The sequence below is a fragment of the Pinus tabuliformis genome, chromosome 5_1 (genome assembly GCF_031772625.1).
Source record: "Pinus tabuliformis cultivar Carrire ecotype Pingquan chromosome 5_1, CPIR1, whole genome shotgun sequence".
NCBI classification, from domain to species: Eukaryota; Viridiplantae; Streptophyta; class Pinopsida; order Pinales; family Pinaceae; genus Pinus; species Pinus tabuliformis.
Genome location: NC_142305.1, coordinates 313,812,796 through 313,956,974, shown reverse-complemented (window position 1 = coordinate 313,956,974; position 144,179 = coordinate 313,812,796). Strand labels below are relative to the sequence as shown.

The 144,179-nt window shown below is 39.6% G+C and overlaps 2 protein-coding genes across 2 annotated transcripts; both read right to left on the bottom strand.

The window, feature by feature from the left end:
* Positions 1 to 90,202: 90,202 nt before the first annotated feature.
* LOC149164620 (uncharacterized) lies at positions 90,203 to 96,458 on the bottom strand. Its single transcript, XM_089432123.1, has 7 exons — positions 95,986 to 96,458; positions 95,562 to 95,721; positions 92,361 to 94,118; positions 92,185 to 92,247; positions 91,474 to 91,703; positions 90,850 to 90,974; positions 90,203 to 90,513 (listed from the first exon to the last, which is right to left on the bottom strand). Exons 1-7 carry the CDS (start codon positions 96,271 to 96,273, stop codon positions 90,396 to 90,398), a joined length of 2,742 nt encoding a protein of 913 aa, XP_089288249.1. The 5' UTR covers positions 96,274 to 96,458; the 3' UTR covers positions 90,203 to 90,395.
* An 11,624-nt stretch (positions 96,459 to 108,082) lies between these two features.
* Positions 108,083 to 111,799, bottom strand: LOC149164619 (uncharacterized). The gene is made up of 2 exons (XM_089429550.1): positions 110,672 to 111,799; positions 108,083 to 110,134 (listed from the first exon to the last, which is right to left on the bottom strand). The coding sequence occupies exons 1-2, from the start codon at positions 111,797 to 111,799 to the stop codon at positions 108,083 to 108,085; spliced, it is 3,180 nt and encodes a 1,059-aa protein (XP_089285676.1).
* Between the last annotated feature and the right edge of the window lie 32,380 nt (positions 111,800 to 144,179).

The window sequence follows — 144,179 nt, the reverse complement described above, 5'->3', positions numbered from 1 at the left end:
TAGTTTGCTATAAACCGTCTTAAGAAATTAGCCTTCCCTTGAAGACTTTGAAGTTGTCGAATTGAGGACGGGGGAGGCAACAGAACTATTGCCTCAACCTTGAAGGGATTAACCCAAATCCCTTCATTAGACACAATGAACCCTAACAACTGACCGGATGTAACCGCGAAAACGCACTTGTTGGGATTCAACCGGATTTTATAAAAACGACAACGTTCAAAAACCAATCGAAGATGACTAGGATGATCAGTTCTCTTTCAAGAACGAGCAGCGAGATCATCCAAGTATGCCTCGATGACATGTTTGATGTCGTGGAAAGCATATGACATGGCCCGCTGAAAAGTGGCTCCAGCATTTTTAAGACCAAAAGGCATCTTTCTATATGCAAAGGTACCCCAGGGACATATAAAAGCTGTCTTATGTTGATCTTCAGGACGGATAGAGATTTGATTATAACCCGAAAAACCATCCATGAAGGAAAAAATTTCATTACCCGCGCACTCGTTGATAATCTGATCAATGAATGGCGTGGTGTAATTATCTTTCGGACAAGCCTTGTTTAGGTCCCTAAAATCGATGCATAATCGGATTGTTCCTTGCTTTTTGTCCACAGGGACTGGATTAGAAACCCAGTCAGTAAGAGGAACAGGGTATATAAAACCCGCCCTTAGCAGCTTCTCAACCTCAGCTTTGATAGCTGCTGCTTTCCTAGGTTTAACCGGCCGAAGCCTTTGACGAACCGGTTTCGCGTTTTCATACGTCTTGATCTCATGTTGAACAATAGAAGGATCAATGCCAGGCATTTCCTCATAAGACCAAGCAAATACATCACGATATTCCTTAAAAATGTCTGTGTAGATTTGAATTTCTTCAGGGGAATACTCAATTCCGATGAAGATATTCTCGATGACATTAGGGTCCCTAGAGATGTTTATAGGTATCGTTTTTGAAATTACCGACATATTACCTTCGGCATGAATGTGTGTTGGAGCCAAAGGGTTTGACACCGTACAAACATCACTAGTGAAGAGCTCGGAGAATCTAGATTCTACTTCCTGCAATGGAGGAAGAAAGTATGAACGATGGTGTAAGTCTTCCCAAGGTCGATCTATACCCATCATTACTTCAAGGATTGCTTCTTCAGAAGGTAGAACCGAATCTAAGCAGTCCAAGGCAGAGGTAGAATCAAGGCTCCAAGCCGGGGCCACATGACCATCTAACTCCTCTTCGGAAAAAGGAGCAGAGTGGTTGTCTGCAAAGTCTATGATAGACTGATATCTAAGCTCAGCTGCAGATATAGGGAATGTCATTCCATTTACTTGTCCTTCAACTAATGTGGTCGTAGGTGAAGGCAAGGTCCAAGGGTCTGAAAAATAACGAGTTCGAAAGAAATCTTCTCGAGGAGACTCCTTAGACGATGAAATAGCATTGATTTTAGCGAAAGGAGAGGGAAGATCAAATGTACCCATCAATGAGGAATACATCCCTACTCCTAAATTCTTAGTTGGCGGGAGAGGGTTATCCACTAAAGGGACAGTAGAGTCAGAGCTTGCTTGAGGATCGACTGGACAATAGTCCAATTGATCAACCTTAACGATTTTCCCCTCATGAGGAAAGCAAATGACACGAAACAGAGTCGAAACAACGGCATCCATCTCATATACCCAGTTCCTTCCTAATAGGAGATTATAGTCTAGGTTAGCGTCTACGACCTCTACTTCAATATTGATGACCTTTCCCCCAACACATATAGGAAAGGCCGGGATAATCCCATGCGGCTTATGAGAATGACCATCAAATGCAGTCAAAATGGTGGGTGAAGGAACAGCCGAGGGTGATCCAATAGCCTTCCAGCATGACATCGACATAACGCATGTGGAAGCTCCTTCATCTATCACGGTGCGAAAAATATTGATTTTTCGGTATGTAGACTTTATTTGGAAAGCCATATGATGATGGAGTCACTTTTTGACATTTAACATGTCAAAAGTGAGCACTAAAGAGTTAGCTGGATCGACTGCTCCAATTGTGGAGAGTAAAGCACTTCTCTGAGCCGGACACGACTGGAGAACCTCTAAAGCGGACATGGCGCACGGACTCTGAGCCAGATCCTCCACAATGGAGTAATTCTGGGCGGCCCTAGCATTAGGATTAATCGTCGCGCGTTTAGCGGAACCTTCCGGTATCCGTGGTATAGTCTCGACAAGGGGTTGCTCAATATGAAGGTCAGTACTTCCGGGAACAGTCTTGTCCTTGGAAGTTTCGGCTTCACCATAATCACGTGACCGAGTAGCCACATGGACGTTAGAACCCATCATGAAAACATTTGACGATTTTTCCCCTTCCTGGTTGCCCCTAGCGGAGGTTCCAGGATTTGAACTCGCGCCAGCAAGAAGTTGCTGCCCTTGGGGAAACGGGTTGGTTAACACAGCTTGAGAACTAGAAGTCCCTTGCTGTCCTAAAAAGCGCTGAGTGTCTTCAATCTTAGGGCAGAGATGAGTTAGATGGTCTCCACTGCACAATTTGCAGGGAAACTTGACATTCTTTCTCGACTCATTTCTACCACCACCGGCATTGTTGCCGGATTTATTTGTATCAGGCTTCCCATCTTGGTTCTTTGTTCTTACCTCGTCCTTTCTTTTTTCCATTGGAATTTTGATTTCCTTTGGGGTTATCAGATTGGACGGCATTTATTGAAGAAGTTTGGGAAGCGGGGGGATTAGACGATGTGACATGGTTGTTAGAAGCAGTTTGCAAGGACAACTGCTGCAATTGTTCAACAAGTTCACGGTAGTTGTGTCTACTGACCCGATGATACCATCCGCGTGCGGACCTGGCTTCGATTAGCTACATCAACCTTAGATCCAGGAGCATCTGGCAAGTACTTTTGTAGGATCCCAGACTGAGAGTAGATCAATTCTAATTGTTGGGCCCTAAAAATGGCTTGCTCCTTAGAATAGACCCCAGACATGGAGACATCCTTGGAGATCTCGGGTTGTAAAGACTTCCAAAACCACTCGAGACGGTACTCCGGAGGGATTTCGGCTTTAAAGAGCCTCTTTCTCCGTCTCCATTCCTGAATATGGTCAGAAATGTGGGTTGCCTTATCCTGACGAAAGGTGGTCAGAAGTTCAGTTCCGGCATCACAGCGGACAGGAAACTGGAAGTGATTTAAGAAAATATTGGCTAAGTCAGCGAACGATGTAAAGCTGCCCCCTGGCAACTCTATATACCATTTGGCCGCATTACCAGTCAAGGTGCGTTGAAAGAGTCTCAACCTAATCGAGTCATCGATAAGGGAGTTAGATGAGCACCACAAATGGAATGTGGTTACATGGTCGCCTGGGTCTTCACCACTCTTCACTTCGAATTTTGGAATGTCCGAAGGGAGTTTGGTTGGGACCGGAGGCCAGGCCGGATTGTACTTGATTGGGTCATTTGTTAACTTAGTGAGATCTGGCAAGTTTAACGTTGCCAGAAATGGAAGCCTAGGAGGACCTTGGGTATTCCACCCAGACTGGGCAGAACTCCCAAAGCTCTGAAAAGATTGTCCTGGAATTTGGGAGGCACCAGGCTGCCCAAAGTAACTAGTAGAACCGGCTGAAGCAAAAGGCAAGCCTTGTGGTCTAGCAAAATTCGGAGTTTGACCAACTCCGGCCGTATAACCTCCATAACCAGCAAAGTTTCCTCCTAAAGGATTGTAGGGAGTTGATAACCCCTGATACGGATTCCAAGCCGAAGAAAGGGGAGGAATACTTTGAAACATACTAACCGTGGAGTACGGCCTATTCCCTTGTTGGCCGATAAACGGATTCCCAGTTCCTGCGCTACTAACCCCAGGGTTATTCCAACCTTGGAAAGGATTGCTGCTTTGTCCCACAGAAGAAAAAGGCATGGATCCTATCGTCAGGTTGGAATGTGGTATATGACCACTTCCAAAAGGAAAACCCTGGAATGAAGTCGATCCACCCATCATGGACGTAGCGGCACTAAACGGAACCGATGGAATACCCTGTGAATGGGTGCCAAATGGGAAGAATCCAGTACCAAAAGCATTGGTTTGGGCATTTCCACTCGTGGACGGAATGGAGGTAGACCCAACTATAGACGTGCTAGCAAAAGATCCAAACAAGGAAGCAGAGGAGATGGAAATGGTTCCTCCCCCTTGCACCGATGTTGGGGTTTGCATAGTCATAGCACTCGTAGAAGCCATGCTTCCAGTAGTGGTCATCGATGGTAAGCGCGTAGCGTAACCTGGACTTGACGGTCTACGTGTCGGAGTCCCAACGTATTGCAGTACGTCTGGATGACTAGATGGTAGAGGAGAATTTGGAGCCGCTAACGACTCTGAAAGTTCTTCTACCTCTATGTTATTCTCCGCTTGAAAGAGAACTCGAGAAAGGACTGGAGTGTCCCTCTCTTGTTCAGAAGTGCCAGGCCTTGCTTGGCCGCTAATGCCCCCGAGAGGAGGATCAATCCTCGATGCGTCAACCGGCGTGGGACGGAACCCACCGGTAGTATTGCCTCTACGCCTTCTAGGAGAAGGCTCTAAACTTGGTGGCGAGAGACCACGAAGTCTTCGAGACCGTCTTGGAGATCGGTCAGCCACTTTGAATTTTTTGTTATGATCTAACTAAAGACTCAAAAAATTGAAAGCTAGGCCAACTAGGAGCATAGAGCACACACTATAAAGTCCCTAAAGATACAGCCAGTCAAACAACTTCCAAGTATTTCCGCTCCGGGTGATTAAGACCGGACACCAAAATACGAGAAAGTGAAATAAGGGGCCTTCTGAAGATAGTCTAGGATGATGAGGGCCCAGTCCTATCAGCGAAGGTATCAGAGGAAGTTGCGTTGACCTCCTAACAACAACCTGCGCTGGTGCAAGCCCCCAAGCTTCGCAAGGGTGCCCTCCAGTAGTACTGTTGAGAGTGATGCAACGTCAACCTCAGGTGCCACAGGATTCCCCTCCGCAGCCACCTGTGTAGTTCCCTAGGAGTAGCAACTATGGATACCAACTCGTCGCAGAAGCCAGGCGGAACAGTCGTGAGGTAAGTTCGGACAAGTAGGAGAGGGGGTATCTCTCTTCCATGTCTTCACAAAGCCTCGTGCTTAACTCCCAGATCCGGAGCTTTCCTGGTCTTCCTAACGCTATTGGATTTTCTCTCGTTATTCAGACTCCTACGTTTGACGTTTATATGGCCTTGGAGAGTTAACTCTCCACTCGCCTAATCCAAGGCCCTAAAATCCTAATCTTGTTGGTGTAACTGACTAAAACAAAAAGTTCTAGTGAATTTTAGTTAGCGCTTGATTTTATTAGGCTGTTCTTTAAGTCACAAGGTAACGGAAGTGAAACTAGTGGTGTTTTTTGACGCAAAAGAAATTAATAAAAACTTAACTACATGCACATGCACTTTTTCGTTTTTCGATGAAGAGCAATTTCTATAGGGTTCAGAGGTACTTCTAATAAAACAAATTTTTCTTTTCTTTTCGTTAATTCACACTTCACACTCACAAAAGTTAACAAAGCTATATGTGCCTAAAAGGGGATGCAAATCTATCCTAATGCAACAACTATATGTGGATGCAAGATCTAAAACTACTCTAAAAACCAAAAATGAAAGTTGCTTGCTTATCAATCTTTATCTTGCCACTTACAATGCCTAGATGGAATATGAGATGTTACCATTCATTTCGTCTAAACACTAAAAACAAGTTCTAAGACAAACATAAAGCACTTTCACTTCACTAAAAGGAAACCAAATGAAAAGCAAGTTCAAGAAAGCAAAACTAAGATTTTCAAAAGATTTTCTTCAAAGCAACTAACAAAAAAGTCTTTTCAAAAATTGCTCTCAACAACACTAAAACTTGTGATTGAATAATAGGCGATTAAACACTTTTGCGAATCAACACCACTCAATGGATGAAAACCCAACAAAAATAAATGTGTTTGAAATCGCTCTTAACAATCAAAAGCAGCAATGAAAGCCTTGGCAATGAAAACCAAAAGATCAAAAAGACAAATTCCAAGAAAGTGTCAATCAACAACTTTCATGAAACAAAGAAGTGGATGGTCACAAAAAGTCGCTTTGTCAAGCAAACAAAAAGTCACCAAAGGCAAGAATTAAACAAAGATTGAATTCAATCTCCCTACCCTGATGAAATAGAGCAGCCAAGATTCCTAGCAAGAAATCTTGCGTGCTTTAGCCAAAAACGATGACGCTTGCAATCAACAAAAAATAAGACCAATACTCCTTATAATCAGAGAGAATTCAGAACGAGATGCTCGCTGTAAAACAAATAATTGATACTAGAAAATGACGGTTTCAGACTGACTCAAACCACCAGACAAGCCTTCAGAGACTAAAAATATTTATAAATCTCGAAAATTGCAATATATACGCGACTGTACTTAAGTACAAATTGCGTGTATACGCGACTGTGTTTGAGGAAACCTGCGTATACGCGGGTTCACTCAAAGAAACAAGCGTATATACGCCTCTGTATCTAAGAAAAACAGCATGTATGAAAATCTTCAAGAAAAATAAAAAACAAACTGAAGAAATTGGCAAAGCTTAAAGTTCAAGAACAGACCAGACAGTAACAGCAAGCAGACAAGGCAGCTGAGCCCTGATTGGCTTGAAAAATACCCAAACTAGGAACAACAAGAGTGTTGTCCCCAATGGAGTCGCCAATTCTGATAGAGGGAATTACTCCCCTAGGGCTTTTTGGGTTGAAACCCTAGCAGACTGAAAGTTATCTATTCAAAGAAACATACATTCATACAGCCATTATGCTATAGTAAGCAAATTCTATGATAAGGGTACGTACCTTTGGTCCTACGTTTGATAAGGCCTTTAGGGTCCAAACCCTTCTTGGAGTTCCCTTCTTCTCTTTTGTCCTGCAAAACAACCAATTCAAAGAACACAGCAGTACATGGACAAAACTTATAAAGAAACCATATTCATGCTATAAAGAAAGGTAGTTAGTTATGAAATCCAAACAACCATTTACATATGAATTCTAAACATGACTATCATTAACATAAAGAAGATTCATTTCGGGAACCAAGACATGTGTTTCTTTTATTATAGACAAATAAAGTACATAAAAAGGAATATGTTCACCTGAATCACCTTCAGCAGGCTCCAAGCAAAGCTTCCTTCCGGATCCGTTCCAGCCTCAAGCCTCTAACAAAACTCCTTCCATGACTCTCTCCATGATGTCATAAATGGTGGATGAACATCAACACACAAGGAAACAAAGGTTTCCTGTACAAAATGGGGGAAGTGCAGAAGGCACAAGGGACTTCAGACCTGGTCAAGGGAAAAATCTCAGCATAATAACCTTTCTCTCTATTCTCTCATCCCTTAGGCCTTCCCTTTGAGGTCTTTTTATACCATCTCCAAAGTAGTTTTTTAGTTAGGAGTTGGTTGGGAACAGTTGGGCCACGGGCACTAACAGGTGATCAGCAGGTAAAACCCGCGATCTCCGCCCGAAAATGAGGAGTTTTATATATTTTTAAGTGTTTTAATACATACACGCGTGTTGGCTATACACATACCTGCATATACACGTGTTTAACTCAGGGAAATGTCGCGTATAAGGGATAAAACATTGTTTTTTAAATTTTAGGACCAGGTCTGGAAGGCGGGGTTTCCCTAGGCCATGAGTACAGCATCACAAACCATAAGAGTGAGATTTGGAGCTATAACAAGTTTACCCAAGTCCAAAGGAAAGAGTGTTATCATGGTGGTAGTTGACAAACTTACCAAGTATGCACACTTTTGTACATTGAAATAATATCAACCTAATTGAATTGTCTATCAGGGAGTTGGATGAACACCATAAGTGGAAGGTGGTTATGTGGTCACCCGGATCTTCACTTGTCTTACCCTAGAATTTTTGGATATCGGAGGGAATTTTGGTTGGGACTGAAGGCCAAACCATGTTATATCTAATCAGATCATTAGTCAATTTAGTGAGATCTAGCAAGTTTAATGTTTCCAGAAAAGGGAGTCGTGGTGGACCCTGAGGATTCCACACGGTGTGGGCAGAACTCCCAACATTCTGAAAAGAATGACCTGGATTTCTGAAGGCACTAGGTTGCCCGAAGTAATATGTAGACCCAACTAAACCATAAGGATCCCCTTGTGATCCAGCAAAATTTGAAGTTTAACCAACTGCTGCCGAAAATCCTTCGTAACTAGTAAAGCTACCCCTAAAGAAGTGTTAAAAGGAGCAAAAATCCCCTGATAAGGATTTCATGCTTTATCATAGGGAGAATTTTTTTGAAAAGAATTGATAGAAGAATACGACATATTCCCTTGTTAGCTGAAATAAGATTGGTTCCCGGCTCCTAAACCACTAACTGTAGGGTTTGTCCAACTTTGAAATGGATTATAACCTTGACTTGAAAAGGAAAAAGGCATGGATCCCACAGTTGGGTTGGAATGTGGTATAGGACCACCCCTAAATGGGAAACCCTGAAAAGAAACTGATCCACTTGCCATGGATGTGGAGGTAGCTGATGGAATACTCAATAGAACCAAAGGAATCGTGCTAGTCGGCATTCTAAAAGGGAAAACACCAATGCCAGAGGCAACATGTTGAGAACTTCCACTTGATGATGGAATGGAAGTAGAACCAAATATAGCAGTGCTAGGAGTAAGATAAGGTGTAGAAATTGTTCCTCCTCCTTATACAGATACAGGAGTCTGCATACCTGTAGCACTTGTCATGGATTCCATGCTTCCAGTAGTGGTCATTGAAGGAATAGATTGATGTAAACTTGGGCTTGAAGGCCTGTTGGTCAGAGTTCCAACGTATAATAAAACATCAGGATGATCAGGAGGAAGAGGAGAATTAGGATTCACAATCGACTCTGAAACATTTTCGACCTCGATGTTATCTTCCCACTGAAAGAGGACTCGAGAAAGAACTAGAGTGTTCCTCTCGAACTCTCTACTTTTACTAGGTCTATCTTGTGAATCAATGACTCCAACCAGAGGATCAATATTTGATGCGCCTACTGCCACTGGTTGAAAACCACTGGTACTATTTCTCCTACACCTTCGAGGAGAAGGCTTAGGAGTCGTAGGTGCTAGCGCATGAAGTCTCCTAGACCGACGAGCTAGTCGGTCAACCACTTTAGATTATTTTTAAGAAATATACTTAAAGACTCAAAAAATTTATAAATCTAGGCCAACTAAGAGCAAAGAGAACTCTCTAAAAGTCCCTAAAGATACAAGCAATCAAACAACTCTCAAGTATTTCCGCTCTGGGTGATTATAACCGGACACCAAAATAGAAGAAAGCCAAAATCAAGGGCCTTCCGAAAATAGATTGGGGTAATTATGCCCCAAGCCTACTAGCGAAGGTATCAGAAGAAGTTACGCTGACATCCAGAAAACATCCTTTGCCGGTGCAAGCACCCAAGCTTCGCAAGGGTACCCTATAGAAGTATTGTTGAACATGATGCAATGTTAGCCTCAGGTGCCACAGGATTCCCCTCCGCAACCACCTATGCGATCCTTAAGAAAGGAAACTATGGATACCAAATCGTATCAAAAGCCCGGCAGAACAATCGCGAGGTGGGATCCAACAATTTGGAGAGGGGGTATCTCTCTTCCTTGTGCTTAAATCCTAGTCACGGAGCTTTCCCGGTCTTTCTAACAATATTGGGTTTCGCTCTTTATTCAACTTCTACGTTTTGTAACTTGAGCGGCCTTGGAGAGTTAACTCTCCACTCACCTAATCCAAGGCCCTAATGAACCTAAACTTGTTGGTGTTTGTTTAATGACAACAATAAAAGTTCTAATTCATTTTATTAGTCGCTTGATTTTATATAGTTGTTCTTTAAGTCAGGGGGAATTACAAGAGTGAAACTAATGATGTTTTTATGATGCAAAATAAATCAATAGAAAACTAACTATATGAATGCAGTGATTTTCTTTGATGAAAAGTGATCTCTAGTTGGGTTCTATGAAAACTTATATAAAGCACAATATTTTTCTTTTCTTTTTTGAAAAAATCTTCACACACCCAAAAACTAAAAAGACTAAGAATGCCTTAAAATGCAAACTACCTTAATGCAAGTTACAATGATGATGCAAGATACTAAACAACCTTCATAAGCAAATGTAATACTTTGTAGAGACAATGAGCCAACTTAAAACTGAAGAGGAAAAAAATTTGAACACAAATATCTCTTCAAAACAAGCAGAACAAATTGCAAAAGATCGCAATTCACTTTTCAACAATAAAGCAAACGAAACCATAAACCAAAAACTTGGGAAAAGAAAAACAAAAGCAATGTTTTTTGAGATTTTTCTCTTAAGGAAACAAAAACAACTTTTTGAAGTCACAAAAGTACTACTAAAACTAAAAATATCAATAAATACGCACAAGGAATCTTTCAATCTTGCAAGTTATAAACTTGAAAATGAACGAAACTTGAACAAGAAATACTACAGCTTGTACAAACTGACCCAAATAGCAGCAAACAATTTCGACAAACTGACCAAAAGGCCAAGAAACAAATACTTTCAAACTTGTCAAAAAGACTCTCAAAAAGAAAGAAAAGTAATAAGGCCACCAAACAAGGGAAAGCAAAGCAAGAAAACTTGAAATTTGGGCTGAAAAAGGAAATTGAAAACAATTTCTTGTTTTGGAATACCAGAACAACCAAGAACTTCAAAACGAAGCCTTGAGTACCAAGATACAAACTACAAACTTTCTTAAGAAGCAAACCTAGGCCCAATATTTTCATTGAGAAGGAGATTTTGAAAAATAAAGCTTGCTGGAAAAGTAAATTCTCCAGACATCAGATGACCATACAACAAAAAAGATCCCTAGGCTACAAATCATACAAAAAATTTGATATGCGACTATGTAAAAACACAGAAGCATGCACACACGTTTCTAATACAAGAAACTCGCATATACGTGAGTCTGCTTTACAGAAACCTGCATGTATACGCTACTGTAAAAAAAAGTAAATAGTGCATACAAAGATTTATAAGGAAAAACAAAAACCAAGGTCTGATCAAGAAGATCAAACTTGATGCCTGGGACACTAATGGACCAAACAATACTGTAAAAGAAATCAATCAAGAAACTAAACCCTAATTGAGAACAAACAACCCAAACTAGGAATAACAATATTGTTATCCCCAATGGAGTCACCAATTTCGTTATGGGTGAAACCACCCTAGGGCTTTGGGTTGACAACCCCAATAGAGCAGAGGGAAAACCTTAACAAGAAATGCTCAAACAATCATCAAAAATCCTTATCCTACTAAATCTTGTAGGAGTGTCCTTACCCGGATGTCCTTCATTTGGGAAGATCCCGCAGGGTGAAAACCCTCAACTTCTCTCAATGTTCTTGAAACCTAAAAATTTAATATTCAAATGGAACATACACAACAGTAGAAACACAAAGCATATACATGATGTTAACTTTAAATCATATAAATGAATGACTAATTATACATCAATATAAGATTCATAAATGAATTACGACATAATTTTGATGCATAAATTCATTTTATATCGGAAACAAAACAACATTCCTTTTATTGAAGTAAGCTATAAACAAGGTGGAGAAATATGACCTGAGTCCTTCTACGGCTCCAAGCAGAATTGTCCTCCGGATCTGTCCTTTCCCAACCTTCAGCAATCTTCCTCCATCACCATTACAAGGATATCTCAAGCAAGATGGGGGATATCTATAATCAGAGAAACAAGGGTTTCCTAAAGCTTTGGGGAGTGCAGGAGGCACAAGGATTCTTCAGACTTGATCAAGGATAATCTCACTATAGTATCAATATCCCATCCTTTCTCCTTTAAGGCCTTTCCATGGAGGTTTATTTATACCTCTCCAAATTAGTTTTTTCAGTTGGGAAATAGTTGGGCCATTAGCAATAGTAGGTGAGTAACAGGTAAAACCCGTGAACTCTGCCCGAAATTAAGGAAATTTAATTTTTTTAAGTGTTTTAACATATGTACATGGGTTGGATATATTCTAACCCGCGTGTACACGCTTTTATCACAGGGAAAAGTATCGTATAGGGAATAAAGCATTGTTTTTTAGATTTTGGACCAAGCCTGGAAGGAAGGGTTTCCCTAGGCCATAATCATAGCATCAGTGTCGCGTAAATGAGGAAAACTTTACATGAGACTTTCCTCACAGCTCTGAAGTCTCAAAACTTCTTAAGACTTCTAGTACATTCGCTGTGTTGACAAATCCTTTTCCAAACCCAGAGACTCATTTGGTTGCTATAGATCATGCTTCCACTTCACAAGTGCTTATGCTATCTTCCACTAAGTCTAAGACTGATGTTTTGGTGACTACACGAAGTAAAGATTACGCTAATCCATTGTCGTCATCGAATAACCAGGCTATAGAACAACCCAATACTTTGAATTCGACTTTGTCTGACTCCATTCCACCACCCATTGCACTAGAGTTAACAATAAAAATGCCTAATGGAGTTGTTCATAAATCTACATTCAACCTTCAAGCTCGAGCAATGCAACATTATAACATAGTAGAAGATTTGACTCAGTCACCTTCTGCTATGTCGATGCTTGAGTTTCTTCAAAATTGTCCCTCCCAAAAGCATGCTTTATTTTCAGCAATTGGTGGAATTGATCCAACGGATTCCAATCTCGTAGTTTTTAACCATGCAGGTTATACGCCACAATTACCAGCACAGTTAGCATTCTTGATCCAAGTAAATTCTTTGAATCACCTCATTCATCGAACCATTGTTGACGAAGGTGCATCTACTTATATCATGTCAATGAATTGTTGGAAAACACTTGGCTCACTGCCTCTGTCACAATCACCTACGATGTTAAACGCTTTTAATGGTCACACTTATACACCTTGTGGAATTTTAAGTAACCTGTAGATAGAACTAGGGGGGAAAACTGTAACTGCTGAAGTTGAGGTCGTTGAAGGACCCCTTAACTACAATATTTTACTAGGAAAGCTGTGGGTTTACGCTAAAGCTGATGTGGTTTTGACATATGTTCATATGATCGCTTACCCTTCTAAAGGTGAAATCACAGTAATTGGCAAACTCACTTCTTTGCCTCTAGTTCACAGGCAACTGGAAGCGTTTTGTTAGTTCACAGGTCTCTGCTATCCCTTTAGAACATTAGAGTAGGTCTCTTCAAAGATTCTTCCCTAATGGGCACCTTTTCACTATCATCACCATCAAAAATGGCAGAAGCTGCAAAAGTTGAGACCTGTAATATGATATTTTCCACTTCATCTGACTCATGGAAGATTTCCAATAATTCCGAAGTTGATATGTGTAATGAAACCTTGTCACTAAGCCCAATTGAACTCACATAGCAATCAATATTTTTAGCTTCCACAGCAAATCCAAATCCATCAACACTGATTATATGGGTTGATCGTTCGTTAGAATATGGTACTTCCTCTGATCCTTTTTCATGTAAATTTTCTACTGATGAAGGAATCATCCAATAAATGATGATAGAAGAAGAACCATGGGCATATTATCATCATCGATCCCATCTTCTAGATCAAATAGCAAATATTCCAGATGAACTAAATTTCCCTTCAATCGTTAATTTCCTTTCAAATTTTGTATTTATAGACACAGTCGATTCCAAACGAAACTTATCGAATATCGAAGAAACCATTTCTATAGATATTTTGACCAAACCTGGAATTGTAGAAAACATCCATGTCAGAAAATCTTTTTCTCCATCGGAACTTGAAACTTACCATGCTCTTTTTCGTGAACTCCGTGATATATTTTCTTGGTCATATGAGGAAATGTCGTGTATTGACTCTAATATAGTTGAACACGAGACTAAAATGTATCATGATGTCAAGTCGGTACGAAAACGCCTCTATCCTATTCATCCGAAGAAGGATGCTTCCATAAAAGCAGAAGTTGAAAAAAATTTGCCTGCTGGTTTCATATACCTCATTCCTCTTACCGATTGGGTTTCAAATATTGTTCTTGTCATGAAGAAACAAGGAACAATACGAGTGTGTGTTGATTATAGGGATGTTAATCATTCTTGTCCAAAAAAAAAACTATCCCACTCCCTTTATCGACCAGATAATTGATGAATATGCGAGATGTGAAATATTTTCATTTATGGATGGCTTTTGGCTATAATCAAATCAATATCCACCCAGAAGACCAATCTAAAACTGTCTTTATTTGTCCTTGGGGCACATTCACATATAGGAAAATCCATTTTGGTTTGAAGAATGCTGGGGAAACTTTTCAGAGGGCAATGAATTATGTCTTCCACGACATCAAACACAACGTGTAACCTTATCTAGATGACATACCTGCTCATTCACAGGAACGAGCTGATCACCCGCAACATTTGAGAGCCATATTTTTACAGTGTCGACACTACAAAATTTGACTCAATCCACATAAATGTGTGTTTTGTGTTGGTTTTGTTCATTTGCTTGGTTTCATAGTGTCCAAACAAGGAATTTTACTCAACCCCTTGAAGGTTAAGGTAATTCTTGATCTGTCTCCACCTTCCAATTTACTTCAGTTACAGAGACTCCAAGGGAAGGCTAAATTTCTAAGGAGATCTTTACATCCAACTGCTTAAGATGGAAATATTCAGCTGCTACTAGACTTAAAACAATTCTGATTGAAGTCATTTTAACAATAGGATAAAATATCTCATCAAAGTCTATACATTTTTTCTGTGCAAACCCCTTCACCACAAGTCTAGCTTTATACATTTTTCTACCTCTATCTTCTTCCTTCAACCTGTAAAACTATTTATTCTACAATGTTTTTTTACCTATAGGAAACCTAACTAAGTCCCAAGTCTGTTTATGTACTAATGAGTCCATCTCTTCTTTCATGGCTTGCTCCCACTTCTTCCTAGTTTCTAACTGCACTACTTCTTCATAACATTCTGGTTCATCAGAATCAGTCAACAATACATAATATAATGAAGGAGAGTATCATTCAAGGGGTCTACTTATCCTAGTAGATCTTCTAACACCACTTTCAGGTGTTTGAGGTGCTTGTTGCTCTTGTGGTTGCTATTGTTGTTCTGGTTGTTGATCATTATGATTTTCAGGAACCTTCATTTTTCTGTGATCTCATCAAGAACTTTGTATTCTCTGTTTTCTTTTTCCTGTTTCTCTTCCTGCATATGATCCAAATACAAAAAAAAATCCTTGAATATGACATCTTTGCTCCTTATGATTTTGTGTTTTTCATAATCGTAAAAGTGATAACCAAAATCATTAACACCATATCCAATAAAGGTATAGTTCTTCGATTTCGCCTCAAGCTTTGTTATATTTCCTTTATTAATATGGACAAAGGCTTCACAACCAAAAGTATTTGAAAATGAGTAGTTTACCTTTTTACCTGTCCATGCCTCCTCTAGAATACCACCATCCAAGGAACTTGAAGGCCCTCTGTTTATTAAATAAACAGCAGTATCTACAGCATCTGCCAAAAATTGTAAAGGCAATCCTGCATGCAATCTCATGCACCTTGCACGCTCCATGATTGTCTTGTTCATCCTTTCTGACACACTATTTTCTTTTGGTGTTCCTGGAACTGTCTTCTCTCTACAAATTCTATTCTTTGAATAGTACCTATCAAACTCTTTGTTGCAATATTCACCTCCATTGTCTGATCTGAGACACTCCAACCTTTTTCCTGTCCCATTTTCAACCAAATATTTCCATTTCTTGAAAGTATCAAGTACATCAGATTTATTTTGAATACAATAAATCCAGGTTTTCTCGGTTGCATCATCAATAAAAGTAACATAATATCTATATCCGCCGAGATATGATACTTGAGCAGGTCCCCATACATCTGTTGATATGAAACTAGCTCACAAAAAGATAGAAAAGATAGATCAATGCCTTAGAAATAAACCTCTTGGAGGGGGCAACCTCTTTTACATTACACAACTGAACAATTCTTAGATGATACAAATGAAAAGAATTCCTTTCTATATATAGGAGTCTAAGGGGTCATAATATAATCAAAGCTGACATAACGATAATAATGTAAGGGCACAATAATAACAATAGTGGGCTTCTATGGGGCACAATAATAACAATATGGGGACTACATGGGCACAACAATATAATAAGGGGGTTGTACTAATAACAATAAGGGGTTACACTAGTAGTATAGGGACCTAACATGCCCCTCTCCTTCAAAAAGTGTTGTCCTCGACGCTTGAGTAGTTCTTGATGCTCTTGTATAAAATTCTTGTCCTCCCATGTGGAATCTTCAGCTGGTAAGTTCTTCCACTTGATGAGATACTCTAAAATTGATCAATTTAGTAGTTGTAGGGTTCTTGTTTCTATGACTGCTCCAGGCTCCACTATGATTTTTCCTTCCCCATCAAGTTCTGGCAATATTGTTTGAACTGGGATATTCTGTAACTTTTGAATGAGTGGCCACACTTCTTCATCCTTCTTCCATTCATACCTTGTTTTGTTTATCCCATTTGGTTGGATAATAGAAATGGCGCACAACAATGCTTCCACATCCTCATCCTTTCTTGAGAGTGCATCTACCAAAACAATTTGCTTCCCTTTTTTGTAGATGATTTCAAAGTCATAACCCAACATCTTTGTGACTCATTTTTTTTGCTCTTTAGAGGACAATACTTGTTCTAAAAAGTTTTAATACTATCATGATCCGCTTTTATCTTGAAGTGTCTTCCCATTAGGTAAGGTCGCCATTTCTTAAGTGCGTGTATTATTGCCAACATTTCCTTCTCATAAATATCTTTCTTGAGGGACATTTGTTTGTATGTATGTAACCATAAAAATACCCAATCACCTACATCAAAACTTCTTTCATTGAGATGTTGATCTGCCTATTGTTTCATTCGATTCTGCACCAAAGTGGTGTTATCCTTTAAAAGTTGGAGAAATTGTTGTTGATGCTCGATGTGATATTTCACTGCTTGAATCTTTTTCTTCTTGATATGTCCTTCTATATTGAGAGTTTGAGGAGTGGTAATTTCTTCTAGTGCATTACAAGATATGGTCAGATTCATTTCTTGATGCTCTATGTGATCTTTCACTTCTTGAACATTTTTCTTCTTGATATGTCCTTCTATCTTGATAGTTTGAGGAGTGGTAATTCCGGCCATTGCATTACAAGATATGGTTGGATTCATTTCTTCTTTCTTGATGTGGTCTTTCACTTCTTGAACCTTTTTCTTCTTAATATGTCCTTCTATCTTAAGAGTTTTAGGAGTAGTAATTATTTCCAATGCTTTACAAGATGTGGTCGGATTCATTTCTTCTTTCTCTGGGGTTGGTTCCCGATGTATATACTCTTCTTTTGACGTTTCTTGATCCTTTTCTTCCTCCTCTCCACAATCAATGTAAAATAATTTCTTCTTAGCACACTTATGACCTTTAATGCATTTTTTATCACAATTGTAACAAAGCCCTTTTTCTCTTTTTTCTTCCAATTGTTGTGGTGTAACCCTTGTAGGTTGTGGAAGGCTAGGAGAAACAACACTTCCATCTTTATAGTTGTGAGGGGTAGACTTCCTTATTTCCATAATTTTTCTTTTCACTTTGTAACAAAGCCATTTTGCTCTTTTTTCTTCCAATTGTTGTGGTGTTGCTCTAAGGAAGGTGTTTCTCTTTGTATCCTCATAATGTGCTATAATTTCCTCCATGAAAATTGACCACGTAACAAGTGGTTTACGAGAACAAAGCTCTTTATACCATAAAAATAGATCTTGTTAAAAATATGAAGATGCAATACATACCTTTTGTAACAGTGGTACACCATGTAGATCAAAATATTTCTCCATCTGCAGTATCCAATTTACCAGATCCTTGTCATCAAATTTCCTCATCTCAATTTTTCTTGATTTTAGGAGCTCGATCTTAAAATGACTGTAACTCTGTAATTTCATATCTTCAAGTTCTGAAATTTCTTCCTTCGGTAACTCTCTGAGTTCTCTTTCTAACCCTGCAAGTCTGATTAGAATTCGATTATCCAAGAAAGAGTTATGCCACATCTCCCACAGTGACCTTATTATAGACTAGTTCGGCAGAACGAACTTGTATGACGTGCCACATCTCACTGTTTCAACCTTAGTACCTAAAACTGATATAAAGAAAACTACAAGAAGTCCTCTTTCTATAAGTTCTTACAAAATTTTAATCTGATTCTCAGAGAGAAAGTTATGATGATTTTCCCAACGTCTCCTATTTAGGATGTAATTCAGGAGTTTGCAAAAGCCCTAACTTCCTCGGGTCATATGTCTGAAAACATAGCGAGCCAAGATCTGAAATTCGGACCCGAGCTACAGACCAATTTTATCTCAAATAGGTTTTCTTTTTAGCTTCTCAAACTGTGTAGCGAAAATGTTATAGTGAAAATTCCACAATGACCTGTTTTAGATGAAATTTTGGAGCTTCCAAAAACACTAACTTCCTCAGATCATATCTCCGAAAATATCGGGAGACAAGTTCTGAAATTCGGACCCGAGGTGCAACGCAATTTCGTCTCAAATTATTTTTTTTAGCTTCTGAAATGTCGCAGAAAAAAAGTTATAGCGAAAATTCCACGATGGTTTGTTTAGAGCAGCGAAACCCTAGAATCCAAAGCTCTGATACCAAATGTTATGAAACGAACTCACAAAAAGAGAGAAAAGATAGACCAGCGCCTTAGAAATAAGCCTCTTCAATGGGGCAACCTCCTTTACATTACACAAATGAACAATTCTTAGTTGATACAAATGTAAAGACTTCCTTTCTATATATAGGAGTCTAAGGGGTCATAATATAATCAGAGCCGACATAACAATAATAATCTAAGGGCACAATACTAACAATAGTGGGCTTCTATGGGGCACAATAATAACAATATGGGGACTAAATGGGCACAACAATATAATAAGGGGGTTGTACTAATAACAATAAGATGTTACACTACTAGTATAGGGACCTAACATCTGTATTAACAAGCTCTAATTTTTCGCTCTTCTTTTCTTTCCCAACTCTGAGGAATCTGACTCGCTTCTTTTTTCCATAAACACAATTCTCACAGAATTCCAAATCAACATGATTCAAACTTGGCAACAAATTTCTTGAGTGAAAAATATGCATCCCCTTCTCACTCATGTGCCCGAGCCTATGATGCCACAATGTTGTATCTTTTCCTATAGAGGCTAAAGCATTAACAAAATTAGAAATACCATTGCATAAATACAAGGTACTAACCTTTTCTCCTTTTTCTATTACTAAGGCTCCTTTAGCGACCTTCCAAGTTTTACTTGTAAAAGTAGTTACATAGCCTTCACCTCCCAACTACTCTATTGAAATTATATTTTTCTTCAGATCTGGAACATGCCTTACCTCCTTCAACAACCATTTATTTCCATTCTGTTGTTTTACGAAATTGTACCCATTCTAATGATTTTATAGGCTTTATCATCACCCAATCAAACCTATCCAAAATTCCCTTGAACATAATCATGAAAATGTTTCCTATCAGGTGTGGCATGGAATGAGGCCCCTGAATCTACCACCTAGGCATCAATAATATTTTCTAATGAAATAATCAAAGCATCTTGCAACACATCACCTATCACATTCACTTCATGATTGTTTTCTTGTTGCGTGTCTCCTTCTTTTCCCTTCCGAGACTTGCAATATTTCTTCAGGTGTCCTTTCTTCCCACATTTCCAGCACACTATCCCTGATCTGGACTTGGATATGCCTTTCCTTAACTTACTGTGATATCTTGGGCTCTTTCCTCTTTCCATTTTTCTTCCCCTAGTCTCTACAGTCAAAGCATTACCTGATGTCTCCCCGGAGCTTTTTCGCATTTCCTCGCTAAGGATTGCACCAACAACATCATCAAACTTTAAAGTAATAGATCCAGAGACAGAGTTACTAATGGCCATAACTAAACCATTCTAACTTTCTAGCAATGAACATAGAAATAACAGAGCCCTAGCTTCATCATCAAAATTTACCCCTACAGAACTTAACTGACTAGTAACTGTATTAAATTCATTTAAATGATCAGCAACAAATCCACCTTCTGACAGCTTCATATGAAATAAATGCTTCATAACAAATACCTTATTTGAGGTTGAGGGTTTTTCATATAGTTTGGCCAATGCCGATATTAAACCCTTTGTTGTCATTTCCTTTGAAATATTATGGGCTACTCGTGCTGCTAGGCACAAGCGTACTATTCCAAGTGCCTTTCTGTCGAGAATATCCTATTTTGTGTCTGTCATACTCATCAGCTTCTTTGTCTTTCCACTCAATGGTAGGTACAGATCTTTCTGATACAGGTAATCTTCCATCTGCATCTTCCACAGCTACTAGGTTTGGCTGTTAAACTTTTCGAACTTAAACCTACCATCTTCCTCCAATGGCATCTTCCTCCAATGCTCCCACTCGAACCAATAACCCTTCTCTCCTGTGAGTTTATCAACCAAATAGACCTTCGGCTCTAAAACTAGTTGTTAGAAAATTATATATTACAGAGCAATGGAACACATAGAATATTGCATAAATATAAACACAGAAAACGCATAAAACAAGAGAGACACAAATATACGTGGTTCACACAATCTAGGCTACATCCATAGAGAAACAATCAATCCTTCCTTTTATATTATCCAGCAAAATGAAGAGATACAACCTACAGCAGATCCGTTGTAATTCCCTCTTTGCTCTCACATAGTCTCCTCTCTCTTTCTCTTTCAAAATATAATTTTCCATAGCCATAATACAATTCTCTCATATATAGCAAGGGATTTCCTTCTAGGGAAAAAACCCTAAATTAAACATAAATTCTACCCTCAGATTTTTGCCTTATGAACAGCCCAGATTGACTACGAAATTACAACATTTTACAAGGAAATTTTACATCTATTTTTAGCTTCAGGGGCACTGCCCCTGATCCCACGCCAAGGTGGGGCTCTAAAGAATCATCGTTTCCCCCCCGGCGGTTTTTCCACCACATTACGAAATGGGGTCCAATGCGGCGATACCTCTGAATAAAGAAGATAATCAGGCTCCACAACCAACACCAGATGTAATCAAAACTCATAAATCAAGCTCAAAAAAATCACAAAATACCGAAGGCACAAAACTCCCAACAAACAACATGACTCAACCCCATGGGTTCATGTTACACTAAAAAATGTCACCATGACTATTTACAGTTAGTATGGCTCTATCAACAGTCATGCTATCCTCTTAGGCAAGTCTTATGCCTCTACTCTCCATGTCAAACTCCAAAAAGAGAGAAAGTCTTTATAAATGTATTTATCTCTGGGTACGCAGGTTCTCTCAACCTTACCTGCGGGTACGCACCCAATGCTCACAAAAGCTGCGTCTTTGGACGCTCTGTATGTAAAAGGGCAGGTGCGTCCCCCTGTAAAGGTCAAAATGCGCAAGTTTCATCTTTAAAAAGTTACTTGTGGTCATTTCTAGAGCATTCTAGAAGGTTGTTCGACGTGTATTGAGCGCCTCCAGATGGTTCATGCACCCCTACCAAAGAGGAACTTATCCCATCAATAAGGGAGCTATCCCATCCAAAGAGGGGATTATCCCATTGATGGTGGACCTGATTAACTTCCTCTTGAACACTATAAATACAGGCATTGGGCCAGAAGGAGGAGAGGTTGGAAGCTATACATTTCTAAGGGTAGATGCTGCAGGAATTAGGACTCCCATTTAGAAGCTTGTGAGGAGAGATTGCCATCTTTGCTTGTTCTATTTGGAAGTGGGTGAGCTTTGTCAAAGTAAAGGAGAACTCTTGATGGACCCTGGGAGGGACTTGCACAACACCAAGGCTCAGGTTGTATTTGTTCCTTTTGTAACCTATTAATGCAAATGAGTCCATTCTTCTCAATAACTTGTTATTTATGAGTTGTTTCATGTACTCCTTGGTCTATGTGTTAAATATGTTTTATTTTATGAGATTATCAAGTGCTATTTAATCATTTGATTGTTAGTGGATGCAGGTTTCAAAGTGATTACTAGATCCGGGTTAGGTTTCTCAATCTGTAGTGGATCGGAACCAGGAGCTGAGGTTGATGGAATAGAATGAGAAGATTCTGCTTCCAATCCACATGCGAGAGCGGCCCAGAATTACAACATCGTTGAGGACTTAGTTGTTTCACCCTCAGCAATGTCGGCTTTAGAAGTGCTGCAATCATGCCCAGCACAACGAAAATTACTTTTGTCGGCTATCGGAGCTGTTGATGTTCAGGACCCAAACCTGATAACCTTCGATCTAGAAAATAGTACACCGTGTCTACCCCATCAAATGGCTTTCCAAATTCCAGTGATAGTCAAAAATAGGCCTATTCATCGGACTGTGATTGATGAGGGAGCTTCTACGTGTATTATGTCGATTCAATGTTGGAGATCGCTTGGTTCTCCTTCGTTGAACCAATCCCCGACCATCCTTAAGGCCTTTGATGGTCGTGGGTTCCATCCGTTTGGTATTCTACAGGAATTACCTATAGGGGTAGAAGGCAAAATCGTTAGTCTGGACGTGGAGGTGGTTGATGCCCCTCTGGACTACAACCTTATTTTGGGTCGAAGTTGGTCATATGCTATGACAGCAGTCGTTTCATCGGTCTTCAGAGTAATAAAGTTTCCATATAACGGTAAGATCGTGACCATTGATCAACTGTCATACTTTTCATCCGACCCAGCCTCTTCAGAGAGTATCCAGCATGTCGGTAAGACGACAATCCCTTATAGGGACGTTGGCGTAGGTTTAGTTAAAGATTCTGGTTTACTGGGAACTTTTCCTTTCCCTCCAATCAACGCAGACCCTTCATTTGCATCAATTCATATGATTACATCAGAAAACATTATTTATGATGATCCTTGGATCGTCCCATCTGAATCTGAGATAGACTCATTCGGTGATGCTATGCCTTTGATTCCATATGAAATTGCTTATGAAGCTGTCATGTCTTTTACCGACTCGCGTTCAACCGAAAGCGACCAAATGAATGTGGTCAATGAAGAATCACTTTTCACCTCAACCTTAGAACGGATAGCGTTTCCCAAAGTCGTGTCATCTGATGAACAACTTCGCGAAATCCTAAGTGTAGACGATCTACCATGGGAAGATCTCCATCACAGATCTTCGTTTTTACCTAAGGATGATGCTTTTGAAAATGATTTTTCATCTATTTTTACTGCTGAATATGTCAAAGACGCTCAGAATCCAATGAAACATTCTGATTCAGAGTTGAATTTAGGGAATATTTCTCGCACTATTCCCATTGATATTTCAGTGAAGCCCGGAATTGAGGAAAACATTCATATAGGTGCCGCATGTACAGAAGATGAAATCCAAACTTACAAGGCCCTATTCCAAGAATTCCGCGATGTGTTTGCCTGGTCTTACGAGGAAATGCCGGGAATCGATCCTGCCATTGTTGTTCATGAAATAAAGACCTACCCGGATGCTAAACCCGTCCGGCAACGGTTGCATCAGATTCACCCTCGGAAAGCGGCTGCGATTAAAGCAGAAGTTGAAAATCTGTTGAAAGCAGGTTTCATTTATCTGATCCCGTTAACGGATTGGGTATCGAATATTGTTCCGGTCAACAAGAAACAAGGAACAATAAGAATCTGTATCGACTATAGGGATATAAATCGAGCTTGTCCAAAAGACAACTATCCTACGCCTTATATCGATCAAATTATTGATGATTGTGCCGGAAGTGAAATGTTTTCCTTTATGGATGGTTTTTCGGGCTATAATCAAATCAATATTCTACCTGCCGACCAACCAAAAACGGCATTCATTTGTCCATGGGGGACGTTTGCTTATTGTAAATTACCTTTTGGGCTTAAGAATGTCGGGGCCACTTTTCAACGGGCGATGTCTTATGCATTTCATGACATCAAGCACATTGTGCAACCGTATCTCGATGATTTGCCTGCTCATTCTTTACATCGAGCTGATCACCTTGTCCACTTACGAGCAATCTTTATGAGGTGTAGGCATTATCGAATTCGGTTGAATCCCCACAAGTGTGTTTTCTGTATAGAGACGGGTCGATTGCTGGGATTTGTTGTTTCAAAAGCCGGCATTCGCGTCGATCCCTCGAAGGTCGAAGCTATCATCAAATTGCCTCCTCCTTCGAGTTTGCGCCAACTCCAAAGTTTGCAAGGGAAAGCGAACTTTTTACGCCGATTCATTCCCAACTACGCCGAGGTCACTAAAGGTTTTACACGGTTGTTGAAACAGAACGCTCAATTCTTTTGGGACGAGATTGCCCAACAATCTTTTGATGCACTTAAACACGCGTTGACCCATGCACCGTTGTTGCATCCTCCCAACTACAACCAGGACTACTTCTTATACCTCGCAGCTTCGCATTCCACCATTGGAATGGTGTTAGTTCAAGAAGATGAATTCGGAGCGGAACATGTGATATATTATCTTAGTAGGACCTTAAATCCCACTGAGCTAAAATATTCGCATGTGGAGAAATTGACCCTGGCAGCCGTTCAAGTTGTCCAGCGTTTTCGTCACTACATTCTTCTCCATAAAACTACAGTTATTTCGGATTGCAACCCTATGATTTATATTTTGACAAAACAACTGCTAGGGGGCAAGTACTCTAAATGGATCGTTATCCTGCAAGAGTTCGACTTGGAGTTCGAGAAGTCCAAGTCTAAGAAATCCTTAGTTTTTGCGGAATTGATGTGTGATTTCCCGCGTGCTGACACAGAGACTGTGGCAGACGAGTCCATTGCGGACGAATCTTTGTTTCTTATCAGTACTTTAGATCCGTGGTACGGAGATATAATCATCTATCTCCAAACCCAAACCTTTCGGCCTGAAGCTTCAAAGGCGGAACGTCGAAAAATTCGGTTACAATCCCAGCAATACAAAATTATTGGAGATACACTTTATCGCCGGGGGCAGACTTAGTTTTTCGACGTTGTTTAACTCACGAAGAGGCTGAGAGGGTTTTGAATGATTGTCACTCTGGAGCATGTGGCGGTCATATGTCTGGGTATGCCACAGCTCAGAAGGTGTTGCGCGCTGGCTACTTCTGGCCCTCCATGTTCAAAGATTGTATCATTGCAGTCCGGAAGTGCCACAACTGTCAAGTGTTTGATCGCAAGATGCGCGCACCACCTGCTCCTCTCCACCCTATAATTGCCATTGGTCCATTCGCCAAATGGGGTATCTATTTTATTACTTGTAACTCTCACTCGGCCGGGGGGCATGCGTATATCATCCTCGCGGTTGATTATTTTACTAAATGGGCCGAGGCGATGCCTACATTCGACGCAAGCGGCAAAACAGCTGCAGTTTTCGTATTCAATCATATTATAACTAGGTTTGGTGTCCCACAAGCAATCATTACTGACCATGGGAGCCATTTTCGAAACATCATGATGTCTGAGCTTACAAGCCAGCTTGGTTTGCGCCACGATAGCTCTACTCCTTATTATCCGCAAGCCAACGGTTTGGTTGAGTCTATCAACAAAGTTCTGGTTATCATGATTCGACGAACCATTGGTATTCATCGGTCGAATTGGCACAACATGTTATTTTCGGCGCTATGGGCATACCGAACCTCAGTAAAAACTTCAACAGGGTTCACTCCTTTCCAGCTAGTTTATGGCTTGGAAGCTGTGTTACCCATTGAATGCGAAATCCCATCACTTCAAATGGTTGTCGAATTACTTCCAGCTACTTCCGAAGAGGAGAAACGTTTATTATACTTAGCTAAATTAGATGAGACTCGACGTGACGCTGCATTGGCAATCGAGACTCACGCGAAGCGAATGAAAGCTCAGTATGATAGAAATGTGACCCCTCGAATTTTTTCGGAGGGAGACCTAGTGCTATTATATGATCAAGCTAACGATAAGCTAGGTGCTGGAAAATTCGTTCCTATGTGGCATGGACCCTATATTATAAAGCGAAAGCTAGCAAAAGGGGCTTATGAGCTGGTAGATTTTGATGGGGACTCTTTGGGTAAACCCAGAAATGGACTTTACCTAAAGAGGTATTATGCTTAAATGGTGGGTATGGAGAATTTTTAGTTAGGTTAGTTTTTCTTTCTAGCTAGTATGTTTGTTAGTTTAGTCAGTGTGCTTAGCTTAGAGAGTGTGTTTTTCGTCGTTATTCTGGCTTATCTTGGTTTTACTCTTGATATTGCAGATGTCGACGCCTCTCCAAACATACATCGGATTTGCTGATGGTGCTTGTCGTAGTACACGGAATATCTCTTCCGTAGCTTGGGTTATCTATTCGCCCTCTGACGAGTTAGTTTCTATGCATGGGGTAAGCCTCGGTCAAACAACGAACTACATTGCAGAATACAGTGCAGTGGTTGAATTATTATCCGAATCTATTTCATTTGGAATTCGACGTTTGATAGTGAGGTTAGATTCTGAACTTGTTGTATTACAGCTTAATGGAGTATATGCCATCAGAAATCCTGTGCTATTAAGGTTGTTTTTGAGAGTGCGTCTCTTGGAACGTGAATTTGATTACATTGAATATCAGCATATTCCGAGGTCTTTAAATACATTAGCAGATGCAATTGCTTTTCGAATGTTGGACAGACATTTACGATAATCATGCAAGTAAATTTAAAAACATTTCATCACATATGTTAAACAAGATAAGCCGGTAATAATGATATATATATATAGATAGGAGTGTGTCAAAAAATATACATCGTCTTCGATCATAGGTTGAAAAACACCTTATGATCGGCAAAAATGATAAGTACAAAAAGCCAAAAATGTCATATGTGTCTACAAAAGTGGCTAGCCAATCACTGGTGGTGCTCCCTATACGACACCACTGCACGGGCTACCTTACACAAAAATCTCCTAAACGGTCCAGGGACTGCGACTACATAGCGCTGAAGTCTGATAGGAATATCATCTATGGTAGTCTCAGGTATATCCACCGTCAGACGCTCTAGATCCTGCTCCAACTCAGCTAGTGACTCTGCAGCCGCGTCCTGTGGGGCCGGTACCGGTGCAACTGGATGTCTCCTCTCAAAAGGCTGGAGGTTGGCTGGGCGCTATGGACCAACATCTGCATTTTGAAAATTTTTACTGTCAGTTTTGAGACGATATATATAAAAAACAAAAAATATATAATTTGAAAACTTGTGAAAAATAAAGTACCTCTGTCATCCCATTGTTCTCCCTGTGGAAGAACCATGTCCGGATCACCTCGAAAATCTACTCCGGCATACGGAAAGTCCTGGATCGAAAAAACCTGGTCCTCTAACCAGTGAAAATAACTATCAGGGAATCGAACAACCGCCGTGCCCTCGTCAGGATGCCGGGCCATCACCGTAACCCATCGTATCAGCTTTGGCTCCCGAGGACCCAAGATATCAACAGTGAGTTGTTGAGGGATCAGCATCGGAACTCTCTCTAAGGCAAAGCTCACAGCTAGAGGCCCATATCCAAAGGTCTTCAGTTGTCCGTTCTTTGCCCTAGTCAGTTGGCCCTTCATATTGGCTGACACAGCATCACACCAGTTGAAAATGGTGCCTTGGAAACAGTCAATCGCCATCCGCATTTGGGACCTGGTGGCAATATGTAAAGCGGCTGCGCCGCAAATTCTGGTAACCGTGAAAGCTATAACCTTGAGTTCACGCAGAGAGATGTGTTTGATTTCTACGCCTTTCGCATGGTGTGCATTGGGTGTGCACCAATCTGCCCGGAGACTAGCAAGGGATTGGCCACCCGGCCTAGTCCCGGCTAGATTGAGTTGCTCGCCCCTATTTGGCAAGCCAGTGAGAAAGTATATGTCAGAGGGCTCTATCTCGAGCTGGTGCCCTCCGATGTAAAAACATTGCTCATGAATGTTCCATCTCTCAACCAGCCACTCCAAGAATCTCACCTGAGCCCTCATGCCAGGTATGGCCCAGTATTTATATAGTCCGCATGCTTTTAGGGCATCAATGGAAGGTTGATGATCAATTGCGGCTAAATCAACGTCCTCGTGCTCTCTTTCTCTCCAATCCAACATGGTGAGTGCCCTACACACCAAGAAAAGAAGATTAGAATTAATTTGGGAAAATTCAAATGGTTGTTTGTGGAGTTTGGGGTTTCAAATTCCGCCTTTCGCGGGGGACGCACCCCGCGTTTAAGACACAGAGCGTCGGGACGCAGCTGGCCTGAAGGTGGGCTGCGTCCCCCGACCTTTTTCCTGTACAGGAAAAAGTCGGGGGACGCAGGTCACCCTAAGGGCACCTGCGTACCCCGCGGAGCGATTTTTGAAACCCAAAACCCCCCAAAAATCAAAACTAAAACCTAAAACAAACTTTTAATCGGATGAAATTAAAGAGGAGGATGTTGTGAAATACCTGGAAGAGACGGCGTTCGATTCTGACGGTCGGATTCTCCGCAGCGACCACGGGAAGTTTCTTGCCAAAAGCCCTTTTTTCAACCTCAACAGTAAAATGGTAAAAATGAGATGGTAAAAAGTCTTTTTATAGGTTTTTTGGATGAATGAATGCTAGGTTTGTTCATTTTTCACCATGGAAGGATATTTTTCGATGTATTTTTGCCTATCTTAAACAGGTATGAGTAATGTGTCGTTTTTGTGCAGGACAAAGAGATTTAGAGGGAAAATTGTCATTTTTCACGAACCAAAATATCAGAGTCATCTTTTAAGCCCTTTTCTGACTCCTAAAATATGAAAAGATTGCCGAGCGTTTCTTTTACACTCGTTAAAACGGAATTAAAAGACGGTCCCCTTATAGCTCTTTTCTAACCGTAAAATCAGGAAAAGATTGCCGGGTTTTTGTCGTTTCAAACTCGATACGGAAATAAAATGACGTGTCCTTGATCGCTTTTTACTTTTCAGGTTAGTGACACTAATTATGAAAGTACTCCTTGGTCGCAAGATCAAGCGGTTCCCCCAGGTATTATTTTATACTTTTTTGGGCTTGAGGGACACAAACTTACAAAAAAGTTCAACTTGGAGTCTTCTTAAGTTTTTCAGACTCTCTAAAATTGAAAAACGCCGAGTTTCTCCTATACTGGGCTCGTTAAACATTTCACAGTAAAGGACCTGTTCAATTACAAACAGGAATGAACCACTCCTTCCTAGGGTTCGAATCAAAACTAGGTTGGACTCATCCGAAGGATGAGCTTATAATCAAGCATATGTTATCCTCCTCAAACTTGTTAAAAATAAAGAGGTACTTGCCAGAAATGGTGGGGGAAAAGAGAGAAGAATGAACCTGTTTGTTATCTTTTGTCTCAGAAGAAACTTTATTACCACTCTTGAACACGACACTTTTAATTCACCTGGGTTGGGAAATCCTTTACCTCACAGTTGATCAAACCACTTTGAAAGTCTTCAGCCGGGTTCCGGGGATTAACTTTGAGTCGTTTATCACCAAGCCATCTGTTGTGTCGTTATGTGTTCAAGAGGTCTGCAAGCAAAACTTTCATCTGCAAAATACTTGTCATCCATTTGACCATCCCTGAGTCAGTCCTTACAGTAACAGTTCTTCAACTTGAACAATGATTTCGTGTTGTGGGCTTGCCTGCAACGGGTCGCTTTCTATCGACATCAGCACATTATCTAGAGAGATGACTTAGAAATCGTCAGTACCTTGAAGTCTGCATGCATCAATGGCAGGTTTCTCACCTTTGACGTCAGTTTACATCATTGACTTTCGATCGAAGGATTCCGTGAAATGTTCGACATCAACTCATTCATTCACATCTCATGGATTGTACTGGGTACTTTGAGAACCATTGAGATTACTGGTGGTCTCTCTCACACTTGTTAACAGTTTACATCATCGACTGGTAATCAAGTGGTTTCTACCATGTTCGACATCAACTCATTTATTCGCATGGCTAGAATCGTACCAATTCGGGAAGTAGAAATGAAGACCCTGGATCTAGTTTCCACCATCCAGGCTGTGAGGAGTTTTGTATTCATTATCTAAGTAGACTAATCATAAACAGATGGTTGCGCCCATACTGTGTCTACAAAAGTCTATGATTATGATGTACTGCAAGATCATTCCTGTATCAGAGTAGTTAGTCTGTTAGTTAAAGTTTTGATCTGAGTATGGGGATGCCTACCTCAGTGATGATATAATCTTATACATGTATTTTGTGTTGAAAATTGCAGGTTCTGACCAGGCTCTCCACGAGATAATCCTTGAAATGATAAAGCGCTTCACCCTTCCTAGATAATACAAAACCCTAATCTATTACAGGCTTCGCACTTTAGGGGGCAATCTGTTACACTAAAAAATGTCACCATGACTATTTACAGTTAGTATGGCTCTATCAACAGTCATGCTATCCTCTTAGGCAAGTCTTATGCCTCTGCTCTCCATGTCAAACTCCAAAAAGAGAGAAAGTCTTTATAAATGTATTTATCTCTGGGTACACAGGTTCTCTCAACCTTACCTGCGGGTACGCACCCAATGTTCACAAAAGCTACGTCTTTGGACGCTCTGTATGTAAAAGGGCAGGTGCATCCCCCTGTAAAGGTCAAAATGCACAAGTTTCATCTTTAAAAAGTTACTTGTGGTCATTTCTAGAGCATTCTAGAAGGTTGTTCGACGTGTATTGAGCACCTCCAGATGGTTCATGCACCCCTACCAAAGAGGAACTTATCCCATCAATAAGGGAGCTATCCCATCCAAAGAGGGGATTATCCCATTGATGGTGGACCTGATTAACTTCCTCTTGAACACTATAAATACAGGCATTGGGCCAGAAGGAGGAGAGGTTGGAAGCTATACATTTCTAAGGGTAGATGCTGCAGGAATTAGGACTCCCATTTAGAAGCTTGTGAGGAGAGATTGCCATCTTTGCTTGTTCTATTTGGAAGTGGGTGAGCTTTGTCAAAGTAAAGGAGAACTCTTGATGGACCCTGGGAGGGACTTGCACAACACCAAGGCTCAGGTTGTATTTGTTCCTTTTGTTACCTATTAATGCAAATGAGTCCATTCTTCTCAATAACTTGTTATTTATGAGTTGTTTCATGTACTCATTGGTCTATGTGTTAAATATGTTTTATTTTATGAGATTATCAAGTGCTATTTAATCGTTTGATTGTTAGTGGATGCAAGTTTCAAAGTGAAGGAGGAGCTCATCCGGATCAGCGGAGCTGGACTGCTACAACAGCGTGGGACTACAGGTAGGATCTAAACACTTGATTTCTTATATAGTAAATGCATGTTTAGAGAAGGATTGCTCTTGTTTGTCTTGTTTGTCACTAGAGAGTCTTAGGCTCCTAGGGAGGTTGGTTGTGTCCGCACAATCGACTCTTTCCGCCTGACAGTTCCCAATGCCTACAAGAGAAATTCAACCTAAGCCTTCTTTGATATTTCATGGCAGAATCTTTTGCCATGCAATCCCCTGCATCATACCACCATAAACACGCAACTATTAGTGCATAAGTATACATAACAATATACCAGTTACCTTACCTTATTGTGCCAAGCACGCCACCTAGAAAATGGACACACCCATGCCATCTCTCAAGGGACTCCAATCCTTTGAAAAATCCATCTACAACTAGAAACTAGCTAATATACTTTTCAAATACATGTTCATGAATATAGCAGAGATCCACATAATGTCAGACAAGGTCAAGGTTAAGAAGACTTCATGTATTCAAAGCATTCAGGCATTTGAAATTGCAGTTTCCAAACATAACCAAAGGAATTCTCACCCAATTCCTTTCTTTTACCTTTACCTTGTTGCAACTAAGTCTTACTATGTACTATCACATCACCCAACGGATAGTTATATAAACAAATCAATTATTACCTTTTCATGCTAATACCAAGTATATTTCCCTACCACTATTTACACATGCTAGCCACATGTTTCAAGGATCAAAACATCATCTTTATTAATTGAAATCAAAATTTTCCAAGACTAACAACCATATCATAATCAACTTACTGTAATTACTCATGATACTACAACTAGCACCTATTTACACTCAAGCACATATCAGATGTCTCAGCACATATGTGTTAGTACAACTGTCTTAAAACAAGATCATTCCTTCATTCAATTATAGACACATACTCATATCATGCAAGTAATCAAACATTCAGACAACATGCAGACAACATAATAGACACCAAACACTCAAACACCAAATAAATGACATAATCAAACACCAAATAGATGACATAAGCAAACTCATACCTTAATTTATCTCAAGGGAGGCTATCTTGTCTGCACAATCAATCTAGATTAGCATGATATAACTTCAAAACACATCAATGCAAACATAAATAAGGTCACGATATCCATGACAGTAATTAGCTAACCTCTAAATTTAAGATTTTGTCATCAATATCTTAATTGTTCATCAATCGTTCATAGATAATCACATTAGAGAAACTAGCTAACAAGTTCATATCATAAACTTGTAAACAATTGTCATTCATGCATAACAATCACATATGCATAGTCAATCTAGAATAGTACAACACAATATCAAAAATAGGTCGAATCATACTTGAATGTCATAACCCTAACCATCTGCATAGGCCAATTAAAATTAGCACGATACATATACATCAAGATCCTAAGTGTAGTGGCCATAATCATCATGCATATGACCACAATGCATACAACAACAAGTTACTACCATTCATGACCATCCAACGCATATGTATATCAACGCAATGATTATCTAACATCTATCATACATGTAACCATAACAACTATAGACTAACAGACATATACATGACCCTAATGCTTATAACAACCATTAACCAACATACCTGCATACCCACCATACAAACATGTATGTTGATATGCTCTTACCCTGAGGTCCAGTGTTGCAACCTCGCTTTGATTATTTTCATCTTCTGCTCTATCTAAGCCAACACATTAGTATCATCATAACCAACAACATCATGATGACACAAAATACATACAATGACCTCACAATGAATGTTTTACATGTTATACATGCATAACTATAAACATTACAATGCATGCATAACAACATATAAACACTGACATGCATAACAAATTCATATATGACTGGCATGCACTCATGACAAACACATCTAACAACAACACCATCAATTTTCAGATGGCGACACAAATGCAACCATGACCAACACCATGCATACCTAACAAGCACATATACAACTTACATTCATGCATGAAAAACAAATTCCACCGATCCAGTTCAAGTGTTGAACCACGCTCTGATACCACTGTGGTATCAAATAACACCCAAATAGAACAGAAAGTACATTCTCCAAATAGAATGGAACCCACTCTAATACCACTCTGTAACACCCTCCTCCCACATTTACCCAAGTTAACCGGTCTGGTGGGGTAAACATGTAACGAGAGGCTACTATGATCTTATTCAACTCCCCAAGTATAGTTAAGGAAGTGGAACCGACAACACACAACCAATATTACCTTCTACACATGTTACATAACCTTCATGAGTGTTGGCTTAAGGGGGCCTGACCCAGGTTCAGAGTTATTCGCGCCAACCAAAAAAACCCTAACTATTGGCCCTTTCAGCAACAACCAGCGTAGCACGGGTTGCAGTCTCACCCGAAGCAGTATTGGGGGATGCTAGAACTAGGTTTCTATATCCAAAGGCCTATGTGATGGTTTCCTAGGGTTCTTAGGGTTTATATCTACCTTCGCGTAGATCTATTCCTTCCGACTGTCAGCTACTACAACTCTATCAAAATGATCTTCAAGTCCTCGCAAAGGTACTTAATGATACTTATTATGCATAAATATTACAGATCTAGCAGTTCTGCACAGTATATGTGTATTATGAAGCCCTTCTGGCCTAGATATGTCGTCACGTAGATCTACCCTTTCCGAATAGCTAACTACAATAGATCTATCTAACAGCTTCTAACTCTTCATGAAGGTATTAAATTGCTATTATCATGCATAAAAGATACAAATCCACTAATTTCGCGTAATAAACCAGAATTAATTCACATAAATCATAACAGATCATGGAGATATACAAACATAACTAAAACAATAAACAAGGCACAGATGCACAGATTCGATTCAAAATAGTCTTTATTATGAATAAGAGTTCAATTACAGACTTCTCCTCCCTGCGCACTCAGCTACAGGGGCCCATGCACTCAGCTTGCGAACTTATCAAGATATTTGCACACTCAGCTATAGGAGCCTTCCCCTTTTGCCTAAGTACAGGAAACAAACTTTTCCTGCCTTAGGACCCTGCCCTTACAATGATTTTTCACTTAATTTTTCTAACTACTAAGACTCGCTATGACTCATCTATTTATAATTTTTTCTTTACAATACCATGGTTCGCAAACCATGGGAGGGTCTCAAAACAACTCTATCATCTACCCATACAAGGGGCTAATGCCCCTTTGACTCTACTTAGCTTCACGCTCTACTTCCACATTTCACAAAGACTTTACATTCTTTAACAAAAGTTATTACAAAAATTGACTTAACTGACAAAAACTAACCTTAGGGACCCCATCCCAATAGGCCCTAAACACAAATATGGTGACTCGCCCTCGAGTCACTTAGCTAGCATCTCCACTTTATTACGAAGGTCACTGAACTCTAGCTTCAATACTTCAAGGTCTATTGTGCTCTGTACTTCGGCCTACTGCACTTCTTCGACCATCTTCTCTGTAGTTGGCTCCTCCATTGCGAGGCACATGGTCCTTTGTGTCTGCTGGAAAGTCTTCATATTCTCTTGGATAGCTAGAGTAATCTGGCTCGCTTCCTCTATCCATGGTTGAATCTTAGCCTTCAAAACTCCTTCTTTGTGATGTATCTCCTCAACCTGTGCCTGCAAAAGCTTCATTTCTTATAAGCGTGCAAAGCGCTAGACTAGCGCCAAAGTGCGCGCAGTCACCCTGATCTCATCAACTTTCTGATGGGCCTCTCTGATCTCTATACCCAGTCGTTATAGGTTTAATTCCTCCTACAAAGTGGTCCATAGCTTCATTACGTTTTCAAAAATACCATTGCATCCTGATACTGAATTATCCAAAGTAGTCATGTGTTCTCTGATGGCTACGCCACACTACTCCCTGACCTCTGGCGGAGTAGTCAGTTGTAGTTTCAATTGCAATTTCGAGATATTCATATGAAAGTAAAAAGTAACTCATTCTACCTCCTCCTTAGACTATCGCACTACAATAGCCAATTTCTAAAGCTTTGTTGAAGTTGTTGCATCCTCTAGAATGTGTTGTTCTAGTACTAAATTATGTGCTTGTGTAATTGTTTCTTCAAGGCTCTGGCTTCGCGCTGCTAGCTCTTCTTTTTCCTTAATATCCTAAGCCTTTTCAGTGAATATCTACTCATTATTCATTTTTACATCACTAATTACCAATTGTGCGCATTTCTCTATGATCTAAAGCTCATCTGAGACCCCATGATGAAGCACGTGGAGGATCTGAAGGGGTAGTGCAGCTAAATTCATACCCACGCCTTTGATCTTTCTGAGTTGGTCGTTATCTTCCTTTAACTCTGTGCGTAATGTCCCTTCTTGCAAGGGAATGACTCTAAGGTCCAGAGTCCATTATGTTTCCATTATACTCTAACTCACTTGCTGTAGGCTCACTTGAACCCCGATCGCTTGTCCCATGCTCGCCTGAATTCTGCCTGCTTGAATCTACGACTCGAGTAGATCCTTCTGGACGCTCCCTAGCATCTACATGTACTATTGATCAAATTGATTCCAAAACTCTATCGTTGTGTCGTGTACCTTATCCCCTATTTCATCCATGTCCCCCTCAGTGAGGACCATTGGATCTATCTGTGTCTGCTTGTTCGATTTTTGCTTCTTCCTAGGTATAGAAGCCATCCCCTTGGTCCACTTCTACAATCTGAAGGGGTGCTCTGCTCCTTGCCACCACCCTCTTCCTCCTCCTTAGACCCTTCCTTGTCCGCAGTCTGCTAAGAAGCAGACGCCTCTACTTCCACTGTGGACTCCTTTGCAATGCACTCCTTTTTGGGAGCTGCCTATTGGTAATTTCTTTCTTCTTTTGATCGACCAATTCCCGCATTGTTGCTTGAGTTTCTTCTTTCCATTTTTGTGCATCTGTCATCTGCGCAGAGGAGATGTCTCTAACTTTGTTTGTACTTGCACCAAGATCTATGGGTTTTCGCCACTCCCTTGGCCATGTCCCCACAACCTCCTAAACATCGGCCTCTGTAACTAGGTATGGGAACATGTGCCATGTCTTCTTAGGATCTCATCGCACAGATGGATACATTATGAAAATCGGCCTTAAATTCCGCGTTCGCCCATAGTTTCTCAAACAAGGTTGGATACAACCTTGGCCTTTGACTGATAAATGTGCAGAGGTCCATCTCGACCAATATCTAGAAGACTTTTGACTTTATGATCCTCTCTATATGCTTCATCGCCCATAGTGAAGTGAACTTTGCTACCTTCGGTAAATCCTCATCATATGGAGGGAACTGACTATCCTCAGGAAGTCGCCATGCAACAAGTACAATCAACAACAGGAGCCGGCCATAGTGAAATACCTTGCTGTCATCCTGCGCTTCGCGGAAATTTTCTAAGAACTCCTTGTAGAGGTATTGTGCCCAGTTGTATTGCACCCCCTTTGCACACTGTGCAACGAATGAAATTACTAGCATCGGAACCTCGTCCGCATGACATTTTCGCATGATCTTCTCGACCAAAATCTGAGTGGAAAATTGCGCCGCTTGGTCTATAATAGAGCAGATAAAGTATATGCGCGACTTCTTGACTAGTTGTTGGCTTGAGGGGGCCTAACCCAGGTTCAGAGTTAATTAGCCAAACAAATCCCTACACTACTGGCCCTTTCGGAAACATGCCGCGGAACGGGGACTGAGGTCTCACCCAAAGCAGTATGGGGGGATGTTGGAACCAAGTTTCCGCACCCTTGAGATGTCTGAGGGGTCGATTTAGTCCATCTATGAATACCTTTGTGCATGTCACTTCATGCACTGTCCTGACCTACGAGACCTTTGTGATCTATTATAATTGCCCTCGCGCAGCCCTAACCAGGGGTTGAGGTGCTTTCGCACTGTTAACACAGCAATCTGCACTATTTCCCCAAGCTACCCCACAGATCTTACTTATCTTCATATAATTGTTAGTTAACTTCGTGTAAATAGATACTTTATCTTATATTCACTTAATCAACACAACCATATAAGTTCGCGCATCATATAAACAGCAAAAATGTATTTTATACCCAATACATTCAATGCAGAAAACAGTAAATAGATACATAGGAGTGGTATAAAACTTATCTTTATTAATGCTTCAATCGATTAGAGACTCAACCTACCCTACACACTCAGCTGCAGGGGTTTATGAACTCAGCTGCGGGCTACTAGGCCTCTGCACACTCAGCTACAGAGCCTTCTCCTACTCTACGACCCAAGACTCGTATCTACACTTAGATAAGACTCAATTCTCCATCTATTCCTTTCAATTGATTCTCCCCCCTTTACAACTTAGAGCCTCGCTCTATTTATACAATCCCATGGTCTGCAGACCATGGGTAAATCTCTAAAGCCGACATTACATTACAAAAATGAGGTCGGACAACCCTATGACTCATTTACAAGCTCGCGTTCTGCACCCTCAAAACGCGAGTCTTTACGTCTGATTTAGTCAAAATCTAGGCTTTAAGCCCCAAAACTTCCCTTGGGGGATCCCACGCCCAACAGGCCCCCAACACAAACATCGTGACTTGCCCTGGAGTCACTCTGTCAGTGCATAGATCTTTGTACAGATGCCTCCCAACTCTGCCCAAATTGCTGCAAGATCGGCAGCGCACTGAGCAGCTACTTGTTGTACCTCCTACGCACGTTGTTCAGAGGCCACGGTAGCTAAACTACTGCCTGCACCTGGTTATAGTCCCGTACCTCCTTTTAGTTGCCTAGGGCGCTAAGACTGTTCTTCGGTCGGCTAGTCAGATAGTCCGGCCACCCGTGTATGGCTTCAATCGACTGCCATTCACTTTTCCTGGGAAAGGTTCTCCATTTAACTTTACTAACTGCACCACACCACCATATGTGGTTTCCTTAATAACATATAGTCCCATCCAATGTATTAAACTGATAAACACTCGGCGGTAGTCCCTGGGTTTTTCAACGTAATCATGCTCATCCTGTTCTATTACCACGGTTTTTTTATCAAGAAAGTCCCTCTTTATTTCTTCCCCAAGATTTTGGACTTATGCTTTTGCCATGGCGCTTTTCTCCCTCAACCAAACTCTTTCATTCATGAGTTCTTGGAGCCTAAGATCACCCTTCTGGATCTCGTCATCGAGTCCCAATCGTTTTTCTTCGCACTCTTCTAACGGCGCAAGCCTTTCTTCCAGGGCTCCGCGGTTCGTTACCCTTGCGAGCGCCACGAGGCACGGACTAGGCATGATAGACTCCATAGGTATTACGGCCTCTACTCTATCAACCAACTGAAAAGACATCTGTCCAAGTATGTGCAGGTCCCAACCACTTTGTTGCGCATTACATACCTTGTAAAATGCTTCCGCGTGGATAACCTTCTGCAGGATTGTTCTTCCCACATACTGTATGTCCAACCTTAAGAGCCAACTGCACATCTGCCCCCCGAACACAAGTTTATTGACTATACCTCTCAGCGCGGAGTTCATGTGTATCCACGTAGGTTGTTTCCCATATGTCGGCATCCACCTGGCTAGATGTGCGTGCGGATTATCCTATCCATCATATTTGTCTGTTAGTCACGTCTTAGGCTTCCCAAACCGTATGTGCATCATTCTCTTGCATTCGCGCCAGTCTTCAAAGATGCCTTTGTGCGTTCCCCACCACCTCGCGTGCGTAGTGCACACTACCCAATTCAAGGCCTTGAAACGTTGCTTTTCCAGCACCTCCCTTTCAAACTTATCTAGGAAAGCATCTACCTCACTTAACCCATCATAATTAGGCAGATCCCTCACTTCTGTCTATACGCATTGCAATGATCTTGTCATCATATTACAGTTCAGCATGGTTACCTCGTGTAGCTGGTTCTGCGATCACTCTATCTCTACATCAGAATCTGACGTACAGGAGCTTTTGCGCTCCCATGAGATCCATCCATCTATGGTGGGATTTACCCAATATTGCTCTCGCATGGTTATTACTTTCATAGTCGCGCACCGGCTATGTATAACGTGATCCTTCTGCAGGGTCCAAAGGTATAACTACGCGTAAAGACTTATTTTCAAAAATCATCTTGCGCTTCTTTAGATTAATCACCCCGTTCATGTCAAAGGCCCAATCAATTCCTAAGAGCGCGGGGCAGCGATTTCTGTGATCAACAATCTCTACCACTTAAAAGTCTTCTAGCGAGCTCCATCCCTCAATATCCACAGTGATTTCCTGCAATCGTCCCATAGGTATTATCTTTTGCTGGTTCATCATTCGCAGTTGAATAGGAGACCATTGCAGAGTAAGAGCGCGGGGTAGGGATTGTTGTGATCAACAACCTCTATTACTTCAAAGTCTTCTAGCCAGCTCGCTCCCTCAATATCCATAGTGATTCCCTGCAATCGTCCCATAGGTATTATCTTCTGTTGGTTCACCATTCATAGCTGAATAGGAGACCATTGCAGTGTAGGCCTCCCCATGCGCTCCCATGTCTACTTCAGCAGAACGTTAACTTCCGATCCTAAATCTAGAATTACTTGGTCCATCACATATTCTCCAATCTACGCAGTTAACCTCATTTCTCTTCCCGTCCTCGTCGTATGTTTTCCAATCTTCTGGACTACACACGGTTCTCCTAGCGTGGTCCTAGTGCATCTGTTAATGAGTTCATGTAGTCCCTTTACAGCTTTACTATCGCGAAGTAGCTTCTTGCATGTTTCCAGGAATGTCATAAGCATAGATTGGTCCATTTCCAGCTCCGGTATATCTTTGCTTTCTGAAGTGAAGGCATCAGCGAAGCTCTTCTTAGCTTCCATGAAGGTTTCCTTAGCGCACTCCAAATCAAACTCTACTTCTTTCGTCAGAGCCTTGTGAACCCAAGTATTATCCTTGGGTTGTTTGCCTTTATCATCTCCTGTCGCGATTCCACTTCGAAGCACAATGTTCACATTTGGATCTTCCTCGCATGGCTTAGACCTCATCATCTGTAGGTTCTGAGTCGGGGGAGGCGGTAGCGCTCCTTCGTCGCGTATCCGAGCTATCAACGTAGGAAATCTTCCATCTCATGATCAAATAAGGTACAATACAAACATGATGGACGCCTTGGGTTCATACAATCATGGGCATAATGTCTTGTCCCTCCACAATTGTAGCATATCAGTTGTCTGTGACCTCTTCCAGGTCCTCCTCCACCTCGGCCTTATCTGTACCTCTAAAATCTCGTTCGCGCCACTCCTGCACTTTGGTCTAGGGGCCGAATTTCGGCTTGAACCCTGTAGGTGGGAGTTCTATCCATCATAAGCTCATAGCTTCTACAAGTGTGCTCATTGTGTCCCACTGACCTACAAAAATTACAGAACAATTTCTAAGAATTTTGTGTATACTTCTGTAGAAAATGGTAGTTGTCTGTAGCATGCTTCCCTCCTATTTGAAAAATAGCGCACCACAAAGCAGGTGTCGCGCTAGGTCCTGCTTGTGCCTCTGGTCTTAATGGCATCATTTCTCCTCCCGTGAGGTAATTTGCGAACACGGGCAGTGGTCCTTATCATGACCCTGACCCTTGCATTTTACGCACCATACCTCTTCGTGCACTTTCGGGCGAGCTGTCCTATCATGTTTCAGACTCTGCATCTCAAGCCATAAGTTTTTCAACTGTGTGTGGATCTGCTGAACTCCCAGTTAGGATCCTGCATTGGGGTTTCATGCAGCCTCATCGCGATCTCTAAGGCATTTTCCTAAGTTATTAACTTCTGCTATGATAGCGCGCTCCTTAAATGTGGCGTTAGCGATGCTACAAACCATTTGCGATGTTGTCCATCCATCAGATTCATATTAGCTTTGTAAATAGTGCACTTCAACCTCTGATCCAACTCCCAAGGAGTCTTGCCTGGTAGCATTGTGATCTCTTTGAATCCAATGATCGACTGCACCTCTAACTTCGGTCTGCTAAATTCTCTGTTTAACACTGCTTGGATATCTGCGATTCCCGCATTCATATTATCATTAGAATGCTTAATATACCAAGCCAGCGTGTGATCCTGCAAAGCACTGACCAGCATTGCTTTCTTTATATTATCATCTGTAACTCCCTGTGCTTCCCATACGGCCCTTATCACAAACCAAAACTAGTTCGGATCTTCATTTTCTACTCCCTTGAACATAGGAAACTTTATCGTGCTTGCAATATTGACTCGCGGTGGTGGAAGAGGTGGTACAGGCGAAGATGGAAGTGAAGGCGGTGAAGCTGGTGGAGATGTGGGTGGGGGTGGTATGCGCGGAATTTTCTACCTTATCAAATTGATCGCACTTCGTGGCAAGACCTTCGCGGCGAGACCTTCGCGGCGAGACCTTCGCAAGCTCTTCCTCATCCCCTCGCGGAGGTGAAATCAAAGGGCTATTCTCTAGTCCCTTACTTCCTTCATTTCTGTAGGTTTTTCCGCTTCACATAGCTTCGAACATCGAGCTAATTGTATAACCCTCTTTTCACACAATAGCATTTTAATCCAAGTATTCAGAGACTTTACGTACTTACCTCGCGGTCCTTTGAGAAAGCATCGCTCTGCCTCGCTATAGCTAATTGAAGTATCTACCACGAAATCAGTAATGAACCCTCCTATAATCTGATCGAGCCAGTGATCAACAATGCACGTGATCTTATCCTCTGATGCTTCCAATCTGCGCACCAACTCTGGGGTCCACGCAATAGGATTGTCGAGCTTCCACCTTCCTTGGCTATCTGCTAGCTTCACAATCCACTTGTACAGCTCAGTATGGAAATATGTGAAGAATATTTCATGGATCTTTGTGTACAAGTAGCAATCTAACCACTCTTCTTTTGTTAGTTGCAGATTCTTGTTCTCCTGCGCCGCAAATTCGTGAATTCTCCTGTCCAACCACCCTTCAATTTCCTTCTTAGTTGGATTCCAATGATACGACATTAGACATCTCTATGCAAATTTTGGTTCTGGCAACAGAAAAATTTGTTGGCTTGAGGGGCCTGACCCAGGTTCGGAGTTAATTAGCCAAACAAATCCCTACACTACTGGCCCTTTCTGCAACAGTCCACAAAGTGCGGACTGAGGTCTCACCTGAAGCAGTATGGGGGGGTGATTGTACCAAGTTTTCGCACCCTTGAGATGTCTGAAGGGTCGATTTAGTCCATCTAAGAATACCTTCATGCACTATCCTAACCTGCGAGACCTTCACGATCTATTATAATCGCCCTCACGCAGCCCTAACCAGGGGTTGAGGTGCTTTCACGCTACTAAGGCAACGATCTGCACTATTTCCCCAAGTTACCCCATGGATCTTACTTATCTTCTTATAACTGTATGTTAACTTTGTGTAAATAGATACTTTATCTTATATTCACTTAATCAACACAACCATATAAGTTTGTGCATCATATAAACAGCAGAAATGTAATTTATACCCAATACATTCAATGCAGAAAATAGTAAATAAATACACAAGAATGGTATAAAACTTCTCTTTATTAATGCTTCAATCGGTTACAGACTCAACCTGCCCTGTGCACTCAGCTGCAAGGGTCCGCGCACTCAGCTGTGGACTACTAGGCCTCTGCGCACTCAGCTACAAGGCCTTCTCCTACTTTATGACCCAAGACTCGTCTCTACACTTAGATAAGGCTCAATTCTCCATCTATTCCTTTTAATTGATTCTCTCCCCTTTACAACTTAGAGCCTCGCTCTATTTATACAATCCCATGGTCTGTGGACCATGGGTAGATCTCTAAAGCCAACATTACATTACAAAAATGAGGTCGAACAATCCTATGACTCATTTACAAGCTCGCGCTCTGCGCCCACAAAACGCGGAGTCTTTACATTGAATTTAGTCAAAATCTAGGCTTTAATCCCCAAAACCTCCCTTGGGGGATCCTGCGCCCAACACCAATCCAAAATCACTTTTCATTTTATCTGCAAGCTCCTTTTCCTTGCTTTTGTCTCCAAATTCCTTGGCTAGATCCACCCCTTTATAGGACAATTTCATAATTCTGTGGATCAGCATGTCTGTTATGGGGATGGGTTCACCTAACCACAAACACCCATCGTGCACCAACGCGAGCAATTGGCGCACACATACAGTATTGATAATCGACCTGTGAAAGTGTGGCACACACATCATATGCAGTAACTGGCTTGCTCGGCCCCTTTTACCCATTCCATTGGTTCCATCTTTGTGGCCCCAGTCTCTTCATAGTGAACCTTGGTCATGTACTTATTGGTGGCCAAATGCGGAAATTTTCCCTTATCGGCTAGATCCCAATCCTCTAGTTTTAACACAGGGATACGTGCTAAGAGCACACCTTCAAATACCACTTCTTCCGGCAATAGCGGCGTAGAGATCATGAATTTCACATTATCGGGATCCTTTGGAACCTTCACTTTCCCTTTTCATGGAGGGATATACTCTGGGAGCCTAGTGAGAGGCTCTCCCTCATCAGCATCCAGCTCTTCAACTCCTTCGCGGAGTTCTTCTTCGTCCAAATCTAAGGGTTCATGGGGCTGCTTGGACTTATCCATTTCTCTTTTCTACCTGAACTCTGTCAAAATATTCCTCGGTGACTACCTCATTAGTATAGCTTGGGGCTTCTTCTTCTTTTCCTTAGCAGCAGATGGCTTCGGCCCATGCAACCTTAGTGCCATAGGCACAGATGGCATAGCTTCCATTGACGCAACTTTTGGGGCTTCCACTTGAGAGACAGCGGCTTCGGAACTTACAGGTTCGGCAGACATTTGTTCAAGGATAATCTTCTGGTTCCACTCAGGCAGTCTCACAAATGCTGGGCTTGAAACCAAATCCTCCCAAACTTGTCGATTCATAGAGTGAAAACAACAAGGCTCATATGCGATTTTGAAAAGGCAAAGTGTTCTATGGAAAACCACCCTACCATATTTATAGGCAATTTTGAATTAAAATCCGACCGTTCCCTCCATTTTCTGATCATAAATACATATTTGGCGGATGAACTCCAAATATTTTTTCCATAAATGTTGCCTACCCTCTCCTCCTAACAGGATTTGTTTTTATCCAATCATGAACAGTGAATTCAATAGCCACTTTTGGACCCGACTGCATGGCATCAACCCCCATGACGGAGCTCATCCATCACAGCTTCTATAGCTTCTTCCGTTGCACCCCTTATGTCTGTCGCGCAACCTCTCCCTTACAGTTTCCTGGAGCGCTAAGACTGCCCTTCTACCATGTAGTCATTACATAGGAGCAGGATCCCCTGTATAAAAATTCAACCGACTTCCATTCACCCTTTCAGGGAACACTTCACCATTCAGCTTCGCGAGCTAAACTGCATCAGCATCTTTAATTTCCTTGATAATATACAGGCCAACCAGTGCATTTGGAACTTGCTAGGAAACTTTGTGAACTTACTATCATAGATCAAAACTAAATCGTTCACCTTGAAAGTGCGTAGCTTAATATGCTTATCATGTCAAGCCTTCTCACATTCCTTTTGCACTTGTTTGTGAAATCCTACGAGAAACTGGTCTTCTTCCAACTCCATCAAATGTGCGAGTCGTTCCTCCAAGGTCTCGCGATCCATCATATATGTCAAAGTCGTAATGTGCAGGTTTGGCAAAATATATTCCATGGGAATCACCGCCTCAATCCCATTGACCAACCTAAATGGAGTTTGGCCTTTAAAATTCTTGCACATCGTCCTATATTCCCATAGGACCGTTGGGATGCATACATCCTAGTCGTTTCTCTTTATGTTACAAACCTTTGTCAACGCATTCTCTAGAATCTTATTGAATGCTTCCACTGTACCATTGGCTTGGGGATGATAGGTCGTAATTTTTATGGTAAACCTAGAACTCTTCGAGCATCGCGCTGATTGTTTCATTCAGGAAATGCGTACCCCTATCACTCATCAATATCTTAGGGAACCTAAGTCGTGTTAAGACATATTTAGATAGGAACTTTGCAACCATAGCAATAGTACAATCCTTCACTAGCTGCGCTTTTTCCCATCTAGTTAAGTACTCCATCGTAATATTGATGTACCACGCGCTTGTCCTCCTTCCTAGTGGTTGTATCGGACCTATAAAGCCAATTTCCCATTTGTCAAATACTTTAAACGAAACCTGAGGGTTTAAGGGAAATTCATCTCTTCGTGAAGGCTTTCCCGTCCTTTGACAAGAACCGCAAGCTTTACAAAATTCCTTAGAATTTTTATTCATTGTCGGCCACCATAACCCTGTGCGTAAAATATTTTTCACGGTCTCTCTACCCACATAGTGTCATCCCGCCATTCGTTCATGTGCCTCAATGAGGATACTAGCGCACTCAAACTCCAGAACATATCAGTGCAATATTTCATATGTTCCCATCTTATACAAATGTCTCGATATAACAGAAAAATCAGTTGCGCGGACCACTAATTCTTTTTTAGTTTAGTAGAATATCCTTCTGGGGTTGTACCCATGGTCAAACACTGAATGATATCAGCAAAGTGGTCATCTGCAACGCGCACAGCAAAGAGTTTCGCATCTGACAATCCTTCTTCCAAATTGGTTAGTTCTTCACCTATCTCGATTCAGCTTAGGTGATCTGGTCCTGTGTTCAACAGTCCACGCTTCACTATTACTTCAAAGTCATACTCTTGGAATAGCAACAAGCACCTATTGATTCCCCCCCCCCCAACACAGGCTTGTTGACCAAGTACTTCAGAGCAGAGTTAGTTGTGTACATTTTGAAATGTGTGCCCAACAAATAATGTTGAAACTTTTCCAGTGCGTAGACCATCGTCATCCCTTTGTGCTTTGTTCTGGAATAACTATTTTAGGCTTTTGACAGTTTCCTACTTGCAAAGGCTATTGGATGATCAATATTACCTTTGCCAGGCTGGGTCAATAGTGCACCTAGCGAAATACATGAGGCATCTACGTGCACATGGAACTATTTCTTCCAATTTGAAAATACTAAGATGGGCACATTCACCATCTTGTCCTTTAACACATCAAGACTCTGTTGACACTCCTCTTCCAAAAAAAAAAAATCGATTCCTTCTTTAATAGTTTCTCCATCGGCATGGTTATCTAGGCATAAGACTTGATAAATTTCCTATATTAGCCTGTGTGACCCAACCTTGCGCGCGGCTGCTTAACATTCTTGGGAGCATCTAAATTCACAATCACTACTATCTTCGTAGGGTCCACCATCAATCCCTACTTACAAACTACATGGCCTAGCAAAATTATGAAAGGAACACAAAATATACATTTCTTCAAGTTCAGCGCAATCTGGTATCTGCAACATGTATCCAGCATGAGGTACAAACTTGCAACATAGTGCTTCACCAATCCGAAAACAGTCCAGTCATCAAAATATACGTCCAAGAATTTATGAATAAACTCCATAAACGCAATGATTACTACCCTAGATAAGATTGTGGGTGCATTCTTCAGCCCGAATGAAATTATTGTAAATTAAAAGTATCCCTACTTTTTCACAAAGTTTGTCTTGCTACGATCCTCCGGTGTGATCTTTATTTGATGGTATCCTGAGAATCCATTAGTGAATGAATATGCCTCCTCGTCTCCAACATTCTCCAAGACTTCATCCATAAATAGTGTTGGAAATGGATAATTCACACATGCATCATTCAGCTTCCTCAGATCTACACATATCCTACTTTCACCTTGTCGTTTCTTTTAATGGACAACCATTGGGTTTATCCAATCGAAATCTTCTAGTAGCTCAATAGCTCTTGCCTCCAGCATTTTTTCCAGTGCTTTGTGCACCTTTTCTTTATATTTCGGATTGAGTCAATAAGGTCTCTGCTTTACGGGCTTTGCGTCAGGTTTCAAAGTAATTTTCATTACGCCCAAATCTCCTACAATACCCTTTAGATCCGAAAACTTTGCTGGGAATAGATCCTAGTATTTGCACAGCAGTTTAGCCACATTATCAACTGTATCTTCATCCCAATAGTCTCCTATCTTCACAAACTTAGGTTTTGCATCAGATCCAATATTTACTTACCAGGTTTTCAGCGCTCTATTACATCAGGGTTCTCTGTCTAAGGTCCTTCGACCTCGCGCTGACCTTCGGTTTCTAAAATGTTAATTTTTCCTGGAATCATCTTCTTCTTCTTTAGCAGTCACATTATAGAATTCCAGTGCATGTTGCAGTGGTGTACTCTAGTCTGGTTGTACTCACTCCACCGGCTCTTTAGGAATTCTAAAAATAGCAGCCTTAATTTCTTGTAGCGCTTCATCAATGCATTCAAATCCATCCTCAAAGCTGAAAGTTAATAAGAAGCTTTCCCTCAAAATATCCCATTCAGTTGTCCCATGGCGTAGCTCTATTTCTAGGTACCAATTTATGGGAATAGTATCTAAGGTGTGACAGAAGATATGCACCCACTCTGGTTGTGGCTCTTTTCCCCAACCTTTTGTCCACTGCACCAAATTCTCACGCGGGTCATCCTTTCTACTATATTTCTCATTTATCAGGGTATTAGCATACCCAAACCTTAGCTTCATCATCCGTTTGTATTCCTTCACATCAGCGAAGCTTTCCTTATGCGTACCCCAACATCGGACGGGCGTAGCACGCAGTGCCAATTCCAATGTCTGGAATCGATTTTCCTCGGGAACCTCCTGTTAGTGTCGGTCTTGAGCCCTCCATCGGTGATCAACAGCTCTTTGCATATGCATATGTAGGTGTCTCATCAGCATCAATTTTGCATCCCACTAGGCATGCCATAACACTGAATGGAGGAGCTGGTCTTTGTTCCCTTCTTGGCTTTGCTGGATCAGGTCATACAACAATGTAATTGAGTCATGCTTGTTCTTATTTTTTGTCTTGAGATCCCATGGTCTTAGGTCTAGGGTTTTGAGTCAAAATCATTTCAAGGTAATGAGTCATGGTCAGTAAGTGCCCAGCAAGCCGGAAGGAATTTTGTACATATGTTTCATTATCATTTTCTTCAGCTACAGCTCACTTTATGCCTTGGATTTAAAAAACCCTTTTTTTAAATCCAAGGTCATGAGGAATTTGTAAAAATAAAGAAATTTTCAAAAATTTGTAAAAGTGTCGGCAACAACCCTGGTTCCTTCACTACAGTCCATCAGGCGGTCAACCTGCAAAAAGAACGGAGTCAAACGCATCCAAAGAGCTTATTTCAGGACAAAAAGACTCTAAACAGTGTTAAAGAGAAAAGCAAGTTCAAAACATTAGAAAGTGGGTTCTAAAGTTAAATTTTTTTTTTAAAATGAACCTATAAAAGCTATTTTCCCTCTCTAGTCACTCTTATTGTGCAAATGAAAGTCAAAAATTCGTGTTAGAGGCAAGAGGAGGCAATTCGGGCAAGTTTCTGCAAATTACAAGGGTTAAACTGGTGCGCGACCAAACCACAGGTGTGCGCGACCACCTGGGTGGGCGCGACCAAACGGAGGCCAATGCACAGTGTTAAATAACACGGGCGCGACCAAACGGAGGAGCGCGACCATTCTCAGAGCGTGCACGACCAAAAACTCTGCCTGCCGTAAAACTCACTCAAACGCCAAAATCACCCTCAAATTCTCTCAAATTGTTAAGGTATGCCTATTTCGCATGTTTGGTGATGGTGTTAGGGTTGCAAAAGAAGATTATGGCCATGGTTATATGCAAGAAATCCATAAAAAGATAGGTTAAATGATAGTTGTTTTTTGCAAGCAATTTGTGTGACAGTTTGTTATTTTTCAAGGCAATTTTTCCTTTATCCCTCCATTTATTTTCCCATACAAATTACATGTGTTAACATGTCAAACTTATTGATCTCATTTGCAAGTCAATTATACAAATCCTACCCCTAAATCATTTGCAAACCCTAGTCCTTTCAAACCCTATAAACCCTACCTTTTCCCCATGTATAATGATCAAACCCTAAGCACTAGTAACACAGCAAAATGCCTATGTAAATGTACAGCAAAAGAATGAAAAGAAACATTATAAAAAACAAATAAAAAAGTGATGACAAGGCATGCACTCAAAAAATTGTAAAAACAGTGAAATTTGCCATTTTGCATAGCTTCAGAAAAAACAAAGGAAAAGGGTCATCTCGTGTATATGTCAAAGACTTCAAAGCTCAATAAGGTCATGACAAAATTTCATTTGCATAGACATCAAAGAAATTAGACTTGCTGTGGTTAGGGTTTGCAGTAACATGGTATCTTTTTCCCCTCCTCAAAACTCTGTTTTTTTCCCTACCTAATTCCCTATGTAAACCCTAATTCAATTGCTTGTCCCTTCAGTTAAACTCCCTAGGCAATTGAATATCCCTCCCTATGATCAAATCACACAGTGAAACCCTAATTACTCATGGCAAATGAAAAAATAAGGCTGCCTCTGTTTTAAATGAATTGCTGATACAAAAATTGATTGGCAGCAGACTTTGTTGATGGGTTCCATTATGCCCCCTAAACCTAATCCCTAATATCCTCTATTTCCCTCATTCCTATGATACAATCCCCTCTCCCTTCCACTGTAAAATGATCACAACAACCCCTTCCCTTCCTCTTACAATCGAAAACCCTAAATCCCTGTTTCCCAAAGCATCAAATGGTCATTTTGAAATTATGAAAAACAGAGTATACTCCTCAATGACATTCAAAACAAATTGAAATGAGCTGCCTGTTACTTGTATATAGATGATGCTGCCTTATCCCCCTATGCTTATGACATCCTCCCCTCCATCATGATGATTTTCATTGTCCTTTCCCTTGGTGATCATAACACATTTTCCCTAATAAAGTATTGATTTGCAAATGATGAAAGATAGAATGACATGTTTAACATTGTGTGATTGTTTCCTTCAAAATTCCCTGTTGTTTATATATATATATTTTCCCTTTCCTTATGTAAATTCCCCCCCCTAACATGTCCCTCATGATTTTTCCCCTTGAAAACAGCATACTTCACAGCATTTTGCAGGCAGGGCAGCAGTCATCTTGACTTATTTATTCCACCTTGCTCAATAACACCATGTCAACCACTGAGACTAATGAGCAAGGTGATGACCGATCTTCATCCACTGAGATTGAGACACAGCGGAGGCCTCGTAGGGGAGGCAAAGGTGGTCACCACAAGAGGGAAGAGCCTACATCACTGACAGAGTTGCAGGCTTGCCCATTGGCAGTATCTTGCTTTCAGCATATGGCTTGTTTTCAGTTTTGTGAGAGGCTGTCACACATCCAGCATCACAGAGACTTGGCCCGGTTGTTTGTCCTCCATCTCCATGACAGGCAAGTCACCCTTGCAGGGGTGAATTTTGTGTTTTCTCCAGAGGCTATCACAGATGCTACCGGGATACCTAATGTGGGTGAGGTGTGGCCGAAGCGCAAGTGGCTGGACCTAGTATACTATGAGCCATATGTCAGGCCTACATATGTGCACCACTTGTCAAGGAACTTTCCTATTAAATTCCTCCGAGCAGAGCATATAGACATCATGAGACTCATTATGCACTACCTTACATGCGAGGGGAGATTCTCACGAGTATTTTCTTGTCATATCCGCATAATGATGCACTTCAACAGAGTGAGGATGATGAACATCTCAGCATACTTATTTCACGACATTCAGAGGATGGCCACTACCTTTCGGAGACAGACCCCAGTACAGCAGCTTCGGAGCCTATGCCATCATGGTCTTATTCAGCTAGTAGTTTCCCATCAGCTGAGCCAGCAGGGCATTTCCTGGGCAGATTTTATCTCCCGTGAGTTCTTCACACAGCCAGAGCCAGAGGCAGTTCATGAGGAGGGAGGGCCATCACATCAGCCCGAGGTTAGTATTCCGAGACACATGGCTTCTTCTCCTAGGGTCACATATCAGAGAGGTCATAGGACCTTATTTGCAGCAGCTCGACGAGTACTTTCTCCACAGCAGGTGGAAGGGGTCTCGTCATCATCTTCAGAGCAGCGAGTGTTATCTCCACACCAGGTGGAAGGGGCCTCGCTTTCTTCATCGGCACAGGCAGTACGAGAGGGCAAGCAGCCCATGGTTGAGGATGAGGCAGTTGGCGAGGCACATGATGATTTCACTGGTCGTGATGCTCATTCTCCTTCCTCTTCAGATTTCTATGAGCTCATTAGGCAGAGAGAGGAAGAGAACCTTGTGTTGCAGCGAAAGCTTGAGATGGCTCAGTGTACTATCACTTATTTAGAGCAGCGAAACAAACAGCTGGAGACCGAGAAGGAGTTGGATGAGTTATGGAGGATTCGATTCGACCGAGTCATCAACCGCAGGAGGCCTGGGGACCCACTGCCCAAGGATAGAGAGTTATTGCTCATCCGAGCAAATTGGCGCTTGGAGGGACTGTTAGACAAGGCAAACCGTGACAAAGAGCTGCTCCGGAACATGAAGACACACTACTGGGCAAGATTACATGTTTGCAAGGCGAGAATGAAAATTCTCCAAAGAAAGCTATCGGAGGCCCGGAAGAGGAGGAAAAGGACAAATCCGCTCCGTATCTTGGCTGAAGCCTCCCTCAATCATCATGGTACTGATCAGCCTTGATCTAGCATCAAAATGTGAAAATTTTGAGAATTTTGGAGCATTTTGGAAATTTTTGGTAAAATTACAGGTTTTGCCCACGGTTTGGTCTCACCCCGGGTGAGACCATTTTGGAGGACTGCTCGGAATTTTGAAAACTTGGCATTTTTGGAAAGGGCATGCAAAAAGAAAAATTACCAATGCTTGGGAGAAGCCTGGTTTTGAGTTTTGAGCCTCCAAAAGCTCAAAATACATCAAAAAAATGACTTTCTGCCCACTTTTTGAGTTGCAGAAAGTGACCTTGGGAGAAATGGTTTTTGAGGGGTCAAATCAACACTAAATTCAGAAATTCCACTTGGGATGGAAAGTAGACAGGCCAAGCTTTCCAATGCGCCATCTTGCACATGATTTGGACCAGTGGAACCCACTCAAAAACAGCTGTGAAGGGGCGCGACCAGAACTTCCAGGGGCGCGACCAGAACTTCCAGATTTGCCAGAATTCACATTTTTGGTCAAAAAACACTGTTTTGACTATGGTTGACTATTATTACTTGTAGATGATGGATAAATGTAATATTTTCATGGCACTTTGGTAGATTTTATCTTTCTTTACCCTTCTAGAAGCTTCCATGATGTAAAAAGTGAAAAATTAATGCATGGATGAGTTAGCTAAGTAATAGAGGCAAGTTGTTTGGCTGCCTATTTTCTAGTTCTTAGTTTAGAATTTGTTCAAACTGCTCCTAGAAAGCTGAGCTCGACCCCTAGAGGTGGGGAAAGGAGTTAGATGGTCTAGATGGTCTATATTATGCTCTCTCCTTCTCATTTTGATGGTTGGACTCTTGTGTAAGGAAGCTTTATTGTATATTGTGCATCTATTTCTGCAATTGAAGGCAAGGAAAGCCAGGGTTTTACAGACATCTTTGAGGATTCCTGTGGATCTGATTGTTGATGGTGTGTTCTCTACATGTTCTTGTAAGTTTTTTTATGTGTTTCACATCTCTCTTATGCTTCTAAATTGGACAGATGAAGTGGTAAAGTTTGAACTCATGTTTTGACATGCTCAGCTTTTTAGTTTGTTCAATTTTAATGTTTTCTACTGTCTAGAGAGGATTCGAATTGTGTGTTTGCCCTCTTTAGCTTCTCCTCTATCATCTCTGATCATCCATCTCAGATTAAGGCATCAGCACTCATTCCTACCTTGCCCCTTAGATCCCCCTATGAAAATTGTGCTCAATCCCCGCACCTTGAATTGCACTTCCACCAATTGCCACCAAAAACCCCAAAAAATCATTAAATCAACCCCCTTATCAATTTACTAGCCTAAAATCTTTATTATTAATTGGTCAGCCTAATCATATTGAAAGATCTATCGAATCTGACCCGAGAGAGCCTTCTCATACCTCGTAGGGCTAGCTACGAGGTGAAATGGTTTGATGTAGCCTTGAGAGTTTGTCTATCTCAGCCTAGGTGAATTCCAAGCGCTAACACCTCCTTTTCAAACTCATCCAAAAAGAGATTAACATCATTTAAGCCATCATAATGCAGAAGTTTCCTTACCTCTGTAGATATGCACCGCAGCAATTTTGTCATCATATTGCAACATAGCGTAGAGACCTCATGCAACCTATTCTGCAAGTGTTAGAGCTCTTCATCTGAATCTGAGGTACAAGAGTTATCTCTATCTCATGTGATCTGTCCATCTATAGTGGGGTTGATCCAATATTCATCTCACGTCATTATATTGTATATCTAGTTTAGATCATCATCATCCTCCACAAAGTCATGAACATGTTCAGTATAGTGCGCTCCTTCAGTAGGGTCCAGTGGCACATTAACCCTGAGTGCCTTCCTCTCAAATGTCATCTTCCACTTCTTCAAAATAATCACCGCATCCATGTCGAAGGCCCAATCAATTCCTAGTAGCGTAGGGTGAGGATTTTTGTCATCGACTATTTCAATTACCTCAAAGTCATCCAATGCACTCGCTCCTTCAATGTCCACTGTTACCCCATACAAGTGCCCCATAGGAATAATCTTCTGTTGATTATCCATGCGTAGTTGTATAAGATACCATTGTAGTGCATGTCTCCCCATCCATTCCCATTTCTATTTAGGTAGTACATTTGCATCAGACCCTAGATCTAGTATTACTTGGTCCATTTCATACTCTCCTATTTGTGCGGTCAGCCTCATCCTGCGCTCTGTCCCCTTCTTATTCTTACATATTTTCCTTACAGCACGTTGTTCTGAAGGAATCTTAATCTTACCTATACAATTTTCTATCAATTCCTCTAGCCCTTCTACTACCTTCTTATCATGAAAAGACTTCATATAGGTCTTCAAGAAAGTAGCTAACAGTGAAGGATCCATATCTTGCACTTCACTCTTCCCAGTTGATTTCTCTTGACTTCATGACATAGAAGCTTCAGCGAAATTCTTTTTAGCCTCCATAAAAATTTCTTTAGCCCAGTTGAGGTCAAACCCGACTTTTTTTTCATTAGCCTTGTGCACCCATCCTTCGGTCTCTGGTTGCTTTCCCTTATCTTCACCTGTGGCCATACCATTGCGCATTACGATATTGACACTATGATCGTCTTCGCAAGGCTCTGCCCTCATCATCTGGATATTCTACGTAGGTTGTTGGGTCTGCCTCTTCTTTTCTTACATCTTTTCTATAAGGGTCGGGCAATCTTCTATCACATGGTCGAGTTGTTTGCAATATTGACAAGACGGATGCATTGGGCTCTGACATTTGTGCACAAAATGTCCAGCTTCACCACAATTATACTAAATAACTTGTCTACGACCTCTGCTAGCCCCTCCTCTTCCTCTTCCACGGCCTTGGAATCCTCCACGTGCTACACCCACATCCTGATCTTGAGGCCAATTTTTTGCTTGCATTCGGTAGGTAGGGGTCTAATCCATCATTAGTTCATTATTTCGACAATGGCACTCAACAAGACCTGCAAATTTGGAGAAATTCAAAAACAACTGTTGGGGGGTCTGTAAAAACTTTTGTAGTAGATGACAACTATTTGTCACATTTTTTCCTATGACCTGACAAATAGCGCACCACAGCACTACTCCTGCACTTGGTCCAGCGGTATTTTTTGGCTTCAGGGGGACAGGCCCCCCCAGTAAGATAATTCTGATAAACCGAACAATGGTCCTTATCATGACCGTGACCCTCGCATTTCAAGCACCAAACTTCTGCATGAACTTCAGGCTGGGCTTCATTTCCCTTCTTCATCCTATTCTTCACCTCACCATGATCTATCAATGTACATGTTTCTGCAATTCACTCATGACGGGACGACATCAAATCCAAAACCTCCTAGTCTAGCATGATGCATTGTTTCCATGGTCCGGACCCAGGATAGATGACAGGCTGGGAAGAGGTACCGGTAACTATGCATTGCGCAGTTCCATGTGACAGGGAGGAGGAATTGTCACTGAGACTGCATAGAGCGCAGCACGAGCTTGGACAAGGAACTCTGGGATACAGTCTTCAATGTCTGGGAAAACTTCGCAAAGGCCACTGGGAGGTGTTAATTTTGGCAACTGCGGTAAAATTCCACCTTTGATAGCTCAAATGACTGAGATAATTATTTCATTAGATTCCTCTTTTCGAGAGGACCAAATCGACCTAAAGATTACCCAATTTGGTTAAGTGAAAGTGTTATGAAACCAGCTCACAAAAAGATAGAAAAGATAGATCAACGACTTCAAAATCAACGTCTTCAAGGGGGAAACCTCCTTTACATTACACAAATGAACAATTCTTGGATGATTCAAATGAAAAAACCACCTTTCTATATATAGGAGTCTAAGGGGTCACAATATAATTAGAGATGACATAACAATAATAATGTAAGGGCACAACAATAACAATAGTGGGCTTCTATGGGGCACAATAATAACGATATGGGGACTACAAGGGCACAACGATACAATAAGTGGGTTGCACTAATAACAATAAGGGGCTACACTAGTAGTATAGGGACCTAACATACCCCTCTCCTTCAAAAAAAGTGTTGTCCTCAACACTTGAGTAGTTCTGGATGCTTCTGTATAAAATTATCGACCTCCCATGTGGAATCTTCAGTGGGTAAGTTCTTCCACTTGATGAGATACTCTGAAATTGATCGATTTCGTAACTGTCGAGTTCTTGTTTCTATGACTACTTCAGGTTCCAATATGATTTTTCCTTCCTCTTCAAGTTCTGGCGTTATTGTTTGAACTGTTAGCTTGTCACCTATAACCTTCTTTAAGCATGAAACACGGAAAACTGGATGCACTTAGGAAAATGCAGGAAGCTCCAATTTGTATGACATAGTACCAATATTTTGCAACACCTCGTACGGACCATAATACTTTGGTGATAATTTATTATCCTTCTTAGCTTGCTTGAGGGACATTTGTTTGTATGGTTGTAGTCATAGAAATACACGTTCACCTATATTAAAACTTCTTTAGCTACGATGTTGATCTGCATGTTGTTTCATTCTATTCTACGCCAAAGTGAGGTTATCCTTTAAGAGTTTAAGAACTTGTTGTTGATGCTCAATGTGATCTTCCACTGCTTGAACCTTATAATTTTCTCTTAAAGATGATGTGATGAACGGTGGATGATATCAATAAAGTTCCATAAATGGGGTCATTTTTGCTGCAATATGGAAGGAAGTGTTATACCACCATTCAGCCAGAGGCAACCACTTGACCCATTGTGTTTGTTTATCAGTTACAAAGCAACGAAGATATCCTTACAAACATTTGTTTACTATCTCGATTTTCCCATCATGTTGAGGATGATAAGATGAGCTATGAGCTAACTGAGTAACCAAACAAGAAATTAATTTCGTCAAAAAATTACCAATGAAAATGGGATCTTTTTCGCTTACAATAATCTTTGGGTTTCCATGTAGCTTTTGTATTGTTTCCATAGATGCAGTAGAAACTACACTGGCTTTAAATGGATGAGATAATGCAAAAAGTGTGCATACTTGGTAAATCTATCAACTACCACCATGATGACACTCTTTCCTTCAAACTTGGGTAGACCTGTGATAAAATCCATTGAAACCTCCTCCCAGCATTGACTTGGAATGGATGAAGGTCGTAACAGACCCATGGTCTTAATTGTTTCAACTTTATTTTGTTGGCAAACCAAACATTCTACCACAAAATTTTGAATATCAGATTTAAGTACATCCCAAAAAAATTCCTTCTTAACCCTGTGGTAAGTTTTTAAAAATCCTAAGTGCCCTCCTAACGGAGAGGTGGGTAATTCGAGAACAATATTTTGTTTGAGTTGGAAATTATTATAGAGGTATAAGCAATCTTTGTACCATAATGAATCATTTTTCCAGATAAATGTGTCGGATGTATTGGGATCTTGCTGCAACTTTTGAATGACTGCCCACACTTCTTCTTCATTCTTCCATTCATCCCTTGCTTCGTTTATCCAATCTGGTAGGATAATAGAAATGGTACAAAACAATGTTTCCACATCCTCATCCTTTCTTGAGAGTGCATCTGCAACAACATTTTGCTTCCCTTTTTTGTAGATAATTTTAAAGTCATAACCCTACATCTTTGTGACCCATTTTTGTTGTTCTTCTGAAGATAATCTTTGTTCTAAAAAGTATTTAAGACAATCATGATCCATTTTTACCTTGAAGTGTCTTCCCATTAGGTAAGGTTGTCATTTCTTAAGTGCATGTAGTATTGCCAACATTTCCTTCTTATAAATAGCTTTGTGTAAATACTTCCCTCTGATTGGATGACTTTCAAAAGCAATGGGTCTTCCTTCTTGCATTAAAACAACACCAATTCCATTTCCTAAGGCATCACATTCCACAATAAAGGTTTTTGTGAAGTCTGGCATAGCTAATACTGGTTCTTGGAACATTGCCTCTTTAAGATGTTCAAAGGCCCTCGTTGCTTCTGGAGTCCAAGAAAATGCATCTTTCTTCAGTAATGTTGTTAAAGGTGCTGCTATTCTCCCATAATTCTTAACAAACTTGCGATAATACCTTGTCAACCCAAGAAATCCTCGCAGATTCTTTATGGACATGGAAATTTTCCATTCCTTAATGGCTTTAATTTCGCTAGGGTCTACCTTAACACCTTCATGAGATACAATATGACCTAGATATTCCACCTCTTGTACTCCAAAGAAACATTTGGAGGTTTTTGCATATAATTGTTTCTCCTCCAATAGTTTGAGCACCCTATCAACATGTTGAACATGATCCTTCCAAGACTTGTTATATATTAGTATATCATCAGAAAATATTAACACAAATTTTCTAAGGAAGGGTTTGAAAATGAAATTCATAAAACCTTGAAATGTAGAAGGTGCATTGGTAAGTCCAAAAGGCATGACCAAGAATTCATAATGACCCTCATGGGTTCTAAATTCTATTTTTGGAATGTCTTCAGTCTTCATTCTGATTTGATAATATCCTGAACGAAGATCCAACTTGGTGAAGTAAATTGCTCCATGTGATTCATCCAATAATTCATCAATGACTGGAATGGGAAATTTATCTTTAATAGTGAGCTTGTTGAGCTCCCTATAATCTAGACACATCTGCCATGATCCATCATTCTTGTGCACCAATACTACTGGTGCAAAGAAAGAACTTTGACTAGGTTGAATTATACCAACCTCTAGCATTTCTGCAACCATATGTTCAATTTCACTCTTTTGGGCATAGGGATATCTGTAAGGCCTAATGTTTGGAGGAACACTTCCTGGAATCAAATGAATAGCATGGTCATGATCACGAACAGGTGGGATGCCTTTAGGAGTCTCAAATACCTTGGAATGATTGTCCAAAACGTTTTGGAGATCTGGAGAAATAGATGATTTCGATGTGGAAACCTCTAGTTAACATAATTGTACATTTACGCCTCATTGTTCTTTCTTTAGAATCCTTGTCATGTCGTTAGAACTTATTATCTTTCTCGATTTCCCTGCAATACCCCTTAATTCAAATTCCTTTCCTTCCCAAAAAAAATTCAAGAAAAGTTCTTGAAAATTAAAAGCTATTGTACCCAAAGATTGTAGCCATTTGACTCCTAGTACAACATCAGTACCACCCATTGGAATGGAAAATATTGGGCTACTCAATACATATTCTCCCATGGATAACTTGATATTATGGCACTTTCCAGAGCAATTTATGGTTCCTCCATTTGCCACCATCACTTCACACTCTAGTGCTGGATATAGGAAGCAATTCAATTCCTTGGCTATCTTACAATGAATAAATTTATGGGTACTACCCGAATCAATCAACACTATTACCTTTTTCTTCTTGATATGTCCTTCTACCTTTAGATTTTGAGGATTGGTAATTCCTGCCAATGCATTACAAGATATGTTCAGATTCATTTCTTCTTTCTCTAGGGTTGTTTCCTGGTGTATATCCTCTTCTTTTAACATTTTTTGTTCATTTTCTTCCTCCTCTCCACAATCTATGTAAAAAAATTTCTTCTCAGCACACTTATGACCTTTAGTGTATTTTTTATCACAACTATAACATAGCCCTTTTGCTCTTTTTCCTTCCAATTTTTGTGGTGTCAACCTTTTAGGTTGTGGAAGGCTAAGGGCAACAACACTTCCATCTTTATAGTTATGAGTGGTAGGCTTCCTTGTTGCCATAATTTTGCTTTCCATTTTTCTTGCCAACCTGAATGCCTTTTCCAATGAATCGGGTTCCCAAAGGTGAACCTCGTGTTGGATTTTATCCTTTGAGGTCCCTACACATCAATCCTATGCTCCTCTGGAATATAATTTACCCTTATATTCAATTTTTGGAAGTCCTCAATGTGCTCCTCCATTGAACCCTTTTGTTTGAGATTTATCAATTGACTAAAGAAGGTGTTGCTCTTTGTATCCTCATAATGCGCCATCATTTCCTCCGTAAAAATTGATCAAGTGACAATTTTTTTACGAGAGAAAAGCCATCGATTCCATACAAACTGATTGGGTTCCAAATATAAAGTTTCAATGCATACCTTTTGTGTGTTTTGCACATTATGGAGATCGAAATATTGCTCCATCTGTAGTATCCATGTTACGGGATCCTTGCCATCAAACTTCCTCATATCGATCTTTGGAACATGGTGGGTCTTTGATCCAATGTTAGAGTCTATGATTAACATTTCTTTTGTTCTCATCATGAGTTTCATATAATACATTTTTTCCATTAGGAAGATTTTCTTGTAGCAAACTTGTCAAACCTTCCTTGAAACCTTCCATGTCTTCTTTTAAACCATTCTTAAAATCTTCCATATTATCTTTCATGTCATCCATATTAGCTTTCATGCCATTCTTCAATCCTTCCATATCTGATTTTAAGTTATTCTTCAAACCATCCATCTTAGCTTCCATTTCATTTTTGGTTACTCTTTGTGAGAGCAAAAATTGTTTCACTTGGTCTCGTAATTTTGATATATCATGTTGCATTTCTTCTTCTTCTTCATGCGTCATAGTAGAACTTTTGGGTTTCTTACTAGGTGTTTCCATTTTCTTTCTTTGGTGCATCAATTAATGAGTATTATGCTTCACTATTTGTTATAGACATTTTTGTGCCTTACAGCATAGAGCATGAAATGTCGATAATCCAAGGGATCCAAAGTCCCTAAACATGTTGTTCTTACCCTTAGAGGAACAAGGTCAGCAAACCACAGCACTGCAAACCAGTTCTCCACTGAAAAACACTCAAAAACAGGTCAATTTTGGATCAAAGCAGCTGCTCCACTAGGCATCTGCGCTGCATAGCAAGTGCAACAAAGGCTACCTGCGTTGCATAGCAAGTGCAAGAAAGGTTACCTGCGTTGGGCGTACTTGGACATGTGGAGGAATCTTTTTCTCAAAGTGCCAGTGCCCAGGAAGCTTCCAAAAAGACACTTGATCATAAGATTCGCCTAATGATGAGTTAAGAGCTTCTAAAACTCCAAGTGGAAGGCAGAAACTCTGAGTGAAGGACTGAAGAACAACTGGAGTTGAAGAGGACAACAAGTCACACATCAAGCTGACTTATCTTCACTCCAAAACTCTATATAAGGATCTCATCCCATGGGATCTGGAGGCCGGAATTTAGTGCAAAGAATTGTTGTTGGTTTACAGTCGAGAGTATTGGGTGATTGCTTGAGGGAGGTGAAGAAGAGATTTCTCTCCGTCGGGAAGGTGATGCTGGATTGGACCTCTCATGGTTGTATCACCGCCTGAACCTTACTTCCATATATTAATAAAGCATTTGAGGTTCTTCTATTCGCATGTGTTTCGATGGTGTATTGTCTTACTTGCGTCTTTGATTTATGCTAATCCTTGGATCGATTATGAATGCATGCTTCTTGTAGTTTCCTTTTCTTGTCTTATTTGCAGGATCTCGTGTAGCTGGGCTAGTGAAAAGACTTGGAGCTGGGAGCAAGCGGCAAACAAAGGAGATTGGATCGACCATTTGCGCAAGACATCGGTAAGTGGATCTCTTCCTTTTATCTCTTGCATGTCATAAAGAAGAAACTTTAGATAGATTTGCTTTCAACTGTTGCTAAGGAACTGTCACCCTTAGAGTGGGTTAGGGTCATTCCGAGTTGGATACTTTCCCCCACAACAGACTGGCGACTCCACTGGGGATCGTGTCTTGTTGGTAGCTTGTGTTTCTTTCTATTCATTTCTTAAACAAAGGAGTACCGAATCGAACTGCATTCGAGTCCTTCGAATGCAAAGTAGAGGGCAGCTACTCTAGCCCAGTGCTGGGCATGTTTATGATTTGAAGAGCTGATCCACAAGGACTCTTTTAAGCTCTTTGTGATAGTGTTCATCTTCCTTTAATCATCCTCTAGTGTATACTTGACTGATAGCCTCTGATTTGGCCAAAAACCGTTCATTTTTTAGCAAACTGTGACCCGGAATCTGAGAGAGACGAGAGTTGTCTCATCAGTGCAGCTGCAACAAAGGCTACCTGCACTGCAACGTAGGTCCCGAAGGGGCTACCTGCGCTGCATCTCAGATTGACAGTGCAGCACCTGCGCTGATCCAGTTTTGCCTTGTGCAACTGGGATTCCCCACTGTCTGTTGCCCAGTTTTCAGTATTGTTTTTGCAGCCTGTTGTCAACCTGTATACCCAGCTGAAACCACTTCTCTTTGCCTTCATTCCGCCTCAGTTGTATGAAGAAACCGTGATTGTTCTTATTGTATTTCTTGATGTCATTCACAGTTTCCCATAGCGAAAGTGAACTAGTCTTGCTATGACCTCTTGGATCTAGACCTATGAGAAAGTGTCGTTGTGATTCTAAGAGCTAGTTTATTGCCGTTCATAGCTGCTTGAGCATTTGCTTTCGTTATATGGTTCGAATTTCAGTATTTCTTGTGTTGAAACGAGTGAATCTTAAGGTGTTCTTTTGATTATTGGACAAACACTTGTTTGCTTTCGCTTGAAATTGAATTCGAAATCGTACAACAGCTTTCTTTTTGTCATACACCAAACATTAAGGAAGAAGAAAAGAAATACTTGCATTGTGCATGTGCATTTTGACAGCTTGCATGTCGATTTAGGAAAAGTGCATCAGCGTGTGCTCTATGATCTGTTTGAAAAGATGATGTCTTTCTTTTCCTTCAGTAGTTAAGGTTTTCATAAGTTGAAAGAATTGAAAAAGCTTGCTTATCATTCTTAGACTGCATTTAGGAGTTGTATCATACATCACGTGGTGATCCATAAAGGCAAACTGCTAAGCAAGATCAACCTAAAAAGAACTGAATTTATCTAACAACGCTTTGAAACATAACGAAACACAGTAGAGGTCTAGGTAGAGACGTGAACCGGCGTCTTTAAACATAGTGACTGTCGATCTCTACGAAGGTGGGTGATTCCTCTTGAGGGACGATAGCACTAATACGGACTTGTGCCCCCGCGTACCGTCGCGTATATTGGGGGACCCCTATAGGAACAAAGCCTTTATCCATAGGAAACCGTGTCGGCCGCCCTACTGATCGCGATGCAGTGAACACAGCATTCACGAAGATCAACCACTCGTACCGTAAAACGTATTATGTGGTTTCGCGAAAGGTTTGGCACACCCTCTGCCTAGAACTCCAGAGTAGTTTCTTTTGGCCTTTTTCAAACTCTATAACTGAAAAAGTCCATCCGAGCATTTGTCACTTCGGGCTCGTTAATACATCGAAGGAGACTAGAGTCATCTTTAGCTTTTTCTCGACTCTTAAAAAGTGAAAAAGCAAGTTGTGTCTAAAGCGTAGTCATATAAAATTCATCTTAAACGGAACATAATTACCCCTAATTCCTACGTTGATCTTAAGGTTGAGAACATGGAACACACCAACCAAGGGATTCCACAGCATGGGACCCCTAGCCCTTTCTCCTCTTGGGGAGAAGTTGGTGCGCCCCACATGGCCACATTGTCGCTTCCAGGACTGACAATTGGCCTGCCAGTTTGGCTATTCTCAACCGCTGTAGTTCAGACCACCACGGTTCCCGAACAGTCGAGTCAACAGTTAGACCAGTCTAGAGCTACCCTCCAGCCTTCCACTTCTTATGAGCCTTCCTCCGATCCTTCTTCTTCGAAAGGTCAAGCCGCCAAAAGCGCGGCTCCCATAGAAAAGAAGAAGAAAGAAAAGAAGCAGAAGGAGCCAAAGGCGCCTGGGGGCAAGCAAAAGGTATCTAACGAAAACCCACACATAGCACGGACCGGGCCCAAATCGCCATGTGTCATATGTAGAGGAGACCACCTCCACCGTGATTGTCCCAGTATTCCCCGGATACTAAGGGACTGGTCCCCTCGTTTGCACGATTCGGAAGCGTCAACCTCTGACAACCAGGATGAATGCTTACCGTCGACCAACGAAAGTGAAGGTAGCAGACGACGAAGGGGAATGAGATTCCCCTGCGAACTGTGTGAAGGAAATCACACCCTTCGCCGTTGTCCCTTTTTAGACGAAGCAAAGAGAGTTTTGGAAGATCAACCGATGGCACCGTTGCTACTTCCTCCTGGATATCAAAAACTCGCGCCAAGTCCTTCGTTAGTTGAAAATACAGCTGCCCCGCTCATAGGGCCAGCTAAAGTGTTAGTCACTGAAAGTGAACCTACTGAATCCGGACCGGACGAAAGTCCAAAGGTCGAAACGGCAGTTGACCCGGTTCTCCCTTCAGAAGTTTCATCTTCAAATACCACAGTCACTGAGGATTCATCTTCAGCTGACACCCCTACCGAAGAGAGTAAGGATGACACCGTCCAGATTCTTTTCATCAACACCAATTCTGATGAACATCAGGGCAATGTGCCCACTCCTTTATTGCAGGAAGGAGCATCGTCAGGATCATATCCGGCCGTATATTCGGTCCCACCACCAAGCAACCTAGTTGCATCCTTTGATTGGAACCAACTAGGCAGACCCCGGTTACCAGCCAGTATACCATTTAGAATTATAGTCCAAATATACAAAATGGTGATGGCTGGAACTATCATTGATGAAGGGGCGTCTGTGAGTATTTTGTCCTCTATTGCTTGGAAAGCACTGGGTTGCCCGGCGCTTTTGCCCGAGACAAGGAATCTCTCGGGTTTTGACAGAGGAACCAGTCGACCATTAGGGGTTCTACCTAATGTGCCTATTACACTGAAAGGGAAGGCTGTCAAGATGAATTTGATGGTCGTCCGAGGACCCTTGGATTATAACCTACTCCTTGGACGAGACTACATATATTGCATGGAAGCAATAGTCTCCTCACTCTTTCGAATAATGTGTTTTCCATACGAAGGAAGAATGGTCAAGCTCGTAGACCAACTTTCATTTCCGGGATCACGCATCGCAAATAGTCACATACCTATCCTGAATGGTCTATTTGATCAAGAAAGGTCTCTACCTCCGGTGCTTCTTCCTGATGAGCGCGAGTAATTCGGGAAAGGAAGGCCGGAACCCAGGGGGCATGCATCCTGGTCTGCTATGGAGGCAGAAGAAACCTTGGGTGTAAAGTAGAATTTCCGCGGGAGAATATGACTAGTCCGTACCCCGTCCCCTCCTTCTTCTTCGTAAAACAGAAGAGCCGGGAAGAACTCTCATGCGGAAGAAGGGGCAGTTAGGAATGGGGTTGTTCTGGAAAAATATTCTTTTGTTAAAGTTAAGTGTGTGGCGAAGCGTCATCATTCACCTTTGTCTAAATAAGTAGGCTCTGCCAAAGAAGGGGATCCGTTTGCGGCAGCAAGTAGAAACCATCTTTGGATAAAAGGCAAGCCTCACCCATTAAAACAAATGTTTTAGAGGATAAGTAGGGGCAGCCTCCAAAGAAAAGGATTCAATTGCTGCAACAAATTGTAACCATCTTTGTGTAACCTAATGATAGACATCACCGAAGAAAGTTTCTGTTTGAAAGAATTAGCAGAACAATCTTTGGGTAACCTGAAAGAGGTAAGCCTCACCTGTTGAAAACAAAGGTTTTTAACGGAAAAGTAGGGGCAACCTTGAAATTAAACTTACACCTGGGGGCATGCAAACCTCTTGGAATGCAAGCACGGGCGGCTATTTTGTTTTTTAGTTTTTTAGGTCCTCCCTTTAAACCTGTAGGTCTAACCCGTTAAACTCGTAGGATTAGCCGATACCCGGCTTGCACAAAGAGAGGATATGGAGCAATACGTAGGGAGATGAAGCTCTTTAAAAAAATAGCGATCTCCCATGAGACCTTCCTACTTTATGACTGGTAAAAACGAGCAGTTTTGGCAAAGTTCATGCTCGTTAAAAAATAAACGCAAGAACCGAGCAGTTTTAATGCGGAAATTCATGCTCGTTAAAAAATAAACATAAGCTTGTGAGCAGGCTTTCCCCCAGAGTTCAAGCTCATTCAGAAAAAATGAACCGGTAAATAACCATTTGAGACCGTAAATTCATCAGCCATAAAAGCCTTGGTCGTGTTTGTGCACCGTCACCTCCACTTTTCATTTGGCCGATCATTCACATCCACTTGATTGTTTACCTATTTTGAGGAACAGCTGCGAAGAGTGATCCCACCTAGCCATCCTTGTAATACTGCCGTGATTGGAAAATTCCAACCTGTACCTGGAATCTACTGCTATCCCTGTTTATCACTCGTTCCTCAAAATACGAGTCTTCTTTGAGCTCTTTTCACTGACTCGTAAAAAATGAAAAGTTTGCCGAGTTTTGGCCTTCCAGCTCGTTAAAAGGACCGGAAGAGCTATCCCTCCTCTAGATTTTAATCTTTTTGGACCTGAGGGATTATTGCACAAAAAGATCGAGCGCTTGTCTAGTTCGGCTCGATAAAGATATCGAACATTCATCCCTTCTGTATTGTTTTATACTTTTTCGGACTTAAGGGATTAGATGACGAAAAAGGACCCCTGGAGTCCACTTTATGTACCCTTTTCAGACTCTCTAAAAATGAAAAGGACCGAGTTGTCTTTGTCGCTGGGCTCGTTAAAAATATTAGATAGCGACAAACTTGTCTTTAGACGAGAACGAGTTTCCCTATCACTAGGCTCGTTAAAACATAGCGATGGGCTTGCCCGAAGGGCAGGTTATATAACAAGCATATGTTATCCTCCTCAAGCTTGACAAAAATAAAGAGGTACTGGTCAGAAATGACTGGGGAAAAATTGGGAGAACCTCAAAGCTTAATGGTAGCAAGTCGCTCTTGAACATGACACTTTTGCCTCCGTAAATATCGGGTTGGGTTATTATCATTCACCGGTCCCTTCACCATGGTCTCGCCACACCATCCATACATGGGGTAATGCTACCGATCCATCACATCAGTGTCGTTATATGTTCAAGAGATGTCATTCAGAAAGTGTCAACCGGGTCCCATCCACTACCGTACATCATCTGTCATCCTTCCATGACCGCCACCCTGAATCATATTTCACAGATCGTTTTCACCATCATCACTAGCTCCGTTCCGTGTCACTGATGTGGGATTCATTAAGGCCCTCCTTTGACGGATCACTTCTTGTCGACATCAGCTCATTATCCAAGAAGTTGATCTAGGAACACCCCCTCAGTACTTTGAAGCTTGCATGCCTCAATGGCAAGTTTCTCACTCCCGGCGATAGGTATACATTAATGACCTTCGACCAGGAGACTTTGCGTGGTGTTCGACGTCAGATCCTATATTCACACCACGTGAATTGTGTTGCAGTACCTTGAGGGTCATCATCATTATCGGTGATTCCTCTCGCGCTTGTTAACAATTTACATTATTGACTGGTAATCAAGCGATGTCTTTCCATGTTCGACTTCAAGAAATTCTCACATGGATCGACTTGTACTAAAGTGAAGATCGGACAAGTTTGAAGACCCCGGATCTAGTTTCATCCATCCGGACTGCGATATATATTTAGGAGATAAAAACATAGACATGTGCAGCAGATGATCATCCTACTAAAAAGGATGATAATTAAAAGCAGAGAATTGTCAGTCTATTATCAGACGATCGTCTGTTTATGTACAGCAAATGTATTTATAAAGTTGAGCATGGGAAATGCCCGCCTCAGCTAGATCATGAAAAGAAAGTATGAAAAGATAATGTATTGTATTGTATTTTGTTACAGGTCACCTCCCGACGATTGAATGAACTTCGGATCCTCCTAATAAAGCATTTCACCCGATAAACGACCTCATACTTTAGGGGGCAACTGTTATAGACATTTTTGTGCCTTACAGCATAGAGCATGAAATGTCGATAATCCAAGGGATCCAAAGTCCCTAAACATGTTGTTCTTACCCTTAGAGGAACAAGGTCAGCAAACCACAGCACTGCAAACCAGTTCTCCACTGAAAAACACTCAAAAACAGGTCAATTTTGGATCAAAGCAGCTGCTCCACTAGGCATCTGCGCTGCATAGCAAGTGCAACAAAGGCTACCTGCGTTGCATAGCAAGTGCAACAAAGGCTACCTGCGCTGGGCGTACTTGGACATGTGGAGGAATCTTTTTCTCAAAGTGCCAGTGCCCAGGAAGCTTCCAAAAAGACACTTGATCATAAGATTCGCCTAATGATGAGTTAAGAGCTTCTAAAACTCCAAGTGGAAGGCAGAAACTCTGAGTGAAGGACTGAAGAACAACTGGAGTTGAAGAGGACAACAAGTCACACATCAAGCTGACTTATCTTCACTCCAAAACTCTATATAAGGATCTCATCCCATGGGATCTGGAGGCTGGAATTTAGTGCAAAGAATTGTTGTTGGTTTACAGTCGAGAGTATTGGGTGATTGCTTGAGGGAGGTGAAGAAGAGATTTCTCTCCGTCGGGAAGGTGATGCTGGATTGGACCTCTCATGGTTGTATCACCGCCTGAACCTTACTTCCATATATTAATAAAGCATTTGAGGTTCTTCTATTCGCATGTGTTTCAATGGTGTATTGTCTTACTTGCGTCTTTGATTTATGCTAATCCTTGGATCGATTATGAATGCATGCTTCTTGTAGTTTCCTTTTCTTGTCTTATTTGCAGGATCTCGTGTAGCTGGGCCCGTGAAAAGACTTGGAGCTGGGAGCAAGCGGCAAACAAAGGAGATTGGATCGACCATTTGCGCAAGACATCGGTAAGTGGATCTCTTCCTTTTATCTCTTGCATGTCATAAAGAAGAAACTTTAGATAGATTTGCTTTCAGCTGTTGCTAAGGAACTGTCACCCTTAGAGTGGGTTAGGGTCATTCCGAGTTGGATACTTTCCCCCACAACACTATTGCCTTTGAATCACTTAGAATTATTTTTTCAAATAAAAGTTATGCAAATTTAAAAACATACACACCTTTTTGTTTTCTTTGTAGGAGCTCAATATTGAATCTGTTGTATCTCTGTAATGGCGGATCTCCAAGATCTGAAATTTCATCCTGTGGTAGCCCTCTGATTCCTCTTTCCAACCCCACAAGTCTGATCAAGATTGGATTCTCCAAGAAAAATTTATGTCCAATATCCCACAATGACCTAATTATAGGCTAGTTCAGTAGGGCGAACTTGTACGACATGCCCTATTTCACTGTTTCAACCTTCGGACCTGAAATCGATATTCAACAAAATAAAGTTCATCCTCTTTCTGTCACTTTTTATGAAATTCAAATTTGATTCTCAGCGATAACGTTATGACGAATTCCCCCAGTCACCTATTTGACATGGAATTCAGGAGCTTGCAAAAACCCTAACTTGCTTGAATCATATCTCCAAAAACATAGCAATAAAAGCCCTGAAATTATGACACGATGTTAATCAAGATTTGATCTCAAATGGTTTTTTTTCAACTTCTGAAGCTTCTTAGAAAAAAAATTATAGCGAAAATACCACAAGGACCTATTTGAAGTAGCAAAACCCTAGAATCCAAAGCTCTGATACCAAATGTTATGAAACCATCTCACAAAAAGATAGAAAAGATAGATAAACGACTTCAAAATCGGCCTCTTTGAGGGGGAAACCTCCTTCACATTACACAAATGAACAATTCTTAGATGATTCTAATGACAAAACCTCATTTCTATATAGTCTAAGGGGTCACAATATGATCAGAGTCGAAATAACAATAATAATTTAAGGGCACAAAAATAAAAATAGTCAGCTTCTATGGGGCACAATAATAACAATATGGGGACAACATGGGCAAAACAATACAAATAAGGGCTACAATGACAATAATAATGGGGGAATACACTAGTATTATAGGGACCTAATAGAAAGTTGAGTTATGAATTATTTTGTTCACACATGTATTATGGAATGGTTGGGCCCTAAGCTCATGAGTAATTTCTTGGGTCAGTCTTAACCCCAAGTGAACCCTCGGGAAATTCTATAAATAGAAGAGACCTCAAGGTCATTTGGACACATATTCTCTTCTCTTTTATCTTGGTTCGCACAGGTTCAACAGAAGGAGTCTGCTCAAGGTTCTGAAATTACAGGTGAAAGGTTCGCTCTGGGTTAAGGTCTTCTGGATCTCGGTTGATGGCATAGAACAGGGCATTCTGGTCCATGGTCGTTGGTACACAAGTCTATAAGAGTGACTATAGACCCCTGGACACTGGCAGAGAGGCGTATGGGAGTGAATCTTGGTTCATAGGCAGATCGGAAGGTTCCGGTCCCCGGTTGTTCGCACAGAGTAGTCCTGGGAACGATAAGGACATCAAGGTCGCTCGCACAACTTGGCTAGGGAGCGACTTTGGGTCTTTTCAGTTTAGTTTCAGAGTTACATGCATAGAGACCTCCTAGGAGCGACTCTGAAGTCATTTTCGCTCACATACTGTATTCGTGAGAGTGACCCATAAGTTTCAATCACTCACAGATAGTGTTGATGAGGGCAGCGCAGTTTAGATCTAGGGTTTTGACATCTTGGCATTAGTTGGCTTCAATGATCAGGTATATCTGAGTTTCTCTCTAATGCTATACAGATCTGTAGATCTGTAGATCTGATTTGTTAGTTTCTATTGCAAACATATGTATTGGGCTCATTGACAGTGACAATAGTACTCAGCACTATTCGACACAGTGACAGTTGTACTAAGCAGCATTCGGCACAGTGACAACAGTTGACATTAGTTTGTGACAGTAAATTATATCCATCAGTATGAGGGTTCTAATTCCTATCTTGATTAGATCTATTTCATAGACATTATTATTGTTTTGTTGCATAGACAAAGTTATGGATCATTGTACTCGCTTTTGTTGCATCATTTGATGACGATCTAAGAAGAAGAAGATTTGCAAGGGTTTTCCCATAGTGGGTTTTTCCCTGGTCTCAGACCAATCTTGTCGTCTCTATGTGTGTGCAGGATTTCTTCTACTATTCCTTTTATATTTCGTTGCACTGATGATGATGGTGATGTTGTTTCTTTCTATGTAATTGCATATGCTGATATATGATGGTGTAGATATGAATAATGTAATAATGATATGGGGTGAACTTAATGTATTTATGATGAAATTCAACTATCATAGCAAAGAACAATGTCGCCCTAAGAAAAATTAACATGGTATCAAAGTTGGGCTGAAGAAAATCCATGGATATCACCCCAATGATGACATCATTGATGGAAGCAAGAAGATGATGGTGGAGACCTAAAAGAATTATAGGGTTTGAAGAAAACCCTAAGCATCTTGATGATTAGGGTTGATGGATTCTATGATGTTAGGGTTGGAGAGAAAATCTTGGTTTATGGAAACTATATGAGGTATAGAATGGTCAATGAGAATATGTTCACACACTTGTGGGAGATTTAATGAAGCCATATATGGGATAATCCCTAGCATATTTGGTTGGATACTTGAAGACAGCATTGGTATATGGACCATGGAAAATTATGGCTCTTAAAGATTGGTTCAAGAGGGAGAGGATCACCTCTCATTGAAGATAAGTATTTCTTGATGATGCTTCTTACTTGTTAGAATTATGGATCTCGTGATTATGTTATTCCTTGTAATTCCTACATATGTATATGGATGTTTCTAACCTCCTTGATGAGATGTGATGTGTAGATCCTTCTTGAGGATCATTTTGAGATGCAGATCTAGAAAGAGGCAAAAAGGTACTGGAAGAAAAGTTGACAAAGTTCTTCAAGTGGCCTATGTCTAAGAAGTAGGTGCTCAGGTATTTGAGATATGCATGGTATGTTGTGTTTCAGCTATTGGCTTGGTAACCCCTAAGGTATTATGAGAATGCCTCTTTATTTAATAGCTCATACATGCATATGAAAGTGACCTGGATCTATGTTTCCTATGATGAAAATATTCACCTAGTGTTGAACATTTTTATCTTATTGAATTTTATGAGGTTGTCTAATATAGATACATTAGTACACTTTAGGTTTAGCTAACATATATGATCTATCTGTTGTATATCTTGAGCATATAAATAAGGCTAGCACCTTGGCTCTAGAAAATGATACTCTTGATAGTTGTCATTATGTATTTCATATAGAAGGATAGTTCATTGACTCCTATACATGATTCTGTTGATGATGCTTGTGAAAAGAATTATGAAAGCATATGGAAAGAGTGATTGACACTCTTGTTGTTTTGATAAAGCCTTATTGAATGACCTAATCTGATCTCATTGTTCATGAAGTGCATGGAAACGTTGATGTGAGAGGTATAAGTGTAAGATTGATATTCCAAGTCTCTTACTATCTATGGTCTTTTCTTGATGGAATATTGTTAAACTAGACACAGTAACTTGATGGAGTGCCTTGACATAAAATTCTATTGTGTTCATAATATTTGAGATATGATGTTGCATCTATCTGCTTCTTTGAGTATAAACCTTTGATGAAAGATTGATGTCATGATGTTGATAGCCATATGTTTATGATCTAATAGATCTATTGTTTCATGACTTAAGTCGAGACAGATTTATTACATGAATGAAGATGAATGATGCAGATCCTGAGTCAGACGGAGAATCGTTTCTCAAGATTCTTACCCTTATTACTTGTATTCTATGTTGTTGAAATATGATTTATGTGCATCTGAAAGTATTGATCTACAGTAGAGTCTTAGATCTGAAACCCATTCATAAATTAGGGTTTCTACTTTGGTCGCAGTCACAGATATAGGGGATTTCGTCCCTAGTCGCACGCATGCTAAGGTCTAGACAGCATCCAAGCAGCTAAAGTCACTCCCATGCTAACCCAAAGAGAGCGACCAGAGGTTTGACTATTGTTGACCATCATCTGAAGCTTTCTGAAGTTGTATGAACTCTGAATCATGATGTCCCTGACATAGTTTTCCATTATTAACTGATTTCTGAAGTTGTTGAGTATTGTGCATAAAACTAGATGGTCACCTAGAAGATATAAAGACCACAAATTTATTGTAGATAATAGCAAGATCTACTAGCAGGAAAAGGTTGAATGTTTTTCGAGACATACATATGTCACTATGTTTGTGCTACAAGAGGTTGGCATGATTTGGCATTACTGCTATATATGAAAAGTGTTTTATCATGATGCACGATAATAACTTTTAATTTATGATTGATATGTGCTTTGACTATAGATATCCCTACGATATAAATTTGGACTTGACCTGATGACTAGTGATCTAATCTGAAGATTTTTTGTTTTCCCTGATATCGATACTATAAGGGCATGATGACTTAATTGGGTATTTGGAGATTTGAATCCTTATTCTTAGCACAATGGTTGGAATAATGATAGTTGTGATTTGGCATGAAAAATGGAACCTACATGACTCATCCTTGATGTATGCATTTGCACCTAGTGACAGGATTACTTATATTATGCTTGTGAGAATGACTTGACAAAGTTCAGATTGATAATGCATAACTTGTTGGCATGATTTGATATGAGCTCCACCTGTCTCTTGGTTGAAAGTATTAATACTATGATAATGATGACTTTGATAATGGTCGTGATCTACCTTCTAAACTCTGATGAGTTAACTTTGTTTTTAATGGTAAAACATTGAGTTATGTAAGGATGATTATGTTAGCTTAGCTGGCCATTATGCTTTGAGCATTGCAATCTAGATATGTCTAGATTTGACAGTTATCTAATGAAGTCAAGATGATAAGTTCCAAGGTATATTATGATTTTATATCCTGATGATCTACTTGTGACAGGTGATGAGCCTTTAATGATCTAATCAGAGGGAGATGGCTTATGAAGCCCGAAATAATGTAACATGGCATGTTGAATCGATTTATTGGAAAGAAATTAAATATTGCGAAGCTATTAGAAAATGTGTTGAATAATGAAAATGAAAATCCTTGGATACTCTAATTTGAAGTTCAAGATGTTGTTGAACTTGACATGGCATCCAATGATTGAAGCATTGATGTTATGTTTTGAAAATTCATCTGTATATGTATGATGTGCATAGAACCTTAATGAATTCATGAGTGAGTTGCTTCACTCAAATAGAGTTGCCACTGAGCATGATTTGAAATATATTCATGTGATATCTCTCCTATGATATGTCTCTCCATAGATGTATTGTAGATATTTGAGATTATTATGGATAAGCACATTTGGATGTTGCTTTAGTATGCGATCTGACATGATATCTTGGATGAGAGGTCCATAACATGACGAAGGTTGATCATGATGTTGCTAACATGGCTAACTGTGAGGCAGGATACGAAATATCCTTAGAGAGTTGTTTGAGCATGATTTGGATATGACATGAATAACACGGATACATTGTGATGATCTGATTGGCATTAAGTCCCATATTTATAGTTGGGACCGAGATAGTCTCATATTTTGAGGCAGCGCGGATTTTCAAAACAATCTCAGGCTTGTGGTTGGCACCTCCTTAAGAGCGAGGATGATTATGGTATCCTTTTGTGCTTTATGTCATTATATATGATCTGACATGATATTTGATGTTTTGTATGAATAGGAAACAGTTTCTATTGATACAAGCATATGGAAGATATTCTCTCAAAGGAATCTCAGTTTTCAAAGAGAATCCCCTCTCAATGAAGGGCAACGCTAATTTAGAACACTGAGCCAACTCTTACTACCCAGTTTCAGCTCCCAGGGTGAGGAATCAAGATGGAAGGCTCCAGGGGTTGAGGGAACTCAGGACAATAGGGCATTACCCTATCTATATAGGGAGTTATCCCTATCTGTTACCCATAGGGTTTGATCTGAAGCTCACCCTATCTTGGTCTTAGCAGAGTATACCTGAGTTAGCATCATACCCACAAGTAGGGCTTGTTGGTAATATTACTCTTCATCTGGACAACAAGTTGAGGGTATTCTTGGGGGTGTATAACCCAAGGCGATTATGATGCAGGTGTTTTACCATGTAACTATTTTGGGTCATCGATGGGAAGATCAGTAGGCAATAGGATGGGTTGATATGACTTGATATGGCTATGGGTTCAGGGTATAGCTCCCCGATGAAATTCCATGTTTGAGCATTTACTCCCCTGTGTGATGAGGTATCCTATTGCTCAGTATGGGTGGAAACTATTGCTCCTCGATGTGATTCCAAGTTGAGATGTTCTCCTTGATGATATGCTCTCCGATGAAAACATTCTATATAGCAGCCCGCTAACGAAGATTCCACATAGCATCCTAATGGATAGAGGGTGGTACCTTGAGCTCCCCTCTGATATCAAATTCTTCTTCTTCTACATCTGAGAATGTTCAACATATGAGCAAGAACAATCAAGAGATAAGCATAAATATGCAAACGATAGATCGAGATGTACAATGATGATTTGTGATCATGATACACTTGATATGGACATGGCATAATGACTACATGAGAGATATGATCCGTGATGATACGTGATGACACTTGGAAGATTCCAAAATGGCATATTATTCAATGAATAGATATTGGCAGGTGGAATTCTCCCTAGTTGAAAGGGAGTGTTAATTTTGGAAAATGCGTAAATTACTCATTGGACAACTCAAATGACTAAGATAATGATTTCATTAGACTTCTTTTTTTTCGCGGACCAAAATCGACCTAAATATAACCCAATTTGGTTAAGTGAAGGTTGAGTTATGAATTATTTTATTCACACATGTAGTATGGAATGGGTGAGCCCTAACCTCATGGATAACTGCTTGGGACAGTCTTAACCCGAAGTGACCCCTCAGGAAATCCTATAAATAGAATATACCTCAAGATCATTTGGACAGATCTTCTCTTCTCTTTTGTCTTGGTTTGCACAAGTTTGACGAAAGGAGTTCGCTCAAGGGTTCGAAATTACAAGTGAAAGGTTCGCTTTGGATTAGGGTCTTCTGGATCTCGATCGCTGGCACAGAATAGGGGATTTTGGTCCCTGGTCACTGGCACACAAGCCTATGAGAGCGAATATAGACCCTTGGATGCTGACATAGAGGCTTATGGGAGTGACTCTAGTTTCAGAGGAAGATCGAAAGGTTTTGGTCCCCGGTCGCTCGCACATAGTAGTCCTGGGAGCGAGCAGGACATCAAGATTGCTCGCACAGCTCGGCTAGACAGCAACTTTGGGTATTTGCATTTCAATGTCAGAGTTGCACGCATAGAGACCTCTTCAGAGCGACTTTTCAATACAGTCGCTCGCATATTGTATTCATGAGAGCAACCCAGAAGTTTTAGTCGCTCACAGACAGTGTTGTTGAGGGCGACCTAGTTCAGATCTAGGCTTTTGACATCTTGGCATCAGCTGGCTTCAATGATCAGGTAGATCTGAGTTTCTCTCTACTGTTATACATATATGTACATCAGTAGATCTAATTTGTTAGTTTCCGTTTCAAACATATGTATTGGGCTCATTGACAATGACAATAGTACTCAACAGTATTCGGCACAGTGACAGCAGTATTCGGCACAGTGATAGTAGTATACAACAGTGGACATTAGTTTGTGACAGTACATTACAGCCATCAGTATGAGGGTTCTAATTCCTAGCATGATTAGATATTTTTCAAAGATATTATTATTGTTGTGCTGCATAGACAAAGTTATGGATCATTGTACTCTCTTTTGCCGCATCATTCGATGACGATCTAAGATTCAGAAGAAGATTTGCAAGGGTTTTCCCCATAGTGGGTTTTGCCCTGATCTCAAACCAATCCTAGTGTCTCTATGTGTGTGCATGCTTTCTTCTATTGTTCCTTTTATATTCCTCTCCATTGATTATGATGGTGATGTTTTTTTCTTTCTATGTAATTGCATATGTTGATATATAATAATGTTGATCTAAATAATGTAATGATGATATGGGGTGAGCTTAATGTATTTATTATCAAATGCAACCATCATAGAAAAGAACAACATTTCCCTAAGAAAAATTAACATGGTATCAGAGTTGGGATGAAGAAAAGCCATGGAGATCACCCTGATGATGACACCACTGATGGAAGCAAGAAGAGGATGGTGGAGACCTAAAATAATTCTAGTGTTTGAAGAAAACCCTAGGAATCTTGATGATTAGGGTTGATTGATTCTATTATGTTAGGGTTGAAGAGAAAACCTTGGTTTATGGAAACTATATGAGGTATAGTATAGTCAATGAGAATATGATCAAGAACTTGTGGGAGATTTATTGAAGCCCTAGATGGGATAATCCCTATCTTACCTAGTTGGATACTTTAAGACAACATTGGTATATGGATCATAGAAAATGATGGCTCTTGAAGATTGGTTCAAGAGGGAGAGGATCACCTCTCATTGAAGATAATTATTTCTTGACTTATGATGCTTCTTTCTTGTTATACTTATGGATTTTATGATTATGTTATTCCTTGTACTTCATGTATATGTATATGGATGTTTCTAACCTCCTTGATGAGATGTGATGTGTAGATCCTCCTTGAGGATCATTTTGAGATGTAGATCTGGAAAGAGACAAAGAGGTACTTGATGAAAAGGTGACAAAGTGTTTCAAGTGGCCTATGTATAAGGAATGGGTGCTTAGATATTTGAGATATGCATTGTATGTCGTGTTTCAGCTATTGGCTCGGTAAGCCCTAAGGTATGATGAGAATGCATCTTCCTTTAATAGCTCATACATGCATATGAAAGTGACTTGGATCTATGTTTTCTATGCTGAAAATATGCACCTGGTGTTGAACATTTTTTATCTTATTGAATTTTATAAGTTTATATAATATAGATACATTGATACACTTGATGTTTGACACATCTATGATCTATCTGTTGGATATTTTGATCCTATAAATAAGGCTAGCACCTTGGCTCTAGAAAGTGATACTCTTGATATTTGTCATGAAGGATTTCATATAGAAGGATAGTTCATTGACTCCTATACATGAATCTGTTGATAATTCTTGTGAAAAGCATGAAGAAAGCATATGGAAAGAGTGATTGGCACTCTTTTTATTTTGATAAATCCTTATTGAATGACCTAATCTGATCTCATTGTTCATGAAGTGCATGGCAACCTTGATGTGAGAGGTATAGGTGTAAGATTGATATTTCAAATCTCTTACTGTCTATGGTCTTGTCTTGATGGCATATCATTAAACCGGATGCAGTAACTTGATGGAGTGCCTTGATAAAAAATGATATTGTGTTCATAATATTTGAGATATGATGTTGTATATATATGTTGCTTTGAGTCTAAACCTTTGATGAAATATTGATGTCATGATGTTTATAGCCATATGTTTATGATCTAACAGATCTTTTGATGCATGACTCAAGTCAAGACAGGTTGCTTACATGAATCAAGATGAATGATGCAGATCACCAGTCAGAGGGAGAATCGCTTCTCAAGATTCTTACCCTTATTGCTTGTATTCAATGTTGTTGAAATATGATTTATGTGCATCTAACAGTATTTATCTGCAACAGAGCCTTAGATATGAAGCCCATTTAGAAATTAGGGTTTCTACTTTGGTCGCAGTCACAAATCTAGGAGATTTCATCCCTAGTCGCACAAATGTTAAGGCCTAGACAACATCCAAGCAGCTAAAGTCACTCACATGCCTAAAGAGAGCGACCAAAGTTTTGACTGTTGTTAACCATCATTTGAAGCTTTCTGAAGTTGTATGAACTCTGAATCATGATGTCCCTGACATATTCTGCCATTATTAACTGATTTCTGAAGTTGTTGAGTATTGTGCAAAAACTCATATGGTCACCTGGAAGATATCAGGACAACAAATGTATTGTAGATAACAGCAAGATTTGCTAACAGGAAAAGGTTGAAAGTTTTTCGGGACATACATATGTCACTATGTTTGTGCTACAAGAGGTTGGCATGATTTGGCATTATTGGTATATATGAAAAGTGTTTTATCATGATGCGTGATAATAACTTTGAATTTATGATTGAGATGTGCTTTGACTATAGATATCCCTACAATAGAAATTTGGACTTGACCTGATGACTAGTGATCTAATCTGATGATATTTTATTTGCCCTAATATCGATACTATAAGGGCATGATGACTTAATTGGGTATTTGGAGATTGGCCTCCTTATTCTTAGCACAATGGTTGGAATAATGATAGTTATGATTTGGCATGAAAAATGCAACCTGCATGACGCATCCTTGATGTATGCATTTGCACCTAGTGACAAGATGACTTATATTATGCTTATGAGAATGACTTAATAAAGTTCAAATTGATAATGCATGACTTGTTGGCATGATTTGATATGAGCTCCACTTGTCTCCTCGTTGAAAGTATTAATACTATGATAATGATGACTCTTATAATGGTCGTGATCTGGCTTCTAAACTCTGATGGGTTGACTTTGTTTTCGATGGTACAACATTGAGTTATGTAAGGATGATTATGTTGGCTTAGCTAGGAATTATGCTTAGAGCATTGCAATCTAGATATGTCTAGATTTGACAGTTATCTGATGAAGGTAGGATGATGAGTTCCAAGTTATATTATGATTTTATATCCTAATGATCTACTTGTGACAGGTGATGAGCCTCTGATAATATAATCAAAGGGAGATGGTTTATGAAGCCCAAAATAATGTATCATGGCATGATGAATCAATTCTGGGAAAGAAATTCAATATTGAAAATCTATTAGAAAATGTTTTCAATAATGAAAATGAAAATCCTTGGATACTATGATTAGAAGTTCAAGATGTTGTTGAGCTTGACATGGTATCCGACGATTGAAGAATTGATGTTCCATTTTGAACATTCATTTGTATATGTATGATGTGCATAAAACCTTAATGAATTCATGAGTGAGTTGCTTCACTCACATAGAGTTGCCACTGAGCATGCTTTGAAATATCTTCATGTGATATTTCTCCTATGATATGTATATGCATAGATGTATTGTTGATAAGCACATTTGGATGTTGGTTTAGTATGCGATCTACCATGATATCTTGGATGAGAGGTCCATAACATGACCGAGGTTGATCATGATGTTGCTAGCATGGCTAGCTGTGAGGCAGGATACAAAAGCTCCTTAGAGAGATGTTTGAGCATGATCTAGATATGACATGGATACCATGGATACATTGTGATGATATGATTGGCAGTAAGTCCCATATTTATAGTTGGGACTAAGATACTCTCATATATTGAGACAGTGCAGTTGTTCGAAACAAGCTCAAGCTTGTGGTTGGAACCTCCTTGAGAGGGAGGATGATTATGATATCCTTTTGTGATTTATGTCATTTTATATGATCTTACATGATATTTGATGTTTTGTATGAACAAGAAACAACTAATATTGAGACAAGAAAATGGAAGATATTCTCTACAAAGCATATTAGTTTTCAAAGAGCACCCCCTCCAGATGAGGGGCAGCGTTGGTCGAGAATTTTGAGCCAATTCTTCCTACCTTGTTTGAGCTCCCAGGGCAAGGAATCGAGATGGAAGGCTCTTAGGGCTAAGTGAAATCTGGACAATAGGGCATTACCCTATCTATATAGGGAGTTACCCCTATCTGTTACCCAGAGGGTTGGAGTTGAAGCTCACCCTATCTTGGTCTTAGCAGAGTATACCCGAGTTGGCATCATACCCACAAGCAGGGCTTGTTGGGAATATTACTCCTCATCTGGCCAACGAGTTGAGGGTATGCTTGGGGGTGTACAACCCAAGGCGATTATGATGGAGGTGTTCTACCACATGATTATTTTGGGTCATCGATGGGAAGATCAGTTGGCAATAGGATGGGTTGAGATGACCCGATATGATTCTGGGTTGAGGGTATAGCTCCCCGATGAAATTCCAGGGTTGAGTGTTTACTCCCTTGTGTGATGAGGTATCCTATTGCTCAGTATGGGTGGAAGCTATTGCTCCCTGATGTGATTCCAGGTTGAGATGTTCTCCCTAATGATATTATTTCTGATGAAAACATTCCAGATAGCAGCCTACCAACAGAGATTTCAGATAGCATCCTGATGGATAAAGGGTCGTAGCTTGAGCTCCCCTCTGGTATCAAATTCTTCTTCTTCTAGATCTGAAAATGTTCATCATATGAGCAGGAACAATCAAGAGATAAGCAGAAATATGCAAAGGATAGATCGAGATGTACAATGATGATTTGTGATCATGAGACAATTGAGATAGAAATGGGACAAAGACTACATGACAAAGATGATCCATGATGATACGTGATGACACTCGAAGATTCCAGATGGCATATTATTCGATGGACAAATATTGGCAGGTGGAATTCTCCCTAGTTGAGAGGGAGTGTTAATTTAAGCAACTGCGGTAGAACTCCAACTTGGACAGCTCAAAGGACCTAGATAATGATTGCATTAGATTCCTCTTTTCAAGAGGACCAAAATCAACCTGAAGATCACCCAATGTGGTTAAGCAAAAGTTAAGTTATGAATTATTTTATTCACACATGTATTATGGAATGGGTCAGCTCTAACCTCATGAGTAACTGCTTGGGTCAGTCTTTACCCCAACTAACCCCATAGGAAATCCTATAAATATAAGAGACCTCAAGATCATTTGGACACATCTTCTCTTCTCTTTTATCTTGGTTCACACAGGTTCGAAGGTAGGAGTTTTCTCAAGGGTCTGAAATTACAAGCAAAAGGCTCGCTTTGGGTTAGTGTCTTCTGGATCTCGGTTGATGGCATAGAACAAGGAATTTTGGTCCCTAGTTGCTGGCACACAAGCCTATGAGATCGACTATAGACCCTTGGATACTGGCACAGAGGCTTATGGGAGTGAAACTAGGTTTAGAGGCAGATCGGAAGGTTTTGGTTCTCGCTCGCACAAAGTGGTCCTGGGACTGACCAGGACATCAGGGTCACTCGCATAGCTCGGCTAGGAAGCGACTTTGGGTCTTTGTAGTTCGGTGTCAGAGTTGCATGCATAGACCTCCTGGGAGTGACTCTATAGTCACAGTCACTCACATACTATATTCGTGAGAGCGACCCAGAAGTTTCATTCGCTTATAGACAGTGTTGATGAGGGCGACCTAGTTCAGATCTAGGGTTTTGACATCTTGGCATCGACTAGCTTTAGTGATCAGGTAGATCTAAGTTTCTTTCTACTGTTATACAAATATATAGATCTATAGCTCTGATTTGTTAGTTTTCGCTATAAACATATGTATTGGGCTCATTAACAGTGACAACAATACTCAGTATTTGACACAGTGACAGCAGTACTTAACAATATTCGACACAATGACAGCGGTATATAGCAGTTGACATCAGTTTGTGATAGTATATTATAGCCATCAGTATGAGGGTTCTGATTCCTAACATGATTATATCTGTTTCATAGATATTATTATTGTTTTTCTCCATAGACAAAGTTATGGATCATTGTACTCTCTTTTGTTGCATCATTTGATGATAATCTAAGAAGAAGAAAATTTGCAATGGTTTTCCCCATAGTGGGCTTTTCCCTGGTCTTGGACCAATCCTGGTGTCTCTATGTGTGTGCATGCTTTCTTATACTGTTCCTTTATATTATGTTTCATTGATGATGATGGTGATGTTGTTTCTTTCTATGTGATTGCATATGTTGATACATAATGGTGTAGATCTAAATAATGTAATGATGATATGGGGTAAAATTAATGTATTTATGATTAAATGAAACAGTCGTAGTAAAGAACAATGTCGCCCCCTGAAATATTAACAACATGATTGCGCAATTGAAGACACCAGTGGCAGCTGCAAGGTGGGACCCTGAGGGACACCTCTGTGCAGTTTCCAGAGGGAAGACAAGGCAGGATAACAGAGGGACCAGAGGACAGTTCTGCACAGTTTTTGAGAGCAGTGAGTCTCGGCTGAGGGAAGTCACTGGGAGGACATCTCTGTGCAGTTTTTGGGAGCAGTGCAAGCTCAAGTCTCTATGAAATGCGGGGTTCCAGCAAGCAAGAAGGACGCTTGATGATTGTTCTTGTGAAGTGCGCAGTTATGGTTGGGCTTTGAGGCAGTTTCTACGCAGTTTTGGGAAGGAAGACAAGCTGCTCACCTCTAAGATTGCGCAATGAAACTAACCCAGAGGACAGCCTCAAGCACTACTTAGTTCCAGACAACAGAGCAGCACCACTAAGGGTTGAGATTGTGTAGTGCAACTCATTGGGGGTCCGGTGAAGTGGAGTTGTTCAGTCGGAGATATTTTCAGGAAAATGGCTAAGTGTGAGAGGCAAGTGAACTTGTGAGGACTCGACATTGTGATCACACACTTAGCATACTTCGACAACACGACGACATTGACCACCGAGACAACATAGAAAAGCATGACCCTCTGTGGGACTGTCTAGAGCTTGAAGCGACAAGTGCGACACTTGGGATAGACCTTTGGACAACCGTGACGATAATTGCACGACAGTGCTTACAACTTTGTGTGTGAGTGCGACCAATGTTCACATAGCTAAGACAACTCAAACACACAAAGAAAAACCTTAGAAATCACTAGAACAAGATCGCAAGCATGGAAAAGCAATCAACATGCCAAAAGATGACAGTTGGTTAAGCAAACAAAAGGGAGCAAGACACATAGAGGAAACACATGGAATGATTTTTAGTGCTCGCAACTATTCACATCATTGAAGACAGAATGATATGAAAAGGATAAGTAGTCCTTCAAGCTACATTAATAGGTGTATTTCAAAGATGTGCTTTGTTTTTCACCTACCCTCCAAGGGATCTGCATCAAATGGAGTCTTCATACAGCCCTGATCTTCTATCATATATTGGGTTCCTTGGTCTGCTTATCTTCTTCCTCAACTCCTTGAGAGTCCTCTAGCATGTCATCTTTCTTGTGATCACTGAGAGACACATCTGCATAGTTTCAGTGGGCAGTGACTGTTGAGGGATGAGGCCCTAGGAGGACACATCTGCGCAGTTTTAGGATGAAAGACACTGTTGCGGGATGAGGCTTGGGGAGGACACATCTGCATAGTTTCGAGGTGCAAGGCAGACTGAGCAGCTGAGGGAAAAAATTGTGCAGTTTCTAGAGACAATGGGTTCTAGCTTAGGGAAGGACACTAGAGGAAACCACTGTGCAATTTTGAATGCTAAGGGAGGTTGGACAGATTTCCCATTGAAGCAAAACAAACTTCCCTTTGCATAACAGGCGATAATCCCCATCCCCAAAGATGATACGTATTGTAGAGAGATAAAAGTGTGAACGAAACTTAAGATCGTAAAGGGGAGCTTGAGATCATCAGATTACCAATAAGTGACTAAGTAACGATCGATCACAAGATCCATAGTAGGCTCTGAAATTTGAGTACAAGCCAAAATTTTGGAGGGTGTTGTAGCCACTACAACACTTGGCAACACACTGGTTGAATTCCAGCTTCTCAGTCTTGGTTCGTTCAATGCAGGGCCTTGGCCAATCAGGGAGTATTGATTCATCGTGCAGATTACTTCAGCTTCCCCACTTATCCCATGGACAGACATGGTTCGCCTTGTACCAACTCAGTTGAGCACAACACAAGATTCAGCCAAATCACAGTGTTTCGAATTGGAAAGGGTAGTTTAGCTCGTGAGCTTAAGATTTTCAGAGTATATTTTATTATCTCTGGTGATGCTCCACTGCCAACAAGCCTAGACAGTACTCCAATGAAGTCACGCATGAACACAAGCATTGCTCCACTGCCAGCGATCCTAGACAGTACCCCGGTTGAGTTGCTTGCTTCACCTCTTTGCACAGGAAGCCTTTCTCTTCTTTCGCCTTTATTTATTTTTTGAAAGAGAATTGTGCATCGATACTTATTTATTTTTGGGGCAGAAGAGAGATCCCGAGGTAAAGCCTGCCCCCCCACCAATAGCAATAGTATATTTACCTACCTTAGCATTCCTAGCTAAAGCCACTTATTGAGAGCAGGAGAGGTTGTTCCTTCAGAGAAGTATGTAAATACCTCTGATTCAGGTTTTCTCGTTTAGATTTTTCCCCTTCTCCATTTCTACTAGTTGGATAAGCTTGAACACACCAAAGCAGAAAACTGAGTACAAGCATGAGGTTTCCCAGACTGGACACAAGTTCATGGTTGGACCAAATCTCTCCTTACGAACGGATCATATTTTCTATCAAGACTTCATTGGCCAAAAGTTACAACCAAACACAAGGAAGACGGACACAAGACTGGCCAAGGGCTACAGTGTCACAAGACTCTTTGAACGTCAACCACATACACATTCAAAAGCCAGGACGCAGGTCCAGGCACAACACTTATTCGCGTAGTGAAAACAAAATGAAAACTGAACAAGGAAGGAAACAAAGCAAAAAGAAAGAAGACACAGAACCAGGAAACCAAAATCGAAGGACAAGAGAACAAAATGACTAAAGTGAACATGATGTGAAACTAGAATAAGAAAACCAAAAAGAACTATCGAGAACGAGTGCAAGATGAGTGCAAGGAAAGGAAAACTAAGATGCAACTAATCCTACTCCTATCCTAACAGCTAGATGGTCGGGGTTACATGTAATGAAATTTCCAGTGAAGCCACCGTAGTCGTTCCTGACCTGCATCCACAAAGATATGAACGATTAAAACAGATAAAAAGTGATGTGCAACAAAAAATAAAAAAACTTGAAAAACTTGCACATGGGAAGGAAGGTCTTGCCTGTGGGCAGAAAGACGTGTCACAACCACTACTTTTACCCAATGCACATGCTTACCTCTTTGATGGATACCTCTTTTCAACAAACCTCGAAAGCCTCTTGCGGGTGCGTCCTTGTCTGCACCAAACTTCTTAGCAAGCGTGAGGAAGGATTGAAACTTGTTGCCTACAACAGAGCTTGCCAAGTAAGATTGTTCCAGCCATTCAACGATTGGATCGTAAAATTCATAATGGTTGTCTGGAAAGCCTCGTGATCTTTGAAAAGATAATTTTTTTATTGGAGAGATGGGATCACACTGGGAATCTTGTAAAGAAAAATAAATCTGATCATTCTTAGCGGTCATGCCGAGACAGTGCGGACCTGTCATAGCCATCAACGAAGGCTGAAGTGCCTCACCTGCTTAACAGAAGTCTGAAGAGAGAGATGTTAAACAGTGAAGATTAGAGAGTGTGAAGCCACTGTCATCGGATGTGCTGATGGGAAAATGATAAGCCGAATGATAGTCACCCAAGACAGAGCAATGATCAGATGAGCTAATTGAGACGTCAGATTCCCAGTTTGCAATGAACAAAGAAAAATCCATATGAAAAATCTTACGAACGCTCTAAACAATCAAACCAAGTTCGTTGTGAGCTAGATATGACGGACCACCTACCTACAACTGGTGACCAATTACACAAGCATCATAGTCATCACAAGAATTTAAAAAGGATGCTAGCACCGTGAATGCATGAAACTAGTTGAGGCATGGCGAATGGAGTGGAACTTGATTCATGTGATAGCTTGTGTGTTCATCATCACCCAGGGAGATCTTTGGTGTGCTGAGCGGACAGATTTGCAGTACAAGATTCGCAAGAAGACCGAAGAGCTGACCATGAAGGAGGGATTTCAATAAGTATGATTGCGGGCAAAGATAGTCTTTAAGATGATCAACTTCACAATTACATGACTTCGTGAGAGCCAGACATTCCCAACCCAAGTTTGATGTGAGATATTTGCATGAAGACAGATGCGTTATAACACAAGTTTCAATAGCAATCAGATTGCTTAAACAAAGAGGCTCTTCTGATGGTACGTCCAAAGATAAATGAATTGGTGAGCTCACATGAGCAAGCTAATTTGATGTGTTGTTTTCATGCAACATAAGAGATGATGAGGGGTGGGGAGAGTCCAATGCGATTAGATTGTTTTCAATTTTATCATGGACAACCTCACCGTCTTGTGTCAATCAAGGAGATAACTCATCGGATGGAGAAACAAAAGAGCATGGAGTATCTTCGCCGCATGTAGATGCGTTACAAATGGTAGGACACAAGGGAAAGTGAGGTGAAGAGAAAATTTCGATACAGACACCTTCTTTCATCATCATCTCGGCAAGTTGGCCAAATGACTTGATAGAAGCAGTGGGTAATGTATGACACTAGCGTTCAACACGACCTTCGAATGTGAGGGTAAGTAGTACAGCCCAGACATCTTCCGACTGTATTTGGTGATGATGGAAAAGAGTCGTAACTTGAAGCACATGCACACGAAAAGACGGTTCACCCTCACCATTGAACTTGAGCTTGGACAAGTCATGAATAACTTTCGCACGGATGGTACAATTAGGCTTTTTAGAAAAACATCCCGAGATTATGATTTCAAGGAGAGCCATTTTAAATAAGAGATTCAAACCCAACCCTATGGGCACAACCTATCGTCTGGCCGTCCTTCTAGCGCCATTTTGTTGACAGTGTTGGAAATCCGTCAACCAAGGGGATCTTCCCGATATGAAGTCCCAACTAGGCCTCACACCGTTTGGTGTAAGAGTCCCATTCGGTATAAAGGTCTGGTTGCCATATACTTAGAGATTTGCCTTGGCTTTGGCCATCAGCACATGGGAGTGTTAAGATGGTATTTTCAAACAACAAGGTAAATGTGCTTGGTGAGTGTGTAATGTAACTCGTGTCTAGCTTCTCTTATTGCAAAGGGGGAGAGTGAAGTGAGCCTGTAAGTGAGAAGTAATAGTACACCCAAAAAGAGACGCAAACCAAGAATGCTCTGTCCAGAGTCCAGTGAAATAGTCCACAACAGATGCAACAATCATTAAAACCGAAGTGCAAGGTAAAGCATGTACACCATCCAACACAGCAGTCCACGCAAATGTGAAGGTCGTTATAACCAATAAACAAGATAGGTCTATCTAATATCCTGCAGAGTAGTCCACAAGGGCAAGACAACAGTGATAACCAATACAGCACATTCTCAACAATGTAAGTACTAAAACTACCAAAGTAGTTCAACTATCTTATTACAGTTTAAGCACACATGCATTACAAATGTTTAAAGAGTAGTCTTACAAACATCTACAAAACATGCGTGAAAACGTGTTGGCCTTAACAAGCTTCTGAATTAAGCAAAAGTCCCAAGGCACATTTGTACACCATACATCACTAGTCCCAATAGTGGGACATTAGAGCCACTCCTCACTCCTCAAACAACTAACTGAAAAACTCTTTATGCTTCATGGGAGGAGCCAAAGTGAAAAGTGTTTGCTCATACAATAAGAAGGGTATATATAGCCAAAGGTGATGCTTGACCCTTGTGACTCTTGGACCACCCTCATGATCGTTCAACTTCCTATGACATTTCAACTGACATGACTCTTCAACTTCATGTGTACGCCCATTGGACTTTCGTTGTACATTACATTCAATTACAACAAATTTGGCCCATAGTGTTGATGTGGCCTCGACAACTCATGACACAACTTGACGTGACACTGCTGACATGTATTGGCTGGCTATGGTGGCAATGTCAAGCTGTTGCGTTGCTAAGTGATAGATGTGCTCTCAGGTGTGCTTTGTCTTCTCCTTCGCATGGCTTGATGTTGTGGGGTCTTGAATGGTCTTGGTCTTGTAAGATGGTTCCGTGCAAGTGTTCCTTTCACTTACTACTTGATGCACTTCATTCGTCCCTCCAGCTACAAGTCTTCTAGCATGTGCGCTCCTTCATCCCATTCGTCATCTCGCCATGATCTATCAGTTTACCTGTTCCTGCAATTCACTCATGACAAGACGACATCAAATCCAAAACCTCCTAGTCTAGCATGATGCATTATTTCCATGGTCTAGGCCCAAGACAGATAACAAGCTAAGAAGAGGGCCTGGTAATTGTGCACTGCGCAGTTCCATGTGACAAGGAGGAGGATTGGTCACTGAGACTGCGCAAAGCACAACTCAGGCTTGGACAAGGGACTCCGAGGCACAATCATCATTGTCCGGGAAAACTGCACAAAGGCCACTGAGAGACAGGATTGTGCAAATGAAGACACCAATGGCAGCTACAAGGTGGCACCCTGAGGGACACCTCTGTGCAATTTCTAAAGGGAAGACAACAAAAAGTATTAAGTATTAATTCTCTTAGAATACAAACCTCCGTTTTAGTACAAAACTTTAAACAAAATTTACACTTAGAGATTTAATCCCTAACAATATTTAATAAATCCAAAATTAAATAAATCTATACTAATATACCTTAGTTTCTTTCTTATTTAAATAAAATCCATTTTTTTAATATACCTTAGTTTCTTTCTTACATAAATAAAATGCATTTTTTTTATTAAACCAAAGTAACATTGCATAATTAAATAATATCATCTAACTTCATTCCGGTAAAAAAAAATTCTCACACAAGGCTGCGGAAAATTGGTCAAAATGAAATATGCGACTCCATTTCCCAGTGCGCTCAACGTGTGATTTACCATATAAAATAAAATATGTAAAATAATGTATTATTATTAATTTGCTATGTGAAAATAAATTGCTTCACACCATGAGATCACTATGGCCACTGCCGTCGATTACCACAGCTTACGAATCCTCTTCATGGGTTGCTCTATTGTCTTGAAAATGTAGCAGTTATCCTCTTCATGGGTTGCTCTATTGTCTTGAAAATGTAGCAGTTACGGAACAAAAAATTTCTTAAATATCTTTTGGCTGGTCCTTGCTTCCAATTCCACAAAATAAATCGCCACCTTGCTCAAAATGCAGAGGCTTGCTTACTCTCCTCTGATCAATTGCAACCACAATACTTAAACCCTTTTGTAACTCTCTAGCTCTTTGATTTTGATACCAGTCTGTAAAGTACAAGGCTTGTGAAACAACAGCATAAACAACACATTGACTTAGTGCAGAGATCAAGTATTCAGAATTCTCCAATCAGAGCTGAGCCTGGAAGCACCCGTGTTTTTAAAAATTGAATTTATTGAATAGAGTTGGGTTCTGCCAAGTAAGTTGTAATTGATAAAATTTATAAATTTTTCAAGATAAAAATCAGCACCCACCTTTATCATTTTAGACTTAAATTTTGGCCTCCAACATCACAGAAAATGAATTTTCAACTCTGCATGTGAAGAGTAACATTACATTCAATTGCATTTAAAAAAGGCAAGAGACCAGAATAACAGGCCCACTGTATGAGAGTGGACACAAGGCACTAAGAACACTCTGATGAGATATAAATTTAAATTAAATCTCACTGACATGAAAAAACTATATATTGACAATCATGCACTTGAAATAAAAGCATGAGCACTATTTAGAAGGATGGAATCCATTTTTAAAACAATTTTACACTATTTGAATGGCATCAATCATTTTCATCTTGCAATAGACAAGTTACAATCTAAATAGCCTTTCACTCTAAAGAAAGGTGTTGCCCTCCATTTTCTGATCCTGGTTTTGTGGCAAAAATTAGCTAAATACTGAACAAGAAAAATCTAAATTAAAATTAAACTTGCCAGTTCAAAACGCAAATACAATAATCTCAAATTCTCTACCATCATCACAACAAAAATCCATAAAAGCCTCTGATTTATAAGTGTGTAAGGTGGTGCAGGCCACACCTTGTTATTCCCAAAGAATTGTTGATTCCAGACAGGGATGCATATCAGACTTTCACCCGAAGATGTGAATATTCTGATGAAAATAACTACACCAACTAAAGTTCTAAGCCAAGCAGTCACTTGATATCATGCCTGAGAAACATCAGGTGATCACTGTCAGATGAACCCGTGGATAAATGAATGTTGGGCTCCTAAGCATAATCAACCCTCAAATTTTTTGATGGACTAAACTTCCATCTATCCCTGGTATAAAGATGGGATGAATACTTCCAACAAGATAATAAATGAAGCGTGCAAGCAAGACAAAAGTGCTAGAAACATGAAACATCTTCTGTTGTTGCGACAAAATTGGCTGTTGAATAAATTGAAGCTGCTGCAGCCTCCACAGCAAATCGTCTTTCTGTTATTTTTGCAGATGCAACCCTGGACCTGAAAATAGGTTCCAGTCCTTTAGAAGTTAGAACTACTACCTTTTAAAAAATGGTTCAAATGTCTACAATCTCTAATATAATTCAATGCCTGATATATCAGGAAAACTTAGTCCCCAATAGGATATTTATTGATACATATAAGAAAAAAATTAAGATATATAGAAATACAAGAATGCAGAGAGAGAGGGTGTGAGTACAGCATATACTATATTTTAAATAAGCATTCATGTACATTATGAATGTCTTGCATATTTAGCTGCTATGAGTAGAGATTCTATACATAGCATTGCAGGCATTACTCTTTTGAAGACTCACTAAAATTAATTTATCATACCTGAGTTCATCTTCCACAGCTTCTGGTTGTTGCTGTTGGGGGCAATCCGATGTGATCCCCTGAAGCTCTTCCAAACCCCATTTGCAATGTGCTTGCATTTCCTTAATTCGCTGCAGACTTTTCTCCTGGAAACAAAAATACAATTGCATGTGGTTATACAATTAGATTTAGATTATATATTGGTTTAACCCTAAATCCTATTGTGCCAAACCATATGATTTTGGATGAAAGATTGGCTTTAATGCCCATCAACTAGTGTTGTTTCTCCCTGCTCCTGCTATTTTTTCTCTGAACTGGTATGTATTGCTTTGTTGAAGTGGTTCCAGCAAGAAAAACTAGGGAACATTCTACCCCTCCCAAACCTCTTTTCAAGGTCCTAATGTTCTACATTCATGTTCTTGTATAGTCTTGTAATTGGGGAATACAATATTCATCATTGGCACGCCTTTGTTAGAATTATAATATTGGCCAACCAACATCATATTGTGTAAAAATGCAAAAGCACAAAGTGAATAACCAAGAAGTTGGTACAACAGAAAGAAATCTATTTAGACTATATGCATAGATTGACAAACAAGAGATTACTAGCTAGAAAAAATTGACTGATTAATGATTCAAACTTACAAGCTTGGTACCCTCAATATTCAGGCAACTGTCCATGTGGGAGAAAAGAGTCCTCCATTTTAACATATGATCATGTTCTGCATTTGCCAACATGTTGGCATGTTGATCACCAGGAGAGGCTTGCACAAACAGCTTATCAATTTTACGAGTAGCTGATATGTGGTCTCGAGAAGTATAACCAAACTCTTCTTTTATCATTGCTCTAACTCTTTTCCGACTCCGTTTTAATGTTGCATACAAACAAGAAACTTCAATATCAAGGAAAGTAAGACAGAACGAAATGATATTAATGTCCACAAATGACTAAATTGGGTGACTGGGACTGTGAATGCATAACCAGCATAAAATACTAAAATAGTCAAGAGGAAGCACCTAATGCGTCTCCAATGAAATCCAATAAAAACTAAAATAAAATAAAGTAGAAAACTGTTCTACTAAAGCATAGGAGAACTGTCAAAACCTATTGAAGCAATTGGAACATTGTGCAACAAAATAGCAAGTCTATGGATCTTAAATAGATGGACTTGCAAGTCTGTTTCCTGCCCCTCTATTGAAAATTTAATTCCTTATGAAAAGTCTAGAATGTAACAAAAATGTGGATCCCTGCAGTATATAAGCATAGAACCTAACCATCTAATGCACTAGAAATAGATAATCTGAAGCATATTCAGAGCAAAGGAAGTGTTTGATCTGGGAAACAAGTAGCAACACCTGCAAGACGGCCTTTGATATCCTGATAATTAAGTTCCAACCACTGGGAAGCCACAGTAGCAGCTGCACAATAAGAAGAAATCAATGTAGTGTAAGAGTTCATAACTACCATGAGGATCATTATGAATAGAGACTAATATTTGAAATTAATAATGCAAAGCAAACTGCTAACTAACCTTTCACAGAAAGAGATGCAGAGCAAGTCAAATCCATGCTTGAAGAATCATTCGGCCTGCAATAATGGCAATGACAACTAAAAGTGCCCTGCAAGTTACACCGTTCTCCAGCAGTTTGCTTTGAGTAAAACCATTCCCTACTGCACTCTACAGGTGGGATCGAATCTTCTCTGGCAGCTAGGTGCTCAAAGCCTTCCTCATTAATGTTTGCATCAGCAGGCCTCTCTACAGTGTCAAACAAACGATCAGAAGCACAGGAATTTGAGATCAATCTTTCCTCTAATTTCCTGTTGGCTGCCTCACTAATTTGATGTTCATCTCTAGCCTCAAATGCATCACTCCCAGCATGTTGCATATCCATAATCTCTGAATCGCCATTTTCGAAGACATCCACTACTGTATAATTTGTTCCTAGTATTTTCTCTTCTGCTCTGGTCTTAGGTGCTTGTCGAAAATTCTCCTTACTATCTTGGTAAGCAGTTAATGCATCTGATCCAACAACAGCCTCAAGGATAGCATGAACCTGTTTACTATTTCTCACATGGCTGATAATACCTGGATTCAGCTCAGCAAGTAAACCACTTGGAGCAGTGACTCTTGAAAACTTGGACACTTGTTCTTTCTTGTCACCTTCCTTTTTCTGTTTCAATGGCTCATGTTTAAGCTTTTTAACTTGGATGGGAAATCTTCTAGCACGTTTTTGTCCTCGTGGTAACAGTAGTGTGCCTCGTAAAGGCATAGAAAGATCAGAAAAATGCATGTAGTTCTTTGCAGTGCCTATTTGATTAACCACATCCTTTTTACCTGCATTCTTATGGTCCAAACCATCATCTGGAATCAACAAATCAGAATTAAGACAACAGATTGATGCCTCGCTTTCATGTTGAGACTGATCAAGGTCTTGCATCCCAATTTCTTCATTCTTGTCTAGATATGTAACAATATTGTCGGGTTCCAAAACTTGAGATACTGCTAATATGTCATCTGTTTCATCTTGTTTTATTAGAAGGTCTTCCATAGAGGGCATCTCAACAGTCTCAGCTACAGAATGTTTTATATCATCTTCTTTGTGGTGTGGGATTTTCTCAAACACTGGAAACTCGTCCACTGGGGAAACATCTTCATTATTAACTTTAGCATTATTGTGATCCCCTGGCAAATCTTCCACAATATCCGTAGGAAGCGCAAGGGTAAGATCAGCTCCAATATTTGGTAAAGATTGTTTCACAATTCGACAAGATGTGGAATAATCTGTAGAAGAGCAACAGTTATCGGTACCAATGCATGGTGCATGTCCTTTACTACCATTCTTGGAACTGTCAATCTGGGCATGAGAGTGCTTCAATTTGATAGACTTGCAAGGAATTTCGTCTAAGCCTAAACTTAGAAAAACAGCTGCCCCCAAAATGGACAAACCATTATCATTGCCCTTGGGAGGTACCTCTTCCGGATACTTTAAGGAATCCGAAGTCTCAAACAATGGTAGAGCACTCACCTCGTTCAGAACAAGTTCAGAGCTTCTCTGGTTATCATCAAGGGAAGTAAGAATCGATGCTGTATGAGCTGTGCTGGAAAAACCTTGTGCAGATTTGTACCAGGTAATTGAATGGCATTGATTATGACTATTGTGCATATTCGTTGAGTCAGAACTAGTACTTTCCTCTTGGCATTTCATTATATCAGCTCCATTTTGACACACAGAATCACGAAAGGCATTTCTCTTCCTTTTGGGGAACTTGCTGTAGTCATCATTGGATCCTGCAATAGAAATGGAGGATTCAGTAACTACATCAAACAGATATGCAATCTAACTGCATAGAATGATCAGAATCTAAGTTAATCTAAGTTTGGTATGAAATAACAACATTTGGTCAGACCATGAAACACTTATAACAGGCCAAGAGATGATGCACTGGGTGATTCCAGGCATAGGCATTTCTGCTTCCCAGCAACGGTGTTATTTAGCTTTTGTCAACCGCGTAGACTACCAAAGGCTGAGATATTGGCAAAAACATATTTAAAAATTACTGGTTGAGCATCTCTCTTGTGGGAGCACCATGTTCTTCAACAGCAAACTTCCTTCCAAAACCAATCTTAAGTTCATAAAACTGAGACATTAGCATGCTATTCATTGCCAAAAAAAAAAGAGAAGATTTGAGGACCCTTTAAGAACAAACAGAAACAGTCCAATGATATCCTTACAATGAAATAAGAAATTGCTGATCACAAAATCATTTTGTAAATCATTATAAATAGGAAATTAAACATACATAAATATATAGTCAAATCTGTCAATTGTATCTAGCCTTTGCAATGTAGAGGAAGAGCATTATCCTCCCTACACTGGTTCAATCCCATCCCCACAAGTGAGATGTCAAGCTTTTAAATGAAGATATTGTTATAATGACCTTGAGCCTTGTGTTAACAAAGCTTTGAACTACTAAAAAAATCCAATTTACCGTGAGTACCATCCTCAGAATAAAAAGGAGGGACCATCCTCAAAGTAAAAGGAAGGAAGCGCTTAATGGATTTCCCATAAAAGGGAGGTACCGCTGAATGGATTTCCCATCATATATATTTCATGAAAAATATATATTAAATCGAATTTTGATTTTTGTTCTGAACTAACAAATAGGAAATTAAACATAAATAGGCATATAGTCAAATCAAAAAAATTTATTTTGAAGTGCTCAAGCTCAGTGTTCAAACATAACTCCGTGCTATTTAGGCAGCCACTTTCTCACTGGCTTGAGAGACCTGCGCTGACAACTCATGATTTTCAATTATACGGATTTATCTATTTATGATTCAACTCAGTGAATTTCAATCATCCAGATTTACCTATTTATGGTTCAACTCATAGTGGTCTGTTGACCTGGGGTGTCTCCAAATCAACCTTCCATCTCAAAAAATGAGAGAGAATGGTGAAATCCCATAGGTCTGTCTGCATGTGCTAAAGAGCCGGCAAGCCCTACCAATATGTCTGTCAACTCAAATCAAAAAACACTCCATACTGTAATAGAACTCCCCAAAACAATGGACAAACAGAAAAGGAAGCAGGAGATATAGACTTCATAAGAAATAAAATAGAAAAGTTATAATTACCAATTTTATAATGATCCCAACATTCCCTATAGATGACCTACGGACACTTCAAATTCCATAAGAGACACTATTTAGCATTAGCTGGAGACAACATACCATCTGAATGATTATCACAGCCAGAACGCATTTGCTTGACTTTCTTGTGAAGGGAAGGATCGTTTGATTGGGCATCTTCTATATTCTCTTTGTTTTCTTTCATCCAAGTCACATTAGCCTTCTCCTGCACATTCTGTCCCTTTGTGGCAGCTAAAACAACCTGCTACATCCAGATACAGGGCATTCTCAGTTTCATGTTATCATCAAAAAATCAAAAGAAACAAACACACTGAACATTCTCTGTGGATAAAAAGATGAATGGCTAATCACCATCACATCAAATCACCCAACAAGCAAAACTGACAGTTATTCAAAACCCAAATCAAATCATCAAATATACAAGCCTGCCATTAAACCTAACTGGATGAGTTTCCCCAAATATCAAGCTGCAAACAACCCAACAGAGCAAGGCTGGGCTTATTACCTTCAGAGAAGAATGTTTGACATGAGGAGAACAACTCCTCTTGAACGCCTTGTTTGAATCCAAGGTGGAGAGGGGTTTGGCCTTATCCCTCTTCACGCCAGCTTCCCCAATGCCCACATCCTGGAAACCATTCAAACTTTGTTTTTCTTCGTTGGTAGCTTGAGGACCGCCATTATTCTCAGAACCCAACTGAGAAAATACTCTAGGAGGGCCATTCTGAGGCTCTCTGAGCACTGTCATGCCCGGAACCTTTCCTCCATCTTTGAATTTCGCTGCCCTCATCACCATTATTTTTCCTCCTGGGGATCACCTGTGCTCCAGTTTGAATGAATGCGAAGATTGGAAGAAGAATATGGCGTTGAGAGGAGGAGGCAAAGAGGGAATTTAAGGGAGGGATTTGTTTGCCATGATGTGTTTGTATTTGAATTTCAGATGCCTGGCAAGTCAGAAGTCAAGTGTGTTTGAATTGAGAAGCATCGATATTATTTAATTCAATGGATAGATTCTCCCTCTCTTTGCGTTTGATTTTAAATTTTGATTAGGTAATGTTTTATGAACTTTTGAATCTCTTTCGAAAACAGTGAGCCTTCTAACGGTGGGTTTTTTTGAATTTTGAATTCGAATTTGGTTACTTGCATCTCTCTTTTATTATGTGTTGACTTAGGATTTAAACATGAACTTGGTGATGATTCGTCTATATTTAAAAAAATATTAATATTTTTTTATTTTGATATATTTAAAAATTATATTTTATATAGATAACTTTAGTATTCTTTGTGTTATATTTATATTTTTAATATGAATGAGGTTAAAATATATATATATATATATATATATATATATATATATATTTTCGAAATATCGGGTGATAGTTTTCGTTATTGTAAATTAGGTAAAATTGTCTAGATCTTCTTAATTTAAATTGTGTAAATTAAGTAAAATTGTTTAGATCTGGACAACTATACATATTTTACGCAATTTAAATGTGGAAGACTATTTCCACTTTCATATTCTAATAGGATTTTTATTATTATTTTGTTTCTATATATGGTAAGGGAAATATGGTTTAATTAAACAATAGGCGGATGGCCATAGTTCATTATTATTTGTGAATGCAAACTAAGTCATCATTGTTATTCAAGAAAAACCATGTGGAACAATTCATTAGTGGTTTCAAAGGGAGCAAGTTTTCACTTATACAAAATGCTTATGGGTCTCGGGCCGTTAGTCCGTTTTTTTACATCGCACAAGTGCTCCTAAAGAGGACAAGTTTTCACTCCTATCAAAAGCCTTTAGGTCTTAGGTAGAGATCTTAGCCAAACAAAATCAAATTTAAATCATCCTCCATAAAAAAATATATTTTATATAAATAATTTTAGTATTGTGCTCTATTCATATTTTTGTTTATATTTTTAATATTAAGAGGTAAAAAAAAACCATTATTTGAAATTTGATTACTATAGAGTAATAGTTTTTCTAATTTAAAAGGTGTAAATTAGGTAAAATTGTTTAGATCTTGAAAACTATACATATTTTGGGCACTTTAGATGTGGAAGACAATTTCCACTCTCATATTTTACGTTATTTTTATTATTATTTTATTTCTATATATGGTAAGGGAAATATGGTTTATTTAAACAATAGTGGGGATGGTCATAGTTCATCATTATTTGTGAATGAAAACTAAGTCATCATTGTTATTTAAGAAAAACCATGTGGAACAATCCATCACTGGTCTCAAAGGGAGTAAGCTTTCACTCATACAAAATGTTTATGGGTCTTAGGTCGTTAGTCTATTTCTTTACATCCCACAAGTGCTCCTAAAGAGGACAAACTTTCACTCCTATCAAATGTCTTTAGGTCTTGGGTAGTTTTTTTTTAACATCCGAGAAAAAAGAGATCTTAGCCAAACAAAAGCAAATTTAAATCATACTCCAAGACCTAATTCTAGTTATATTTTTATTTATTATAATTGAAAATTAAATAAAATATTAATACAAATCTCTTAAAATATTAAAAAGTTAAATGTTTAACCATCAATATTAATTCATCTTAAACTTGATTTAGGAAATATTAAGTGGAATCAAATTTTTAAGACACATATTTTAATCTTGTTATTATAAAGAAATTATTATATCACATGGAATTAGATTAGGGTTTAAGATGGATATACATTTTAATTTTTTTAAATATTTTGAGTATGTGGGTAAAATATTATGAGTATGTGGGTAGGTTGGTATATGACAATATCTATGTCATAATTATAAATCATCTCACTACTTTGGTATTTTGGTGTTTTATTTATGTTTTTAATATTAATGAGGTAAAAAAAAATATCCATTATTTGAAAGTCCATTACTATAGAGTAATAGTTTTCCCAATTTAAACTACCTAAATTAGGTAAAATTGTCCAATCGAAAACTATACATATTTTGCGCAGTTTAGATGTGGAAGGCTATTTCACTCTCATTTTCTAATAATATTTTTATTATTATTTTATTTCTATATATGGTAAGGGTAATATGATTTATTTAAACAATAGCTGGGATGGTCATAGTTCATTATTATTTGTGAATGCAAACTAAGTCATTATTGTTATTTAAGAAAAGCCATGTGGAACAATCTATTAGTGGTCTGAAAGAGAGCAAGTTTTCACTCATACAAAATGCTTATGGATCGTTACATCCTACAAGTACTCCTAAAAAGACAAGCTTTCACTCCTATGAAATGTCGTCTTGGGTAATTTTTTTTAACATCCTAGAAAAAGGAGATCTTACCTAAATAAAAGCAAATTTAAGTCATACTCCATGACCTAATTCTAGTTATATTTTTATTTATTATAATTGAAAATTAAATAAAATATTAATATAAATCTCTTAAAATATTAAAAGTTAAATATTGAACCATCAATGTTAATTCATCTTAAACTTGATTTAGGAAATATTAAGTGGAATCAAATTTTTAAGACACATATTTTAATCTTTTTATTATAAAGAAATTATTACATGACATGGAATTAGATTAGGGTTTAAGGTTATTTTATTTTAATATTATGAGTATGTGGGTAGGTATGTGCATGACAATATTTACGTCATAATCATAAATCACCTCACTACTCTTGTACGTAAGTGACCGCATCCGTACTTTGCTATAAAACAATTTGAATATTAATTTTATTAAAATTAAAATTAAAATTTTAAAATAAAAGAAAACAAAATTAACATAGTCAATTAAATAATAGAGTTCAGGCTTCTGTGATCCATATCAAGTTAAGAAAGATTCTTCGGTGAAAATCACATGGAATATCATTTGTCGACGCGTTTAGAACCAACTAGTGTGGTTCATCGTCAGGACAAGTTGAAGAAACAGATCCAGTTTAGCATGATAAATAGTCTGAGCAGAGTCTCCAACGGCTAAATTAACGGCTAATTTTGACCTTAGGACCTAGGTCAAATTCTTATTTACTAATTTAATGATATTATTATAATTATTATTATTATTATCTTTCTTATGGAAATAAGTTAAATTAGGTAAAAAGGTTGGTTTTAAAAGGGAATCTATTTATTTATTTAAATTAATATATATATATATATATATATAATTATTTAATAATAAACAAATAAATAAATTATCTAACCAACCATTAAAATTAATTATCTAACCAACCATTAAATTATTAATCCTACCTTTAAAATTAGTAATCCTACCTTTATAACCTAATATATATATATATATATATATATATATATATATATATATATATTAATTTAAATAAATAAATAGATTCCCTTTTTAAAACCAACCTTTTTACCTAATTTAACTTATTTCCATAAGAAATATAATAATAATTATAATTATAATAATATCATTAAATTAGTAAATAAGAATTTGACCTAGGTCCTAAGGTCAAAATTAGCCGTTAATTTAGCCGAAGAATCTTTCTTAATAGTCAATTAAACTTAAATTTTGCATTATTAATTTAATGATTTTGCAACTTTCAGACCTCTCAATACTATCTGTGGCTCCCTCAAGTCTGTAAAAGACCCGGTTGACCCGAAGAGCATGAAGGGTGTCTATATCATTCCCTGTTCCTGTGGGACCCCTTATATTGGTGAAACTGGTCGCTCTATCAATCAGCGGATCAGCGAGCATTCGGCTGACTTAAGACATGGTAGGACCAAGTCCTCGGCCCTGGCTGAGCATGCAGGGAAGACTATGCATCATGTTTGCATAGAGGAGGCTCAAGTCATTGCCAAAATTCCCCAGTTTCACCATCGCAAATTTAGAGAGGCCATGGAGATTGAGAAAAGGCCGAACAATCTTAATAGGGATGATGGCTGGAAGATTAGCCGTTGCTGGGTCCCAGCCCTGTCTTCCTAGCCTCCTCATCCCCCTTTGTGTTAGGTCTTAGGGTTTCTGTCCTCCTTTAATTTCTCTTTTGGCAAGTTTGCCCTAGTATTATGGAGTTTTTAAGTCATTATAAGTTATGTTTTAGTTTCGGGATTCCTGGTATATTAACCTTAACCTGTTTTTTCTATTGGGCAATTTATAATTAAATTTGATTTTTCCTTATATCTTTATTATTTCTATTATATCCTTAGAATCGAGTTGCCCTTTAACTTATGTCTAATAAGTATTTTTATTTTATCTAAATAAATATGGACTATTAATGATTGTTTATGGGTATATTATGATATATTTAAACTTGAAATATTGGTTTAATATTGAGTAGTTGACCATTAGGTTTAATAGATATTTACGATATACCAATTTGGATTTTAACAACCCCAAAATCGGTTTTTCCTTAAGGAGCTAAATTCTAGGAATAATTATGATTTAACAATTTGTTGGAATTATAAATTATTAAGTGGTTTATTTAATAAACATATATAACTTACTAAATTTAATTTTGAATAGACCCTTATATTTAAATAATAAATAAAAATAATATATTCTATAATTCTAACTTACCATTATTACCATTTACCTAATAATGTGTAGAAAATATATTGGAATTATATTAAATATGGATAAACGCGAAATAACCATGAAAACTAGATTATTAAGATATGAATTCTCTTAATAATTAATATTAGATTTAATTATTTTTAATTAACTCCTTTATTATATAATTTTAAATATTGATTAACTAACTTGACTAGGGTCATTGGTCAAAATTAGCCGTTGGAGTCTCTGCACCTCTATTTAATCAAGCTAGGCCAGATTGGTTCTTCAACTTGTCCTGACGATGAACCACACTGGTTGGTTCGAAACGCGTCGACAAAAGATTGGTTATGTGATTTTGCCGAAGATTTTCTAAACAATGTTATGGATCACAGAAGTCTAAATTCCTTAAAAAAATGTTATTATGTAGATTTAATTTAAGGTTTATTGAAGAGTCTTGTGTATAGAGGAGGATGTAATAATGCTACTAGTATCACTGGGGCTTCACTTAATGAACTTGGGACATAGAACCTCAGTTCATTAAGAACCCCTAATTTCAGTAATATTAAAAGTACCCCTAATTTCAATAGACATTGAAAAATTCCCTCTAAAATCCTTTTGTGGGTGCACATCTTTACCATGTTAAAAACCCTTAATTTTATGCATTTTTAATACACATTCTTATTTCTACCCCTAATATGGAAATGCGATTGAACTCCTATACAGTGAAAAATCACAAAAGTAATCCAAAAATAAGTAAACAAGTGTATTAACATCCCAACATAGGGATATGCCACTAGAATAACATGCTCTTGGGTTCAAGGGTTTAATGGTATACTACTTTCACCCCTCTCTTTAGTCTAATACATGGTAAGGAATTTTTTAAGTAAAGGGGTTTATTTAACTACAAAAGTTTAGAATAGAGAACACATGCATAGAAACTTTCTTTTCATCTTCATATAAAAAAGCATATCAAATCATACCATATTGGTGGCTTTAACTTCTTAGAAAAGAACATTACATGTAAAGAACCGAGTTGTTGCATTTTGGAGAATGCACCATTAACATGAACCCATTATTTATGATGTAGCAAGAAATTCTCAATTTGATTTTGCCTTGATTAAATTTAGAAAATTCGAATTTCCACATCAGCAGACAACTTGGATTATGTTAACATGTGTGGCATGGCTTGTGTCACCTAGTTTACTTAGTAAATTCTAGTTGGAGGAGTTAGAATTCAGTTCTGTATGTGTGATTGCTAATTTGTAGCAATCAAGGTTAGTTATCTCAGGTTGTTTTCCGTTAAACAAGTTCCAACTTTTGGAGGAACTAGTGGAAGTTCAGTTAAGTAGTGGGACTTCAGTCAAACTAAATGATCATCCAATTAACTTATCAATCAACCCAAAATAGCTAGTGCATGCATAGAATTCGAGTTACCCAGTTGAGGTGGAGATTCCAAGGCAGTGTAACATCAGTTGTAGACTAGTCTTGAGTGTACAGGTGTTGCATGCAGTTAGATGATCAACCTAAGGAATTGCGCAATTCAATTTCAGGAATTTCCTAAATAATAGGGGCCTAATTCCTCAAGGAACAATGCAAGGAAATAGGAGCTCAAGCAAAGGCAATTTTTGACTAAGTCTGGGTCACAGGCCTTCAGTGAGCAAAGAGATAGGTTATGCAGCTGCAGGGTGTTCTTAGTTGAGCATAGAATTGTAATACATCTCTATTCATTTCACTAATACAAGTAGGCATTGGGTTTTTTGGTAGATTGCTTTCCCGAGATAAAAATACTTGTTGCTTGTCTGAGATTTTTATTCTAAATTGCAAATTAATGTCCGCAAAGAAGTAGAGTAGGTTTGTGTCTTATGATTTTGAATCTACAACCTAATTTCAACATTGTATCGGAGTTGGATTCCATTAGAAGATAAAATTTGAAGTTGTTTCTTAGAGGTTTGAATTTGAAGTTCATTGTAGCAGGATTTCTTCAGAGCTGAGAAAATGGCCTTCGATGGACTAAGGCTAGAGTATGCCTTGGAAGGCACCTCAAACTTTGTTGCATGGAAGGACTACATGGAGGCAGTTTTGGATGACAATGGATTGCTTGAATATGTCAAGATAGATAATCCAAGACCACCAACAACTGATGTCCAGGACCTTGCGCAATGGAAGAAAGATGTAGCCAAGGTGAGGAGAATAATCTTGGAGGGAGTATGGGATCATATTGTCTCGAATCTCCACAGAAAAGAAACTTCGTTCGCAATGAGGAAAGCACTGGAAGAATTGTTCGATAATAGTAGTGACCACATTAAGTTGGTGCTCAAGGATAAACTTTGAAGTATCAAGATGCAGAAGAATGACACTGTAATGCAGTATATGAGTAGGTTCACACAATGTCGTGATGAATTTGGCGGGGTCAGTGTTACTGTCCCTGAAGATGACTTGGTAAGCCTAGCCCTTATGGGCCTTCCTAAGAGATGGCATAGCTATCAAGATTCGGTGAACATGAGGAAAATTTACTCAATTGGGAGCACTTACGGTCTGATTTGGTACAGGAGGAAATAAGGCAGAATACCAGAGATAGGACTTCGTCTAAGGGAGAGGATGAAGAAAAAATTGCATTGGCTGGAAAGGAAAAGAAGGGAAAAGGAAAGAAATCCCAATCCAAACCAGAATCTAGTCAAGGGGGAAAGAAGAAAGATTTGTAAAAAAATAAATGCTTCCATTCTCATGAATTCGGGCATTATGCCATGAAGTGTCCACACAATAAGACAAGCAAAAATACATCAGGAGGAGCAACAAGTGAAGCTTTGGCTTCACAGTTTGAGCTTGAATTTACCCCCATTGCATGCATGGCAAGAACAATGATGGGGAGCGTGTGGTACTTGGACTTAGGTGCATCATTCCGCACGACAGGGTGTAGATACTTTTTTAGTGACCTGAAGGAGAAAGATTTGTAGATACACATCGAGATGGGTGACAACGAAAGGTATAAGGCAACTGGGATTGGTACAATTACCTTTCAGAGGGAATCGAGCTTCCCCCTCAGGCTCAAGGATGTCATGTTCATTTTGGGACTAAAGAAAAATCTCATCTTTGTTGAAGTTTTGGAAGACCATAGTTATGATGTGATCTTCAACAAAGGAAAGGAATTCCTAAGGCACATAGCCACGGGACAAGTGAAGCAGATAGGGGTTCGTGTGAAGAAATTGTACAAACTAGATGTGGATGATTGTGTTGCATTGAGCACAAAGGCAGAGAAGGTGAAGAGTCACGATGTCGATGAAATTTGGCATAGAAGACTTGGCCATTTGTATCATGGCGCTTTGAAGATCATGCAACAGATAACCACAGGCCTCCCCAAAGGAGCACTTGAGCAGTAGGATGTACTTTGGGGAAGAACATAAAATCCACATTCCATGATCGGGACAACAAAGCACATGCAGTCCTGGCAAAAGGATCCACTCTGATGTTTGTGCACCTTTCTCGATAGCCTCCACTGCCAGGCACAAATATTTTTTCAGTTTTATTGATGATTTCTCATGGAAGTGTAAGATCTTCTTCATGCGAAACAAGGATGAGACATTCTCCAAGTTAATATAATTCAAGGCACTAGTTGAGAAAGAAATGGACAAGAAGGTGAAGGCTCTCAGGAATGATAATGAAGGTGAGTATGTGTCGAATGAATCTAAAAAAATTATGGAAAAGAAGGAATTCGACTAGAGTTGACAAAACCTCTCAATCCATGGTAGAATGCGGTGGCTGAGAGAAATAATTGTAGCATTATGGGAGCAGTGAGGATGATGTTGCGTGACCAAGGCCTACCTCTACATTTATGGGCCGAGGCATGCAAGACAACAATCTATATGCAGAACTGGAGTCCTCATCGGATTCTAGGCATGCTTACACTGGAAGAGGCTTTATTGGGGAGAAAGTCGAATGTGTCGCACTTCAAGATTTTTGGAACCTTTGTTTATTGCCATGTCTCTAAAGAATCAAGGAAGAAGCTAGAGTCGACAGAAGAATTGGGGGTATTTGTGGGTTACACAGAAACTCTCCACAACTACCATGTGTACTTTTGATCTCTTAGAATGACAGTTGTGTGAAGGCATGTAAAATTTGATGAAGATAATGCGATGTGATGCTCTCTCAAGAGGGAGCTTCAGATCCCACCAGAAGAGGATATTTTAGCTCCAAAGGAGGAGCCTCAAGAAGTTGTGGAGTAGCCACAAATTGAGGAGAAGAGAGTGGAGACAACCACTCAAGAAACCATCAAGAGAAGGTAGGAAAAGGACCAGGGAAGCTAAGAGACTTGTGCAATATACATGGGAGAATGTGGTTGCTCCTTCAAATCAGCGTAAGCAAATAAGGTCACCAGATCGGTACACTGCTACATGGCTCTAATGACTGAGCTTGTAGAGACTGAGCCATCCTCTTCTAAGGAAACAATAGAGAAACTTGTATGGGTTGATGCAATGGTGGAGGAATAAAAATCCATTGTAAAGAATAATGTTTGGGAAGTGGTCCCAAGACCAGCAGACAAAACAATTGTAGGTTCAAGATGGATCTTCGAAGGTAAATCATGCAATAGACGAAAGCATAGAAAAGTACAAGGCCAAATTTTTGGCCAAGTGGTACTCTCAAGCTGAGGGGATTAACTATGAGGAAACGTTTGCTCTAGTAGCAAGGTACTCATCCATTAGATCAATTATTTCTCTAGCTGCACAAATGGGGTGGAAGATCCAACAAATGGATGTGAAAACAACATTCCCTAATGGACTTATTGAGGATGAGGTGCATATCGAGCAAATAGAAGGCTTTGGTACTTTTGATCAGAAGTCTCATGTGTGCAGACTCAAGCGAGCGTTGTGTGATCACAAGCAAGCACCCAGTGCTTGGTACACCAAGATCGATAGTTATATCACCAATTTGGGCTTCACCAAAAGTGAAGCGGATGTAAACCTCTATCTTATCTTGGTAGAAGGTAAATTGTTGATTATTTTGTTATATGTTGATGATTTTATTTTAACTAGTGATGATTAATCTATCAGATCTTGCAAGGAGTACCTTACAAGAGATTTTGAAATGAAGGACATGAGTCTCATGCACTACTTCCTCGGATTGGAAATATGGAAAGGCGATGGGGAATTATTTGTCTCTCAAGACAAGTATGCAAACAAGATACTTCATAGGTTCCGTATGGACAATTGCAAAGCCATGGAGACACCTCTAGCGACCAACTAGAGGAAAGAGGATGCCACTTCAAGTGAGGAAGTGGATGCTACTCTTTACCGACAATTGGTGGGCTCACTAATGTATCTTATGAACACAGGACTAGATATGTGCTATGCAGTCAACCAACTGAGCCAAGCTATGGTTAGGCCGACCAAATTATTTTGGAAGGTAGCTAAGCTTGTTTTACAGTACCTCAGAAGCACTACCTAGTTTGGACTATGGTACAGACGGATAGAGGTAGTGAAGTTGTGTGGCTTCAGAGATGTAGATTGGGTGTGAAATCCATCAGACTAAAAGAGTACATCATGTGGAATTTTTAGTGTTGGGTCCGCAATGGTTTCTTGGTACAGCAAGAAGCAAAGATCTGTGGCACTCAGCTCAATAGAAGCGGAATACATGGCTGCTAGTCAAGAAACATGTGAGGTGATATTGATGAGAAAGATACGTGTTTGATTGCTTGGTCATATGATGGATCCAACTGTGATCTAATATGATAATAAAAGATGGATCAAGCTTTCCAAAAAACCTATTTATCACGATTGATCTAAGCATATAGATATCTGGTATCACCATTTGCGGGATTTTGTGTACAGGCAGATAATGTTGTTGCAGTACATTCCGACCGAGGAACGAGATGCTAACATTTTGACAAAGGCATTGTCAAGAGGGAAGTTCTAGTTCCACAGGGGCAGGATAGGGGTGTTTGATAATCCCTTTCTTATTGAGAGGCAGTGTTGAAAAATGCAGCAAGAAATTATCAATTTGTTTTTGCCTAGATTAAATTGAAAAAGAAAATTGAATTTCCACATCAGTAGACAATTTGGATGATGTTAACTTGTGTGACATGGCTTGTGTCACCCAGTTTGCTCAGTAAATTCAAGTCGAAGGAGTTAGAGTTCAGTTATGTATGTGTGATTTCTAATTTGTAGCAATCAAGGTCATTTATCTCAGTTTTTTTTTAGTTAAACTAGTTCCAACTTTTGGAGGAACTAGTGGAAGGTCAGTTAAGTAGTGGGACTTCATTCAAACTTAGTGATCATCTTATTAATTGATCAATCATCCCAAAATAGCTAGTGCATGTAGAGAATTCGAGTTACCTAGTTGAGGTGGATATTCCAAGGCAGTGTAACATCAGTTGTAGACTAGCCTCGAGTGTACAAGTGTTGCATTCTGTCAGATGATTAGCCTAACAAATTGTGCAATTCAATTTGAGGAATTTCCTAAATAATATGGTCCTAATTCCTCAAGGAACAGCGCAAGGAAATAGGAGCTCAAGCATAGGCAATTTTTGACAAATTATGGGTCAGAGGCATTCAGTGAGTAGAGAGATAGATTATGCACTTACAGGGTGTAATACATCTCTATTCAATTGATTAATGTAAGCATGCATTGGGGTTTTTAGCATATTTATTTCCCCAGATAAAAGTACTTGTTTCATGTATGAGATTTTTGTTCTAAATTATGAATTAATCTCCGAAAAGTAGTAGATTAGGTTTGTGTCTTATGATTTTTATTAAAATTTCATGAGAAGTTGCAAATCTACAACCTAATTTCTATAAAGGTGTTTTTTATGAAGTACTAAAAGGAAAAAAGATCATTAATTTGTGTTCAAGGATTAAATATTACAAAAAAGGGGGAGTGAAGGAGATGCATGTCTATAAAATATATAATGTTTTTTCCCCTGGGAAAATCCGTAAAAACTTTCATTAATATGAAGAGATTTACATATATATCAGTATATCATGATCTGTGATCACTGTAGGATCTGTACAAAAGTTCAAAATTTACATCAATACATTCTATCAATTGTCTGTAAATGTGTTGTTTCAATTTCTGCAACTATTCTGATAGCATAATCCTAGTGAATTTTATGTGTTTGCTGTGCAAAAATCAGTGATCTGTGGATGCTGTTGTCCTTATTTTATGCGAGATGAGGACCCCCTGTTGGGTAGTCCTGATCTATATATGGCCGGTGGTAGTATTTCTGTTGCTGCTGGCCCAAAACTTCCGTAATCTCCCAGATGCCACGATCCATCACCGCGGCCTCCTTGGATAATTTGTCAGCGTCCATATTATGCTCCCTGTAAATGTGTGTAACAGAGATATGTGAGAAAGCATCTTTTAATCGATGCACTTCATCCATGATAGCTCTGAGTGTGTGCATGTGACAAATCGTGATATCATTGAACCAATTTATAACAGTCTGCGAGTCCCCAAAGATGTTGATTCTAGTGTAATGATGACATAGTGCAAAATGCAAGAGGTGCCGCAGTGTGATGAGCTCTGCATAATTATTGGTTCCAATGCCCAAGCCAGCTTTGATGTGATAGGAATGAGTAAGGTTATGATGCAGAATGATGCCTCCCCCACAACTCTGAGCATTTGCCGCTCCATCAAAGTATGCCCAAGGGGTGGATTGATCAATATTGGGCGGAGGATTTGGATGGCGAATTTTTGGGGGAGGCGGCTCAGGTAACTCTCTGTAAGCAGAGATGATTCCAGCTTCGATGAGGGGCCAGTGGGGTGCTATATCCTCAAATGTCCATCTGTTCCGAACTTTCCACAAAGACCATAGAATGATAACAGGCAGGTTGATCAGTTTCGTGCCCTTATGCCTCGCTGTCCAATCTATCCATGAACTGATCGGATCGGGCCCGCTCCAGTCTCCATTGAATGGGATGAAGGGTTTTATGTTTTGCCAGATCTGTTGCATCATCAGACAGTGAAGGAATAAATGAGATATGGTCTCCGAGTCAGATTTGCAGAGAATGCACCACGTCGGGCCCTGTATGGCGTGTCTCATAAGGAAATCACCTGTGGGAACCTTGCTCCGGAGTACACACCAAGTGAACAGCTTTGATCTGGGAGATGCAGCAAGCTTCCAAATCTGTCTCCACCATTGATCAAGGACCCCAGGCTTTTTCTGAATATTAAGCTGCGTATAACCCTCCCTTGGTGAGTACTTACCACTGTCAGCAAGAAACCAAATCAATTCATCCGGACCTTCTGTTATCCTGATATGAGATTCAGATAGGGCAGTGCAATATTCGCGCCAGGTCGAGTGCCATCTAGCAGGGAGGTGTAGTTGGTTGGCCGTCTTCCAGGCTTGGTGAAACATGTCTGAGCGATCCCTGTCCGCGACCTGTGCAATCACAAATATATGCTGTGCTGATAAGCAGTCTATAAGATCCCTAGGTAGATTGTGCCGACCCCCACTACCATTCCACGGGTCAAGGCCCACACGGGCACAGTCACCGCTGTTAATCCTCCAAACGATGTTATCCCTGATGAGGGGCAGGGCGTGAAGCACAGCCTTCCAAACAGATGATATACCCACCTTGTTCCATGATGGCATTCTAAGCCAGTCCAGCTTGTTTCTGGGCCAAATGTATTTGTGGAAGACAATGGAGGTCCAGAGGCTGTGTGATGTCATCAGTGCCCATCCCATCTTTGCTGCCATGGCCTGTGCAAATGTGGGAAGATCCTTTATTCCCCATCCCCCCCACTTTTTTGGGAGAGCAATAGAGTTCCATCTGGTCCATGCAAATGTGCGTTTATCCTGTTTTCCTCCCCATAGATATCTGTTACATATTCTCTGGATTTTTGATAATATGTTTCGAGGGATCCATGCCAGAGCCATCCAAAAAACCGGGGTGGCTTCCAGTACAGATTTAATCAAAGTCAATCTGCCCGCTCTAGATAGATATCGAAAACTCCAGCAAGTGATCCTCTTCTCTATTTTTGCAACCAGCCATACCCAGTCTGCAATCTTCTGTGAGGTTGGTTTGAGCCAGTACCCCAGGTATTTAAGCCCTCTATCCAAAGGATGGTTGGTGAATGGAAATACCTGGCATGCAGTGAATGATTCCTGTACTGATGTTCCAACCAGAGTGATGGAGGATTTTGCCTGGTTTACTTCCATTCCAGTGGCTTGTGCAAAGAGCTTTAGGATGCGGTTGAATGTAGTGATGTCCTGCATCCTTCCATCAAGCATGATCAGCACATCATCAACGAACAGTAGGTGTGTGATAAAACATTCGTCTGTGATCTTCAATCCCCTGAGAGTACCTGCTCTTTTGGCTGAGATGATGAGGCGGCTCAGGGCTTCCATCACAACAAGGAAGAGCAAGGGAGATAGGGGGCATCCCTGCCTAAGGCCTCTCTCAGAGTGGAAGAAGTGGGAGGCCGCTCCATTGATAAGGATGCTGAACGAGGGGGATGTGATGCATGCCATTATCCAATTGATGAAGAGGATGGGGCAGCCTAAGTGGATGAGTATCATTTTGATATAGAGCCAGCTAACTCTATCAAAAGCCTTGGAGAGATCAATCTTGAGAAGGATGCACTTAAGCCTTTTTGTCCAAATGGAGTGTATAGCTTCCTGCGCAGATCCAATGGCTTCATGGATTTGTCTGTCTTCCAGGAAGGCAAACTGTTGGGGCCCGATGTGTTTGGATAAAATGGGCCTAATCCGATTGGCAATGATCTTGGAGATGATTTTATAAAGTACATTGCATAATGAAATAGGCCTGTAATCGTCAAATGATGAGGGGGAGTCTGATTTGGGAATGAGCGCTATAAAAGTGGTGTTTATTGCATCATAGATTTGTCCTGTCGCTCTGCTTTCCTCCACCACCCTCAGGATGTCCTCTCCAAGAAGCTCAAAAAAGGCTAAGTAGAACTCTATGGTCCATCCATCCGGACCTGGACTTTTTTCTCTCTGAAACCATTTGATGGTGCTCTCCAACTCTACCATAGTGACTGGTCCTGTGAGAGAATCAATGTCCTCCTCCATTACATATCTGGGGAAATGTGATGCCACATTGATGATTTCTGCCAAATTTGTGCCCGCCGGATTCTTGTACAGTTGCCTGAAATGTGAGGTGCCAAGCTGTGAGAGCTTGTTGAAAGAATCAGCCACTCCTCCGTCTGGCATAGGAAGATTCCAAATAGTATTTGCCAGCCTTCTTCCTTTTGCGAAATTGTGGAAGAAACGGGAATTCTCATCCCCATCTTTGAGCCATACAGCCCTACTCCTCAGCCTCAGGGACTCCTCTCTGAGTTTCAGGATTCTGTGCTTCTGATTTTCGAGCTCCAATAGCCGAGATTTGTCCCCCATGGATCCAAAAGCCCGGTTCTGGTCATCTAGGAGGCCATGAATCTCTTCTTCTATATTAATGAGCTGAGCATCCTCTCTGATTTTCTTCTCTTTTGCCCATCCAATAGTCAAGTGTTTGAGCTCTGTTAGGTTTTTGACAAATCCTCTTGCCAATGATGCTTCTCTGTCAATAGGATGTGTCCTCCAGAAATTGGATACCAGGTTGATGAAACTCTGATCCTCGAGCCAGAGGTGATTGAATTTGAATGGAGATTTCGGCTTTGGAAGGGGGCCCATGATCTCCATAAGGATAGGAGAGTGATCAGATATGCCTCCCGATCCAACCCATTGTTTAAGACGATGGAGTTTTTGAATCAATGTCCCTTTGAGAATAAATCTGTCTAGTCTACGGGCAAGTGCAGCTTGTCCCACTCTCCTATTTCTCCAAGTTGGAAGGGGCTTCTGCATAGGGACGTCAACCAAATCATGTAGATCCAACAGTCTTCTCATGAAGTCTGTAATAGAGTCAATCTGCGCCATAGAGCCCCAGGATTCACTGTATCCCAGAGAGAAGTTTAGATCCCCCCCTATGATGATGTGGTCCAAGGACATCAATCTGAATCCCAGGAGATTTCTCCAGAAACTTTCCCTTTGATGGCATGGTCCATATATATTAACTATACGAAGATTCATTCCAAGCTCAATCGCAAAAATGTCCGCTCCCAAGAATCCAGGACCTCCCCAGGAAGAGTCCAGCCTGATGGAAAGTGGGTTGAAACCAATAGCCAAACCCCCAGATCGCCCACTGGCATCTGCTGCAATGAAATGCCATCGGGGAGATGAGAGACTGAGGGATCGAGAGACATCCTCAGCTGATCCTAGGGTTTCCTGGAGGAGGATGATGTCAGGATTTTCGACCTCAAAAAGTCGTTTGATGGCCAGTTTCTTGGGGTGACTGGCCAGCCCCCTACAATTGAAAGAGAGGAACTTCATGGGGGCCCCTGCTGAGGGGGTTTTGTGGCTCTAAGGACCCCATCAATGGTGGATTGGCGGCCTGAGGCAACTTCGGCCCCAGCGCGAATAATGGCTTTGTTAAGTGCCGATCTTCGGCCTCTGGTGATAGTGAGACCCATCCCAGGGGTAATAATGCCCAAACCAATCGAGGGAGCTAAAGAATCCGGAAGTGATGTGCGGGGGCGAAGAGAATATGAGTGAGGCTGGTGTCTTTTGGGGGTGGATTCTTTTGGGGGAGATGGAGCACGAGTAAGTGTAGGGGGGGCAGTGGATTGTGTCGAGGAGGGTGATGAAATAATGCAATGTGCAGAGATGACAGGAGCTGAATTTATAAATTCAATAGACTTTTCCAATACAGAAAAGGAAGAGGAGTGGTGATTTCCCGATGACTGTGCAGCAGCAGCCCGAGCCCGAGTCAAGGGAGGAGTGGAGGCGTCCTTCATTGTCTGATCCACTGCGCTGAGGTCGTCCTTATGATCTGCAGTCTTCAGAATGACAGGGGATGATAACGGAGAGTTCCTTCTGGACATTATAGGCGAATTCTTTGAAGTGCTGGCAGGGCTGTTTAGCAGGGGACAGTCCCTGTATAAGTGGCCCACTTGGTGACACTTATTGCATCTGAAGGGCACTCCTTCGTAATCAAGAATCTGCATCCGCTTGAGCTTCCCTGCATTCAGTGTGATCTTTTCCTCCAGGCCCTCCCTTGTGTCAAGGTGTACCAGAATTCGGGCAACCGTTTGTCTTCCCGTGTCCAAATAAGATCGATCATGGTCGAGATATGAACCCAGAGCATCACCAATGCGGGTGAAAGCATCTTCTCTCCAGAACTGGAGCGGAAGCCCGGGCAGCCGAACCCATAGTGGCCCAGCAGCTATTTGCTCCCTTTCCGGGTCGAAAAGGGGATTCCATCGCTTCAATAGAACCGGGGCCGATTCAATATGCCAAAATTTCTCCAGTACGGTGTGCGTGTGTTCCTCTTGTGCGAATCTGAGGGCGAACCATCCTCGTGGGAGGACCCGAACCGCTGGCAGCTGCGAGAAAAGACCTCCCCATATTTCCTGTACCCATTTCCTGAGTCTGTCCGAGGTGAAGGAGCGCCCCCGCACATGTCCCACCAACATCGTGCGGGCATTGTTCATGGTTTCCTCGAAATCTGCCGGGTTCCCAAATTCAATCGAGATATCCTTCTGAGTAGCCTTCACACACCTAATTTTCCGTTTCTTTGATCTGGGGGCTGATGGATGCTCCGAGAGAGGGTCCGTGTTCTTTGTCTGAGCCGTGGGCTTAGAGACTTGAATGTTAACAGTAGGAGTGCTGAAGTATCCCGAAGTTCGAACCCCCGGAATTCGACAAGGGTCTTGCCCTAATTCGGATGGATTATTATGTGCCCTAGGAACGTTCTGAACAGGAGATGGAATGGCGTCAAAGATTAAGGAATCCGGCGAGAAAGAGGTGAGAAAGTTTACCGTACCTAGAGAGAGAGGCGGAGCCTCAATACCAATAGCTTCATTCGCGGATTCAGACGAAACCACCGGGGTCAATAGCTGTGCCCTAACTTCCTCAGAAACCGGCGGAGTGAAAACAGCCTTAGCATGGTTAGGGTTACTGAAAACCGTCTGTCCCTCGAACGGATCCTCGGTGAAGTCCACGAGGTCCGTTAATTGTTGATTCTCCATGGCGGTTAGTCTAAGTCCTGTCGCTCTCCGTGATCGGCCTGTCGCCCAGATGCGAGGCCAGCACCGAAACAATTGCGGGATCTGTGATAAACCGTTCCTTGACTGCGGTCTTCGAACGTGCGGTTAGACTCGCCGCTAAATCCCGACTCCGTCAGAGCTCCCCGCCATCCCTCCTTTCGCCAAAAAGGTATAAACATTAAGATACATCCAGCTTCATACATTGAGAGAATGGAAAGTGAAGAAGAGTATTCTCCTTGTAAGTTATTCATGGTTCTTAAGTATAGTTTGTGAAAAATCAAAGGACAAAACATTGCCAACAAATTCTCCTTTAGGGATTGAGAAATTTTTTGTTTTGGTTGAAGAAAAATTCCCTTGAAATAATTGTAGCAAAATACTCCATTCTCTTTCCTAAATACATAGAAGTATGTTGAGAAGTGTAGCAAGAAAGCCTCAATTTGACTTAGCCTTCGTCAAATTGAGAAAAATCGAAATTTCCAAATTAGCAGTCAACTTGGAGGTAGTTAACTAAGGTGACATGGCTCTTGTCACTCAGTTAGCTGAGTAAATTCGACTTAGTGGGCTTGGAGTTCAGTTTGCATGTGTTGATTGCTAATTTGTAGCAATGTAGTTTAGTTATTTCTAGTCATACTTAGTTAAACTAGTTCTAACAGTTAATAGAACTAGTTGGAGGTCAATTTTGTAGTGGGACAACAGTCTAACTCAAAGATCATCTAGTCAACTGATCAACAAACCAAAAATATCTCATGCATGTAAGGAATTCGAATTTCTCAGTTGTACAAGTGTTGCATGCAATCAGTGATCAATCCTTGGGAAAAGATCATTGATTGAATTTCAATGTTCGAAAAGATTGCATGGAGGTAATGCTTGATGACAATGGATTGTTGGAATATGTCAAGACATACATTCCAAATCCAGGACCAGCTAACTCCCGGAACCTAGCCTAATGGACGAAAGATGTAGCCAAGGCAAGGAGAATAATCATGGAGGGAGTGAGAGACCACATTATCTCAAATATCCTTGGCAAGGAAACACGTTCACAATGTGGAAGACGCTGACTGAGCTATTTGAGAATAATATTGACCATAGAAAAATGGCCCTCAAATACAAACTTTGAAACATTAAGATGCAAAAGAATGATATTATTCTGAAGTATCTTACCAGATTTACACAAGTTTGGGATGAGCTTGGAGGGTTTGGTGTGAATGTTGCAGAAGATGACCTGGTGAGCCTAACTCTTCTAAGCCTTCCAAAATCTTGGCATAGTTACCAGGACTCGGTGATTGAGAGGGAGAAATTACCAAATTGGGATACGCTTATGGTTTGATTTGGTACAAGAAGGAATCTGACGAAATACTAGAGATGGAGGTTCATCCAAGGGAGAGGATGAATAAAATTTTGCATTGGTTGAGAACGACAAGAAGGGCAAAGGGAAGAAATCTCAAACCAAACCAGATTCCATCCAAGGGGGCAAGAATAAATACTTTTCCAAAATAACATGCTTCAATTGTCATGAATTTGGGCACTATGCTACAAAGTGTCCACACAAAAAATCTAGCAAGAAGAACTCAGGTAGAGGAGCAGGTGAAGCATTAGCTTCACAGTTCGAGTTAGAGTTCACCCTGATAGTATGCATGGCCAACACTATGATGGGGAGTGTGTGGTACCTGGATTCAGGTGCCTTGTTCCAAATGACAGGGTTCAGAGAGTTTTTCAATGACCTAGAGGAGAAATATCTCCAGATGCATATTGAGCTTGGGGACGACATAAGGTACAATGTTATCGGGATTGGTATAGTAACCTTTAATAGGGAGTCGAGATACCCTCTTCACCTCAAATGTGTTGTTTTTATATGAGGCTTGAAGAATAACCTCATCTTTGTATCAGTTTTAGAAGACCATGGCCATGATGTGATCTTCAGTAAAGGGAAATCCTTTCTGAGAAACATAGATATTGGGCAGGTGAAGCAGATCGGGGTTCGTGTGAATAACCTGTATAAACTTGATGTGGAATATTGTGTTGCTTTAAGCAGTAAGACAGAGAAAGTGCAAAGTTGAGATGTTGGTGAACTCTAGCACAAAATACTTGGTCATTTTCACTATGACGCCCTTAAAATTATGCCGAAAATAACCATTGGCCTTCCTAAAGGATCACTTGAGCAGTAGGATGTTTGCAAAGGTTGTACCTTGGGGAAGTATGTAAAACCCACATTCCATGATCGAGACAACAAATAAAATGCAGTCTTGGAGAGAGTCTGCTCTGATGTTTTTAGACCCTTCTCGACAGCCTCCACTGCCAAACATAAATACTATGTTATTTTTATTGATGATTTCTCAAGAAAGTGTTGGATCTTCTTCACACAGAAGAAGGATGAGACATTCTCAAAATTTGTAGAATTCAAGGCACTAGTTGAGAAAGATACCAACAAGAAGGTGAAGACTCTTAAGAGAAACAATGGAGGTGAGTATGTTTCAAATGAATTCAAGGACCTTTTATGCCAAAGAAGGAATTCGAAGAGAACTGGAAACTCCCCACAACCCATAGCAGAATGGGATAGCTAAGAGAAATAACATGAGCATTGTGGGAGCTGCGAGAGTTATGCTACATGACCAAGGCCTGACACTACATTTGTGAGCAGAGGCATGTAACACAACAGTCTACTTGCAGAACCAAAGTCCTCATCGAATTCTTGGTATGATTACACCGGAGGAGGCTTTCTCGAGGAGAAATCCAGATGTGTCTCGTTTCATAATTTTTGGAGAGTTGTCTACTTCCATGTCTCCAAAGATTCGAGGATGAAACTTGAGTTGACAATAGAGTTGGGAGTTTTTGTGGCTTACACCGAAACTCCACACAATTACCAAGTGTACTTGCCTTCACTCAAAATTATAGTTATGTGAAGGGATGTAATGTTTGATGAGGAGAAAGCAATGAGATGCTCTCTTTAGATGGAGCTTCAAATCCCACCAGAATAGGAGCTTTTAGCTCCTTAGGAGGAGCCTCAAGAAGTTGTGGAGCACCCAAAAATGGAGGAGCAGAGAGGAGGCAGAGTGGAGACATCGAATCAAGCAAATTCATGAAGAGAAGGTAGAAAGAGAACCATGGAAGCTGATAGATTGGTGCAGGATGCGAGGGAGAATGTGGGAGCTCCTTCAAATTTGTGCAGGAAAAGGAGGTCACCTGAGAGGTACACTAGCTACATGGCTCTAATGATTGAGCTTATAGAGACTGAGCCATCCTCTTTTGAGGAAGTAGTTGAGAAACTAGTTTAGGTTGATGCAATGGTGGAAGAATATGAATCCATCATGAAGAACAATGTTTGGGAAGTGGTCCCAAGACCGATAGATAAATTAGTTGTGGGTTTGAGATGGATCTTCATGTTGTGTGTGCGACATGATTGTTCTGAGGTCTTTGGTTTCATCTGGATGTATACCCCAGGAAGTTGATACACCCCTCCACGCAGGGGGGTGTGGGGGGGACTTGTCCCCCCCGCGGGGATTTAGGGGCAGCGCCCCCAAAGCCAACAATAGATGTAAAATTGCCATGTAAAAGTATAGTAATTTCTAGTCAATCTAGGACGTTCATTAGGCGGATGATCTGACGGTAGAACTTATGTTTAGTTTAGGATTTACTGCCCTAGAAGGCAACCCCTCTCTTTGTATGAGGGCATTGTATTTGAGGCTAAGATATAGATGTGTATTCTCTGAGCGAGAAACGGAGAGGTGAGACTGTGAGAGAGAACATAGGATATTACAACGGATTTGTTGTAGGTTGTGTCTGTTCATTTTGCTGGATAATAGAAAGGAAGGACTGGTTGTTCGGGGTGGACGTAGCCCAAACTGGATGAACCACGTATATCTGTGTATCTCTTGTTTTATGCATTTTCTGTGTTTATATTTCTGCAATATTTTATGTGTTCCATTGCTTCGTAATATATAATTTTCTAACACTTCAAAGTTAAGCATGCAGAAAACAAAACCATAGAGAAGTATAAGGCCAGATTTGTGACCAAAGGATTCTCTCAAGCTAAGGGAATTGACTATGAGGAAACCTTTTCTCCCGTAGCAAGGTATCCATCCATTAGATAAATTCTTGCACTGGCTGCATAGATGGGGTGGACAATCCACCAAATGGATGTAAAAATAACATTTCTCAATGGTGTTATTGAGGAGGAAGTGTATGTAGAGAAACCATAAGGTTTTGAGACATTTGATCAGGAGTCTGATGTGTGCAGACTTAGGTGAGCATTGTACAATCTCAAACAAGTTATCTGAGCTTGGTACACTCGTATGGATAGTTATCTCACTAGATTGGGCTTCGAATGCGAACCTCTATCATATTTTGGTAGAAGTTAAATTGCTTATCATTGTGTTATATGTTGATGATTTAATATTAACGATTGATGAGCAGTTGATCAGTGCTTGCAAGGACTTTGTGAGGGAATTTGAGATGAAATACATGGGTATCGTGCACTACTTCCTTAGGTTGGAAGTATGGCAAGGCAATGGGGAATTGTTTGTGTCTCAAGGTAGGTATTCTACCAATATATTGGAGAGATTTCGCATGGAGACTTGTAAGCCCATGGAGACACCTCTAGCGACCAATTAGAGGAAGGAGAATTCCACTTCAGGTGAAGAGGTTGATGCTACCATTTATCGGTAGTTAGTGGGTTCACTGATGCATCTTCTAAACACACGACCAAATATGTGTTATGCGGTCAACTAGTTGAGCCAAGCTATAGTTAGGCTAACCAAATTATATTGGAAGGAAGCTAAGCATGTTTTATAGTACCTCACAGGCACTACCCAGTATGGATTATGGTATAGATGGACAAAGGGGCGATTTTGTGTGGCTTAACAGATGCAGATTGGGTAGGGAGTCCATTCGATCGAAAGAGTACATCAGGTGGAATTTTCAGTGTTGGGTTCACAACAATTTCCTAGTAAAGAAGGAAGCATAGCGATGTGGTGCTCAGTTAAGCAAAAGTTGAATACATGGTTGCAAGTCTAGCAACATGTGAGGCAATATGGATGAAAAAGATACTTGTGGGATTGTTTGGTTAGGAGATGGATCCAACTGTGATCTATTGTGATAATCATAGTTGCATTAAGCTCTCTGAGAATCTGTTATTTGACGATCAGATCCAAGCATATAGATATCTGGTATCATCATTTACGAGGTTGTGTGTAGAGGAGGATAATGTTGCTACAATGCATTTCGATAAAGGAACAAGATGCTGACATCTTGACAAAAGGATTTGTCAAGAGGGAAGTTCGAATTACATAGGTGTAAGATAGGGGTGGTTGATAATCCCTTTCTTGCTAAGAGTGATCCATAAACTGCCGTGGGTATTCTATTCGATAGTTCATCACAATAGATCTGATAATATTATATTAAAAATTTGAGATTCTACACTATTACAGTTTTATTTAATTTATAGATCTGTAAAATTAATTGTGATTAGTGCATGCATGTAAAAGTGAATCAAGAATAAAAGTAGAGAACGATAAAATAAGCTCACACACACATAATACATAAGATATGCTCTTTGGGAAACCCTTTCGGGAGAAAACCCAACTAGAAGGTGAGGCCACTTTGCTCTCTTTCTTTGTCTGGAAATATGGATGTAGATACAAAGAAGTAATGTTTGTGGCCTGTGGGATACTACAGTGTGCAAATCCTCTCTGTTTTCTCTACTTCCTATATCTCCTGGATATCTTTGCTCAACTATGGAACAAAATTCTCTCAAAAGAATGGAATGCCTCTTCCTCCTAGTGGCAAGGTTATAGCATAGCCCGATAGCTTACTAGTGGTTAAGTTTGACTACATAAACTCTTAACTAGAGTTACAAAATATACTCTTCTAGAGTATTTTACATGACAAACATGTGGCTAGACACTTTTCTATGAAAAATAGAGGCTAACGCAACATCCTTTCTAACTATAGGTGTGAAAACAGGAAGGTCAACTTCTGAGTGGCATAAATTTTGCATATGGACTCCGATTGACACGATTCTTGCGCCGTTGGAAATCTCTCTATGTGTAGAATAGCATGAAAATGTGCAGTACTCAAGTGGAAAATTTTTTCCCCTAAAAAAGTCATTTAATGCCTCAAAACTCTCTCAGAAGGTTTCAGACCTCGTTTCGCCAAACTGGGTACCGCCAGTAAAAACGGTCCCGTGAGCTGTTTCCTCCACTTTTTCCACTCCAAATGCATCAAGATGGATGAAAAACAATATAGTGATCCAATTCAGATCAAAGAGGGAATATTGAGAAGTATAGCAAGAAAGGCTCAATTTGACTTAGCCTTGGTCAAATTGAGAAAATTCAAAATTTCCACATCAGCAGATAATTTACTCAATTAAACTAGTTCTAACAATTAATAGAACTAGTTGGAGGTCAGTTGTGTAGTGGGACAACATTCTAACTTGGAGATCATCCAATTAACTGATTAATCAACCAAAAATAGCTCATGCATGCAAGGAATTCAAATTGCTCAGCTGTGATGGATATTCCAAAGTAGTGTAACATCAGTTGTAAACTAGTTTTGAGTGTACAAGTGTTGCATGCAATCAATGAACAATCCTTGGGAATTGTGTAATCATTTAGGAGGAATTTCCTAAAGAATTGTTGAAAATGTAGCAATAAAATCTAAGTTTGACTTTTCCTTGGTCAAACTAGATTAAAATTCAAATTTCTATTTTAGTTGAATACTTGGAGGTAGTTAACTGAGGTGGCATGGCTCTTATCACTCAGTTAACTCAGTAAATTCAAGTTGGAGACACTTGAGTTCAGTTCTACATGATTGATTTCTAATTTGTAGTAAGTTATTTTAGTTAATTTGAGTTATTGCGAGTTTAACTAGTTCTAACTATCAGAAGGACTAGTGGAGGTCAAGTTGTGGAAGTGGAATTTCAACCACACTCAGTGATAAACCAATTAACTGATCAATCAACCCAAAATAATTGTTGCATGTAGAGAATTTGAGTTACCCAGTTGAGATGGAGATTCCAAGGTAGTGTACGATCAGTTGTAGCATATTCCCATGTGTACATGTGGCACATGCAGTTAGGGATTGACCTAAGGCTATTGCACAATTCCTTGGTGTGAAAAACCTAAACAATAGTGGCATTTTCCTAAGGGAATAGTGCAAGGAAATAGGAGCTTGGGAAGGATTGAAATTGGTTAAGTGTTGGGCCAGGTTCAGTCAGTTAGGAAGAGGGATAGACTATACACTTGCCGGGTGTGCTCAAGCTTGAGTAAGCATTGTATTTCTTCTCTATTCTTTGATTAATGTAAAATAGATAGTAAGGGGTTTTGAGCAATTACTTTCCCCTAGATAAGTCTTTGTGCATGTGTAATGTTTCCTTTTGCATGTCAATGACTCTTGATTTTGATGGTGAATTAACTTCCGCTAATCAATAGAGTAGCTTCAAGTCTTGTGATTTAGTAAATTTCATGAGAAGCATTGAATCTCCACATTAATTTCTACATGGTATCAGAGCTGGAACCACTGTAGAGTAGAGATTCTGAAGTTGTCATTGCAGGAGATTCAAATTTGCAGATAAGTGTTGCCTGTTTTCTTCAAGATTGAGAATATGGCTTTCAATTGACTCAGGCTCGAGTATGCCTTGGAAGGAACCTCAAACTTTATTGCATGAAAGGACCACATGGAGGTAGTATTGGATGATAATGGGCTACTAGAATACATCAAGGCAGATGTAGAAAAACCTAAGCATCTGATGCCAAAAATCTTGCTCAGTGGAAGAAGGATGTGGAAAAAGAGAGGAGAATCATATTGGAGGGAGTTCGGGATCATATTGTCTCGAATATCCACAAAAAAATTCAAAAAATGTGATGTGGAAAGCACTGATATAATTGTTCAAGAACAATAGTGACGACAAGAAGTTGGCACTCAAGGACAAGCTTCGAAGTATCAAGATGCAAAAGAATGACACAATTTTGTAGTACCTCAGTAGGTTCACATAGTGTCGTGATGAGCTTGATTGGGTCGGTTTTAATGTCCCTGAAGAAGACTTGGTATCTCTAGCCCTTTTGGGCCTTCCCAAGAGTTGGCATAGCTATCAAGATTCAGTAAATGGTAGAGAAAAACCACTGAGTTGGGAGCGGTTATGGTATGATCTAGTGTAGGAAGAAATGAGGTAGAACACCAGAGATGGGACCTCATCCAGAGATGGGACACCAGATATGGAACACATAAGAATGAGGATGAGGATAATTGTGCCTTGGATGGAAAGGAAAATAAAGGGAAGGGGAAGAAATCCCAATCCTATAACAACCCTGGTGAAATTTCCATGTAATAAATGTTAAAAACAATAACCAGGGATGATTGGGACACTTATTCCAAGTTGAATGTTGGGAAAGACATCCTAGGGGGTGTTCATTTGGTTGTTTATGGCTACGAAAATTGGCAAAGGTAATGGCTAAGGCTTTGGAAAGGCAAAGTGGAATTTTGGCACAATTATTTATGAAAATAATGGAAACTAGGAGAAAAATGAGGTGAAAGGCCACAGGTTGCATGTGAGGAGGAAAATAATGGAAAATGAAGAAAATAGAGGGCGCATTCATAAAAATTATTCTGAGGATCAGTTGGTAACTTTTTGTCAGTCCAGTTTTGGAGCACTCTCATTATTCTCTCTCTCTCATACTCTTGGATACCTAGAGTTTTTTCTTGGAGCACTTTGGCATTGGAGAAAGAAAGGCAAAGAAGGCAAGAGGAAGCAAAGATCAAGCGGGGAGAGGCAGGAACAAGCAGCTACAACAGGCTTCATTGCAAGTATCGACTTGCATGTGTATTTTCCTTACTAGATTTGGCAAGCATGGAATTGCATGTGGTTCTTTTCTATCATGGCATGGGTTTTGCCATGTGTAATAGTGTTTTTCAGCCTAGCTTTGTCATTTCTAGATAGCCATGGTGTGATGGGGTTCTCATGTTTGGTTGAGTTGGATTTTTGGATGGATTCGAAGCTGAGTGAGATGGATCTATGAAATGATAGAGAACATGGCCTAGTAACCCTTGAACCAGACTGTGGGTTGTGGTAAAGCCGGGTTTTGTGTTGCCTTGGATGGCCTAGGAATCCTCACCAGTGAATGGCAGGACATACGATAAATCCTAGAGGTGGTTTTCTCTCCATTGGGCCTAGTAATCCTAGGTTTGGGATATGCAGTAAAGCCTAGAGTGTGGGTCTCAGTTTAGGGCCTAGGTATCCGAGTTTGTATTGTGGTAAATCATGAGAGACTAGGAGACAAGAAATCTCCTCACGGTGTAGGTTGAAAAATCTGGTGGCATCCATGCTTGTTTGGCCTAGTGATCGGGTGGAGATCACAATAAAGCCTGTTATGTTGTGTTCATTGTGTTGGCCTAGTGATCCGGGATGGATTACGGTAATAGATGGTTTCTATTGATGAGGGTGAGGTGGTTTAGCCTCGGTATGCCCTGGTTGAGTTCTTTTGGTTTGAGTCCCACATTCATGCTTGGAATATGGAACGGGGGTGATTGGTTGAAGAGAGACTTGGCTCAGCCAATATATGGTTGGGTGGAATGTAGTAGTCCCATCTCCGGTTGATTCATTGCATTGGTTAATGAGAAATTCATTCCATTGAGTTTCATGTGTAAATGTACTGGTGTATATGTGTATTTTGATGGTTGGTATGTTCATTGCAATGTTCATATTATGATGGTTATATGTTCATTTTATGGCAACACTATGTTTGGCTCTCAACATGTTTTTACTTGTATTTGAATGGATATTGTATCTACGACCTAATAAGTGATAAGGCAACAAATGACATGAGGAAACAATGGTTCATGGCGATTCTCAAATAAGTAAGAGATCCCTACACTTAACTCTGTTGCTTACACATGTAGGGTACATGTCGATGATATTTTTGATGAAATGCATGTCATGGCTAGTAGGGGTTTGGTCAAGGCCTTGATCAAATATTTACTTTTGCCTCATTGTTTCCCTATAATTTACTTAATTCTGAGCTTTCATTCCATTCTGGGTAGTGGCCTGGGCTCTAGGCATGAAAAAGTGGCTCAAATCCCGGAGTCTTTGGCATAGAATTGACAAGTTTTGTCCACAGTCACTGGCGTGCAGGCCTATGAGAGTGAATTAAGGTCTCTGGTCACTCACTTTCCCATAGCATGAGAGTGATTAAGCCTTAAATTGTCCAGAACAACAGTGGGACCCAGGGACAGGAGGTTTGAGCGGCTGACTTGTCTCCTGAGGGTTTTGTTGATGATGTTGGATGGTTGTGTGTGATGTTTTGTCGATTCCACTTCCGTAAGGTTACCTAGGAGGTCGAATATGATCATAGTAGCCTCTCATCTCATGTTTACCCCAATTGGCATGGTTACTTGGGTGGATGTGGGAGGAGAAGAAATCCTAACCCAAAGCAAATTCGAGTCAAGGGGGCAAGAAGAAAGACTTATCCAAAATCAAGTGCTTTCACTGTCACGAATTCAGGTGATATGCAATGAAGTGTCCACACAAGAAGGAAAGTAAGAAGATTGTACGAGGAGTAGTGAGTGAAGCCTTGGTTACAAAGTTTGAAATTGATTTTTCCCTCATTGCATGCTTGGAAAGCACAATGATGGGTAGTATGTGGTATCTCAATAGTAGTGCCTCATTCCACATGATGGGGAACAAAGAATTTTTTAGTGACTTGGAGGAGAAGGATCTCCAGATGCACATCGAGATTGGAGATGATGGAAGTTATAGCACAACAAATATTGGTACAATTAATTTTAAGAGGGAGTTTGGCTCCCCTCTCAGGCTCAAGGATGTGATGTTTGTACCAGGTCTAAAGAAGAATCCAGTTTTCATAGCTGTGTTGAAAGATTGTGGCTATGATGTGATATTCAGCAAAGGGAAGGCTTTCTTGAGACACATCACCACGAGACAAGTTAATTATATCAAGGTTCAAGTGAATAACCTCTATAAATTAGACATGGAAGACTATGCAACATTGAACACAAAAGTAGAGAAGTTGCAGAGCCAAGATGTCAGCGAATTATGGCATAGAATACTTGGCCATTTGCATCATGGTGCTTTGAAGATCATGCAACATATTTCTATAGGCATGCCCAAAGGATCACTAGATCAATGAGATAAATGCAAAGGGTGTACATTGGGGAAGTACACAAAATCCACCTTTAATGATCGGGACAACAGGGCACATGTAGTCCTTGAAAGGAGCCACTCTGAAGTCTATGGACCTTCATCGATAGCCTCCACTACCAAGCACTGGTATTATGTTATATTTGTAGAAGATTTCTCACATAAGTGTTGGATTTACTTCATGTAGAAGAAAGACCAGACATTCTCCAAATTTGTTTAATTTAAATCACTTGTTGAGAAAGAAACTAGCAAGAAGGTGAAGGCTCTCACGAGTGATAACAAAGGGGAGTACGTGTGGAATGAGTTTAAAAATTTTTGTGCATAGGAAGGCATTTGACAAGAGTTGACAAACCCCATAACCCACAACACGATGGGGTGGATGAGAGGAGGAACAAAAGTATTGTGGGAGAAACACAAGCGATGTTGCATGACCAATGCCTACCTTTGTACTTGTGGGATGAAGCATGCAACACAACAGTCTATTTGCAGAACAAGAGTCATCACATGATTATTGGCATGAGTACACCAGAGAAATTTTTTTTCAGGGAAGAAACTAGATGTGTCACACTTCATAATCTTTGGATCATCAATTTACAATCATATTTCCAAGGAAGCAAGGAAAAATCTAGAGCCGACAACATAGTTGAGCATATTTGTGGGGTACACAGAAACACCTCACAACTATCGTGTGTACTTTCCATCCCTCAGGAGGACAATGGTAATAAGGGATGTGAATTTTGATGAGGATAAGGCAATGAGCTATTCTCTTGAGAGGGAGCTTCAGTTTCAGTCTGATCAGGAGCTTTTGGCTCCAAAGGAAGAACCTCAAGAGCTTGTGGAGAAGCCACAAGCAAAGGATCAGAGAGTGGAGACATCCACTCAAGCAGAGAAATCCAGAGAAGGAAGGAAGAGAACTAGGGAATATGACAAATTATTGCAGGATGCTAGAGAGAATGTGGGAGAACCCACATCACAATGCAAGCATAGGAGGTCACCATATCAATACACTGGCCACATGGCTCTGATGAGTGAGATTGTAGAGACTGAGGCATCCTCATTCAAGGAAGTTGTAGAGCAACCAATATGGGTTGATGCTATGGTAAAGGAATATGATTCCATTGTCAGAAACAGTGTCTAGGAAGTGGCCCCAAGACCAACAGACAAATCAGTGGTTGGTTCGAGATGGATTTACAAGGTAAATCAAGCAATAGACGGAAGCATAAAGAAACACAAGGCTAGATTTGTGGCCAAGGGTTCTCTCAGGTTAAGGGAATTGACTATGAGGAGACCTTTGCTCCAGTAGCAAGGTACTCATCCATCAGGTCAATTCTACCACTGTCAGCATAGATGGGGTGGAAGGTCCACCAGATGGATGTGAAGACAACATTCCTCAATGGATTTATTGAGGAGAAGGTGTTTATTAAGCAGTCAGAGGGGTTTGAGACCTTTGATAGATAGTCACATGCGTGCAGACTCAAGTGAGTGTTGTATGGACTCAATCAAGCACCATGTGCATGGTACACCAATATCGATAACTATCTCACTAGTTTGGGCTTCACCAAATGTGAAGCAGATGCAAACAGTTAACACATTGTGGTAGAAGGTAAATTATTGCTTATTGTTCTATATGTTGATGACTTGATCCTTAGTGGTGATGAGCAGCTAATTATATATTGCAAGGAGGACCTTGCAAGAGAGTTCGAGATGAAGGAAATGGACCTCTTGCACTAATTCCTTGGATTGGCAGTATGACAAGGTGACATGGAACTATTTGTCTCTTAGGGCAAGTATGCCAATGAGATACTTCAGAGGTTCCATATGGATAGGTACAAACCCATGGATACTCCTCTAGTAGGGAACTGGAGGAAATATTATGCTACTTCAGGTGAAGTAGTGGAGGATACCATTTACAGACAACTTATGGGTTCACTCATGTATTTTGTGAACACATGACCAAACATGTGTTATGAAGTTAACCAACTTAGTCAAGTAATGGTTAAGCCAACCAAACTGTATTGAAAGGCAACAAAGCATGTGTTGAGATAACTTAGAGGCACTACTCAGTGTGGTCTTTGGTACAGATGGATAGAGGGAGTGAAGTTGCAAGGCTTCATAGATGAAAATTGGGTGAGGAGTCCATTAGACAAGAAGAGCACATCATGAGGATTTTTTAGTTTTGGGTCAGCAGCAGTTTCTTGGTACAACAGGAAGTAGATATCTGTGTCAATCAACTCAACAGAAGCAAAGTACATGGTTGCAAGTTAAACAACATGTGAGGTTATATGAATGAGAAATATTCTTGTTGGGTTATTTGGTTAGATGATGGATCCTATTGTGATTTAGTGTGATAATTAGAGTTGTATCAAACTCTTTGGGAATCCTACATTTCATGATCAATCCAAGCATATTGATATCTGGTATGATCATCTACGAGATTGTGTGCAAAGGCAGTTTATGTTGTTGCAGTACATTCTGATAGAGGAACAAGATGCAGATATTTTGACAAAGGCTTTGCCAAGAGGAAAATTTGAGTTCCACAGTTGTAGGATAGGGGTGGTTGATAATCCATTTCTTTCTGAGAGGGAGTGTTGAAAAGGTAGCAAGAGTTTCGACTTTACCTTGGTCAAACTACATTAAAATTTGAATTTCTATTTCAGTAGAATACTTGGAGATAGTTAACTGAGGTGAAATGGCTCTTGTCACTCAGTTAACTCAGTAAATTTGAGTTGGAGACACTTGATTTCATTTCTACATGATTAATTTCTAATTTGTAGCAATCTGTTTCAGTTAATTTGAGTTATTGTTAGTTTAACTAGTTTTAATTGTCACAAGAACTAGTGGAGGCCAAGTTTTGGAAGTGGAACTTCAATCACACTCAGTGATCAACCAATTAACTGATCAATCAACCCAAAATAATTGTTGCATGCATAGAATTCGAGTTACCCAGTTGAGATGGAGACTCCAAGGCAATGTACAATCAGTTGTAGCATATTCCCATGTGTACAGGTGGTGCATGCAGTCATAGATTGACCTAAGGCTATTGCACAATGCCTTGGTGTGAAAATCCTAAAAAATAGGGGCAATTTTCCAAGGGAATAATGCAAGGAAATAGGAGCTTAGGAAGGCTTGAAATTGGCTAATTGTTGGGCTAGGATTAGTCAGTCGGGCAAAGGCATAGACTATACACTTGAAGGGTGTGCTCAAGCCTGAGCAAGCATTGTATTTCTTCTTTATTCTCCGATTAATGTAATATAGATAGTAAGGGATTTTGAGTAGTTGCTTTCCCCTAGATAAATCTTTGTGCATGTGTGATGTTTCCTTTTACATGTCAATGATTCTTGCTTTTGATGGCGAATTAACTTTCACGGATGAGTAGAGTAGCTTCAAGTCTTGTGATTTAGTAAATTTCATGCGCAGTATTGAATCTACACATTAATTTATACAAAAATAGAGGCCATTTTCCTTAGGATTTGCACAAAGAAATAGGATCTCAGGTGGCGGAAGAAATTGACTAATTCTGGGTCAGAGCTTCTGATTGAACAGAGAGAACAATTATTCTTTTGTGGGTTGAGCTCAGAGTTGGAGCTAGCAATTATAATAGATTATATATTCATTTGATTAATGCAAGTAGGCTTAATGGTTTTTTTCCAGTTGGTTTCCCCTAGATACATCTGTGTACTTGTGTATGTGATTGATGCATGTTTGTAAATGTTGTTCTAAATTGTGAATTAATTTTCGTAGATCAGTAGAGTAGAACTGTGTCTCTTGATTTAGATTAAATTTCTTGAGCAGTTGCAATTCTATCACCATATTTCTACAAAGTAGACAAGTGTTACTGTAAGGCACCCTATGTAGAACAATTTTAAAGATCTCGTGAATCTTTTGAGGCTAGTGAGGCCTGTCATTTTATGTTTGAACTCTTTTCGATCATTTTCTAGTTGATTAACCAATATTATTAGTGCATAAAAAATAAATGTATCAAGGACACGTTCAAGATAAAATGGACAAAAAATTTCTCTAAATTATTGGGTTATACACTATATAGTAGCACTAAAGAGGTTAAAATATTTACTCTACATGATCTCCAAGAACTAGCATAATTATTTGTTCATTACTATAAAGGAGATGTACTCAAATATTTGCTTGGAATTTCAAATTTTTCCATTAAGTTGAATCTAACTTACAAACAAAGAGAAGCACTAGGAAAGCTACAATACTTTGTAGGAATTGAATGAATAGAGATATAATGTATGCATTAGTTTGCATACATCCTTCACTTGAAGAAGATAATCCTTCAGGATGGTTGGAGCCCCATGTGACTAATATTGGGATTACTCTTACCAATATTAATGGAGATCCAAATGATGGAGTGAAAACAAAGTTTGTCCTTAACATTTGGTCCCTTTATGAGACAAATAAGCAAAAACTATTAGTTTTCGATTATTAACTACCCCCTCTAAGTCTTTTAGAAAATATGTTAATGGAACAGAGAAGATAGAGAAAAGGTTCTCAAAATATTAAGATTAGAGATGGTAACACTTATTTATATCCTTATGGAAAGTATTTGACTTATGTTATCTTGTAAACAAACTCACTCTTGACAACCTTGGATGGCATCTAAATTGTACTGAGTACACAAGAAAATTGGGTTACAAGGGTCTAATTTCAAATATGTTGCTACCTTCCTGCTCTAGGATATGAAATTACATATGGAAAAATGACGATTTGCTAAAGGTGAACACTTTTAATTAGACCATGGTTCATGTGTGATTATTACAATAGATAATTCCACAAAAATGCAGTAACCAAGGGCCCTTCAATTGTGTCTTGTGCAAAAATGCATAAGAAAATCGAAGGCACCTCCTCTTAGATTGTGATTTTATCATTCAAGTTTGGAACTATACTTTTAAAGAGATTGATATCATATTGGAAATGCCTTTAATGTGGGGCAGAGATATTCACTTCATGGCATAAAAATACAAAGAAAATTTTGTTAACAAACCAATTCTAAATTTGGCTTAACAAGTCATACCTAAATTCATATGTTGGCATGTTTGGTTGGCTCGAAATATAATTATCTTCTAGAAATAAAATACAATTTCTAGAATAGTAATAGCTAAAGCTCAGGGGATATTGATTAAAACAACAAAGACTAATGGGACATAAAAGAATGATTTTGGTAGTTCTTTCCTGAATCACTATTAAGGTTTCACAAACAGGCCCAACCTCTCTCACTTATTAAATAGACGAGTTAAGTGCAAATAAAAAATGATTAGAGTAATAATATTTGGGAAACATTAGGATTTGTGCATCCCACACTTGAGTCAAAGATTCCCTGGAAAATGGAGTGAAAAAAAAAATTGTGTTGCCCACCACCCTTCCTCATGCATATGAAGGGGCATAATATCCAGATGCTAGAGCCAAAGGAAAAGAGCTACATCAAAGACCTATTTCTAGGAGAGATGGAATGTCCAAAAATTATCCTCAGTAAGCTTAGATCAGTTGAGATGTGACAAATTTGAATGGGTAAGGACACATTGTAAATTATCTTTTTCAAAAGGTCCTTGGATGGAAATCCATTACTAGCCATTGTGGGAGGGATTGTGGTTAATACTAGTGGGAAAATAGAAACTAGATATGAGTGGGGTCTAGGGAAGCATTAAAAAATCAAGAAAAGGTTATAACCCTCTTATACCAAGGACCCATAATTCTCAACCGAAGGCGAATCAATCACCTAATCATCATATGATACTATTCTTTGATTATAAGGAATATGCAAATAAAAATCGAGTCAAACAGATGGTAATCACACAAGAATGAAAGAAGATATAAAAGGGTTTGAATCCATTAGTTTCTACCATGTGCTAAGGGGACTAAACTAGAAGGAAAATATCTTGGAAAATGAAACATCTCATTGAAATCCAAAAAATTAGTTACAAATGGAAGGAACCTCATTATCCTTATCCCATGGCCTATTCATTATGAATTGTTCAATGTGTAATGTGTAATACAAAGAATTGAGGCCACAACTCATTTGTCAATCCAAGAGGAGTCATGTGAGTTTGCGGAAAGAAAGAACATCAATACTCTTGTACACAAAGTGATATGAAAATAAAATTCTAGAGGAGAATGGTGGAAATATTCCCCTTATCTTCAAATGGCGTATGTAAATGAAATTGGCTAATTGAATGGGTTTTTGAATATGGTAATTCTAGAGTTTGTATATATCAAATTGTTGGATGGTATTTGGAAGGAAGTATTCCTGATCCTTGACCTTCCTTCACTAGGTACTGGTCTTAAAATATGACAACTAATTAAATGCAAATTAAAAAACCCAAAATTTCCTTAGGTAAATATTTGGTGGTTTGTTTAACGGTGTCGGTTTCCAAAAATGCTAGTAGGTTATATAATGAATGTAATGGTGTCAAGATAGTTATATCAAGGAAACCTGAGAGATTTGGGGTCATTGTAAGCCTAATCGTAATTATTCATATTATGTAATAAAATATGTTACCCGTGTGGATGTTTCCCTATTACATTGTCAAGCTTTTATGACATAAAAACTCATGTGTTATTCTCATTTGTCATTATTTCTCTGCTAGTTATATTTATTGTTTGGGATTTCTAATACCAACAAGTGGTATCAAAGAACTACTAAAAGGAAGAGGAGGAGTGGAAAAAAAACCATAACCACAAGTTTTCACACTTGATATTTGATAATGAGGAGTCTACATTTTGTCTAGATCCCAGGTTGATTTATGCACAAAGGAGAAAGGTTGTGTGAGCAGTGTGTATACCCTAACTATCATTGCGTAAAGGAAGTTTTCGAGTAAATATTTTCTACATAGTGAGAAGTCATGCGAAGGTGAAAGGGATGAGTTAGAGCCTCTCATCTAGAAGAAGATTTTTCTATCCATTATATAGAAAAAAAGGATCCAAAGATGCATGGAGAATCCTGCAAACTTGAAGAGGAGTTCTAGTTCACACAAGAGGTTGAGACACAACCACCTCTAAATAAGAGGAGCCACAATTCACATAGGAGGTTAATTTTCACTCGCCATTAGTGAAGATGAACCATAGTTCACATAGGATGTTGAGTCACAACTCCCATTAAAGAAGAGGAGCCACCATCATTTTCAAAAGGTGGTAGATCCTATGCATGGAAGATTTAGGTTTGATCCATATTTATTGTGCACATAGATAAAAGCTAAATTGATCCATGGAGGTCAAAGTCGGAGCCTTTATGGCAGAGGAAAAATTGGTTTTTTGTGTGTGTGCACGCGCGCACGCATGTGTGTGTGTGTTTCTGTGTTGGGGGGATCATTTTTAAATTAGAAAGATATAAGTATATATTTTATTTTGGTGGATAATTGCAATTTTTTGTAGGCTAAGTATGGTAAAGGTCATAGGATTTGATATTCTTGGTGAGAATACATTAATTCCATAATTCCAAGTTTACATAATTACAAAAAAAAATTCAAGGGAAAGTCTATGTGTAGAGAATAATAGTGAAGGTGACAAATACCAAATTCAAGATGGAGAAATTTAATGGTGAAATAAATTTTAATTATTGAAGCTAAAAATATGAGATTCATCAGTACATCAAGGGTTACTGATAAGGTGTTAGATGGAAAGAGGAAGAAACATGCAAATATGACCAATGGAAAGTGGGAAGGCTTGGATGTCAGAGCCCTTAGCACAATTTAGTTATGTCATACAAATGACGTCTTGTTTAATATTATCGTAGAAGTGACAACAATAGGCTTATGGAGAAAGTTTCAAGATGGAATGAGATCTACATGAATAGGTAATTGTGTTGAAGAGTGTGACTAGTGTTTGTCTTCATAATTGTATTTGAGTCAACATGTAATGTATTTGTCAAAATAAAAGAAAAATAAATTTTATTATTAAATAAATTTACTTATTAAAGCATGGGTTTCATGCTTGGGTAAATTGATTTTAGGTCAAATCCTCCATTGAAGGCTTCTAGGGTTTATGTCAAGTGTCTTTGTCCATGTCATACTGTAAAAGACCCTTCTTGGGATTTATTTGTCAAGAAAGAAATTTATTTTAATGTAAAATAGGTCAATTAGGCCTCCTCCACCAAGTCAACCTAAAACTAATCAAGTTGACCTAAATTGAGGGGCAGAAACACCTATATAAAGGAAACAATTCAATCTCATTTGAGATATCAACTCAACAAGTTCGATCTGCAGTTGTAGGAAGCTGGAAAAGTGAAAAATTCTAAGGAAGAAGGATAAAACTCTAAGGGAAAAGAAGAAGGTCCCTCTCAAGGTCTATAAGTCTAAATTTCTCTCTCCGATCCCACACGTTCAAATTTCTAGAGTGTTGCAAGGGGCTGAAATTTTGCAAAAGCTGGGAGGACGAAAATCTAAAGCTGGGCCGAAATTCTGGCGAAGTTGGGGCCAAATTTTCTGGGTTGATGATGGGCTAAAGCTATTAAAGGTCGCTATATCTTATTGGAAGGGTGACATAGTGGAGGAGGAAGGTCTTAGGTCTAAGGTCTTCGTCTGTCTTAGTTTGAATTTACTGAAGGAGGAGTTCTAACTGGATTTTCCCCTATAAAGGGGTTTTATCCCTGGTTAAGTTCCTACTTTTGGTGTCCCCGATCTTCATGTTTTTTCTTTGATGATTGCTTGATGAGAAGAATATAAAGGAAGAGAATAAAAATTTAATAAGAACATAATAATATCACAAGTAATTGTCAATATAAGAAATCTTTCTACCTTTATGATTTTCTAACATGGTATTAGAGCTAAGGTGAAGAAGAAGGAAAAAGGAAGGTCAAAGATCTATTAAGGAAAAGGAGATCAAAGGAAGGTCATTAAGAAAAAAGGATCATATAAAGAGACAAGCCTACTATCTACAGGAATTATGTCAAACTCAATGAAGGGAGAAAACAAACTAGAAGGTGCGTCCAACTATAGGGCCTAGAAAAAGAGGATAGATCTCATCCTCAAAAAGAACAAAGTTTTAGATATTGTTCAAGGAAAAATCAAGAAGCCTACAGAAGAAAAAAATGAAGCAAAGAAAGCAAAGTTTAAAGAAACCGAAATATTGGCTATGAACCTAATAGTGGATGGAGTTAAGGACAACCTAATTCCATACATATGTAACATAAATTTTTGCCGAAGAAATGTATGAGGCTCTCTCCAAATTATTTACCATCAAGAACATTGGTCAAATAGAAAGCCTCAAGAATGAATTAAGGACTATTAAGATGACAAAAGATGATATTGTGTCATCCTACTTTATAAGGATATCTAGAATCAGAGATGAACTCCAAGCAATAGATGAAGTTGTCCCAGAAAAAGAGCTCATAATTACTGCTCTTCTAGGACTACCAAAATCTTGGAGTGCCTTTGCATCATAACTTAATAGTTGGAAGGATACCCAAACATTTGAAAAAATTTGGAATGCATGTAATCAAGAAGAAGCTTGAATATTATTAGTAATTAACAATAAGGATGATGAAGAAGAAAATACCTCTAATGCCTATTATGCTCATCACAAGAAGAAGGGAACCTTCAAGAAGTTCAAAGGACCAAAGAAGAAAGTTGACCTATCCAAGATTGAATGTTACAATATTCACAATATGGGTCACTACAAAAATCAATGTCTGGAGAATCCAAAGAATAAGAAGAGAGATAGAGATCAAACAAATGTGACCAATAAATCTCCACCCAAGAGGAAAAAGACTGAAGAATTGAAATTCAAGGACTTATACTACTAAGTCCTCTCTCTCACATATACCTCTTAGTCTTCTATTTTTAAGTTTTGAATTTCTTTCCTTTATGTTTTAACTTCTAGATTTTGTAGGACTAACATGCATTGTTAGAACATTTTTTGAATTATTTTGATAATTTATCAGTATCCATTGAGATTGGATTAAGAGGGAGCCTCCACCATTTTACCGAAAGATAAGTATTTTGTTCCTTGTTTCATCTTTTCATGTTTGGTTTCCTCCTCAAACTAAGATGTGTTTGCAGTATATGTTGATAACCCTTTATTTGGTTAGAAAATCTTACTGAATGCCCAAAAGTTATGGATGAGACTTCAAAGGAAATACTTAAAGCATGGAAGGAGTTCTACTACAAAGAAATCTCTTCAAGGGTTGATGTCCTACAAGGTTTGCTAAGAAACAACTCAAGGTATGTCTTAGACTATAAGCTTTGTTATAAAGTTCTCATCATGTAAAAGATACGATCATTCTTCTTTTGAAATTTGCTTTACATTACTGACATCGTTATGTCTAAGGTTTTGAATCACAAATATTCTTATTAGGGTCATTAATAATTAGATTGAATCTACCCTCATGCTATTATTTGATCATTCTTGTGTAACCCCAACCTTTAGGGTTCACTATAAAATACTAGCCTCTTGTTTCTAAGGGTATTTTAATATTGATTATGAAACCCTAGTCTACTTAGGGTTGTTGATGATGTTATGAAACCAGCTCAAGAAAAGATAGAAAAGATAGATCAACGCCTTAGAATTCAGCCTCTTCGAGGGGGCAACCTCCTTTACATTACATAAATGAACAATTCTTGGATGATTCAAATGAAAAAACCTCCTTTCTATATATAGGAGTCTAAGGAGTCACAATATAATCCAGCCGACCTAACAATAATAATATAAAGCCACAAAAATAACAATAGAGGGATTCTATGGGCACATTAATAACAATATGGGGGCAATGGGGACACAACAATATAAATAAGGGGTATAACTACAATAGTAATGGGGTAATCACTAGTATTATAGGGACCCAACATGCCCCTCTCCTTCAAAAAAGTGTTGTCCTCAACGCTTGAGTAGTTCTGGATATTTCTGCATAAAATTCTCATCCTCCCATGTGGAATCTTCAGCGGATAAGTTCTTCCACTTGATAAGGTACTCTGAAATTGATCGATTTCGTAGCTGTCGAGTTCTTGTTTCTATAACTGCTTCCGGTTCCAATATAATTTTTCCTTCCTCGTCAAGTTCTGGCAATATTGTTTGAACTGGGAGCTTGTCGCCTATAACCTTCTTTAAGCATGAAACATGGAAAACTGGGTGCAATCGAGAAGCTGCAGGAAGCTCCAATTTGTATGCCATAGTACCAATCTTTTGCAACACCTTGTACGGACCATAATACTTTGGTGATAATTTATTATCCTTCTTAGCTTGCTTGAGGGACATTTGCTTATATGGTTGTAGCCGTAGGAATACCCAATCACCTACATCAAAACTTCTTTCACTGTGATGTTGATCTGCCTATTGTTTCATTCTATTATGTGCCAACACGAGGTTATCCTTTAAGAGTTGGAGGACTTGTTGTTGATGTTCGATGTGATGTTCCACTACCTGAAGCTTAGAATTTTCTCTTAAATATGATGTGATGGATGGTGGTTGATACCCATAAAGTGCCATAAATGGGGTCATTTTTGTTGCTATATGAAAGGAAGTGTTATACCACCATTCAGCCAGAGGCAACCATTTGACCCATTGTGTCTGTTTATCAGATACAAAGCAACGAAGATATCCTTCCAAACATTTGTTTACTATCTCAGTTTGCCCATCAGATTGAGGATGATAAGATGAGCTATGAGCTAACTGAGTGCCAAGACGAGAAAATAATTCTGTCCAAAAATTTCCAGTGAAAATGGGATCTCTGTCACTTACAATAATCTTTAGGTTTCCATGTAGCTTTTGAATTGTTTCCATAAATGCAGTAGAAACTGTACTGGCTTTAAATGGATGTGATAATGCACAAAAGTGTGCATACTTGGTAAGTCTGTCAACTACCACCATGATGACACTCTTTCCCTCAGACTTGGGTAAACCTGTGATAAAATCCATTGATACCTCCTCCCAACGTTGGCTTGGAATGGATAAAGGTTGTAATAGACCCGGTGTCTTAATTGTTTCAACTTTATTTTGTTGGCAAACCAAACATTCTGCCACAAAATTTTGAATATCTGATTTAAGGCCATCCCAAAAAAATTCCTTCTTAACCCTGTGGTAAGTTTTTAAAAATCCTGAGTGCCCTCCTAAGGGAGAAGTGTGCAATTCCATAAGAATCTTTTGTTTTAGCTGGGAATTCTTACAGAGGTATAAGCGATCTTTGTACCATAACGAATCATTTTTCCAGCTAAATGTATCAGACGTACTGGAATCTTGTTGTAGCTTTCGAATAAGTGCCCACACTTCTTCGTCATTCTTCCATTCCTCCCTTGCTTCATTTATCCAATCTGGTTGGATAATAGAAATAGCGCACAACAATGCTTCCACATCCTCATCCTTTCTTGAGAGTGCATCTGCCACCACATTTTGCTTCCCTTTTTTGTAGATGATTTCAAAGTCATAACCCAACATCTTTGTGACCCACTTTTGTTGCTCTTCAGAGGATAATCTTTGTTCTAAAAAGTATTTAAGGCTATCATGATCCGTTTTTACCTTGAAGTGTCTTCCCATTAGGTAGGGTCGCCATTTCTTAAGTGCATGGAGTATTGCCAACATTTCCTTCTCATAAATAGCTTTTCTTAGAAACTTTCCCTTGATTGGACGACTTTCAAAAGCAATGGGTCTTTCATCTTGCATTAGAACAACACCAATTCCATTTCCTGAAGCATCACATTCCACAATAAAGGTTTTTGTGAAGTCCGGTGTAGCTAAGACCGGTGCTTGGCACATTGCCTCTTTAAGATGTTCAAAGGCCTTTGTTGCTTCCGGAGTCCATGAAAATGCATCTTTCTTCAATAATGTCGTTAGAGGTGCTGCTATTCTCCCATAATTCTTAACAAACTTGCGATAATACCCTGTCAACCCAAGAAATCCGCGCAAATGCTTTATGGATGTGGGGATTTTCCATTCCTTAATGGCTTTAATTTTGCTAGGGTCTACCTTAACTCCTTCATGAGATACAATATGACCCAAATATTCCACCTCCTGGACTCCAAAAAAACATTTGGATCTTTTGGCATATAATTGTTTCTCCTCCAATAGTTGTAGCACCCTGTCAACATGTTCAACATGATCCTTCCAAGACTTGTTGTAGATAAGTATATCATCAAAAAATACTAACACAAATTTTCTAAGGAATGGTTTGAAAATTGAATTCATCAAACCTTGAAATGTTGAAGGTGCATTGGTAAGGCCAAAAGGCATGACCAAAAATTCATAATGACCCTCATGAGTTCTAAATGCCATTTTCGGAATGTCTTCAATCTTCATTCTGATTTGATGATATCCTGAACGAAGATCCAACTTGGTGAAGTAAATTGATCCATGCAATTCATCCAGTAATTCATCAATGACAGGAATGGGGAACTTATCTTTAATAGTGAGCTTGTTGAGCTCCCTATAATCCGGACACATGCGCCATGATCCATCCTTCTTGTGCACCAATACTACTGGAGCAGAGAAAGAACTTTGACTCGATTGAATTATACCAGCCTCTAGCATTTCTGCAACCATACGTTCAATTTCACTTTTTTGGACATAGGGATATCTGTACGGCCTGATGTTTGGAGGAACACTTCCTAGAATCAGATGAATAGCATGATCATGATCACGCATAGGTGGGAGACCTTTGGGAGTCTCAAATACCTTGGAATGATTGTCCAGGACTTTTTGGAGATCTGGAGAAATAGATGATTCTAATGTGGAAACATCTAGTGAACATAATTGTGCAATTACACCCCTTTTCTCCTTTTTTAGAAGCTTTGTCATACCATTAGAGCTGATTATCTTTCCTGGTTTCCCTGCAATACCCCTTAATTCAAATTCCTTTCCTTCTGTAGAAAATTTGATGAAAAGTTCTTGAAAATTAAAAGCTATTGTACCCAAGGATTGTAGCCATTGGACTCCTAGTACAACATCAACACCTCCCATTGGAATGGAAAGCATTGGGCTAGTCAATACATATTCTCCCATGGATAGCTTGATATTATGGCACTTTCCAGAGCAATTTATTGTTCCTCCATTGCAATCATCACTTGACACTCTGGTGCTGGATATAGGAAGCAATTCAATTCTTTTGCTACCCTACAATGAATAAAATTGTGGGTGCTTCCCGAATCAATCAACACTATTACCTTTTTCTTCTTGATTTGTCCTTCTATCTTGATGGTTTGAGGAGTGGTAATTCCCGCCAATGCATTACAAGATATGGTCGGATTTATTTGTTCTTCATCTAGGCTTTGTTCCTGGAGCATATCCTGTTCTTTTGACCTTTCTTGCTCCTTTTCTTCTTCCTCTTCACAATCTATGTAGAATAATTTCTTCTCAGCACACTTATGACCTTTAGTGTATTTGCTATCACAACTATAACAAAGCCCTTTTGCTCTTTTTTCTTCCAATTGTTGTGGTGTCAACCTTATAGGTTGTGGAAGACTAGGGGCAACTGCACTTCCGTCTTTATAGTTGTGAGTGGTATGCTTCCTGGTTGCCATAATTTTGCTTTCCATTTTTCTTGCTAACCTGAATGCCTTCTCTAATGAATCAGGTTCCCAAAGTCGAACATCATGTTGGATATTATCATTTAAAGACCCTATGAACACATCAATCCTATGCTCCTCTGGAATATCTTTTACCCTTATGTTCAATTTTTGAAACTCCTCAATGTGCTCCATTATTGAACCCTTTTGTTTGAGACTTATCAATTGGCTAAAAAAAGTGTTGCTTTTTGTATCCTCATAATGTGATATCAATTCTTCCGTAAAAATTGCCCAAGTGATAAATTGTTTACGAGAGCAAAGCCATTGATACCATACAAACTGATTTGGTTCCAAATATAAAGTTGCCATACGTACCTTTTGTGTGTTTTGCACATTATTGAGATCGAAGAACTGCTCCATCTGTAATATCCATGTGGCGGGATCCTTGCCATCAAACTTCCTCATATCGATTTTTGGAATATGGTGGGTCTTTGATCCAACATTAGAGTCTATGGAATCATGATTAACATTACTTTTGTTCACATCATGAGTTTCCTTTACAACCTTTTCACCATTAGTAAGTATTTCTTGTAGAAAATTTGTCAAATCTGTCTTCAAATCTGCCATGTTTGTCTTCAATTTGTCCTCAAATCTGCCTTCAGATCATCCATCTTAGCTTCCATGCCCTTTATCTTAGATTCCACGCCATTTATCTTAGCATCTGTTAGCTTTTGTGAGCGTGACATTTGTTGCACTTGTTCTTGTAATTTTGATATATCATGTAGCATTTCTTCCTCTTCTTCATGAGTCATGCTAGAGCTTTCAGGTTCCTTACTAGGTGTTTGAATTTTCTTTCCTCGGTGCATCAGTTACCGATAATAATGCTTTACTATGCCCTTGAATTCCTTCAAACCAAGCTTATGCAAAACTTAAAAAAAAAAACTACACACCTTTTTTTTACTTTGTAGAAGCCTGATATTGAATCTGATGTATCTCTGTAATTTCGAATCATCCAGTTCTACAATTGTGATCTATAGTAGCCTTCTATGTCCTCTTTCCAATGCCACTAGTCTGATCCAAATTGGATTCTCCAAGAAAGAGTTATGCACAATCTCCTGCAGTGACCTGATTATAGACTAGTTCAGTAGAGCGAACTTGTATGAAGTTCAACGTGTCACTGTTTCAACCTTTGACTCTAAAAAATATATAAAAGAAAACTACAGTTCGTCCTGTTTCTGTACCTTCTTACTAAATTTCAATCCTATGCTCAGAAAGAAAGTTATGACGATTTTCCCCAGGTCACCTGGTTTGAGTGTAATTCGGGAATCTGCAAAAAGACCAACTTCCTCAGATCATATCTCCAAAAATATCGCGTGAAAAGCTCTGAAATTTGGACCCAAGATTCAGCGCGATTTCTTCTCAAATGGGTTTTTTTGGTGACTTCTAAAACATCACAGAAAAAAAGTTATAGCGAAAATGCCACGATGACCTGTTTGGAGCAGCGAAACCCTAGAATCCAAAGCTCTGATCCCAAATGTTATGAAACCAGCTCAAGAAAAGATAGAAAAGATAGATCAACGCCTTATAATTCAGCCTCTTCGAGGGGGCAACCTCCTTTACATTACATAAATTAACAATTCTTGGATGATTCAAATGACAAAACCTCCTTTCTATATATAGGAGTCTAAGGAGTCACAATATAATCCAGCCGACCTAACAATAATAATATAAAGCCACAAAAATAACATTAGAGGGATTCTATGGGCACATTAATAACAATATGGGGGCAATGGGGGCACAACAATATAAATAAGGGGTATAACTACAATAGTAATGGGGTAATCACTAGTATTATAGGGACCCAACAGATGAAATCTAGAATTCATATTCTTTTGATGTTTAACTTTTGGTATTTTTATGATAAAAACCATAGACCTTTAGGGTTTGTTGTTAATATCTAAGTTATGAAACCATAGGTTTTAGGGTTTGTTGTTAATATCTAAGTTATGAAACCCTATATTTTAGGGTTTGGTGATTAAGGGTTCGGGAACTACACCTTTATAGTAAGATCCTAGGAATGAAACCCTAGGTGTATATTCATCTGATCGAAACCCTAGTCTGAATGAAATTGTTGTATACCTAATTTTGATGTATTAATGTTTGTGTCTTGGGTTTACCTAGTAGATATGCATATTGATATGAAATGCTAGTACATGATAATGAAACCCTAGATATATATATGTGAGTATGCTAACTTAATTGTTTATGCTCATGTTTTAGTTTGTGAAATCTAGGGTTTGTAACAAAACCTTAGTAAAGATTGATATTCAAGGGAATGATATTATTATTTTCAATACAAGTTAGTTATTAAGATTGGATAATTATATTTTTTTTCATCCATCTCGATGCATTCAAAGTGGAAAAAGTGGAGGAATAAGCTCATGGGATCAATTTTACTGGCACGACCAGTTTGGCAAAACGGGGTCTAAAACCTTCCAAGAGCATTTTGAGGCATCAAATCACATATTTTGGGGTAAAACTTTGTTACTTTAGAAATAAAACCTTTTTATGTTGTTCTAAACACAAATATATTTCCAACGATGTAATAAGCACGTCAATCAGAGTCAGTATGCAAAAGTTATGCCACTCAAAAGTTGACCTTCCTATTTTCACACCTGTAATTCGGGAGGATGTCACGTCAGCCCCCATTATTCATGGAAAAGGGGCTAACCACATGGTTGTGGTGTAAGATAATCTAGAAGAGTGTATGTTGTAATTATAGTTAAGATTTGATGTAGTCAAACTTAACCACTAATAGGCTATCAGGATATGTTATAACATGCCACTAGGAGGGAGATGCATTCCAATCTTTTGAGAGAATTTTGTTCCATAGTTGAACAAATATAGCCAAGAGGGATTGGAGGTAGAGCACATAGGGATGATTTGTGCACTATAGCAGCCCACGGGCCATATGCCTTACACAACAATGTTTCCAAACAGAGAAAGAGAACGAAGTGGCCTCACCTTCCAATTGGGTTTTCTCCCGAAAGGGTTTCCCAGAGCTTATTTTGTGTCTTATATGTGTGTGTGTGCTTATTTTATCATTCTCTATTTTTCTACATAATTTCCATTCACATGCATGCACTAATTACAATTAAATCTACATATCTTAAAGTTTAATAAAACTATAATACTGTAGAATATCAATTTTTTTTTAATAATTTATGAGATTTGTCGTGATGAATATTCCAGTGGAATATCTAAGACATTTTACGAATTAGTTAGCTTTGATGAAATTTGGGGTTTTCATCAAACCCCAGTAGAAGTCTAACATGTAAAAACATATTGTTGAAACATTAGATGTATAGTACGATTGTTATTTGATTGAATTGTTGATATCTAAGCCCTTTATGACTCAGAGATGGAGTCTAGGGTTTATGACAAACCCTAGCAAGAAATTGAAGTTTAGTATGTAAAATATGTGTCTCTTATTGATTATGAACCTAACTAGGCTTAGATATTTGGTGTGTAAAGTTTGAATGCTTCCATTATAGTAATATGATTTAGTTAACTTCATGCTTCCGTATATTTGTACTTTGTTGTATTTGATATTAAGGTTTTGCAGGTACATGATCTTCAAGATGTTGAAGATGTTTGTAATTGAAGATAAGCAAGATGAAGCAAGCTATAATTTTTTTTTGATGATCAAGATAACCTTGATGCCATGAGAAAGAATGAAGCATTGAAAGGATGAAGTTTCTCTGATGTTATAAAAGAAGGATTCTATTGATCTCCCCAAGTTGAGAGGGAAATTAGATAGAAAAGGTACATATCCCCTATTGAGAGGGAGGGCATAATGAATACCTTGAAGAGAGAATGAAACCAAAGGTTGAATAAAGATACTACATATGGATTTGCAAATTACTGAGGTTGTATTTGGTGTTGCTGAAGAAATAAAAGAAGAAAAACTTTTGACAGTATGGATAACTTGATGATGATATAAGTGACGTTAGGATGATAAAGGACCCCAAAGGTTTGTGTTTACTTGTATCTATATATTTTAAAGTTTTTTATTGATTAGGGTTGTGTTTGTACAACTAAATATCTCCATAAGAAGGTTGAACACTTTGGAAGTGTAGAAATTTTGAATAATTTAACACATATTCAATGGAGATTATCCTGATCATGTACTATTGCGGAAAACATACACAATACATAAGCTCCTCTACGTTGATCATCAATATAGCAGCATCAATAACAATAAAACATCAAGAGCATTCACACATTAACACAGTATGTATCCCGGGGAAAGCATCTCGCTAAAAACCCCAACTATCTGTATATTAATGATTGAGTCATGTAACATTACACAACATAATACTTCTCACAAGTATCTCCACCTCTGTTACACACAATACAGCTCAGATCTGATCTCCAAATCTCTTCCACTGCTTGCCTGCCTCCACTGCTCAATACCTGCTCAAGAACTGATGAAAATGGCTCACCAAACTCGTTTTTCACCTGCAAAATAGTCACTCACTCTTTGTTGGACGTGAGAACAAGCTATAATGTGGGAAAATACGTGAGCAAACTCATTGGCATACTCAATCCCTTGATTGTGCAAGATC

Coding starts and splice junctions, on each gene's coding strand:
- LOC149164619 (XM_089429550.1), bottom strand. CDS start 111,799: ATGGCGCAGATTGACTCTATTACAGACTTCATGAGAAGACTGTTGGAT. Junction 110,135..110,671: donor GGCCTATTTCATTATGCAAT/GTACTTTATAAA, acceptor GGAAGGATGCAG/GACATCACTACATTCAACCG.
- LOC149164620 (XM_089432123.1), bottom strand. CDS start 96,273: ATGGTGATGAGGGCAGCGAAATTCAAAGATGGAGGAAAGGTTCCGGGC. Junction 94,119..95,561: donor CTGTGATAATCATTCAGATG/GTATGTTGTCTC, acceptor TTTCTATTGCAG/GATCCAATGATGACTACAGC. Junction 90,514..90,849: donor GCTGTGGAAGATGAACTCAG/GTATGATAAATT, acceptor ACCTATTTTCAG/GTCCAGGGTTGCATCTGCAA.